The sequence below is a fragment of the Phascolarctos cinereus genome, unplaced genomic scaffold (genome assembly GCF_003287225.1).
Source record: "Phascolarctos cinereus isolate Bilbo 61053 unplaced genomic scaffold, phaCin_HiC Scaffold_2;HRSCAF=192, whole genome shotgun sequence".
In the NCBI taxonomy this organism is placed as follows: Eukaryota; Metazoa; Chordata; class Mammalia; order Diprotodontia; family Phascolarctidae; genus Phascolarctos; species Phascolarctos cinereus.
In genome coordinates this window covers 19,660,402-19,804,580 of record NW_027555625.1, presented here as the reverse complement: position 1 = coordinate 19,804,580, position 144,179 = coordinate 19,660,402, and the positions used below count along the sequence as shown (strand labels likewise).

The following is a 144,179-nucleotide window of genomic DNA, read 5'->3' as shown; positions in this document are numbered from 1 at the left end:
ATCTTTGTTCTCTATACCTCTACCTTTATAGAGCTACCTCTATGCCAGACTAATATTAGCTGGCATTTCTGTTGAGCCCTATGGTTTATTAAGCACTTTAGATGGGTCATTTTATCAGAGCCTCATAGTCTTGAGAGGCAGTTACTGTAGATAACATTATTTCCATTTCACAGATCCGAGTACATAGGCTCAGAGATGACCCAGGCTCACAGAACTGAACCTGGAAAAGACTTCAGAAGTCTTTTAGTCCAACCCACTCATTTTCCAGATGAAATTGGAGGCCAGAGAGGTAAAATGACTTTCCCAAGGTCACACAGGTAGTAGGTGAAAAAGGCAGAATTGGAACCCATTTTTTTAAATAATTAGTCTTTTTTTAGTTTTCAACACTCACTTCCATAAGTTTTTGAGTTTTAAATTTTCTCCTCCTCCCTCCCCTCCTTCTTTCCCAATATGGTGTGCAATCTGATATAGGCTCTGCATATATATTCCAATTAAATATATTTTCACATTAGTCATGTTGTAAAAAAGAATTAGAACCAATAGGAGGAACCACAAGAAAGAAGCAACAAAACAAAACAGAAGAAAAAAAGGAAATAGTATGCTTCAATCTGCATTCAGACTCCATAGTTATTTCATGGGATGTGGACAGCATTTTCCATCATGAGTCTTTTGGAGATGTTTTAGATCATTGCATTGATGAGAAGAGCTAGGTCTATCAAAGGGAGTCATCTCACAACATGGCTATTACTGTGTACAACGTTCTCCTGGTTCTGCTCATGTCACTCAGCATCAGACCATACAAGTCTTTCCAGGTTTTTCTAAAGTTCACCTGCTCATCATTTCTTATAAAACAATAGTATTACATTATTACATTCATATACCACAACTTGTTCAGCCATTCCCCAATTGATGGGCATCCCCTCAGTTTCTAGTTCTTTGCCACCACAGAAAGAGCTGCAATAAAGATTTTTGAACATATACAAATTTCGCACATTTTTTTTTCCAATTTTTATGATCTCTTTGGGATACAGACCTATCGTTGGGTCGAAGGGTATGTGCATTTTTAATGCCCTTTGGGCATAGTTCTAAATTGCTCTCCAAAGTGGTTGGATCAGTTCACAACTCCATTAACAATGCATTACTGTTTCAGTTTTCCCATATCTTCTCCAGAATTTATCATTCTCCTGTTTTGTCTTGTTAGGCAATTTGATGGGTGTGATGTCAGAGTCATTTCGATTAGCATTTCTCTAATCAATAGTGATATACCATTTTTTTTTATATGACTATGGATATCTCCAGTTTCTTCATCTGAAAACTGCCTGTTCATATCCTTTGACCATTTATCAATTGGGGAATGATATGTATTCTTTTAAATTTGACTTGGTTCTCTATGTATTTTAGAAATGAGGTCTTTATCAGAGACACAGTTTGTAAAAATTATTTCCCAGTTTTCTGTTTCCCTCCTAATCTTGGTTGCATTAGCCTTGTTTGTGCAAAAACGTTTCAATTTAATGTAACCACAATTATCCATTTTGCTTTTCATAATGTTTTCTATCTTTTGTTTGGTCATAAATTCTCCTGTTCTCTATAAATCTCACAGGTAAACTATTCCTTGTTCTTTCCGTTTTGTTATAGTATCAGCCTTTATATCTAAATTGTGTACCCATTTTGACTTCATTTTGGTATATGATGTAAGATGTTGGCTTCTTTTCCTGTTTTCCCAGAAGTAGAAGCTGGGGTCTTTGGGTTTGTCAAACAGTAGATTACTATAGTCATTGACTGCTGTGTCTTGTGTACTTAACCTATTCCACCAATCAACCACTCTATTTCTTAGCCAATACCAAGTAGCTTTGATGATTACTGCTTTACTACTACAATTTAAGATCTGGTATGGCTAGGCCACTTCCCTAGCATTTCTTTTCATTAATTCCCTTGATATTCTAGACCTTTTGTTCTTCCAGATGAATCTTGTTATTATTTTTCTAGCTCTATAAAATAATATTTTGGTAGTTTGATTGGTAGAGCACTGAATAAGTAAATGAATTTAGGTAGAATTGTCATTTTCATTATATTAGCTCGGCCTACCCATGAGCAGCTGATGTTTTTTCCAATTATTTAGACCTGAATTTATTTTTTTAAAAAGTGCATTGTAATTGTGTTCATATAATTCTTGGGTTTGTTTTGGCAGGTAGACTCCTAAACATTTTATAATGTCTACAGTAACTTTAAATGGAATCTCTCTTTCATTCTCTTGCTGTTTGTTAGTAACGTATAGAAATGCTGATGATTTATGTGGATTTATTTTATATCCTGCAGCTTTGCTAAAGTTGTTTATTATTTCAAGTAGGTTTTTTTTTTCCTGATTCTCTAGGATTCTCTAAGTATATCACCATATCATCTGCAAAGATTTGGAACCCAGTGTAAAGGCAGCATGATACAATGACAAGGATGTTGATTTTGGAGTCAAAGGACCTTGATTCAAGTCTGGGCTGTATTGTTTGTTTACTTTAGACAAGACATTTTTTTTTCTGATCCTCAGTTTCTTTCTCAGTGGGCTAGACAACCTCTAAAGTCCTGTTGAACTCTAAATCTATAATCCCAGGTGCAGCACTTTGACCACTCTGCAACTCTACACTCCCTAAGGAGTTTGGACTCCATCTTGTAGGTAATTCAGAGACACACAGGGTCAGCGAGAAATCCAGCCCTTTGGAAGCTTTTCAAATCCCTGTGCACTCAGTGTCCAATCCTGCTGACACTTGACACTTGAAGTGTTTTGTGTACTGCGTTTTAGTTGGGCTCTGGGGTCATTCATCCCCCACCTCTCTTACTCTGCTGTTCCTTTGTCTTTTTTGGATACAGAGGGATGGGCTAAGTTTGGCTTTTCCATTCCTTCACCCTGCCAAGTGTCTTTCCCTTCTGGGAGCTGCCTCACATATTACTCTCACAGCACACTTTGCAGAATGAACTGCTGTCTGTACCTCTGAGCTTGACTGAGACACAGAGGAAACCCACAGTGCACCTTCCTCATGGGACTGAGGTCACGATTTCAAAGTGGTCAGATGGGAGCATGACTGACCTTGGGGAACATGGTGGTTTGATTACTTCTAAAGTCCCTAATACTTCCTCCTAAGGGTGAAATGATCTGAGTAAGTCTATTGTTCTGCAATAAAGGGAAGTACTCAAAATGGAACCAGCCACTCTCTGGACCCTAATTTCCTCATTTGTGAAATTCTACCAGATAATTGTTAGTTCCTTTTCAGCTCTAACAATCCATGAAGTTATGGAAGGACCTCAGAAGTCCCTTTCAGCTTGAAAATTGAATGAAAATTAGGTCAGAAAAACAGGGAGCAATAGCTTACAGTTATAATAGATTACCTTAAAGGTAGAGAGGTATTTGATATACATTATCTTACTGGAGTCTCACAATAACCCTGGGAGAATGCACATGCTTGGAGAGCCAGTTGTTGATGCCAGAGATCATTGGGTTCCCTCTTTGATGTCATGTATCCCAAATCTGTACTAATATACTATTCATATCTCTGTTTTAAAAATCAGTGCTAATAGGTTTTTTCATTATCCTCATTTCCTAACATTCTCCCCCCGGAGCCATCCTTTGTAGTAAAGAATAAAAAAAGGAGAAAAGAAAAAAATAAAAGGCACTTCAACAAAATCAATTAATAAATGAACGGAATCTGACAGTATATGGAGTGTTTCACACCCCACTCCGGGAAGACAAACAGTCTATTTACTCACCTCTCATTCAGGGACAAACCTGATCATAATAATTACACAGCAATCAGCTTCTTTGTCTTTGTTCTTACTATTTCATAGTGCCTGGAACACAGCAAACACTTACAAAGGCTTTGTGATTTGACTTACCTTGTAGTCATGGTGTGTATTATTTTCCTGATTCTGCTTGCTTCACATTGCATCAGTTCATGGAAGTCTTCCCATACTTTTCTGTATTCTCTGTTAATTATTTTTTATGACAATAATGTTCCAATATATTGGTATACCACAATATGTTTAAGCATTTCCCAATCAATGGGTGCCTACTTTATTTCTGGTTATTCATTACCATAAAAAGAGTTGGATAGCTCCAACTGTTGTTAATCTTAACACAATTCTCAGGGTTATTGCAGTCCCTGGATAGCTTTGCTTCTAGTAGCTACTAGCTGTTTGACCATAGGCAAGCCACTTTTCCTTTCAGAGCCTCAGTTTCCTTATCTGTAAAATAGGGGCTGCCTGCCTGCCAGCTCATGATGGAATATAAATCATTAGAATGTTGTGTCCTTGCATGGAGGGATGGCTTCATTTGTTGTATTTGTGTCTCCAATGCTTGGCACCTAATAGGTACTTAAGAACTTGTTGATTGAATGGTTGATGGAAACTCTGAGGTAAAACCACCAGCTAAGACTACCAGGAAAGACTTTTGAAAATGTTACTCACCTTCCTTCCTTGACTGAGCTCCTCTGCCTGGACTCATTCTCCAAGGATTAGTAAACTCCAATTCCCTCTTATTCTCAAACATCTGCTACCCACTCCCTCATCCCCATCCACCTAATCCATCTCCCTCTCTCTTCAAAAAGATGCACTCCACATCTTCCTTCCTCTTCTGCTGTGCCATCTGGAAAGACTTTTCTATAATGAACAAACTTTCATTTTGTTGAGACCTCTTCCTCTTCTGTTCCTTTCATCTTGTGCTCACTGAGCTTTGGTCCTCATGATAATGTTTCATCTCCATTTCTAATTCCTTGGGAAACTTCTATCTTCACTAGAAAACATTTAATTCAGCAAATATTGATGAAGCCACCTACTCTGTGGCAGGAACAATGGTATACACAGGGGATACATAACAGTCCCTGCCCCTGAGGAGCTGCCCATTTTGCTGAGGAGAAATAGGTAGGAGGTATCTGAGGCTGGAGTGGGAACACTCCTAATAACAAAGGTAACTGAGATGTACATATTACCCCTCTGGAGGTGAATGCCTTTTACTGACTGGGTTAATAATTACAGCCAGGTCCTGTTTGTCATAGAGGGCCAGAAATAGGGGGCTACCCTGAAGCTGGAAGATAGAATGTTGTGTGGTTTTGTGTGTGGGGCAGTGGAAAGGTCTTTCAGAAAGGAGACATTTGGGCTCTGAGACAGCAAACTCATATAAACAGAAGATAAATGTTAGCCCCACACCCTCACTTGAGGCCAGAGTCATAGGGTCAAGATACTTGAGTTTGAATCATCAAGTAGCTTTATAAGTTTGTATTGAAGGCATAATTTAGCTGTGTAATAGAATGGTCTTTAATTTAAAAAAATAGCCTAAGAAATGGCATTAGTGCTTTTCATTTCAACTCTACAGCCCTACAAGATGTCCTTAAGTTTGTTTCCACTGTTATTATTTACAGTTACACAGGCCACAAGACACCATAATAAAACATAAATAGGAAGAAATACAATTTAAAGGGGACATTTTCCCCCAAGTTACAGAAGCTATCATCATAGAAATAAGACTTCCAAAAAATTTACAACAAATCAATTATAATTTTACTCCTTTTTTTTTTTTGCAGTTTTTTGCTCTTTGAAAGGGAAAGAAAGTAAGATTTACTTTAACATTTGGAGAGTTGTTGAGGGTAAAGCACTTTGTAAACTGAATTGCTTTGTGAACCCTTTTTTCTTGGTACTAGATGTGACTATATCACAGTCCTTCTTAAGAGACTTCAAGTGGTTCCCTCTTGCCTGTGCATTGGGGTTGTTCAGGATCTAATATTTTTCTTGTCTCTCTCCCTACTTGTGTTCCCTTAGCTTACCTCAAATTTATGTTATCTCAATCTTCTATATGCCTAGTTATTTGCTGCTATTGCAAGTAATCCATTAGATGTGAGCTCTTCAAGGAGAAGAGGGCTCATTTTCCTTGAATCCTCAGGCTTAGCACAATGCTTGACATATACAGCATCTCTTACACATCATGACTTTCCCCAATGCAGTTTTGATATACTGTGGGTCAGAATAAGAAATTATATGTTTGGGGGAATTTTGTGGAAGCCTTAGATGACATGTGAAGGCCAGCAGATGGTACAGAAAAAGTTTAGAAACTCAAAAATGCATAAAATATATGTATAGCATTGCATAACATCTACATATTTTATTGTTTAATACTATAATAATTCAGACTTTCTCGGGTACAAAAGAAGGGCCAATTTATTTTTGTAGATTTTCCAGACTGTGCTGCACCCCTAACCCCCAATATGTGGAAGGGATAACTGTTGTAGGTGCTTAGTAAATTCCTATTGATTGACCGCCATGTTTTCTTTCTCATTGGATTATGAGCTTCTTGAGGGCAGAGACTATGGACATTGTCTAGAACATAGTTGGCACTTAGTGTTTATTCACAACGATAATGATGATGGTGGTGGTGATGGCAAAAGTAGGAACACTGCATGGAAGGCAGAGAGGAAGATTTAGGTCAATGTAATCAAACTTCTCAAATAATGATAACAGACTACCTTAGGAGACAGGAGTTCCAGCCTCACTGGAGCTCTAGAAGGATTGAAGTTCTAGAAGTTGGGTGATTCCTTCTCTGGTAGATATTGGAGAAGGGATCTTCATCAGGAATCAGTGGGACTTGATAGCCTCAGTGAAGAGGTCTAGAGGTTTGGGGTGCTCCTGGGAACCCCCAAGATTGTGACACTGGGCCCTTCTTGTAAGAATTCAACTCAAATCTTCTTCCAGCCAGAGAAAAAAATCATTAGTGATAAAACATAGAGGCCAGGTGACACCCATAAGGACAAGTGGGCATGAAAAAGTCTCAGCCTTTTGGGCATGAGAGATTCTCAGCACCTGAATGGGGGCCAGGGTGGATCTTAAATACACTAAAGTAACTTTGGGTGGCCAGAGGAGGGGTGTGGGAAAAGGGTCTAGGTAAGAATTTCAGTTGGAAGGTCTGAGAGATTGAATAGACACTGGGGATAGATAATGAAGGGAACTGGAAGGTAGAAGCTTGAAAGACATCTGCACAAGATCAAAAGATGGGGCTAGGGTTTTCAAAGGGAGATAAGTGGAGTCCATAAGGAACCCTTTGAGACATGAGTAAGGGCTTTCTTGGTCACACAGACAAAAGGGAGCCAGATTCTTTTTAGGGCAAGGGGCAAAGGTGCATCTGAACAAGATTAAAAGGTAGGGCTAAGGCTTTCAAAGGGAGATGAGGATCTGGGGCCTATAGACAAATGGGAACCAGATTCCCTTTGGGTCAAGGGGTGAAGATCTCAGCTTGGGCTCACACCCCATCATCAGGGTACATTTACAGAGCTGGGATTCTGAGATTCTGTATCTTTGGGGCAAGAATTGTATATACAATGTGATCGATCATTCTAGGTGGACCTTCTCATGATAATCATTCATGATAGTTTTATAACAAGCAGGAAACCACAAAGTTGTGGCTGTACTTTCTTCTATCCCCCAGTGTCATCTAATAACAGTTTGTGTGATAGGAATTCAATACTTAAGATGAAATGTGCAAATACAGTGGGTTCTTTGCTTGTTTCCTGTCACAACTACGATGGGAGCTCTCTGGAAGAAAAACTTAGTTATTTTTTTCTTTTTTGTTTGGAGAGATGGTGACTTGGGATACATGGAATCTTTGAAGTTTCTTTTATACACATATACAGTTTCACCATCGTCCTAATTATAGGTATTTGTGGTAGAAATGTTTATTTTATTTTATTTTTTTTTATTTTTCTTTTAGCCAGAGACAAGGTTTATTAGAACATCCGTCATATTGGTTAGACTCTTAAGGAATCTGAACATTTGTGAGCTATTGGCTAGGTTCTTAAGGAATCTGAGCAGTGGCTAGATTTTGAGAATCTGAGCACCTTAATAGAGGCAAGATGGACCTTATATACCGAAAGACTGTGGGAAGGATCTAGGAGTAGCCAAGTAGTTTGTGGGGACTGTGAAGTAATAGAATGCCAAGGACCTAGACCCTGTAGACAAGGGAGAATGGAGACCAGCTAGGATTAAGGGTGGGAAGTGGCCAGGGGCCATAGGGAAGTAAAACAATGGAGAGCTAGGCTAGATTAAGGGTAATGGAGAATTGGGAGATTGGGTATAGACACATAGAAAAGCCAGTTGATGGGATTATAGCCTCAGGACAATGCCAGAGATTTGACCACAGGGGACAGCCTGGGGTTTTTCCTTTCTGGGGTCCAGAACCCAACCCCATTATTCCTCCCTCAAACAAATGGGACCCATCTTCTTTTTGGGTAAAGGGCAAAGGTCTTGGCTTCTAAAACTGCTTCCTGTTGGCAAGGGGCATAGAACTGTTCCTGCCTCAAGGGGGCCCCAAAGAGGAGGTTGAAGGAACTGAGCACAGGCTGCATCCAGGAAATGATAGGGGGACATTGGCTGGTGCCTGCTGTTTGCTACCAATGGTAGGTGAATGGCCTGTAGTCTGAAAGACATAAATCTGACAGAAAAGACTTCAGGGCCCAGATATAACAGGATAAAGCATCCTTAGCTCTGTTTGGATTCAGATAATTCAGTTTTCCAACCATGCTGTATCAAAAACACCTCATAGACAGGTAACATTCCTTTTCAAAGGAACATAATGGGGAAACTGAGCCAGGAGGATCCCATCTTAGACTGAGGCTATAAAATGTCCTCTCATCTTTTCCCAATGCTGATTTCCCACCCGTATCACATTCTCTGAGTAGCTTGTGGCATTTCTCTCAAATGGTGGATTATTGATTATCAATGGATTATTATGATCCATCAGACAACTCAGAATAAAATCACATGATCTTTTTTACCTCTAACAACAAGCTTCACTAGTCAGTTTAGGAAAACCTTTTCCAGGATTTACATCTCAAATTTAAATTTGTCCTGGTATAAAAAGCCAATTGTTATAGGTTATTTCTATACACCTGCAAGTTCTTGGCACGCTGTAACCCAAAGAAGCTTTTTGGCAAGTTTACACATTAAAACATTAACCAACAATAGCCAAAATATTTTAGCAGTAACCAAATTATGAAAAGTTGCTTGACATAACTGATACAAAAAGTTCACCAATTTGAAACTTGAAATAAACCCATTACTAATCAGGTGACTTTAGTTTTGGTAAATGCATTTCCAAATTACTTTTACACAGAGAATCAAAATATCAACATTAACAGTTAAAACTATAACTTTAAAAGCATGTGCTTAACCAAGTGCAGAGGCCAGCTTCTTTACCTGGAGAGTGTGCTGAACCTGGGTGATGCTTTCAGGTAAAGATTGCCCTAGGGCCCATGGACTTTCCCAGAGGCGCCCATGCTGAAGCTGCTGCCCCTCCCTCCTCCTTCCTTTCTCCAGATGGGGGAGGGGGAATCAAAGGTGAGGGAGAAAGGGTGAAACACTCTTCTCCTATGAGAGGGGTTAACAGATATGGGTTAACAGATACTCTCTTGATGCAAGGGAAGGGAGTGACCAGGTTGTACAGAGTTTTGAAACATTCCTTAATGATTGATCACAAAACCTCCAGAATCTGCTGAGATGTTTTTAGTTATTCTAACTTTTCCCTGCAACCACCACAAAGGAGGATACAGGGATTAAGAGGGAAGGAAGTAAGTAAGCCTCAGTGAACCAAAAAGCACCTGCAGTTTTTCCAGTTATCTAGCGCTGAGAGAATGGACAGAATTGGGCATATGCTTTGAGATAGGGCATCTGTCCTTGTCCTTTATGCTGCAGAAGGTGTCCAGGTCCGTGGCCTCAAACTGAACCAGTGGACCCAGAGCATGAGAGCATCAGGCCAAGTGCAAAACAGCCTTGTAACTGTTTGCCCAAAAAACATCTCCCAGCCTTCCTAGGTCCTTGGAAAGCAACCCCAACTGCAGAGCAAAAAAGAAGGGGGGTGGGAAGGCTTCCACACCTTCCAGTCTTGGCTAGAGAAGAACTTGGGGTTAGGCAGTTTCCCTGTATGGGCCACCAAAATGTTGAGGTTTGGAGGTTAGAGGTTCTGGGACCCTAAAATCACCACAAGTGGGTCCTGTCTGAAAGAATTCGAACCAAGTCTTCTTTCAGCCAGAGACAAGGTTTATTGGTACATCAATCATGTTGGCTAGACTCTTAAGGGTATTCTCAACATTAGTGAGCTATTGGCTAGGTTCTTAAGGAATCAGAGCAGTGGTTGGATCTTAAGAATCTGAGCCAGAAATGTTTATTTTAAAGGACTGAAAAATACCTTTAATTTAACGTATATGATCTGAATTTTGACATCAGAGATATCTTGGCTGTAATTTTCTTCATTCATTCATCATTGACTCAACAAATATTTATCTGCCTAAAAAGTGTTTTGTAAATTTTATAGCACTATATAAAATCTTCATTAAGATCACAACAGGCTAAAATCCGGAACAAAATCAAATAAATGAAAATTTAATAGTGATAAGTGAAGAAGCATTTTATTAAGCACCTGCAATGTGTCAGACACTGTGCTAAGCACTAGGAATAGAAAAAAAATCTCTACTTTCTTTTTTTAAAATTTAGATTTATTTATTTTTAGTTTCCAACGTTCACTTCCAAAAGATTTTGAGTTCCAAATTTTCTCCCCATCTCGTCCCTACCCCCACCCCAAGATGGCATGCATTCCAAATACCCCTTCCCCTAATCTGCCCTCCCTTCTATCCCTTCCCCCTTCTCTTATCCCCTTACATTTCAATCTTTCTCTAGGGTGGGATACATTCCTATACCCCATTTCCTACATATATTATTTCTCAGTTGCATGTGAAAACTATTTTTTTAACATTTGTTTTTAAAACTTTGGGTTCCAAATTTTCTCCCTTCCTCCCTCCCCACCCATCCTCATTGAGAAGGCAAGAAATTTGATACAGGTTGTACATATGTAGGCATGCAAAACACTTCCATAGAAGTCATGTTGTAAAAAATTAAGTATATTTCCCTTAATTTTATCCCACTCCTCCATTTATTCTATTCTCCCTTTTGACCCTGTCCCACCTTAGAAGTGTTTGCTTCTGATGACTCCCTCCCTCAATCTACCCTCCCCTCTGTCATCTCCCTGCTCTTTTGTCCCCTTCCCCCCCCCCAATTTTCCTGTAGGGTAAGATAGATTTCCATACCCAATTGAGTGTGTATGTTATTCCCTCCTTAAGCCAAATCTGATGAGAATAAGATTCACTCATTCCCTCTCACCTTCCCCAATTTCCCCTCCACTGTAAAAGACTTTTCTTGGCTGTTTTATGTGAGATAATTTACCCTATTCTACCTCTCCCTTCCTCCTTTTCCCAATCTAATCCTCTCTCAACCCTTAATTTTGTTCTCCAGATATATCACCCCTTCATCTTCAACTCACCCTGTGCTCTCTCTCTCTCTCTCTCTTCCTCTCTCTCTCTCTCCATACGTATAACTTTTTTCCCTCCAACTACCCTAATAGTGACAAAGGTCTCACGAGTTATAAACATCATCTTTCCATGCAAGAATGTAAAGAGTTAAACCTTCATAACTCTTATGATTTCTCTTTCCTGTTTACCTCTTCATGTTTCACTTGAGTCTTGTATTTGAAAGTCAAATTTTCTATTAGCTCTGGTCTTTTCATCAAGAATGCTTGAAAGTCCTCTATTTCACTGAATGTCCATTTTTCCCCTGAAGGATTATATTCAGTTTTGCTGGGTAGGTGATTCTTGGTTGTAATCCTATCTCCTTTGCCCTCTGGAATATTATGTTTCCAGCCCTCTGGTCCCTTAATGTAGAAGCTGCTAAATCTTGTGTTATCCTGATTGTGTTTCCACAATACTTGAATTGTTTCTTTCTGGCTGCTTGTAATATTTTCTCCTTGACCTGGGAACTCTGGAATTTGGCTACAATATTCCTAGGAGTTTTCCTTTGGGGATCTCTTTCAGGAGGATTGTGGATTCTTTCATTTCTATTTTCCTCTGGTTCTGAAATATCAGGGCAGTTTTCCTTGACAATTTCTTGAAAGATGATGTCCAGACTCTTTTTTTGATCATGGCTTTCAGATAGTCCAATAATTTTTAAATTCTCTCTCCTGGATCTATTTTCCAGGTCAGTTGTTTTTCCAATGAGATATTTCACATTGTTTTCTAATTTTTCATTCTTTTGGATTTGTTTTACAGTGTCTTGATTTCTCATAAAGTCACTAGCTTCCAATTGCTCTATTCTAATTTTTAAGGAAGTATTTTCTTCAGTAAGCTTTTGGACTTCCTTTTCCATTTGGCCAAGTTTGCTTTTTAAGGCACTCTTCTTCTCATTGGCTTTTTGGACCTCTTTTGCCATTTGCGTTAGGCTAGTTTTTAAGGTGTTATTTTCTTCAGTATATTTTTGGGTCTCCTTTAGCAAGCTGTTGACTTGTTTTTCATGATTTTCTTGCATCACTCTCATTTCTCTTCTCAGTTTTTCCTCTACTTCTCTTATTTGCTTCTCAAAATCCTTTTTGAGCTTTTCCATGGCCTGGGACCAATTCATATTTTCTTGGAGTCTTTGGATGTAGGAACTTTGACTGTGTTGTCTTCTTCTGGTTGTATGTTTCAATCTTCTTTGTCACCAAAGAAATATTCTGTTGTCTGACTTCTTTTGTGCCTTTGTTTGCTCATGATCCCAGCCAACTCCCTGAGTTATAAACTCTTTGTTAAGGTAGGGGTCTGCTTCCAGTGTGGAGAATGCACTGTCCCAACTTCAGGGGTTGTGTGCAACTGTTTTCAGAGATACTCTAAGGACCTATACATTTTCAGTTCTTCCAAGGTGGTATGATCAAGGGTGAGTTGTTTACACCTTTCCTAGCCTGTGCTCTAGTCTATGAGTGACCACAAGCACTCTTTTCTGCCTTGGAACTGTGAGGAGGATTTTCTCTGTACCACCACTACAAGCTTTACCACACCAGCACTCCTCTTTGCCCCAGGACTGCCTCTCAGAACTGTGACCTATCCAAGTACAGGCAAAGCAAGAGAATCCTGCACCAGCAAAGAGATCCCTGCAATCCCCCTCTGATCATCCACTAGATTCCCCCTCAGTCTGTGGGCTGGAAGCCTAAGAAGCAGCTGCCAGCCCAGGGCCATGTGCAGGAACTGAGGCTGGGACCAAGCTCTCTCTCTCTCACCACAGTTACAGACAGTTTTCCTATTGATCTTCTAAGTTGTCTTTGGCATTTGTGGGTTGAGAAGTCTGCTTCACCACAGCTGTCCATGATTTAGTCCTCTGAGGGCTGCTCCAGGTTTGCTGAGGCCTATTTTGCCTGTGCACCCACACTGAATTGCATTCGTCTCCCCGCCCCGTCTGATACACTTTTCTGATCAACCATTCAACTTGTCTTGGGCTAGAAATTTGTTTCATTCTGTCTTTTTCTGGGTTCTGCTGCTTTAGAATTTGTTTAAAGCCATTTTTTTTACGGGTATTTGGAGAGATTTGGGGGAGAACTCAAGCAAGTCACTGCTTTTACTCTGCCATCTTGCCTCTGCCTTCCAAAAATCCCTATTTTCAAGGAAGTTAGGGTGTAATAGGAGGGGGGGCAGTGGATGACATGAAACAACTATGTACAAGCAAGATACATACAGAATAAATTGGAGACAACCACAGATGGAGGGCGTTAGCATTAGGGGGGTGTATGGGCATAATGAGAAAATCTTCTTGTAGAAGATGAATTGTGAAGGAGAAAACAGATGAGGAGCCACGGAAATAGATTACAAGCCAGTAACAGAAGCTTGATATTGAGAGGCATTATGGTATAAAGTGTAGAACAGCATCCCTGGAGTCTGGAAGAGAAGTTCAAATCCTGCTTTAGATATTTACTGTCTATATGTCCCTGGGCCAATCCCAGTTTTTCTGGGACTAATATTTCTTTTTCTTTTTTCTTTTTTTGGCTAGGTAATGGGTTAAGTGACTTGCCCAGGGCCACACAGCTAGTAAGTGTTACATGTCTGAGGCGGGATTTGAACTCAGGTCCTCCTGAATTCATGGCCAGTGCTCTATCCACTGTGCCACCTAGATGCCCCTGGGACTAATTTTTCTCACAGGTTGGATTCAATGGCTTTGAAGGCCTTCTACCTATGATCATAACAATGGGGTACCTCTGTTACCCAGACACTTGTTGAAAGCTTTCTGCAAAGAACGGAAAAGAAAATAAGTTCTTAATTTATTCAAATGATGATTTTATCATTCAAAATGTGTAGGAAGCAATGGGAGTGAGTTGGGATTCCATTCTTATTTTAATTTTCACCAGTAGGAAGGAATTGGTTTTCAAATGATGAGAAACTCAAAGGGGAGATTGTAGGGGTGGTGGTAAGTGATCATTTCCTCTTAGAATTTCTGATACAAAGTTGGGTTGAAAGTGTGGAGCTTACCTTAGGTTAGAGAAATGTAGCTTCAAGAGATTCAAAGGAAAGAGATGTAATATCTACCTCTAAACTAGACTGTATTTTGATGGAATGGAACCCTTTCGCTGATATTTGATGCAATAGTGTTACACTGATATTTATTTAAATTCTAGTCTACAGTTTTCTTTCCTGCTTTATCTCTTCTCTGTTTAGGTATCACGAATATGTTTACCTTATTCCACTCCTTCTGTCACACTATTCCTCTGCAGATGACCAGAATCAGAGGATTTTAGAGCAGGGAGAGATCTTAGACTTTGAGGACAACATGTGCCTTTTAATACTGGGGAAATGGTGGCCCAAAGGCGAATGACCATAGTAAGCTAGATGGTCTTTCCTACTATGGAATACTGTAATGCACTGCTTTACTCCTCCCACTTTGAGTCCCTAACTTCCTTTAAAGCTCAGTTCAAGCAACTCTGTCAGACGATTACTGATACCCTCACATTCTAGTGACCTCCTAAATAACTCTGCAAATATTTTGAATATATTTCATTATTATATACATACATATATACATATGCACATATATACATATTTACATCAATACATATACATATATTCATACTATTTTTGCCAACAGAATACAGGAGAATGTGGGGCACTTGCAGGCAGGAACTATTTTTAGTATTTGTACCCCCACTGCCCAGCACAGTGCCTGCTACATTATAGGGCTTTACTAAGTTTTCATTGAATGAATGCAAGGAAAGTGGGATTATCAGTTGTCCCATGTGGGTGCTTTACTGAGCAATGTCCATGCCACAAGGATGAATTGACTATATGAATGTTCACTAAGTGTTCACCAAGACTGGCCTCAGTGGGTACCCAGCCAAACTTTCTTTATTCCTGTTGAGTTTTGGGGTATGTCATCTGAGTATGGGGCTGTGTACGTGCTCCTTTACTCTGTTTCAAGTCAAAAGCCACATGTTCCCACTTTGTCCTGATTGGAATGTGATATAACTCCAATCACACTGTGGCCAGATGGTCTCTTGAAAAGCTACTCAGATGACAGTCAGTCCTTCTTGTCAATTTCAGAGCAATCTTGGCTTTTGCTCAAATAACCTGGATCATGAACAACTCTTTGCCAAGGCAAGAGCTTCAGGGGGTAAAGATAATACCTCTTCTTAGGAGAAAGGTCCTCATGAATGATCAAACCCCAGATGGCCCCAAATCACTCTTGATTCAATAGGGGTTTTAAAGATAAAGCATCATGGTGCAATGGATAGGGTGCTAGAGTCGGAGTCAGGAGGACCTAGGTTCAAATTCCACCCATTATTCTTACCATCTCTGATCTTAGACCAGTTACTGATTTTTTCTGACCCACAACTGCTCTACATGTAAAACTGGACAAATATCTGCAGTCTTTAGGCCAGAGGGATGTTGTGTGGCTTAAATCAGGTAAGGTTTATAAAAGGCTTCACAAATCTCAAAGAGCTATGCATGTGTTGACTAAGATGGAAACTGTGCAAACAGTGAGAAAGTAACAACCTTATTTGTTTAGGGTGTTGGAACATTTTATACTTTTAAAAACAACTTCATATTCATTTTGTCCTTTAATCCTCACAAGGAACCCTTTGAGGACAAAGCCTCATTTTACAGGTGAGGAAATAGAAGCCCACATATGTGAAGTGATTGTCCAAGGTCACACAGCAAAGTAGTGGCAAAGCCAAAAGGAGAATACAAATCCAGACCTGGGACACTTTCAATCAGTCATTGATCTATTAAGTGCCAGACCAAGAATTCTACTAGTGGAGTCAGGAAGAACATATATAAGTGTATGTTTTGTTTTGTTTTGTTTTGTTTTTGGTTAGGCAATGGGGTTAAGTGACTTGCCCAGGGTCCCACAGATAGTAAGTGTTATGTGTCTGAGGCCAGGTTTGAACTCAGGTCCTCCTGAATCCAGGGATGGTGCTCTATCCACTGCGCCACCTAGCTGCCCCTTTAATTTTTTATGTTTTGTTTTGTTCTGGGTTTTTTTTGTTAATTTTTTATGTTTTGTTTTGTTTTGATTTTTTTTTTTGTTTATGGGTTAATCTTTTTTTTTTTTGGCTGGGAATGGGGTTAAGTGGCTTGCCCAAGGTCACACAGCTAGTAAGTATTAAATGTCTTAGGACAGATTTGAACTCAGGTCCTCTTGACTCCAGGGCTGATGCTTTATCCACTGTGCCATCTAGCTGCCCCTATATAAGTGTAAACAAGAGAAATCTAAAGAGAGTTGATGGAAGACAGCCTGGGAAAAAGTCACTATCACTGAGTGAGGTTTTCATATCAAAGGTAGTATCTGAGCTAATTGTATGTAGTGTCACTTTCATAGAAATGCAAGATTTCATGAAAAGGCAAGGTTCTATCTCATTTTCAGACATGAGCATGCCACAGGAAATGAGGGGAATGCGAGATTATGTTGGTATTAGACAGTTGGATAGGAATTGGCAAAGGTCAGGGACCCAAGCCTCTTTTCAATGAGTTTATTCCTGAAGCTATATTTGCTTTTAACCTTTTAAAATGATATTGAGAAGCAAAATGCAGGGAATCCAGGTAAAAACCACTGGCCATTAGTAGAAAGTGAGCAGTTATGTCTTGGAATGGGACTAGAAGATCTAAAAAGGTCTACTCATCACAGATTTTCTGAATTGGAAACTACCTCCAGAGACACCTAGTCTAACACATTTGTTTCTCTCTGGAATACCATTTCCAAAGAGTAAAAGCTCACTTGATGCATCCCCACCATGTCCTGATAGGGTTAGCTAAGAACTGGGGTAGAAGGTGGGATTTAATCATTTACATAGAACAGAAAAGCTGTTTAGATCGTTTGTGCTAAAAGTGGTAGGATTTTAGGTAGCCCTTTTTGACATGACGTGGAAGGCAGGGGAAATAAAGGATGAACAGAACCTTAGTGGGTACCAGCTATTGTATGAGATGGCCTGTAGGCTATGACTAGAAGAGAAGGAATTAGCAAAGGTTGTGACATAGACTTGATGCTCCCAACTTGAGCTCTCTGATCTCTCCTACTCATTGTTATTGAAGGCTGGGGTGCCATTTCTTCCATTAGTGTGTCACTTGACACTCCCACCCCTCTACACCGGGATGGGGCAAAAACTTCCAAGGCTGGAGGAGTTTACCAACATCCCACTGGGACAACCCAAATACTAGAGCAGTTCAGGGTAGCTTTAAACTCATGGGCCATGACAAAACAGGCCAATTTCATCAACCAGTTAATCAACAAGCATTTTATTAAGTGCCTACTATGTGCCAGGCACTGTGCTAAGCACTAGGGATATAAAAATATTGTCTCCTCCTGAGGAGTTCACCATCTAATGGGGAAGAAAACATGCAAACAACAATGTGCAAGCAAGATTATATACAGGATAAATTGGAGATAATCCACAAAAGGAAGGCACTAGTATTAATGGGGATTAGAGAAAGTTTCTTGCAGAAGGAGAGATTTTGGAGGGGACTAGAAGATAATCAAGGAGGCCAGGAGGTGGCGATAAGAAGGGAGAGCAGAGGGGCATTGACGTCTCACTTCAATCTATCTGACTCTCCAACTCTGCTTCTAAAGGCATAAATCACTCAATCAACCAGTATTTTTAAGCCCCTATAATGTTCCAGGCATTGTCCTGCATGGGTGTGTTAAACACAATGGGGGCAGCTAAGTAGTGCAATGGCTAAAACATCAGCCCTGGAGTCAGGAGGACCTGAGTTCAAATCTGACCTCAGACACATAACACTCACTAGCTTTGTGACTCTGGGTAAGTCACTTAACCCAGTTGCCTCACCAGAAAAAACAGAACAAAACATGATGAATGAAACAATCCTTACTCACAAAGAGCTTTTACTCCAATGGGGGGAGACAGGAAGTACATATATATTCTGTATATATTTGTATTTATTCACTTTATGTATACATATATATAAACATAAGGTGAACAAATACATACACACATTATGTATATATGTGTGTGTGTATATATATGTATATATGTATGTGTATATATATATATATATATATATATATATATAGAGAGAGAGAGAGAGAGAGAGAGAGAGAGAGAGAGAGAGAGAGAGAGAGAAATTAATGTAAGGTACTTTGAACAATGCAACATGAAAGGTTCCAGTCATTTAAGGTTCAGAAAAAGGAGATAACTTTAAGCAAGAGGAAGGTGATTTGTTTAGAGCAAGACAGTCATTACAGGAAAAGGTAGTCAGAGAAAACTGAAGTGTTCTAGATATCACTAAAGAGTTAACCATAATCTTCAATTGTGCTACTGGTTACATGACCTTGGAGAAGTCCGGTTCAATCTATGGGCTTAAGGGAAAGAAAGCAAGCAAGAAAGAAACAAACGGAGGAAGGAAGGAAGAAAGGAAGAAAAAAGTAAGAGAGGAAGAATGAGAGAAAGAAAAAGAAAGTAAGTAAAAAGAAAAATAGAAAAAAGAGAGGAAGAGAGAAAAATAAAGGAAGAAAGATAGAGGAAGAAAGAAAAGGAAAAAAAATAAGGGAGAAATAGAAAGAAAGAATAAAGAAAAAAGAGAAAAGAAAGGGAGGAAGGTAAAGAGAGAAAAAGGAAAAGAGAAGAGTGGGAGAAAGAAAGACAGAAAGAAAGAAAGAAAGAAAGAAAGAAAGAAAGAAAGAAAGAAAGAAGACAGGAAGGAAGAAGACAGGAAGGAAGGAAGGGGAAAAGGAAAGAGAAAAAGAAGAAAGGAGGGAAGGAAAAAAAGAAGAAAAGAAAGAAAAAGAAAGACAGAAATAAAAATGGATCCTTAAGGTAAATATGCACAGTCAAGTAAAATAATTTCTTCATTCAGCCTTACCTTTTCTAATGTCTTTCCTACCTGCTTTGCTTTACCGGGGTAAGAGGAATATGTTGAAGTAGATGTAATGTGCACTTTGATAGGTATAGAGGTAGATGTCAGCATATACGTCCCGATGAAGAAATATGGCATTAAGTGTTTGCAGTTGACAATTCTAGTATCAGCCCTACCCCAATGGGGCAGATTTAAGCAGTAGCTCCTAGGTAACTGCAGTCATGTCTGCCAAGCTAAATACATAGTGAATAGCTATAGTGCAAGAAGAATCGTAACAAACACTTGAAGATTTATAGGAGGCAAAAATCCAAGAAAAGAGTAACCAATAAAACCCACGGTCCCAAACGTCTATAGAAAAATGCATAAAATATGGATTACAAGTGAGGTCAGTTAGAGATCTTCATTCAGAATGAGCAAATGTCCCTAGGAAGGGAATGTCCCTAGGAAGTATCATTAAGAAATGGAATAATGGAACCCACCACTTGAATACGAATTGAGCATACTTTTCATTCAAAATGAAACATTGTTTCTTAAGAAATCATACTCTTATGAGAAAATGTAGGAATGGGATTTGGAGGTGAGAACATGAGGGTGTAGGTTTGGGTGAAGATCAGTAGAGAAAAAAAAACAGAAATGCTATTGTTGTATCCAAAAATTTCATTTAAGGAGGGGGCTCAGCATAGACATCTCCTCATTTCTAACTTGACTGCATTATTTTGGAACTTCTCTGACCTCCCCCAGGCCCCAGGAAGCTCATCATTGGGTAAATATCATATTGCAAGACCGCATTAGCCTGGGTTTTCATAATTTATTGCTACCCTTTGCCACACTGCAGGTAGAGCCATGAACTCCCAAACCTCCATTTAAGAAGGGGCCTCAGCCAAACTTCTGAGTGAAGCCCCAACCAGATTGAAATGTAATTGGTAAATGCTTAACAAAATGAAGAAAAATATAATACAACATAGACAATATTAATTTGGGGTTTTCTGAGTCATAGGGCTCTGTTTCTATTTGAGAGAATTTATTATTTGCAATTGCATTAATAGCGAATTATTAAATTAGGATTAAAGCTTTTTCTCTCTATTCCTTCATTCAGGGACCAGTCCCTGTAAGTCTGTCAGTCTCTCACGGACAAGGCTGGCAGATGAAATCAGCCAAATCCTCTGGATAGATGCTCTGTGATCTTGGGTCTAGCCAGGAGACCTAACTTTTATTTAGAGCAGGCCTGCACAACCCACAGACAGCGGCAGCTCACAGCCTTTGGGCCGATTGCAGCATGCCAAAGGATTACAGGCAGCCAATGAAAAATGTAGACGAAAACATCCTTTGTACTATCCTTCAGTGGGCCACAGGTTGTGCAGGCCTAGTTTAGGTGAATTCTAGCCCCGAAGCATTAAGCTCACATCCCTGCACTCATCCATTGGAGTTTAGGGTAACCCAGTCCACGAAGGAGAAAACCAAGCAGAGTGCTCTTGGCAGAAATGGATTCCTTTGTCCAGATTGCTAGAGGTGTCTGAGTCTCATGATAAAGCCAGTTTTCAGCAGGAGGAGCTGAAGGCTTTCAGCCCACCTCCTCGTTTGAAAGTCTACCTCCCCATTAATTGTTCCCCAATCAGGGTTTTGAACTGTCAGGGTCACCCGCTTTTCTAAAGGTATTTAAGCATTCAGCGACATCTATGGTTTTGTGTTTGCTTACCAAGAGAAACTACTGACCATCAATTTATTGATTATCAGCATAATTAATAAATTGATTATTAATTACCCAGAAACTCTGTCTCTTGGGCTTTTCATTCATCTCATATTCGAGTTTGACACCACTGCTATAGACCACCTGGGCAAAAAGAGAAAATGATATTTTTATCAGTGACTTGAAAATAGACATAGATAAGATACTAATCAAATGTGTAGGTAATAGAAAACTCAGTGGGACAGCTAGTACATTGGATAACAGATGCAAGATCTAGACAATTCTTCACTGAATAGACCATTGGTAGAAATGTAGTAAGGTGAAATTTAATAGAAATAAATGTATAGTCGTGTTTGAGTTAAAAAACAACAACAACAACAACTTAATTTCACATGCGCAAGATGGCTGAAGCGTAACTAGACAGAAGGTCACCTGAAAAAGATCTCGGGTTTTAGTAGACAGCAAGCTCAATATAAATCATCAGTATAGTAAGGCAGCCAAAACACAAAAGCTAATGTCCTCTTTTTGGCTGTTGTTTTTGTTTAGTTATTTCAGTTGTGTCCAACTCTCTGTGACCCCATCTGGGGTTTTCTTGGCAGAGATAATGGAGTGGTTTGCCATTTTCTTCTCCAGCCCATTTATAGAAGAGGAACTGAGGCAAACAGGGTGAAGTGACTTGTCACACAGCTAGCAAGTTTCTGAGGCCAAATTTGAACTCAGGCCTTCCTGACTCCGGGCCTGGTACACTATCCACTGCATGACCTCATTGTCCAAAATTTTATCTTAGGCTCTTATTAAAAAGGCATGACAGGTGATCACCACTTTATTCTTCCTTGGTCAAGTCTCATAGGGAGTATTGTGTTCAGTTCTCAATACCACCTTTTAGGAGGGTCATTCACAAACTGGAAAGCAAACGGAAGAGGGTAACTAAGGTGATAAACGATTTTGAAATTTTTTCCCCCATCTGAGGATTTGTTGAGGGAAATGGAGATGTTCAGTTTGGGAATGGGAGGGAGCTTGTTTTCCATCCACTTGAGAAAGGCTACTCTATGAAACAAACAAACTAAAAGTGTGTGTGTGGTGGTGGTGGTGGGGAGAAGGGGAAGTCATCTTGTACTGCTACTCCCCAGAGAAAACTAAGAGCAATAGGTAAATGTGCTAGAGAACCTTGTTGGGATTTCACATAAAGTATATATCCCTAACAATAATAGCAATCCAAGAGTGAAATAGGGTGCATCAGCAAGTACTGGGTCCCCTCTTACTGTGCAGTTTAGATAAGCACTTTTCAGGTACACTCAAGAGGAGATGTGTGGTCAAACTTGAATTGGGGCGTAATGATTTATAAAATTCTTTCCAACCCTAAGACGTTATGATTTTGTGCCTTCCGTGGGACTCAGTTTTCTCATTTGTGCAAAGTTTCTAGGTTACTAAACTAGGTTACTCTTAAGTTCCCTTTTAGCCTTAAAATTTCAGAATCCTGATGGAAAAAGAAAGAATCCCACTCAGGTGTGCCCTGATCTTTTGGAAGGACCTCCTGAGTCTACTTCATTTCCTAGAATCTCAGCAAATGGAGTCAGGGGAGTGCTTATAAAATGGAGGAAAAATATATGTCTGACCCATTTTGAAGATGAATCTGCATTATTATCATTTTCTTCATCAGTTACTTAAGTCTAAACAATCCACAGAACACTACGTCAAGCCCTGGTTTGTAGTCTTCGCTAAGCTCTCGAGTGTAAATTTTCACACTGAAATTTTCACAATTGACTGTCTCAAGCCACTTTGAGCTGGCTCCAACCCAACCCAGAAATGGTTTTCAAAAGAAAATCCATTCTAACTTCCTAACGAGATGAATGCTCAGAGAAGATTTATAATCAAAAGATTATAGATCTAGAGATAGAAGGTACTTTTCTTCTGACTTAACCTACTCATTTTTCAGATGAGAAAAGTGAGCCTAGGGAGATTAAGGGATTTGCTATAGTCATAAAAATAGTTAGGTTTGAGTCAGGTCTTCTACAGCTAAATCCACATCTAATTCTACCACACCCAGCTCACTTCAAGAACATCACCCATCTGGATGTAAGAGAGAAATCGATGCTGGATTTAATCCTCACAAGCTGAGAAGGCCATCTACTAATAGAGATGTGAGGTGAGACCATGGGTACATGGAGTGATTGAGGCATTACACCGTGCCACACCATAGAGCAGTAAGTGTGAGTAAGTTCAGGATGTATTTCAGTCAGTCAATTAATCAATCAACACATATTTATTAAGTAACTACTGTGTAACAGGGACTATTTTAGGTGCTAATGATACAAGTACAAAAGATAAAACAATCTTTATGATGAGTTTATATCATAATTGGGAAGGAATATATATATATATATATATATATATATATACACATATATATTGTATATTCACATAAACACTGTATTTATGTTATACATATGTAAAGTTATATAACAAATATAAAGTAAATAAATGTAATTATAAACAAAGTAGTTAGAGAGGAGAACATTAACAGCTGAGGATTTAGGAAATGTTTCATGGAGAAGATGGTGCTTAAGCTGCTTATTAAAGGAAGAGATGAAGGAAGGAAGGCAGGCAGGAAGGTGGGAAGCATTTCTTAAGCACTTTCTATGTGTAAGATAATTTGGTAAGCACTATACAAGTATTATCTCATTCAGTCCTCACAATGACCATGGGAGATTGGTGCTATTATTAACCTCTTCTTATATTTGGGAAAACTGAGGTAGCCATAAGTTTCATGATTTCTTCAGAGTCATGCAGCTAGTATCTTTTTGAGGGAGCGAGGGGATGTATTCTAGGGGTGTGGTATGGCCAGTGCAGAGGCAAAATGATGAGTGATTGAGTGTCTTGCCTGAAGAATGAGAGGTCAGTTTGGTTGAAGCTCTGAGTATGGGTGAGGGAGTAATAAATGAGGCTGGAAAGATAATTTGAGCCAAATTGTGAAAGGCATTAAAAACTCAACAGTGGAGTTACTGTTTTCTCTTAGAAGCAATAAAGAGTCACCACAGGAATTTGTTAAGTAGGAGAGTTACAAGGTCAGATCAGCCCTCAAGGAAAATCACTTTGGCAGCATGGGTAGGACGAACAGGATTAGAGAGGTACTTGAGGCAGGAAGACCAGACAGGAGGCTTTTGATAGTTTAGGTGAGAAGTGATGAGGGTCTAAACTAAGGTGAACTATGTGAATGGAAAGAAGGATGTGAGGGATGTAACATTAGAAAGAATGGTATTTGGTGACTGATTGAATAGGTTTAGTGAGGGAGAGGGAGGAGGCTTTGATAAAAGTAATGTTTATAAGCCTGGAAGACTGGAAAGACGGAGGTGCTTTGTCATCAAGCATATATTAAGTATGATGTGCCAGGCACTGGACTAGATGCTAAGGATTCCAATATAACAACCATGATAAAGATAACAAGCATAAATGTCTTTGTCCGTAAGAAGCGTCCTTTCTATGAGGATTTCCTGTGTATTTTTGCACACGTGTTGGACAGGTCTAGATCTCCTGTTTAGATATTTGCTGTCAGTTTATTCTCTTCCTCGACTCCCAGATTTCTACCTTTTTTACTGTTTTGTTTTGTTTGACACCCTGAGATGAAGCATAGCCTACCCTCCAGCTTCTTCGTGGCCTCTGACATTCTGATCTCATTCATGTGTATCCAGCTGCTTTGGTCTCATTAATGGTACACTGCCCCATATCACTGATGAATTGTTTTAGTTACATTCTTTTCAGGGAGCCTTACGGATGGGTAGAGCAGGACAGCAAAATAAACACCATGAGACTGAACCACTCATGCAGAGCCCTGTAAAATAAAACATGTTTCTGAGCACAGATGGGCCCTGGGAACATTTGAAATTGTTTCCACTTAGTTCCAGGAATCTTTGTATTTCAAAGAGTATACACCCCTTCCCCAGATTTCAGTATGAGGAAAGAGCTAATGGACTGTATCATGCTTGAAATTCTAACCACGGTTTCATCTGTCTCTGAGTCATGCTCTGTACTTGTATGCCAAAACTCAAATAGAAATGGGGCCCATGAATCTGTACATAAGTATCTTTGTGGGTACACGCTGACTTAGTATTAAAATATAACATTATCTGTGCACCCAGATTTTACAGCAACATTTTTTGTAATGGCCAAGAATTGGAAATAAAATTGATGCCTATCAGTTGGAGGATTGGCTAAATATATTGGTGTACATGAATGTAATGGAATATTATTGCATTGTAAAAAATTATGTGAGTGCTGAATACAGAGAAGCCTAGAAAATCTAGATGAACTGATGCAGACAGAAGTCAGCAGAGCCAAGAAAGCAACATACCAAGTAATAGCAACAATGTAAATGAAGAGAATGACACACCAAAAAAATCAAAAGGAAATGTAACAAAATTATAAAGGTCAAGTGAGACTCAAATGAAGAGACATAAGACGACCTTTGTGGAGGTGGGAGGTCCATGGGGGCTACACATTGCTTGTGTTTTCAGACTTTTTCAATGTTATCAATGAGTTGTACTGTTTTTTCCCCCTCTTTTTCATATGTGATGGTGCTATGGAAGGGGGAGAAGAGAGGGAAACGGGATAACAGGGATGATGTACAAGCAGAAGACACCAATAAAAACTTATTCTAAAATGTAATGTTATCTATATGCTATTGTATTTTTATTTTAAAATATTGCATATTTCTTATTAAATATGAAATCTTTCCTAATTACATTTTAATCTGACTCTGGCTTCACTCAAGAGTGTTGAAGGTTACCTATTTGACTCCTCTCCTTTACATGATTGCCAGAATGTTCTTCTCATTCACCACTTTACGCACACTTTACACTTTACACTTACACATTGCACTTTACATCCTTCCTGATCAAGAATCTTTAGTGGCTTCCCTTGCTAGATAGTTAAGGACTAGTTTCTCCTTTAAAATCCTGAGTTCCCCAGCCTCCTGCCTGTGAAATCTCCTCACTTCCTAATTCAGGCCATTATCACATGTCCCTTCTCACCTGGTCTATTATAATGGCTTATTGATCTCCCCTTGTCCAGTTTCTCCTTTCTCCAGTCCATCCTTTATACAACTGTCATATGGATATTCTTATTGCACAGGTCTGACAATATTACTTCCTTGCTCAAGAAGATTCAGGGTCTCCCACTGACTCCAGCATAAAATTTAATCTTCTCCATTTGGCATTTGAAACCTTTCACAATCCTACTCCAAAAACTCTGCTCGTTTTTATGTTTCTCTCTCTTGCCTATTGTGTGTTTCAGCCACAGTAGCATCTTTGCCACTTCCTGTGTATGACAGTCTGCCTTCTATATGTGTGCCTTTGCCCAGGACCATAAGTGGAATGCACTCCCTTGTCATGTCCTTTGCTTGGAATTTCTAGCTCTATTATTCTATCTAAGCTATCCCAAGTACATGAGGTCTTTCCAGACCCGTACCTCCAAATTGGGAGCATATTGTCCTTTGAATTTTTTTTGTGTGTGTTCACCTTGAGTATACATTGTATTTACATTTATATGTACCTTCTGTTCTTTCCAAATAATATGAACAACAGTTGTTTAATGTTTGTCTTCGTATCCCTTGTGCCTAGCATAGAGACTGTGGTGATTGATCGTGAACATATCATTTTCCCTCAGTAGAATATAAACAACTTGAGGGCGTGGAGTGTTTCATTTTGTGCTGTTGTATATCCAACCCCTGGAACAGAGAAAGCACTTAATAGATGCCTAATCAACTGACTTCCTTTAAATGCCTCACTAACCCACCATTCCCTAATTCTTCTGTTCCTCCTGCTCCTTGGCAGTTGAACACTATGGAGAAAAACCCAAAAGTTTAATCAGTTTCACCTCCAACAATTTCATAGGACACAACAGAGCTAGGTGGTCATTTTTGTCTCTTGCCAAACCTAAACTATATTTTTCAACTCCTTATCTCATTTTCAGTTATACCTCTTCTAAATCTTTTTTTTGGTCATTTTACCTACAAATCTGCATCCTCCTCCCCCCCAAAACCCCCCCAAATTTATAGCAGTTGACCTGGGATCAGACTTTACTGATAAGATTGCATTGATCTAAAGCCAGATTCTTCAACTTGAGCCTTCTCAACATGATCACCTACTCTTTCTTCCCTCTGTCCTTCAGAAAAGTTATCAATATCTCTTGCTAAGACTAATGCCAATGTTGTTGTTAAGTCATGTTTCGGTCATGTCCTACTCTCAACTATCCCATTTGGGGTTTTCTTGGTAGCAATACTGGGGTGGTTTGCCATTTCCTTCTCCAGCTCATTTTATAGATGAAGAAACTGAGGCACACAGGGTTAAGTGTCTAGCCAAGGGTCACATAGCTAGTAAGTGTCTGAGGCCAGATTTGAACTTGTGAAGTTATGTCTTCCTGACTTCAGGCTCAGCACTCTATCCACTTGTGCCTCCAGCCTTATTCCAATTTGTACCTGTGAAGGAAGAACAGAGGGAACACACACTTATTAAATGCCTCCAATGTGCCAGGAACTGTGCTGAGCTCTTTATAAACATCATCTCATTTGGTCATCACAACCCTGGCATCCAGGTGTTATTTTTGTCCCTCTTTTACAGTTGAGGAAATTGAGGCAGACAGAGGTTAGGTGACTCACCCAGGCTCACACAGGTAGTATCTGAGTCCATATTTGAATTCATCTTCCTCAGCACTCTGTCCACTGCCTCACCTAACTGCCTCTAATGACAATACATACTTCTTTCTTCCCAGTAATGAAGGGCAGACTGTGAGTGTGAGATGCTGAATATGCTTTCAGAAAAGGTCATTGCATCAGATTTTGTTTGTTTGTTTGTTTGTTTAAGTGTTGGTTTTCTTTCCCTTTTTGCAAGTGACCATTATATGGTAGGGAATTATTGGAAAGTGATCATGATGGCAAAAAAAAATCAGTAAATTTCTTTTTAAAAGTTCTCTAAGCCCTCCCTATATTTCCTCACAACTCTTTCTCACCGTAGCCTCTTTTTTTTTAATTTGTTTTGGTTAGGCAATGGAGTCAAGTGCCTTTCCCAGGGTCACACAGCTAGTGTTATGTGTCTGAGGCCGGATTTGAACTCAGGTCCTCCTGAATCCAGAGCAGGTGCTCTATCCACTGTGCCACCTAGCTGCCCCAAACTGTAGCCTCTTTCAATTGGACTTCCACTTCTAACACACAATCAGAATTGCTTTCCCTAATTACCCCCCACCCAATTTGTAGGAGGCAAAGACTAAAGTCAGATGAGCTGGTAGTATAAATCCTGCCTCTAACACTTATTACCTGGGTGCCCTTGGATAAGTCACTTCTCCTCATGAGCCTCATTTTCATCATCCACCAAATGAGACGTTGGATTGGTTGATTTCTGATGCACCTTCCAACTTGAGATCTCCCATCCTAGATGTTGTTGTTGTCGTTGTTTTATCTGAGAGTAACATAAGTGGTCACCTGGCCTAACTTCGTTTTTCAGAGGAAGCTATCTCAGTTCAATCATAGGCCAGATAACAAAAACATGACCAAACAAACCTCTCTCTAATCTTTGTTTAATCTGTACCTTTCCATTGCTATAGCTACCTTCTATGCCAGGAGTGTGGAACCTGTGGCCTCGAGGCCACATGTGTTCCTCTAGGTCCTCAAGTGTGGCCCTTTGACTGGATTCCAACTACAAAGGGCTTCAATTGAAGACTTAGAAGGCCTCATATGACCTCGAAGCAGCAGGTTCCCTTATCCTAATCTATACCTATCTACCTCTTTCTCTTTTTCATCTGTCTTCAACCATAATATTGCTGGGCCAGAGAATATGCACAGATTGAGGACTTCAGGGACACAGCTCCAAATTGCTTTCCAGAATGGCTGAACCCATTCCCAGCACCACTAACAGTGAAATTATTATGCCGGTCATCCCACAGTCCTTTCAACAACAGCCATTTTCTTTTCATAGCTTTTGCTCATCTGCCATGGCTACAACAGGACTTCAAGGTTGTTTTAATTTGCATTTCTCTTCTTGCTATTTTTGTTATGGATTTTTCTATTCAAATGGTCATTAATAGTTTGAATATTTTTTCCTTTGAAAACTACCTACTTATATTTTTTCACCATTTCACCTATTAGGGAATTTCTTGTTCTTATTTCACGCTGTTCTTCCCACTCCTCCATGCTGGCTTTCAGCCAGATAATCTATAGACCATGTGAGATTTCATAAACTTGCTAATGACACTTCAGGTTACTGAGAAAAGGCAAGATGAAAACCCACATCGAGGAACTAGAATTCCATGTGAAAAAAGGTATTGGAATATGATATGCTATTTTATAAATTTGCATTACCCTGACTTGAAAGCCAATAGCTTTGTGTCACACTATCTTCTGACCACAAATGGAATGTAAGGTGATGAAGTAAGAAAGCCTGGGGATGCAGACTGATTATGGCTACCTATATGGATGACTATTACTACTCACATGAACTGTTTCATTAACCCAGTTTGTCTCCATCCATCTAGCCATCCTCTCCATGCTACTATCTTCCAAGAAGCTACCAAACTGATCATCATAAATTATGCATCTGGTTGTATTATTCTCTGAGGAAGCTTCAGCACCTCCCAATTGCCTCTAAGTTAAAATACACATACTTGTGTTAAGTATTTAGCATTCTTCACAGCTGAATGAAGAGGAATTAAAAGTCCAATGGAGATTCTCTGAATAGGATCCTCATTGTGAAACTACTATATCTTAGATTCCTGAGCTGTATAGGACAGTGTGGAGGCTAGTGGGATTGAACAACTTTTATTTTTTTTTTAAAGAGCTTAAAGTCTAGCATTACATAGGAAGACACTACGACTAAAGGGAGTTGTGAATGGACAGGAATCTGGGTAATGACACAATGAAGTACCAAGTACAATGAAAACTAATTGTCTTTGGAGAGAGATTGTATTAGTTTGTCCTTCATTCTTGAAGAGTTCAATGACACCAGGAAAGCGATGTCTTGACTTGCAAGTGAATTGCATTTAAGTGAGGGAGGGCTGTGCAAAGTCACCAGCCTTACTTTCTCCTCTAAAGCCATCTGGACCATGGTAAGACATAGTTCAATATGATTGGAGATGGCCCTGGATGCAGTGGGAGACCTTGGCCTTTTTAAACCAAGGTCTTTAACAGGTCTCAGTTTGACTCAGGCAATACCCAGTCAGCTAGGTAAGAAATGAAGCAGAGAATAGCCTCTTTGCCCTAGTCAAAAAAATCAGTCTGGGAGGGGAAGATACTCAGGGTTTCTGGCCAAAACAGATTGGCTTTGGAGAGAGAAGACATAGGGTCAACCACTGACTTTATCACATACTAGTTAATATTGAACAAGTCACTTAACCTCTCTGAATCTTAGTCCCTTCATATTTTTTTTGGAAAAAAAAAGTAGATAGTAATACATTAACACCTTCATTTTGTAAAGCAGAAAGTATTGTATAAATAGAGATCTCATTACGGCCTCATGGAATGTTTATCAAATTTGCAGATAAAACAAATCTGGAACTATAACTAGTGTATTAATAGGGAAGAACTTTGGGAAAGTTGGTGTCAATTTTAAATCTACTTTTTAAAAATTTTAATAATTGATTTATTTTTATTTTTCAACATCCACTTTTATAAGATTTTGATTTCTAAAATTTCCCCCCTTCCCAAGATGGCATGCAATCTGATATAGGTTATATATGTATGATCATATTAAACATATTTCCACATTACTGTGTTGTAAAGATGAATTAGAAGCAAATGGAAAAATCATGAGAAAGAAAGCACACACACACACACACACACACACACAATAAAATAAAATAAGAGAAAACAGAATGCTTCAATCTGCATTCAGATTCCATAGTTCTTACTCTGGATGTGGATAGCATTTTCCGTTATGAATCTTTGGAATTGCCTTAGATCATTAATCACTTGGAATAGTAAAGTCTAACAAAGCTAGTCATTGCACAATGTTGCTGTAACTGTGTATGGTGTTCTCCTGGATCTGCTCACTTCACTCAGCATCAGTACATCAAAATCTTTTTGAAGTCTTCCTGCTCACAATTTCTTATGGAACGATATTATTCCATTAAGTTCATATATCACAACTTATTCAGCCATTCCCTTAATAGATGGGCATCTTCTCCACTTCCAATTCTTTGGCACCGCAAAAATTGCTGCTATAAATATTTTTCTACATGTGGGTCCTTTTCCCTTTTTCATGATCTCTTTGGGATACAGACCTGGTAGTGGAAGTGCTGAATCAAAGGGTATGCACCTCTTCATTGGCGGTGAATTCACCGTTTTCATTTTTGTTACTGGCAATTTGGTTTTCTTCTTTCTTCATTTTTAATCAAATTAACCAAAGGTATATCTATTTTTTTTTAATTAAGCCAGCTCTTAGTTTTACTTATTAGTTCAGTAGTTTTCTTAATTTCAGTTTTATTAAACTCTCACTTGATTTTCAGAATTTCTAATTTGGTATTTAATTGGGAACTTTTAATTTGTTCTTTTTCTAGGTTTTTTAGTTGCATGCCCAAGTTACTGATCTCCTGATTCTCTATTTTATTCATGTAAGCATTTAGAGATACAAAATTTCCACTAAGAACCACTTCGGCTGCATTCTATTATATTTGATATGTTGTCTCGTTATTGTCATTTTTTTGGATGAAGTTATTGATTGTATGATTTGTTGTTTGACCACTCATTTCTTTAGGATTAGGTTACTTAGTTTCAATTAATTTTTAGTTTATCTTTCCATGGCCCTTTATTACATGTAATTTTTCTGCATCATGATCTTGAAAGAATGCTTTTAATGTTTCTGCTTTCTGCATTGGATTGTAAGGTTTTTATGCCCTGGTACATGGTCACTTTTGGTGTAGGGGCCATGAACCACTGAGAAAAACATATATTCCTTTGTATCCCCATTCACTTTTCTCCAGAGGTCTACCATATCTAATTTTCCTAAAATTCTATTCACTTCCTTAACTTCTTTCTTGTTTATTTTGTGGTTAGATTTATTTAGTTCTGGGGGGAGGGGGTTGAGGTCTCCAAATAGTATAGTTTTGTTTTCTATTCCTGTAACTCACTTAACTTCTGTAAGAATTTGGATGCTATACCACTTGGTGCACATGTGTTTAGTATTGATATTATTTCATTGTCTGTGATACCTTTTAGCAAGATGTAGTTTCCTTCTTTATCTCTTTGAGTTAGATCTATTTTTGCTTTAACTTTGAGATCAGGATTGCTACCTCTGTTTTTTTTTCCTTCAGCTGAAGCATAATACATTCTACAACTGCCTTTTACTTTTACTCTGTGTGTATCTCTGCTTCAAACAACATATTGTAGGGTTCTGGTTTTTAATCCACTCTGCTATCCACTTCTGTTTTATGGGAGAGTTCATCCCATTCATACTCACATTTATGACTACTGTGTCTTTCTCTCCATCCTATTTTTCCCCATTTATGCATTTCTGTCTCCTTTCACCCTTTCCTTCCTCACTAGTGTTTTACTTCTGACTACTGCCTCCCTTAATCTTCCCTCTCTTCTATCAGCCCCTTTCCCTTTTCTTTCCCCTTTCCCCTACTGCTTCTTCCCTCCCCTTTTCTTTTCTTTCTCCTTTCTCCTCCTACTTCCTTATAGAGTGTGATAGGTTTCTATAACCAACTGAATGTCTATGTTTTCCCTCTTTGAGCCAAATCTGATGAGAATAAGGTTCAAACAATGCTTGTCCTGCTCCCTTCTTTCCCTTTACTGTAATATGTATTTGGACCTCTTCCTGTGATGTAATTTACCCTATTCTGCCTCCCCTTTCTGCTTTCCCAGTACAATCCTTTTTTCCCTTAATTAATTATTATTGTCATCATATCAAATTCAACTATTCCTAAACCCTCTGTCTATGTATGCCCCTTTTAAATGTCATAATAAAGATACAATTCTCAAGAGTTACAAGTATCATCTTTCTGTGTAGGGATATAAACAGCTCAACATTATTGAATAACATGTTTTTCCCCCTGTTTACCCTTTTATGCTTTTTTTGAGTCTTGTATTTAAGTCTTGTTCAGTTCTGCTTTTTGTGTTTAAATCAGGATTGATTGAAAGTCCCCTGTATTATTGAATGTCTATCATTTCCCCTAAGGATTATACTCAATTTTACTGGATAGTTGATTCTAGGTTCTAATTCAAGCTTCTTTGCCTTCTGAAATATCATATTCCAGGCCCTGTGATTCTTCAGTGTAGAAGCTGCTATGTCCTGTGTATTCCTGACTGTGGTTCCATGATATTTAAATTGTTTATTTCTGGGTGCTTGCAGTATTTTCTCCTTGACCTTATAATTCTGGAATTTGGCTACACCATTCCTTGGGGTTTTCATTTTGGGGTCTCTTTCAGGAGGTGATAGGTGGATTCATTCAATGACTATTTTACCTCCTAGTTCTAGGACCTCAGGGCAGGTTTCCTTGATAATTTCTTGAAAGATGATGTCCAGGTTCTTTTTTATTTTATTATGGCTCTCAGGTAGACCAATAATTCTTAAATTATCTTTCTTGGATCTATTTTCCAGGTCAATTGTTTTCTCTAATGAGGTATTTTATATTTTCTTCTATATTTTTCATTCTTTTGATTTTGTTTAACTGATTCTTGATGCCTCCTAGAGTCACTAGTTTCTACTTGCCTGATTCCATTTTTTAAGGATATTTTCTTCAGGTAGTTTTTGTACCTCCTTTTCCATTTGGCCATTTCTACTTTTTAAGGAATCTTCTCTTCGGTGACTTTTTGTACTTTCTTTTCCATTTGGCCAATTCTACTTTTTAAGGAGTTGTTTTCTTCAGTGGATTTTTTCCCCCATTTGGTCAATTGTGCTTTTTAAGGAATTGTTTTCTGCATTCAATTTTTGTCCTTCCTTTTTTAAGCTGTTGACTCCCTCTTGCATATTTATTATTTTTTCCCTTGTATATCTCTTATTTTTTCCTTGATTTTTCTTCTATCTCTCTTATTTAACTTTTAAATCCTTTTTGAGCTCTTCCAAGAAGATGTTTTGGGCTTGAAACCAGTTTGTATTCCCCTCTGATGTTTCAGGTGTAGTTATGTTGACAATGTTCTCCTCTGCTGAGTTTGTGGTTTGATTTTCCCTGTCCACATAAAAAAAGAGTCTATGGTTAGTGTATGTTTTTGCTTTTTGCTTGTCTTGTTTGCCTATTTCCTGGCTTTTCAAATGGAGCTCTGCTTCTGGGTACAAGAGTCACTGTCCCAAGCTTCTTGTGCTGTGGTTTAAGGGCTTGGTCACTGGCTTTGTGTGCTGGGGCCTCAGGTGACAGATGCTGGAGATTGTAGGGGTCTGTAAGCTTACCTGGTGCTCAACTGGGGTCCTAGTGATGGTATCTGGTGTGTGCTGAGGCCAGATGTGGTTTTTCTTCATTTCTCTGGGGCGGCACTGAATCATGGGGAGGTCTGGCTGCTGGAAGGCACCTGCCTGTATGGGGCTGTGCCGAATCATGGAGAAGTCTGACTGCTAGAGTATGCCTGCCCACCTGGATCAGTGCTGAAGCATGGGGAGGTCTGCTGCTCAGGGACACCTAACCACCCAGGGCTGTGCCCATGCACATGATGGTTCTGCAAGCTGGAATCCATCAGTTCCCCTGGCTGTATTAAGGCATGTTGTAAGTGGTGGAGGCTCCTGGTGTTGGCATTTGCCTGCTCCCCTGCTCTGGAGCTCAGGATCTCCCACTGGTTTGTTGAGGTGGAGCCTGCCGCTGCCTTGCTGGGACACTTCCTGTCCTGCTCTGTGCCCCTCTTTTACCTGAGTGTTACAGACCTTCTTTGCCTATCTTCTAATCTCCTGGATCAAAAGACTATTCTACCCTACCTTTCCTCTGGCTCCACTGCTTCAGCATCTGTTCTGGGGTGCTGTTTTGTGGATATTTATGGATGAAAATGGGAGAAGAACCCAAGCAGTCTACTGCTTACTCTGCTGTCTTGGATTCTAGAAGTCTGAGGCCTTTAATCTACTTTTTAAATTTTTTCAAGTTCAAAAAGTTGCTCAAAATTTTTAGGTTGGCATTCTTTTTTAGATGTGTCCCATCTTGTAATTTTTCTAATAAGTTGGCAATATGAGCATACACAGACAACTGATTCAGGAAGGCTCAGAAGCCTCCTTGTCGTGTATGATTGTATATGTATGTGCATGTATGTGTGAGAGATAGACAGAAAGACAGAAAGACTCAGAGAGATAAAGAGAGCAAGGAGGACGGGGGGGGGGAGGAAGGACAAGAGAAAGAGAAAGGGGAGAGAGGGAGACAGAGTTAGCTCAACTTCTGAATTCATCCCTTCAGCACACAGGGGTCATGATACATACCCATAAACTTCCATGTAGTCTTCAAGTACTTGTCCTCTTTTTATTTTTATACTTCAGCCTCATTTTTCAACAGACGTTTCACCATCTTCCCTTATGTCTAACTTTGCATTAAAGAAAGCAAATTTAAAAGAAATAAATAATACACATAATTAATATAATTTATATTTATAAAACATTTTTTTTTTAATATGGAAGGTATTCTTGAATTCTTTAGGACATTTAGATGGCACAGTGGATAGAGTGACAGCCTGCAGTCAGGAAGATCTGATTTCAAATCCAGCCTCAGATATTGACTAATTACATGACCCTGGGCAAGTCACTTAACCCTATTTACCTCAGTTTCTTCATCTATAGAAATGTTCTGGAGAAGGAAACCGCAAACCACTCTAATATCTGTGTCAAGAAAACCCCCAAAAGTAGTCATGGAGAGTTTGATATGACTGATAAATGACTAAAATACAAATTCATCATTTTTAGAACTCTTTTTTATCTTTTTACTCCCTGAAATAGATATTAACACCTAAGTTGCAATTGCTTTCTTGGTCATTTTTTTTCCAAATGCCTATCAAAAGCACTCCAGTGTGGGGTGACCAGATACTCCATGAAATTGGTTCTTGTTGCTTTTGGATGCATGATAAACCCTACTTGGCCAACCCCTTTATTTACCTCTCCATGAAGGACTTGCTTAGCTCTATTTTTCCTTTATCTTCTGGTTTCAGTTAGAGTAAGAATGTCAATATTGATATAAATTATTTCCTCTCTGAGTAAGTCCATGTATTGGTCACTGGACAAAGATCTTGCATCTGGACTACTACCATTTAAGCAAATGTTGATCAAGGAGCTAAAATACTACACTTCCTATCTTAAGACCTCTGCTTGTTTTTCTTCTACCTCGCCATGGTTACTGAAAAAACACAGGATGGAGAGACATTTTATATTGCTATTTATTTCATGGGTTTGAATGGCCAAGGAAATAGTCACTAATTAGCCATTTCAGTAGTGTTGAGATGGTGTGTGCAATATTTATTCAGGCTGATCCTTGGGAAGCAACCATAGGTTCCTTCACCAGGGTACATCAATCAATCAGTCAATATTCATTTATTAAACTTCTTCAAAGCACTGCAATAATGCTGAGGTTGCAGAGATAAAAGTGTATTTCCTGTCCTTAAGAAACTTGCATGCTGCTGGAAGAGACAAAATTGACATACACACATGTCCATACACATGCACACACACTATAATATACATGTTGCAAACATACACACATGCATAATACACGAACATGGAGGGAGATCTGGTGCGTGAGTTTTTGTTTGCAGGTGACTACGCACTAAGCACAGCCAAAGAGGCGACAAAGTATGGGTCAATTCTCTGCTACTTGTGCTAATTTGGGCTTGATGGTTAATACCAAGAAAGCATCCAAGCATTCAGACTTTCCTGCAGACAGTGCAACTCCAATGGATTGGCCATATTGTTCAAATATCAAGTGTAAGTTTACCTAAAAGATTATTTTATGGAGAACTCACACAAGGCAAGCACTCACATGGAGGCCAGAAGAAGTGATACAAGGACACTCTCAAGGTCTATCTGAAGAACTTTGTAATCAATTATTGAGGCCTGGGACACACTGACACAGGACAGCATGGCATGCCAGCATCAAAGAAGATACTATGCTTTGTGAGCAAAGCAGAATTGCAGTAGCTCAAAAGAAATGTGAGATGCACAAATTTAGTCATCTCTACTCCAAATATTCATATGGACTATTTGTGCTCAAGCTGTGGTAGAGCCTTCTGAGCTCCTATTGGTCTGATCAGCCACAGTTGGACACACCATACCTTGACTGCAACATAGTGATGCCATTTTGGTTCTCTTTGAGAATGAAGGACAACAACCACCATCAACCATCACTATATTCACACACATGTACATACACATATAATATAAATGCAGCAAAATACACATTTGCAAATATACAATGCCGATATATGTACACACATGTATACAGGCGTACACATATAATACATAGTACATTTTCATATACAGGTACATACACATATAACACACGTGCATATATACCACACATATTAAAATATACACACATACATGTTTATATGTACATTCTAGCATAGTAGAAACTGTTTGAGCCTCTGCTGTTTTGCAATGGCCTTTGAGAACCCAGGGTCACCTTCATGCCACAGTGAGATAGGATAGAACTTTGTGGAGAGGCAACTTTATCCCCTCACCAAAAATCAAAGTAAACATTGTTGAGCAGATCATTACAAATTCACTACAGAGGGGGAAAAACCTTTTAATCTGCTTTGTAATATTTAGATAACTGTATTTCTGTGTAATTATTTTTCTTTTTAATCTTACAAATGTTACTTTGGTTATTTGAAACATGATTTAAGGGTGGGGGAGTCCATAGGCTTCACCAGACTATTTAAGGTGTGCATGACACAATAATATAGGGTAACATGAGTGAAAAGGAGGTTGGAAAGAAATAAATCAATAAACTGAAGCAAATGAATATCTACTATGAATGTTTTCTAGTATTGCCAATATGTTCACAGAGACCAGTGTGGTATTCCTGGGGTTCAAATGAGAATTGAATAGCCAAACTTAAAAGTTTAAGAGATTAAAAACACCTACTAAGACAGGACAATTAGTTGTGCAATATTCTAGTTAGGTGAAAAATAGTATCAAGGGGTGGAATATATGAGGATTGTTTTAGCAAGGAACAATAGCATACCTGAATACCTTATTAGTTGGAGTTGGAAATTTCTAATAGAGGGAAGCAGAGTACATGCCCAAAGATGTCCAACACACAACATCAAAATAGTGTCCTGGCCCATCGTAAGCAAAGTTCCAGGAATCAGGAGCACTGTCAGTAAATTGTGAAGACCCAGCCAAAGGGGATGAAATACAGCAGGAACTTTACAGTGATTAGAAGGATTGGTGACAGACCCCAGGTTTGGATCTACTTGTGTATGGGATAGGGTACCAGAAAGATATGTGGGTACAGGGAGCAAAACAAGGATAATTACTAGGCTGAGATGAAAGTTAGATCCTTGGCCACAATGACCAGTCTAAGCAGAGGGCTAGATGTGTGGTCCAAGATTAGGAAAAGGCTTTGGGGGATGAATAGCAGGCCAATGTGTTGATGCATTTTGTTCAACTAGACATTTCCTACAAAGGATGGGTTCATGGGGGCAGTGCTGAGTTACCAGGAAATGACAGAGACGCAAACAGAAAATAACATTAATAGAACATCAAAATTCACAGGAGAAAACAACAACAACAAAGCAACCAGAAAAGCACACAGAAACAAATTTGGGCAATTTTCTTATTAACATTAAATTTAATATAATCTTCTTTTAAAAACAAATGACATAAAAGTATACAGTTTCACATGCAGTCTTCTTATTGTTGTCCTTTTTGTATTTAGATGGCCACATTTGTCAATGATGGTAAAGTTTATAATAAAAAAAGAGAATGTTTAAACACAAATAGCCAAAAGAAAGAAGAAAAAGAAAATGAATGAAGAAGTTGACAAGATCCTTCAAACCAAGTCAACATATTCTGTGATAAAATGTAACTTTGATGCCAAAGTAGGAACAGTGGAGGATGGCAAAGAGGATTTTGTAAAATATGGTCCAGTTTTAGGAAGTGAAAGGAGCCAATAGCATTTAGACTAATGGGAAACTTGAAGTCTGTAGATGCTGAATGCCTTAAGAGGAGAGGCGACAGGCATTGTGAGCACCCGATGGCATCACAACAAAAGGAATCAATTGACCCTGTTGCCAGACAGGAAGTGACTACTTGCAGATGTGGTAGTCATAACAGAATCATGAAGCATGCACTAGTTAAAGCCAAGGGCAAGATCAGGGTTAGTTTAAAAGAAAGAATACTAATAAAAAATATACTCTGGAAAATTATTGTAACCTTCATGTTGAAAATGGAACCTGCTGACTTTCTCCTTCTCAAATTATCATTTATATGCTTATCAGCTTACATGGTTTACTTCCAAAATACAACATAAAGCTCCTTGAGATCAGGCAGTGTTTGTTATTGTTTTTTTTTGTTGTTGTTGTTTTGTTTTGTTTTTATCCCTACTGTCTAGCTCGGTGGAATGCACATAGTAGCAGATCGATAAATTCTTGATAGATGTAGAGTCATGAAGGCCTGTGTTCATATGCTGTTCCTGATACATGAGTTCATTGATCATCTGTTACTTAACCTTTCCATTGGGGCGGCTTGATGACTTAGTGGATAGAGCACTGGTTTTGGAATCAGGAAGAAAAAAAAGGAAGAAAAGGAAATAAAAGGGAAATATTACATCGGTTGGGATTGAAACTTACTTAAGTTGTTGGTGGTAGGAAGTGTAAAATGGGAAAAGAGGTGGAAATATTTATCTTTATTACATCAATTTCCTATATAATAGTCCCCAATATAGACTAATCACCATAATGGGAAGCCCAAAGAACTTTAGCCAATGAATGTTATCAGTGTCTCTTAAATGACATCCAGGGTTATTCAAAACAGTCTCCCTTGACAATAAATGGGGGGAAGAGGAAGAGAAATCCACTACTAAACAAATGGGAATATTTATGTGCAGATGATTACATTGTGGGGAATGTCTAATACACTGATCCAGTCAATCATCAAATAAAGCTGGGCTATGCATGAAAATCAACAATAATTTAAATATAAAGGAGTAAATAGAAATATCTGTATGAAGTTATTAACATAAGATAAATCGAGGGAGATGGTACTAGCTTTGGGGGAGATTTAAATATGTTTCATGGAGTGCGTGGTTCTTGAAGATTCATGCATCTCAAAGGAAGGAAAGTACTCTTTGAAATGAAGGTGAGGAAAGATCACATTCCATGTAAGTGGGATGGCCAGTACAGTGGTACAAAAATTGATATAGAATATTTTGAATGTGTGAAAAAAATAAAAGGTCTGTTTGTCAGACTGAAGAGTATAGGAGGATGAGTCATGTCCAATAACGTTGGAAAGATAGATGAGGACAGGTTGTGAAAAGATTTGAGGATGGAGAGGAGGCAACAAGTATTTGTTAATTACCTGCTGTGTTTCAGGCACTACTAAGCACTTTACAAATATCTCATTTGATTGATTTATCTTTAAAATCCAAACAGATGAGTTTATACCTACAGGCAGTAGGATACCACTAGAGTTGATTAAATAGGGGAGTCACATGCTCTATTCTTAACTTAAAGAAGATTAGATTGGCAACAGAATAGGCTATGGGAAGAGACTTGAAGCCAGGAGGTCAATGAGGAGGCTGTTACAATAATCTAGGCAGGATACAATGAGGGCTTAAACTAATGTGGTCAGTGGGTGAGTGAAAAAGGATAAGTCCAGTGCAACAGTTTTGTGGAGATAAAAATAGCAAGGCTTGACAACTGATTGGAGCGTGGGGTGAGGGAGAGTGAGGAGTCCAGGGCTGTGACATGTTTTTGAATGTAGAACATTGTAGAGATGTCCATTCAGCAGCCAAAGCTCAGTGGAGAAATTGGGGCTCCATATTTACATAGCTGTGGGTCAGGCACATAGAAACAATAGTTAAAGCCATGGGAGCTGATCAATTTGCCAAGGAAGAGAAGATAGCCTAGATGTTCTCAGGGAATGTCCACAGTTAGGGGGAGATGACACAGATGATAAACCAACAAAGGAGACTGAAAAGCAGTGGTCAGATGGGGTGAAGGAGAAGCAGGGACAGCAACATCATAGAAAGCCAGAGAGGAGGAGTATCCAGGAAGAGAGTGTGGTCAAGTCAACAACAAGCATTTCCTATGAGCACATTAAATGCCAGGCATTATGCGGTGCACTGGTCAAAAGAGTTTGAAATATAGCAGAAAGCAAGGACGAGAGAATGTCAGATTTAACAGTTAAAGGCTCTAATTTTGAAACTTTGGAGAGCAAAATTTGGGTGGGTGATAAGAATGGAAGCCAGATTGCAAAGGATTGAAGGGTGAGTGAAAGAAGTGGAGGCAGTGAATGTTGACAGTCTTTTTCAAGGTCTTTGGTTCAGAAAGGGAGGAGAAATATAGGACAATCTCTATGAGGGTTCAGAGACTCTAAGAAATGGCTTTTTTAATGATGGGGAAGACTTGGGCATATCTGAAGGTAGTAGAGAAGGAACTAGTAGGTAGGAAAAGATCGAAGATTTGAGAAAGTGGGCATGACTATGTATACAATCTACTGTCAACGATGGGATTGGATGGGGACAAATGCAAAGAGAAGTGTCACTTTTTTCAGACAGAGGAAAAGGGGAAGACAGTGGGAGATGATGTGAAGGAGTTTGGAGATGATGAGAATGGGAGAAGAGAGATCTGATGTAGAAGAGCCTCAATTCCCTCACTAATTTAAGAGGTAAGATCATCATCTGGTACAGGAAGGTGAAGAAGGAATGGTAGGCCTGATAAGAGAAGAGAAGTGTGGAATAGCTTTGATAGAGAAAGAGCTAGGGAATCAGTCAGGGAAGAATAAAACCTCTGCATTGCTGCATTAATGTTGATAAGGTCTGACCAGAGTCTGATACAAAAGCTTTATCTCCTTCTTTTGGGGCAATGATAATTTGGAAGAGGTGGCTAATATTTCACATGGAGACAGCTAGGTGGCTCAGTAGATAAAACACTGGACCTGGAGTCAGGAAGATGTGAGTTCAAATCCAGCCTCAGACACTTACTAGCTTTATGACCCAGGACAAGTCACATAATCTGTGTTTGCCTTAATTCACTGGAAAAGGAAATAGCAAGTCACTGCAGTATCCTTGTCAAGAATACCCCATGGCAGTATTGTACACAGGGTCACAAAGAGTTGGACATGACTGAACAACAACAACAATGTGTAATATGGTCAAGGTGACATTAGTTTTGTCATTATTGTTTGCTTCCAAGTTTCATCATTTACTTATCTTGTGTTTGCAGTCCATTAAAGTCCTTCGGATCATTTCCAGATAACTTTCTATCTAGAAATGCCTGCCTGCATCTTTTACTTGTGAAGTTGATTTTGTGAATATGAAATAGTGAAATATGACTTCATATTCATTCCTATTACATTTCACCTTACTAGATTTGATGTAGTTCTTGGTCTAGCCTACAGAGATATTTATGACCCTTACATTGTGTCATTTGATAATTTGATGACTATGGTATTTGTGACTTTCTGAGTCATTGATAAGAACAATGAAGTCTCACAGGTGCAAGGGAAGGTCCCTGGCACACTCCACTCATAATTATTCACTTTGAACTATTAGTAACTAATAATTTAGTCTGACTTTTCAACCAATTCTCTATTGATCTAATTGTCATTTCTTCAGCTTCACATTTTTCCATGGTCACCTCAAGGACACCATGAGATCCTTTGTCATACGCTTTGCTAAAATCTAGATACATTTTACCTATAATGTTCCTCTAAATAGTTTGTCTGGTAACCCTATTAAAATTAACAAATCAGTGAATCCATCAACAAGAACTTATTTTTTGTGATTTTTAATTTATTTTTAGTTTTCAACATTCACTTTTATAACATTTTGAGTTCCAAATTTCCCTTCTTCCTCTCTCCCTTCCCCCTTCCCCAAGATGGCATGTAATCTAATATAGCTTATGCATGTACAATCATATTAAGTGTATTTCCACATTAGTCATGTTGTAAGGAAGAATCAGAACCAAAGGAAATAACAACAAGAAAGAAAAAAAATTAACAAAAAGGAGAATACAGTATGCTTCTATTTGCATTCAGAATCCATAGTTCTTTCTCTGGATGTGGATAGCATTTTCATGGTCACTTTTTGTGTAGGTGCTATGTACTGCTGAGAAAAAGGTATATTCCTTTCTATTCCCATTTACTTTTCTACAGAGGTCTATCATATCTAATTTTTCTAAAATTCTATTCACCTCCTTAACTTCTTTCTTATTTATTTTGTAGTTAGATTTATCTAGTTGTGAGAAGGGGAAGTTGAAGTCCCCAGCTAGCATAGAGTTGCTGTCTATTTCTTCTTGTAACTCATTTAACTTCTACTCTAAGAATTTAGATGGTATACCACTTGGTGCATATATGTTTAGTAATGATATTGTTTCATTGTCTATGGTACCTTTTGGCAGAATGTAGTGTCCTTCCTTATCTCTTTCAATTAGATTTATTTTTTATTTTTGCTTTGTCTGAGATCAAGATTGCTACCCCTGTTTTTTTTTTAACCTTAGCTGAAGCATAATATATTCTACAACAGACTTTTACTTTTACTCTGTGTGTATATGTCTGCTTCAAATGTGTTTCTTGTAAACAATATATTGTAGGATTCTGGTTTTTAAAGCACTCTGCTGTCTGCTTCTGTTTTATGGGAGAGTTCATCCCATTCACATTCACAGTTGTGATAACTAACTGTGTCTTTCTCTCTATTTTTTACACTTTTTTACACTTTTCTCTCTCCTTTCTCCCTTTCCCTCTCCATTAGTGTTTTGCTTCTGATAACCACCTCCCTCAATCTACCCTCCCTTCTATACACCTCCTCCCTTTTTTTTCCCATTTCATTTCCCCTCTTACTTTCTGTAAGGCAAGTTAGATTCCTATACCTGAGTGTGTATGTTATTTCCTCTTTGAGCTCAATTTGATGAGAATAAGGTTCAAACAATCTCTCCCCCCTGCTTTCTTTCTCTCTACTGTAACAGGTTATTGCATCTCTTCATGTGATATAATTTATCCTTTTCTGCCTCCTACTCTCCTCTTCTCCTGGTACAATCCTTTTTTTGTGTATTTTTTTTTATCATCACATTAAAGTCAACTTATATTCACACCATGTATGTATACCCCTTCTAAATGTCATAATAAAGATACAGTTCTCAGGAGTTAAAAGTATCATCTTCACATGTAAGGATGTAAACAGTTTAACCTTATTAAATATCATGGTTTTTTTTCTTTTCTGTTTACCTTTTTATGCTTCCATTGAATTTTGTTTTTGAAGATCAAATTTTCTGTTCAGTTCTGGTTTTTTCATCAAGAAAGTTTGGCAGGTCCCTATTTCATTGGATGTCCATCTCCTCCCCTTAAAGGTTATGCTCAATTTTTCTGAGTGGTTGATTCTTGCTTGTAATCCAAGGTCCTTTGCTTTCTGGAATATCATATTCCAAGCCCTTTGATCCTTTACATAAGAGCTGCAAGGTCCTGCATAATCCTGACTGTGGTTCCATGATATTTAAATTGTTTCTTTCTGGCTGCTTGCAGTATTTTCTCCTTCACCTGATAATCCTGGAATTTGGCTACAATATTCCTTGGAGTTTTCATTTTGGGGTCTGTTTCAGGTGGATTCCTTCAATGACTTTTACCCTCTGCTTCTAGGACCTCAGGGAGTTTTCTTTGATAATTTCTTGAAAGACGCTGTCCAGGCTCTTTTTTTGATCATTGCTTTTGGGTAGACCAATAATTCCTAAATTATCCCTCCTGGATCTATTTTTCAGATCAACTGTTTTCCCAATGAGGTATTTTACATTTTCTTCTATTTTTTTCATTCTTTTGATTTTGTTTGAGTGATTCTTGCTGTTTCCTAGAGTCATTAGCTTCCACTTGCTCAATTCCAATTTTTAAGGAATTGTTGCTTTTTTTCAGTTAGCTTTAGTACCTCCTTTTAATTTGGCCAGTCCTGCTTTTTAAGGAGTTCTTTTCTTCAGTGGATTTTTTTCTCCATTTGCCCAATTGTATTTTTTAAACAATTTTTTTTTACATTAAGTTTTTATCCTCCTTTTTCCAAGCTATTAACTCTCTTGCATACCTCTCATTTCTTTCCCCAATTTTTCTTCTATCTCTTTTGCATGACTTTTAAAATCCTTCTTGAGCTTTCCCAAAAAGGGTTTTTCGGCTTGAGACCAGCTCATATTCCTCCTTGATACAATGTTGTCCTCTGCTGAGTTTGTGTTTTGATCTTCCCTGCCCCACAGAAACAGTCTGTGGTCAGTGTTCTTTTTGCTTCTTGTTCATCTTGTTTGCCTGTTTCCTGGCTTTTGCAGATAAGCTTTGCTTCTGGGGCATAGGGTGTACTGTCCCAAGCTTCTTGTGCTGGGGCCCAGGGATCTGGTCACTGGCTTTGTGTGCTGGGGTTTCAGGTGTTACATGCTGGAGGCTGTAGGAGTCTGGAAGCTCACCTGGTGCTGAGCTGTGGTTCTAGTGGTGGTATCTTGTGTGTGCTGAGGTCAGGTGATGTTTTTCTGCGTTTCCCCAGTGCTACACTGAAGCACATAGCTGTGTGGTCATTGGAAGATGCCCACCCACTCTGGTGTGTGCTGAAGCACTGGGAAGGCCACTGCTGGGGGTTCCTGCCTGCCCAGGGCTGCGCTGGCACATATGATAGTTCTCTGAGCTGGATACTGCAGGTTCCCCTGGCTATTCTAGGGCACACAGGGGGTCCTGATGTTGGTGTTTTCCTGCTCCACTCTTTTGGGGCTCAGGATCTCTCACTAGTTTGCTGTGGTGGGGCTTTTTGCTAGCTTTCTAGGATTCTTCCTGTCCTGGAGTGTGTTCCCCCTTTCCTTGAGTGAGATCAACTTTTTTTAGTGATCCTCCAAGTTTCCTGGGTAAAAAGATTGCTTCACTCCATCTTTCCACTTGCTCCTCTTTTCCTGGGTTTTTCCTGATGTGCTATTTTCTGTCTCCCCCACCCCAGGTCAATAAGGGAGAGTGACAGTGACTTTCTGCTTCTCTGCCATCCTGTCTCACAGAAGTCCTTTCAACAAGAATTTATTAATTGGTTTTCTAGGTTCCAGGTACTGTGCTAAGCTCTAAGAATACAAAGGAATGCAGAAATAGTCCTTGCCCTCAAGGACATTTGGAAGGGCTAAAACAGCATTAAATAAATAGGACTTAAATGATAACTCTTCAGGAAATGGAAAATGAGTAGCAGGGAAGGCTATAATGGATGTGGGATTGGGAAGAAAACAAAATCTGTTCTTCACCATGTTGTCCACTCTGGTTTCTGGATTTTCTTGTAGGAAAATATCTGCTTGATAGACAATGCCCCTCCACATATACTCATATATGTACATGTCATCTTCCGCATTAGAGCATAAGCCACCTGAAGGCAGGGTATCTTCTGCCAACATTTGGCATATAAGGTGCTTAATAAATGTTTGTGGATTGATTTATTCATTGATCTTGTGTACATTTCCCTATAGAAATTTGAAGCCATGACTTTATTACTACTGGAAAGCAAATTGGTGCAGTGTGGTCTTGAATTTGGAGTCAGGGAAGACTTGGATTTGAATCTCACATCTGACACTTGCTACTGATATTGGCTGAGCTACTTCACTGAAGCATCTAGACAGCACGATGGAAAGAGTGTTAAAATTGGAGGCAGGAAGCCTTGATTTCAAATCCAGCTTCAAACAGGTATTAGCTGTGTGACCCTGGGACAGTCATTTGACTGTTGTCCGCCTCAGTTTCCTCATCTGTAAAATGGGAATAACAGTAGCACCAGGATTGTTGTAAGGATAAATTGAAATGACTTTTATAAAGTGCTTTGCAAACCTTAGAGCACTAGATAAATATTCTTCTTCTTCACCTTTGTAATGAACAATTTATTTTTCTGTAAAATTAAGATAATAACCTTTAAAGCTATTTTAAAACTATTTCAAAGCTATTATATAGTGATGATGATTTTAAAAATATTCTCATTAACTTTCTTCTTGAATATGTTTTCTTTTCTCTTTTTTTTTTGATTTTTTGTTTTTTAGTGAGGCAATTGGGGTTAACTGACTTGCCCAGAATCACACAGCTACGAAGTATTATGTGTCTGAGGCCAGATTTGAACTCAGGTCCTCCTGACTCCAGGGACAGTGCTGTATCCACTATGCCAGCTAGCTGCCCCCTTGAATATTTTTTCAGCGAAATCACTGACCCAGGCACAGCCCTGGTATTAGCCTCCTTATCTCAGGCCTAGCTTACTGCAATAGCCTGCTGATTGGCCTCCCCACCTCAAGCCTCTGGCTGCTCCAGTCCATCTCTACTCAGCTGTCAAAGGGATCATTTTAAAATGTAGGTTAGGCTATGTCTCCCAGAACCTCATTCCTGCCCAATCGATAAACTCCAGTGTCTCCCAGAACTTCCAGGAACAAAGCAAACCCTCTGTTTGTCTTTGAAAGTCCTTTATAACCTTGCTCCTTCCTACCTTACCATACTCCTTCTCCTCATTCCCCTACACATAATATGGAGCCCAGAGACGCTGGCCCCATTACTGTTCCTAGAATAGGACACTCCCTCTCCACACACTGGACATTTTCACTAGATGTCTCCCATTCCTGGAAATCTCTCTCTGTACACAGCTTCCTTGGTTTCCTTCAAGTCACACCTACAATCTCACCTTGGATAGGGAGACTTCTCTGTTCCCTCTTATTGATAATGCCCCCTCTTATTTCCACTTTATTCCATAGGTAGCTTACTTACACATACATTTGTTGAGAGTAAGAGCTATCTTTTCCCTTTTGTTGGATCACAGTGCCAAGCACATAGTAGGAGCTTAATACATGCTTCTTGACTGACTGATTAATGGAGAGGATCACTGAAACTCCCTCCCTCCCCAGCCCTGCCCCACCATATTTCAGAGAGATGTTGTTAGAATAACATGCTCTGTATATATAAAGAATTCCGAACACCTCAGAGTGGTGGCATTAGCTGAATCCAAGAGATCCTTTTAATTAAGTTATACATGTCATGAACAGGTACAATAAGATTTCTTTTCTTCGGGGTAGGGAGGTGGATATGGTCTCTGGGCCAATTGGATTAGCTGACCAAAGTCCCAAATTCTTTCCATACTCCAATTGTATAATGAATCTTGTAACTCAATGAATGGACAAACTGCTCCCATTCCTTGATCCTTAATGACACCGGGTCTGGCCAGCTTCTCCTTCGATTACTCCCTCATGGGAAAGCACTCTCTGGGCCTGGGAAGGTTGGAGAATTTAAAAAAAAAGTTAATGAAAAATTCTGGAGCATATAGTCAATGCTGGGATCTATCCTTAGCATAAGAATTTGGAATTTACTCTATTTTTTCCTCCCCAACACATCATCTTCAGCAATGACAAATTAATATCCTCCAAAAAGGGGCAGTTAGGTGGCAGACTGGATAGAGTGCAAGGCCTGGAGTCAGGAAGACCTAAGTTCAAATCTTGGCCTCAGACACTTATTAGCTGTGTGACCCTAAGCAAATCAGTTAAACTATTTGTCTCAGTTTCCTCATTTGCAAAATGAGCTGGAGAAGGAAATGGTAAACCACTCCAGTATCTTTGCCAAGAAAACCCCATATGGGGTCACAAAGAGTTAGACATGTTTGAAAAAACTGAACAACAATAACAACAAAAACATGTTTTACCATGTTATCTCTCATACCCATTCATAAATGTATACATATGTGGTCCTATGGCTCCATGACCTTGATAGCTCTTTTAGCTTTAGCCCTGTAATTCCTCAAAACCCCATGGGGCACATGACTTGTGTTGTATTTAGTCTCAGCTGGGTGCTGGCTTCAAACAGTGCTGATAAATATTTAACAACAAAATCTCAAAAAAAATACATGTCACACTTTTAAGTTTATTGATATTCATTCCATCACTTTCTTAAGTAGCAGTCAGTCAAAAAACATTTATTAAATGCCTACTATGTTCCAGACGCTGTGCTAAACAGTGGGGATGCAACAAAGGCATAAAATGGTCCCTGCCCTTGAGGAGATCACAATCTAATGAGGAAGACAACAGTCAAAGAACTATGTATAAACAAGCTATTGACAGGATAAAAAGGAAATAGTCCCCAAAGGGAAGATATCAGCCTTAAGGGTATCAGGAAAGACATTCTTTAGCAGATGGCATTTTACCTGAGACTTGAAGGAAGCCAGGGAAACCACTAGGTGGAGATAAGGAGAGAAAGCATTCTAGGCATGGGGGACAGCCAGAGGATAAATCAATAAATTAATCCATAAATTTTAGTGCTTGCCAATTTCTGAGGTATAAATGCTCTCTCTGAAAATTCATGCCTTCACTTCCCTTCCTTTTCCCTCCTTTCCCTCTTTCTTTTTCCTCTTCCCTTTCCTTTCCCTTCACTTCTCTCTTTCCTTCCCCTCTCCTTTTTTTCCCCCTTCCCTTCCCTTCTCTACTTGTCCCTTCCCAAATGCTGGCAGCCTCCCCTACATTGTCTGACACTCTCCCATTTCAAAAGGAAGACAAAAAGTAGGGACCAGTAATTGGAGAAGCAGTGAGCCATGAGGCCGTCTGCATGCAGAACCACTCTGGTTTCTCTGTGCCAGGGCCCAGCTGGAAGGTTGTGCAACACCTTGAATAAACACTTCCTCACGTAGGGGCAGGAGCAGGCAGAGGCAGAGCTTCTCTTCTCTCTCAGGCGGGAGCCCCATGGGAGCAGCCCTACCCGTGCCCTGGGGAGCTGAGCTGAGCTGAGCTGAGCCAAGCCAAACCAAACAGAGCCAAGGAAAGCAGTTTGAACTGGGCATCTCGGCAGTATGCGCCCCGGACTACTGCTGGCTACAGTCGGGATCCTTGTTCAAGTACCAGGTAAGCGCATTATTAGGGTTTGTGACCCTTGGGAGTGTCTGGGGAGCATTTTTCTCCTCCCACAATCTTTTTCTCCTTTTCCTAGGATCTACATCAAGAGCTTGAAGGGGGCTTTAGAGATTAAGTCTAACCCTTTATTTTACAAATGTGGAAATTGAGGCACAGAGGTGAAGAAACTTCCCCAAGGTCACACAGGTAGTGAGTGTCTGAGGCGGAATTTGAATCTGGTGCCCTATTCACTATATCACACTACCTTGGTGTTTATAGCACCTGCTTTTTAAAGTCAAAAGACATTGATTCAGGCAGTCATGAATCATAGTATTATCAGAGTTGGGAAAAGGTCAAGTTAGGAGCTGAAAGAGTTCCCTCTAAAAGCTACCCAACAAATGTTCATCAAGCAACATATCAAGCTGGCCGTCAAGGAGGAAGGCACCATGCCACTGAGGGCTAAACCAGAGTGGCTAGGTCCTAGGACTTTGGTGGGAGACTCAGGCCATCTAGTCTAAGCCGTACCTGACTGAGAATCCGTCTGTAACACTCTCAAGAAGTGATCCCACTGCCAGGTCTGAAGTCCTCCAGGGAGTAAGGAGCTGGGACTTTCTAAGATCAAGTCAAAGGTTCAATCACAGCATCTCAGCTTAACTGAGGACCCTCCAAACATCTCCACTATAGTATCCCGGGCAAGTGGTCATCCATTCAGCCTCTGCCTGAAGACCTCCAGTGAGGGTGTCTCCAATCTACTTAATGTCTTATGCAGTATGTCTGTGTTCAGGACAAGTCTACCTCGTTATGCTTGGGTTGGTCAGCCCTTGGGCCAGGAAGATTGTTGTGCTGCTGACAGATGTCATGTTGCTTTAGAGGGCAGACATCTGTGGTTTCAGGGGCTAGAACAGTAAACTTTAAGTTAGTTGAGATCTGGGTTCAACCCTTGGTACTGACACTTAATAGTTCTTTGCTGATGAGCAACTCATTTAGCCTCTGTTTCCTCAGAGATATTAATTCCTTATTACCCATCCCTTCCAAAAGGAGCCCTCTTTTATCATTACTGATATACAACTGGACAAATTAGAAATCACAGGGGAAAGTGGGGGGATGAGACTTTTTAGAGAGATAGAAGGCAATGTGTATGGTAGAAAATTAAATCTTCCCTAGATTTGGAATCATAGGCCTAGAGTTGGAAGGGAACTCATAGTAATCAAGTCGAACACCCCCCCAAGTTCAAAGTTCAAATCCAATTTTGATACTTACTGTGTGACCTTGAAGAAGTCATATCACTTCATACCCATTTCTTCTTCTGAAAAGTGATGAAAAATTGGATCACTTTTAATGTCCCTCTAGATCTTGGGACTGATCTGATTAAAGTATTTCATGTTTATAAAATGTTGAGGCATCATTTAGTGTAATTTCAATATTAATACAAACCTGATAATTGACCTCCTGTCACAAATTTGAAAAATTCAAGGTGGGATGCAAAAGTGTTCTGGTCACCTATGTGTGTTTCAGCATCCTCTAGATATCTTTCGAAGGGTAGGAACTGGAGCTGAGATTTCACTGGGGTAGGAACTTCCCCAATGAGGAAACTCCTTCCACCACTGCAGGTGGTGGCTTCTTTTGCACTCATAGTCATACAGAGTTGCCTGGAGGCGCTGAGACTAGATCTTCTTGACTCCAAGAAGGCTCTCTTTCCACTGTCCCATTCTGACTCTTGGAATGGCTATCTCAGTGAAAGATGTGTGTGTGTGTGTGTGTGTTCATGAGTAAGGAGGTCTAAAATGCTAAAATGTGAATATATCCAAGAGAAATGAAGGAGACACTCATTGTAGATAGTGGAAAGAGTGGTAATGGAAGTCCTGGGTTTGAATCCTGGCTCTGCCCCTAATTAGCTCTGTGATCCCCACCAAGTCATGCCTCCGAGGAAGAGTTTCCTGCCAAATAAAAGGTTTTTTTTTCTATGACCTCCAAGTTTCTTTCTATGACACTAAGAGTCACCACATCTACATGAACTCCCAACATCTCCCAATACCATGCCTACATGGTATTCCTCACGCATGACCTGTTATCTGCTAACTCCATATGTGTGCACAGGCTGTCTCCTCAACTCAACCACTTAGAATCCTTGATTTCCTTCAAGACTCACATTGCATTGGGTCTTCTGTAGGAGCCCTTTCCTTGGCCCCACCTCAGCTGTTAGGGTCTTCCTGAGTTTATCTCCCATTTACTCTGTATATATCATGTGTGTATCAGTTGCGGATTTATTTATATTCATGTGGTCTCCCTCTTTGGAACACAAGTTCTTTGAAGGTGGTGACATTTTTATTCTTTCTCTTTGTATGTTGTTGTTCAGTCATGTCTGAATTTTTGTGATCCCATTTGGGGTTTTCTTGGCAAATATACTGGAGTGGTTTACTATTTCCTTCTCCAGATCATTTTACAGATGAGGAAACTGAGGCAAACAGGGTTAAGTGAATTCTTCAGGATCATACAGCTAGTAAATGTCAGGTTAGATTTGAACTCAGATCTTTCTAACTCCAGATCCACTGCTCTATCCACTGCACCACCTAGCTGGCCACACCAGCGCAGTGCCTGGTGCTTTATAAAAGCTTGTGGATTGACTGACCTCAGACCAGAGACCATCTAATCAGAAACACCTCGATCCTTGGTCTCCCTTGGCACATGCTGGCTGTGTGATTGAGGTCAAAGCACTTCACTCAGTGCTCCAGCAACTCTTGATGACTAGAAATTAGCCACTACGTGCACCAGAAAAGAGACTGGCCATGCCAGAAATTTCCTTCACCTGAAGAGGCATTGTTTGTATAATATACCTGACAAGTGGAGACCCATCACTCCTTAAAGAATTCCAGACCCCCATACTTCTTAAAGCCACTCATTCCACTTTCCTACAGCTCTAGAACTCCCCCCCCCCATCTCAAGCCCAGAACTCATCTTTACGATTTATACTCATTGCTCCTATTGTGCTCCTTGAGGCCAAGCAGAGCAAAGCCAGTCCCCATATAGCTCAGAACCACAACAACAACAAAGAAAATTTCAAGAGCATTTTCCAATGCCTTCCTCAGAACAACTCAGTGAGGTAGATAGTGATAGACCTGTGTGCCCAGTGTGAAAATGTGGAAATTGATGTTCTGAGACTTTATATGACTCTCTCATAAGGTTCCTAACTCACAAACAGCAGCGCCAGGATTTGAATCTGGGGCTTCTGATTGAACACTCAGTTGTTGTTTTTTTTTTTTTTTCCTGCTTTATCGTATTTCCCTTAATGGAGTCTTTGGATTGTAGTGGGATTCCACTGGCTTCCCAAGATATTCCCACATGTGTCCCAATTTGAAGCCTTTCTTCTCACATGACAGAGAGGGGAAGATAATTCTCCTTGATGCAACTCAAAAAAATTCAAAATGACAAAGCTTATGAATGCCCAATTGAGAGGCTATGGGGGATGCGGGGGATGCTGGGATGGGAGGCAAGGAGATCTAGGCTCAAGTGCAGTCTCTGCATCACTTACCTGAATGACTATTTGGTCTAAGTGATCGTCAGTGGGTCACCTAAGCCTTCAGTGTTTTTGGTATTCATTTGTTCAGTCATGTCCAACTCTTTCATGAATTTCTTAGCAATGATACTAGAGTGGTTTGCTATTTCCTTCTCAAGTATGTCCCCATTTTACAGATGAGGCAAATAAAGGTAAAGTGACTTGCTCAAGGTCACACAGCTATTAAATGTCAGGGGCCAGATTTGAACTTAGATTTTCCTGAATCAAGGCCTGGAGCCCTATCCATTGCCCCAACTGGCTGCCCCTCAGCATTCTTAGTGTCTCTCTAAGTCTATAAGTGTTACATACATTGCCAATCTGCAATTAGTGAAAAGAATCTCCATACTGGGAGTTCCCTATTCCAATTAAATGATGGATCTGTCACCCACCTACCAACAAAAAATGAAAGGACTTGTGGAAGCTTTGTGCCCATTGGACAAATTTACTCTGACCCCATTGCCTGCTCCCTCATCCTTTGAGGAGGAAAAATGAGTCCAGATGTTTGGAAAGTACTTTGCATTCCTCAGAGACATAAAAGTGCCATTGGGATTTCATTATAGGAAAAGATACAAACAAACATTCATGGTGCTGAGAGAGAGAGAGGGAGAGACAGAGACAGAGACAGAGGCAGAGAGACAGAGAAACAGAGAAATGCAATGAGGAATAAAGGGAGAGACAATGAGGAAGAGAAAGAGACAAAGTGACAGACGGAAAAACCAAAATGCAAAGAGAGAGAAAAGCAGAGAGATAGATATAGAGAGACAGAGATGAGAGAAAAGTACACGAAGAGAGAATGAGAAAGAGATTGAGAGAGAATAGCTTAGATGGAGGGACAAGTGAAGATTGAGAGGGAGAGACTGAAGAGAAGAGATAGAAAAGGGATGGACAGAAGGAGAGAGTGAAACGAGAGGTGAAAGAGGGATGAAAGAAAAGGGAGTCAGAGAGAGAAGTGAGAGAAAAAAAGATGGGAGAAAAGAGAGCGAGACACAGAGATAGAGAGAAAGGGAGAAATGTGTTCACTATATGATGAATCCAAAAAATGGCCCATCAATATTCATTTGATACCCATTAGAATGGAGAATATTTCATTATTTGTCTTTATATCCAAGTGCTTAGCACAGAACCTGGCATGTAGTTTACTTTTTGCCTGTGATTTTATCAGGGCACCGGACCCCAACCTACCGATAGCTTCTCTATTGCTCTCAGTTATAAAACCATTCTCACCGTGAGCAAGGTAAAACACTGATGTTGCCCCAGATTAAACCCTCACAACATCTCCTTCTTGATGCTATATGATGACTAACTGTCTCACAGAGTTGCCTGAGGCTCAGAAAGATGAAGCCATTTTTCCATGGTTGCACAGCTAATCAGCATCAGAAGCAGAATCTGATCTCAGGTCTTCTTATCACCAAGTCCAGCTCTTTGTCCATGCTGCTTATTGTGTACCAGTTAGGAATCTTCCAAGAGAATTAGGTTCCATAGCAGAGACCATTGGTCTCAGGAAGACCTGAGTTCAAATCCTGCCTCGGGTACTTCCTACTTGTATGACCCTGGGCAAGTGACTTAGCTTCTCAGTCTTAATTTCCTCATCTGTAAAATGGGGGTTACATTAACACTTAGCACATAGGGTTGTTATGAGAATCGAATGAGATAATGCATTTCTCTATCTCTGTCTTTTGATTTATCGATCTCTGACTGTCTCTCTATTTTTGTAAAATCCTATATAATACAGTGATATATGTATATAAATAATTAAAGTGCTATGTAATAATAGTTGTTTATCATTATCATTATCATGCATTGTACTATTTCTTCCAGTCATAAAAACAAACAAAATAATAATAGCTCAAAATGACAGAGCAATTTCAGGCTTATAAAGCATAAGACAACCCTGTGAGTGGGGGAAGGCAATGTATTTCCCCCCCATTTTCCCAAGGAAGAATCAGAGCCCCAAGAGATGGAACACCTTGTTCCAGATCACAGTTCCAGAAAGTCACTACCATGGGAGGAGAACCCAGGTCTCCATCTATCCTGGACCCCACAGGGAATATGGACTACAGAAGAAAAAATGTATTTACAGAAAAAACAAATGACTTGGGTTTCATGGATTTTCCCAGCACAAAAATAGAAATCCCCATATTACTTCAAAAAGTGTCAAGTTACAAGAACAATTCAATGGTGCAGAAGACATATATCAGTGAATCAATACATGTTTATTAAATACCTGCCCTGTGCCAGCATGGTGCTAAGGACTGGGGAAACAAAGAAAGGGAAAAGGCAGTCCCTGCCTTCGAGGAGCTTACAGTCTAATGGGAAGACAGCAAGCAAACAAGGATATACAAACAAGTTGGTTACAGGATAAACGGGAAATGAGCAACAGAGGGAAGGCCCTAGAATTAAGAATGATTGGAGAAGGCTTCCTGGACGAGGTGGATTTTAGCTGGGTCATGAAGGAAGCCAGGGCAGCCTAGAAGTGGAGATGAGGAGTGAAAACATTCCAGGCAGTGAAGATGCCTGGAGTCAGTAAATGGAGTGGAATAGCAAAGAAGCCAATGTCACTTAATTAAAGAGGAAACATTAGAAATATAATGGGAGGGAGCTGGGTTATGAAGGACGTTGAGCACCTAATAGGGGATTTTGTATTTAATTCTACAGTGATAAGGAGCCACTGGGATTCATTGACTGAGGGGGTACCAAGATTGTACCTACCCTTTAGGAAAATCACATTGGTAGCTGACTAGAAGAAAGACTGGAGGCAGGAGAGACTGGAAGTAGACACACTAACTTTTGATAGCTCAAGTATGAGGAGATGAGGACCTGTGCCAGGGGAGTGGCTGGATCCAAGGAGAGAAGGGAACACCAAGACAAATCAGAGGGGTCACTGACCTTGACACACTCACATTCTACTGAGAGAAGGGTTCTCTTCATATCCCCCAGCTCCTCTGCTCTGTGATTTGGACACATCTGAGCTTTCCCCTAAAATAGGGCACATTCATTCTGAACTGAGATGGAGGGTCATAGGGTCAGAGATTATTGTTTCAGAACACGAAGAGACTTCAGCGCCATCTGATCCAAACTGATCACTTCCCAGATGAGAATACTGAGGTGCAGCTAGTCAGAGTGATAATCCCAGGTCACACGATGAGCCAGGAGGAGTTCTGGATTTGAACTCAGGTCCTCGGACTCCAAATGGCAGGTTCTTTTTGATGGAATAACCCTGCTTCTCATGTACAAACATGAATATTTTTCATTCACAAAACCTAATCGTTCCTGGGCATTTAAATCTAGTAAGTGACTTAACTAGAAATGAATTGTAAATACTTTCTAAAACAGTGAAATGAAAGAAAGGTAAGCATCATCACTAGAAAGCTGGCCTTAGAGACAGAAAGACCTGAGTTCAAGTCCTTCCACTGACATTGACAAGTGTGTTACCATGGACAAGTCCTTTGACCTCCCAGGAAACTATTTAGACTAGAAACCATGAAAAGTTGCTCATCTGGATAAGTAAAGGGAATTCCCACACTAGAGATTCCCCATAGCGATGAAATCATGAGTCAGTAGTATTGCATCTAAAATCACCGACAAAATATTTCCTTCAACTGGCCTCTGCCTCACTTTCTCCAATGCAAACCCAGCTACTGTGAGTTCTGTGGGAAATTCTGGAGGGTGAGAAAGCAAGAATGAAAATGAATAAGGGGACAAGTATTATGTTACACACTGGATTTCTGTAATCCCAGGATGGCAGTTACTTGTGTTCGTTCTGCCTGCTTCAAAATGATTAACCTGGACTTATTCAGCTGGGAAGAAGCTAAGCTGTCATCTAGCAGAAGGAGGCAACAGCAAAACAGTATTTAAGGGTGTGGGGAGTGGCTGGAAATCAACACGAATTGTCCCAAGTCCAAGGTCCTTTCTTCTCAGTGTCTTCCTGAGATTCAAAAAGTTGAATGTCTTTGAAGGGAAATTCATTATGGCTTGTTTGCAACACATGCTGTTTAATAATGAAGTCAGATTGTGTTCCAATCCAAGAAAGGTGGTTTTTCAAAGGTTAAAAGAACACATTTGTCTGCTTTAATTGTAATTGGCCTAGACCTAGAGTTAGGAAGCTGTGGGTATGACTCTTGCCTCTTAAAATTGAAAGTTATATGATCCTGAGCATTATTAAGTTTCTCTGAAACTCAGTTTCCCCATTTGTAAAAGGGGGATGATTTTAGCATCTACCTCTTCAGGGCTTTGTGAGGACTGGATGAGATAACACATTGGAAACATTTTGCAAATCTTCAAGCTATTTGTAAGATTCTTTTATCAGTGACTTTTTTATTTGACCTTGACAAATTCAATGAGTATGTGCTCTAGAGGAAAGAACACTAGCTTTAGGGAGGGGAGGAAATGGGTTCATATCCTACCTATGATAACTGCAAGTTGTACGATTGTGAACAAGTCATTTAATCCTCAGTCTCCCCCTTCATAAAATGGGGACAATAATAACCCCTGTAACCCCTCCATCACATTTCAAATGAGATAATAAATGTAAAGTGTTTTGCAAACCTATGTAGATATTGACCAAAGGCTAATCAATCTAGGACTTGAAGGAACCTCAGTCCTGAGAGGCTAACTGGTTTCACAGCCTCATTTTATAGATGAAGAAACTGAAGCTCGGGGAGGTTAATGACTTGCCCAAGGTCACAAAGCTAATAAATGGTAGACCTGAGAATTGAACTTGAGTCACCTAGCTTGAGAAGCAAGACAGTTGAGTGGCTAGAGCCCAGGATTTGGTGTAAAAATATGTGGGTTTGAATCTTGCTTCAGACTCTTCCCAGCTGTTTGATCCTGAGCAAATATGGTTGGACTTAGTCATCTCACTCTTCTAAACTGTTGTTCCTATGATTTCAAACGGAGCACATTTCCCATTATACCATGTTACCCTCTAATCACTAATATCATTTGTATAACCTTAAGTACTCATATGAAAGTTTCATGCTTTAGAACTGAAAAAAGGAAGTTGCTAGAAAAGTTACCATGGAGGAAAATTTGCTGACTTTCCCACAATCAGAAAATCTTATTAACTGGACTTGCCTCATTCCAGCCACAATGATGGTTCACAGTGTCCTAGAGGATATTCTGCCCTTTCATTGCCAGGCCTCAGGTCTTATTCAAATATACAGATCTGAGTGGGAGAGTCTGTTCCTAGGCTGTTGGACTCCACTGTCATCAAAATCTCTTCCAGTGTACTAGGCCAAATGATGGGTTTTGTTCACTGTCTGGAAGACAGTGTAATGAAGAGGAAGGACCACTGGTTCAACTCTCACCTCTGACCATTTCTGCCTTGGTAACTTTGGTCATTCCAATTAAACTCCTTAAGCCACAATGACCTCATCTGCAAGATGAGGAAGTTAGTTGAGATGGTCTCTGTAATTCCTTTCAGGTCTAGATGTATAGTAATATGTGTTTCTCTGGTTCAGTGAAAATGGGGGCATGCCTTCACTTTAGGGCTAGCTTTGCTTGCCTGAAACATTAGGAAGGTTTCCTTTTCCTATATAGTAGGGTTTTGGATTGACTATTCCTACATGTAGCAGGGATAGGGGCATCATTTCCTCTCTCTACCTGCTGCTAGCTTATAATTTTTTTTGTCATTTGTTTGCGAACATCCTGCCCCTCTACCACCCAGATCCCATGGGGCAGCCCAAGGGCCCAGTAAAAGCAGGCATGTGGAATTTTTCTTCCCCACTCTAGCCTCTAGATCATCTAGATTACAGTGGGTCCCCAAAAACAGGTTGTGAGGAGCAGACCTGAGAAAAATCCTTCCCTTCCTGCTCCAGCTGCCACTGCCTAGTTCTCAGCAGTTGCTGGGTGGTTCTCCTGGCTGTGTTGATTCCTGTCTGAACCCTGCAGGAGATTACACAAAGCCTCTGCTGCCTGCTGACTGTCAGACCAACTACCCTCTCCTCTACAACCATGGGTAAAGGACATGGCCACTCATACTGCCCTAGATAACCAAAAAATAAAAATCACCAGCCTCCAGGGAACAGGGTACAGCACTGGACCTTAACATATGCCCTGATTACATAGTCTTCAAACCACCTGGACATTGCCACCTGATCTACTGATGCATACTCGGGGTGCCTGAACCTTGCCTTTGACCTTGGTGTTCACCCTAAGAGGCTTCAACACTTTCCACATGCTCTGAAGCTGAACCCTGCTATGTCTATTGTCTCCACTAAATCATGTCTTCTCCCTGAGTACAGAGATTGGTTAAGTTTTCTTTTTTATCTGCAATACTTATCAAAGTGCTCGGCATACATTGTTGTTATGTTGATTTAGTTGTGGCTGACTCTCCGGGATCCCATTTGGGATTTTCTTGTCAAAGATACTGGAGCAGTTTGCAACTTCCTTCTCCAACCCATATACAGATAAGGAAACTGAGGCAAGCAGGGTAAAGTCACTTGCCCATGGTCACACAGCTTGTAAGTGTCTGAAGCCATATTTGAATTCAGGGAAATGAGTCTTTCGGACTCAAAGCCTGGTGCTCTATCCACTGAGCCATGTAGCTTCCCTTGACATATAGTAAATGCTTAAAAAAAAGTATTTACATTCATTTATGCTATATTCGAACACAATCAAGTAATCTGTTCTGGCTTTTTAAAAAAATGTTAAAATTACAATATCTCTTTTATTAATCAATTTGTTCTAAATTCCTGTCCTGATTCATTATATATCATTTATTAAATAAATTGGAGATGCCTCTTTTCCAATAAACTCTCACTCATTTCTCTCAAAAGTTAATCCCCTAATCTCCTAGGATCAAATAAATTTACAGGTTACTGAATATGCAATTTATGAATAGTGTAACAAATAATAACATAAAATACAAATTCTTGATTACAAAGTATTAGATATGGGACTGGTCATAGCCCTAGTCAGTGCTACATTACTGTTATAGTTACTCCTTAAGTCTGGAAATACTATATCATAATTCAGTTCTTTCAAGATGGTAGCCAAGTTTGTTTACAAGATAAGAGTTGAAACTCAGTTCTCTTAGGAATCTTTTTTTTTTTGGTCTTTTGTCTCTGACGGTTCAATAACTGAGTCTATCAAGAAAGAGGTTCTCTTCATCTTTTCTCTGCATTCTCATGCAATCTTTCTCTAGCCATAACAGTTAAAACATACTCCATAATGACAGATAATTTGACTGTCTTTCTCTACATTCAATTCTCTCCTTAAAAATATAGTAACAGGAGCAACTGGGTGGCTAAATGGTTAGAGCACCGGCCCTGAAGTCAGGAGCACCTGAGTTCAAATCCAGCCTTAGACCAAACACTTGACACTTACTAGGTGTGTGACTCTGGGCAAGTCACTTAACCCCAATTGCCAAAAACAAAATGTAGTAACAGTATCTATAGTGTCAGGGCCATTGAAGCTGGTGTTACATTTCTCCTCATAGACAAAAAGCATTTCAGTCCCTTGGATAATTGAAATCCATATTAATATGATATAAAATAAATATGTTATAATGCAAAGCATTAAATTACAAGCTAAGACTCTAAAAACATAGAACATAATGCATGTACACCTTAGAACAATATATAAGAGGTAAAAAAAATAGCCCACTAGCAATAATAATAATAGTCCTTTTGCTTTAATCCTTGATAATGAAATTGGGCCACATTCTACTATACATTTATTCATCTGGTTCCTTGGCATTTGCTTCCACTGACCAAGTGATGATTCTCTCCTCAGATACATTCATTACATCATCTAGTCTACATTTAGAAAAGGCACTCTGCATTTAGGTTCAGACTTTGTTGTAGTGAATTGTTGTGGTCCAACTAATGATGAGGCTGTATCTATTCTTTTCAGGGCCTAAGGTGGCCTCCATCCATGTTCTCCCATTCTAAGGCTAATTACTTGCTATTTAGTGGCTTGCCCACAGACTCTATGTTCTTCTTTAAGGGAAATTAACTTCTTATGTGTCAGTCTGGGCCACAGCTATAAACAATAGATATTTCTTTATCTCTACTCGCTCTCTGTTGGTGGTAATCTTGCATGAGACTGCCCTCACTTTTATTCTGTTGGTCTTTGGCTTTCTAAAATAATATTATTCTGTGACTCTTTCACTGACTTCTCTATAAGCTTTTGTCTTCGGATATACATTTCTGGTGTTACTTTCTTCCTGTTCTTCTGTCCATGCGTAGGATGGTGGCATCACAGATTTAGAGCTGGAAGAGCTTTTAGAGACCATTAGGTCCAACAATAACATACCTTATTAAATGGGGTTGGAAATTTCTAATAGAGGGAAGCAGAGTATATCCTCAAAGATGTCCGACACACAACATCAAAATAGTGTCCTGGCCCATGATAAGCTAAGTTCCAGGAATCAAGAATACTGTCCAACCATTTAGAAAGATTACTTAAGCTCATATATGGAAGATAAAGTTATAATCTATTGTGAAAATTGGAGAAGACCTCAGAGATCTATTTGTCCAGCACTCTTATTTCATAGAAGGAAACTGAGGCCTAGAAAGGTGAGAGGATTGAGAAGTAGAAGGGACTTTTAAGATCATTTAGGCTGGAAAAGAAATTTAAGAATCCAGTAAAAAGCTGACCCTTTCTTACCTTTCCCATTTTTTTTCATTTTATCCGTTTCTAAATTCCATGATTCAACTATACTGGCTTACATGCTGAGCCTCATGCATGATACAACATGATTGTTATGCTTTTGTACTGACTCTCCTTATGCCTAGAATTCCCTGTCCCCTTACCTCTCTGCCTCTTAATTTCTTTCTCTTCTTTCAAGACTCAGATCAAATATTATCTCCCATAGAAGCCCTTCCCTGGTTCTAACTCTCCCTTTCCATGGCCTCCCCAGTTGCTAGTATTTTCCCCTCTGAGATGCATCTATCTTTTATGTACCTAGTTATTTGCAATCTTATTTCTCCTACTAGTTTGTAAGTTCCTTGAGGACAGGGATTGCTTTTGTCTTTCTTTTTATCACCTGTGCTTAGTACAATGTTTGATGCATAGTAGGTTCTTAATAAATGCTTGTTCATGGACTGACTTAATTAAGGTCACATGCCTAGTAAGTGGATGAAATATAATTTGGGCCCATGTCTTATGACTACCATTCCTGAGCTTTTGCCATAATATTATGACAAAATGTCTTAATCAAGGTGTCCCATAGTTCCTAAATGACAGCCAGGACATAAGTCCCTGACCCCAAAATTTTGCACTCCCCCCCCTTCATCCAGTGGTTTCCAGTGTTCAAGGGTTGATCAATGTGTAAGTAACTCCATCACAGGGAGACATTTTGAATTAACTTGACTGAAATATTGACCTGGTTATGTTACTCTCCTCTGTGGTTCCCTTTCCTTCTTGAATAAAACATAAACTCTTTTGTCTGCCATTGAAAAGCCCTCATCAAGTTTTTCTGTTTTGTCTTTTTTCACTGATTTCACCCCCCCCACACACATCAATTCTACCTTCTGGTCACATTGGCCAACTTTCTGCTTCCCCAAGGGTAGCATTCCCTTGGCCATCTGATCACCTTTGCTAAGGTTATCTCCCATGCCTATGATGCTCTATGTGCTCACCTCTACTTTTGGGAAAAAAAATTTAAAAAACCCACAAAAATCTCTTAGCCTTTTAAAGCTTAACTTAGATGCTACCTCCAACACAAGGCCTTTCCTATTCATACAGAAGTTATTAATCTTCTCTCTCAATTATTTTGAATATAAACAGTTTTATTTTGAATATATCGTTATTTTGAATTATTTTGAATATAAACATTTAATTTACTTGTCTTTGGATACATTATATCTCCCAAAATAATATAAGCTCCTTGGGACAGGTAGGGGCACTCAGTATAAAATCTTTTGAATTTCTTCATGCAGACCTGGAATTTCATCTTTGTAGTGACAGCTTCTCAGGGTAGAAATTTACTTTACTAATGAAGATTGATAACAGTCATGCTATTTAGTCTTACAGAGTTGCTTAGGACACCAAGAGGTTAAGAGACTTGCCTACAGTCAAACAACCAGTATATGTCAGAGGTCAAACTTTCATATAGTTATCCTCTCTCAGGCCATCCCATTTCTACCCTAAGAGCCAGGCTGTCTCCCACATAGGAAGCACTTTTAAAAATCTGGCTGAACTGAGATGAAGATAATGCTTTAAATTGAGGGATTTAGTTTATCTATCCATTTATTTATTCATTTTATTATTTACTTAATTAATTTGTGTGTTTGTTCATTGATTGGTGATTTGATTGATTGTTAACAGGCTAATCCCCATCCCTCTTCCTCATGTCTGCCTTCCCCATTCTAACACAGAATGTATAGGGAAAATTTGGGCATCATAGGAAGAATGGCATATGCATCTTTATCTTGACTTCTATGATTTCTGATATAATAATAATAATATTCACATAATGTTTTAAAGGTTTGCAATGGAATTTACACATAGCACTTTATTTGATCCTCACTACAACTCTGTGAGGTAGTTCCTGTGATTATCCCCAGTTTACAGATGAGAAAATTGAGACACAGAGAATTAGTGACTTGCCCAAAGTCACATGGCTAAAATATGAATCAGCATTTGAACTCAGGTTCTCCTGACTCCAAGTTAAACAGTCTATCCACTATGGCATCCACCTGCTTTCCCTTTGTATTTGACATCTCCTTACGTGGACTTTGACGTATTCATTCTTTCATTAATTCATTTAAGTACCTACTATGAATAAATTCTAGGATCTTCTATACTTTCTCGGTAGCAGCTTTGACTTATTTCAGCTCTGGGCAAGTAATTGTCACCTGAGAAAGTGTGGTGTCTGTACTTGTTTCATATTTACTTCTGCATGGTGCTTCCCTACAATAAAAGATGATTTCATTGGGAATAGGAATTGTTTCATTTTTCTCTCTTTATCTCCCAGGAAATGGTACAATGTTTTTACTTAAATCAAAGTTTGAATTGAGTTGATCTGAATTGAAAACACCTTTGGCATGGAATTAGGTGAGAACTAGCTTAGAATCTTCTATCTGACACTCCATAGCAATGTGAGTAAAATCTCTTACTTTATCTGGACCACAGTTTCCTCATTTGTAAAATCGGTATAATTCCAATGACAGAACCTTCCCCACAGGGTCATTGGAAGGCTTGAATGTAGCAAGCACATCAAGCGTTTGACAAACATTGAAGGGCTATGGCTAGTGACTAGTTCAAGGAAATATTTCATTTATGAACTGGCATATTCCAATGTTGCTTCAATAATCTTCCTTCTTATTTTTCCTAGTAAGAGCTGTCAATGAATCCCCTGGGAAAAAGATATTTGATGTAATTTATCCACGGAAACGTCATGTCCTACATAAGAGAGATGTAAAGGAAGACCAGGGGATCAAAAAGCAGGTATGGCATTTGATATCATCATAGAAAATTTCACTGGGCTATATTTTCAAATGTATTTCATGTTAATTTTTAACTTAAAAAACTGAAATCAGTTAGAGACTCATTGAGAGCAGAGGATGTTTTTGGCCTTTCTTTGTATCTCTAGTACTTAACACAGTGCCTGAAGCGAAGTAGGCATTCAATGAATGCTTGACTTTTATTTTAATTAAACATTTTATTTTTCCAATCACATGCAAAATAATTTTTACCATTCATTTAAAAAAATCGAGTTCCAAGTTCTCTTCCTCTCTCTTTTCCCTCCTTCCTCGTTGAGAAAACCAACAATTTGATATAGGTTTTACATGCAGTAATGCAAAACATATCTCCATATTGGTCACAGACAAAAAAAATGAGAAAAACAAAGCGGGTTTTTTTTAAAAAAAGAACTCCTCAATCTGCATTCAGACATCGTCAGCTCTTTCTCTGTAAGCAGATAGTATTTTAATTATAGGTTCTTCAGAATTATGTTGTATCATTGTATTGCTGAGAATAGCTAAGTCATTCACTATCATCATAAAATATTGCTGTTGCTGTACTCACATGGTGGTCAGAAGAAGCAATACAAGAAGGCCCTCAAGAGGTTTCTCTGAAGAACTTTGAAATTGATTGCATGACGTGGGAAACACTGGCAAAGGAACCCCCAGTATGGCATGCTTACATCAAACAAGGTGCTGTGCTCTATGAGCAAAGCAGAATTGAAGTAGCTGAAAAGAAACGTGCAATGTGCAAATTTTGAGACTGTACCCCAAATGTTCAGATAGGCTATTTGTGCCTGACATGTGGTAGAGCATTCTGAGCTCACATTGGTCAGAACAGCTGCGGTTGGACCCACTGTACCTTGACCCCAACATAATGATGTTGTTTTGGTCCTCTTTGAGAACAAAGGACAGCAACCAATGAAGCAACCAACTACTGTGTACGGTGTTCTGGTTCTGCTCACTTCACTTTGCACCAGACTTTCTAGGATTTCCTGAAAGAATACTGCTAGTCATTTCTTAGAGCACAATAGTATTCCATCACACCCATATACCACAACTTATTGAGCCATTTCTCAATTGACAGATCCCCTCAATTTCTAAGTCTTTGCCACCACAAAAAGAGCTGCTATAAATATTTTGTTACATATAGATCCTTTTTTCTCTTTTTCCTGATATCTTTGGGATATAGACCTAGTAGTGCTATTGCTGGATCAAAGGGCATGCACAGTTTTATAACCTTTTAAGCATAATTCCAAATTGCTCTCCAGAATGGTTGGATCAGTTCACAACTCCACCAACAATGCATTAGTGTCCCACTTTTCCCACATCCCCTCCAACATTTGTCATTTTCCTTTTCTGTCATTTTAGTCAATCTGATAGGTGTGATGTGATACCTCAGTGTTGTTTTAATTTGCACTTCCCTAATCAATAGTGATTTAGAACATTTTTTCATATGACTATAGACAGCTTTGATTTATTCAACTAAAAACTGCCTGCCCATACCTTTTGACACTTTGTCAATTGAAGAACTACTTGTATTCTTACAAATTTGACTCAATTTTGCATATATTTGTGAAACAAGGTTTTTGTCAGAGAACTTGGTGTAAAAAATGTTCCCCCAGTTTTCTACTTTCCTTCTAATCTTGTCTGCATTGGTTTTGCTTATACAAAAATCCTTTTTAATGTAGTGGAATCAAAATTATCTATTTTATATCCTGTAATGCTCTTTATATCTTGTTTGGTCATAAATTCTTTCCATATCCATAGATGTGACAAGTAAACCCTTCCACACTCCCCTACTTTGCTTATGGTATCATCCTTTCTGTATAAATCATACACCCATTTTGACCTTATCTTGGTGTGTGGTCTAAGATGTTGGTCTATATACCCAGTTTCTTTCAAACTGCTTTCCAGTTTTCCTAGCAGTTTTTGTTAAATAGTGAGTTCTTGTCTCGAAAGCTTGGATCTTTGTGTTCATTGAACACTTTGACTATGGTTATTTACTACTGTGTATTGTGTACCTAATCTATTCCATTGATCCCACTAATATTATATTTTTTTTGATGATTACCACTTTGTAATACAATTTGAGATCTGCTATGGCTAGGCCACCTCCCCTCCTCCTTTTTTCCACTGATTTCTTTGAAATTCTTGACATTTTGTTCTTCCGGCTGAATTTTTTTAATTTTTTTTTCCTATCTCTATAAAATTATTATTTAGTAGTTTGGTTGGTCTGGCACTGAATAAGTAAATTAATTTCAGTAGAATGGTCATTTTGATTATATTGGCTTGGTCTACTCATGAGTAATTATTTTTCCAATTGTTTAGATTTGCCTTTATTTGTGGGAAAAAGTGTTTTGTAAAGACTTACTCAAGGTTGTATAGCCACTGGGTTTTAGGGACAAGAGTTGAAACCAAGTCTTCCTGGCTCTAAGTCCAGTACACACACATTCTCTCTCTCTCTCTCTCTCTCTCTCTCTCTCTCTCTCTCTCTCTCTCTCTCTCTCTCTCTCTCTCTCTCTTTCTCTCTCTCTCTCTCTCATATTATAGCTAGCTTAATTTAACTATGGGGTGTATTAGTAATATGCAAAGCACTGGTGGATCACTTATGTGCCAAAGGATGCAAAGATACATATGCTTCCACTTCAAATCCTTCGACACCATCCTTTTCCCTCTCCTCCCTTGTTCTAGTCTCTAATTAAAAGAGGTGGCTCTTCTTCTTGCTAAGGACAACCCCTCCTGTAAGTACCTTGGATAGATCCCATCCTCTCCTAGCTTCTCAGGTAGATCACCCCTACCCACAATTAGCCCATCCCTCTTAATCCTCAGTCTTTCCCTATCTACTGTTTCCTTTCCTGTTGCCTAGAAGCCCACATCCAAATCTCTCCTATCCTGACAAAATCTTCACTCCATCCTACCATCTCCAAGAATTAATATCCTATATTTTTTCTCCCTTTCACAGGGAAACTCTTGCAATAGAATGGGGAGTTGTCTGTATTGATTGCCTCACTTTCTTCACTTTTCCCTTGCTTCTCAGTTCCTGAACCTCTGGCCTGGACATTCCTCTATTTCTACATGCTTTCTTTCTTGTTCTGAGGCCAAGAACCCCTTCAGCACTCCTAAGTTCCACATTGCTCATTTCACATTATTTCCCTTTTGAACATTTTGCACTCCATCCCAAATGACCTCGTTATACCTCACACATAACATTCCATCTCCTGACTCTGCCTTGGTACTGGCTAATCCCACCCTGGAATGAGCTCTGCCTGCTAGAATGCCTTGTTTTCATCTGGGTGTCACAGCACATAGAATGCTAGACTAGAATCTGGAAGAACTGAGCTCAAGTTCTGCCTCAGACATTACTAGCTGTGTGACCCTGGTGAAGTCACTTCACATCCATTTGCCTTAGTTTCCTCATCTATAAAAAGCAAATAAGAAAAGAACCTACTTCCAAGGGTCATTGTGAAGATACAATGAAATAATATTTTTAAAAATGATTTCCCAACTTTGAAGTGCTATATCAGTTCTGGCTGTTGTTACTATTACTGTTATTATCTCCATTCAATGCCACCTTCTACATTACTGATCCCCTTGGTGCTAGGTCCCCTTCCATAATTGCCCTTGTACTGATTTTGAATATGTTTTATGTATACTTGCAATGCCACTGCCGGCTGTATTCCACAGCAGAATGTCAGCTCTTTGAGGGCAGAGATGATTTTTATTTTTGCTTTGTTAACCCCAGAGCTCAGTATTGTGCCTAGTCCAGAGTAAGCCTTTAATGAATATTTGTTGATTGGCTGCTTGACTAAGTGACTGCTACTCTGGATCTCATTCTCATCGGTCTTTATAAATGACATGTAATAATATGCCTGTCCCAGACCTAAAAGCTAACTGAATAATGTGAAGTGGTTAGGTGCTATTTAATACTTTGGAGAACAAAGGTATCTTCAAGCTCTTAAAGTCTAGAATAAATAGATCCCAGATTCCTTTGAAGGCATTAACCATTAACAGACCAGGAAAGGGTAAACCCTAGGCTTGATAGAATCCCTTTGATGTTAAGGCCAATATCTAGTGGCCAATCACTGGAGGGTTCCAGATCCTTCCGGTACTTCCCACTTTCCCTCTTGGGGGAAGTCTGAGTAACTTTAATCAGTCTCTTTCCTCTTTATTTCTATTAGGTTTGGAATAGGTCCTGATTCTGTGCTCAATAAATATTTGTTTTCTGATGGATTCCCATCATTTCCTCTTTTTCTATTCATACAACCAGTTGAGTAAGATGGATTCTTGAGTAAACAAGAGAGAAAGGAGACAAAGGATGGAGTGAAATCCTAATAAGTGTAACCTTTTGGGGAAAATAACTATTTGAATTAGTGTAATCCATGCCCACAATGGTGGAATGTGTTCTGTGCAGTGGGCTCTGTAAACCTGGAGATGTGTTCAGCTCAGGAGCCACAAAAAAGGAAGGAGATTGACAAGCCTGAGATTGTCCACATTTGGGCTAACGTAGGAGCGAAGGACACTGACTGCTTTCTATGTGATGGTCAGTTGAAGGAACTAGGGATATTTATCCTGGAGAAGATCTCAGGGTACGACCACGATGTTTATATTCTGGAAAAGAGATTCAATTTCTTCTGCAGATACCCAAACAAACACACACACACAAAAGGTTATTATTATGATGACAACAACAACAATATAAACCTAGCTTTTATGTTGTGCCTTAAGGTGATTTACAAATATTGTCTAATGTGATTCTCACCACAACCCTAGGAGGTAGGTGCTATGGCTCTCCCTATCTTCACAAATGAGGAAATTGAAGCAGAGAGAGGGTAAGTAACTTGCCAGTGGTCGCATAGCTAGTAAGAGTTGGAGAAAGGTTTCAAACTCAGGCCTCCCTGACTCTAGGTCCAATACTCTAGCTGCCTCAGATGCTCTAGCTGCCATAGACCACCACCACCAACAATAATAATAACTGCCTCAGAACTGGGCAAACTGATTTAGATGCAATATAATGAAAACCTTTCTAATAAATACGTTGGTTTTTTTCCTGTAGTTTTTTTCTGGTGTGCTTACTCTAACCAAAAAGATGTTATTCCACATATATCTTCTATTCCTGTGAATTTCTTATCTTTGTCTTTACATAAACTCTCCAGGAGAGATTTGCTCAGGTGCTGGGGATCTCATTTAATTCTTTTTAATATCATAAAGTGCCAATGTAGTTCCTACCTGGTTTCACTTTGTCCCTCTCTCTTAAATAAACAACCCATTTTAATTTCTGATTTCAAATACTCTTGAAATGATCTTTTTTTTTTTTGCATCTGTGGTCACGTATTTATGCCCACCATTCATAGTTTTATGCTACTTGCAATTTTCCCTTTTCCAACCTCATCATGTTCCATCATTTGGAGCCACAGAGCCCAGGGCTGGGGAATGTTCTTATGCTGTCTGATATGATCAACGTGTATCTTGGTTTGGCTGAATGCTTTTATATATGGAAATATAAACATGTATACATACATATGTATATATGTTGGTATTCTAAAAATCAATCTAATTTTAAGTTCTTAAAGGTTAAAACATATATATGTGTGTGTATGTACAAACATATAATGATATCTACATCCATATGAGTAGATTGGATATGTGTGTATGTATGTATATATATATATATATATATATACACATACATATATATACACATACATATATCCATCAATATGCAAACACATATGCATGCGTATGTAAATATGTTGCACATATGTATAAGCATATATGCAAGGCAACTGGTAGTTCAGTGACTAGAGTGCTAAAAGGGCCTGGAGTCAGGAATATGTGAGCTCAAATCCAGCCTCAGATACTTACAAGCTGTGTGACTTTGGGCAAGTCACTTCACCTTGGTTTCCTCAACTGTGAAATGGGAATATAAGAAATAGCACCTATCTCTCAGGATTGTTGTGAGCATAAAGTGAGTTAGTGTTTGGAAAGCACTCAGCACAATGCCTAGCATGCAGTAGGTGTTATAGAAATGCTATCATTATTTAATATGTGTATATAAGTATGCATATATATCTATATATACACATACATATGTCTGTGTCTTCTTTGGTGAGGATGGGAAGTTGAGAGGGATATATACCAAAATGCATATGACATAACAACAAATCCACAAGAATCCGAAAGAAAAGAAACAAAAACATTCTTGTTCATGCCATAATGAGACATCAGAGAGGAGCTTCAACCTAGGCATTAGTAAACATGGAGCTTCAACAATAACAGGAGCCAATCTTAATCTTCTCATTTTCTAGATAAGGAAAAGGAAGCTTATGATGCTTCAGTCAGTCAGTCAGTCAACAAACATTGATTAAGAGCTTACCATGAGCCATGTGGTAAGTGATATGAATACAAATAGAAACAGAAATTCCATTAATTCTAATTACATTAACATTTATTTCCAATCTACTATGCTCCCAGCATTGTGCTAAGTTCGGGGATGCAAAAAGAGAACAATTTAATTCAATTCAATAAACTTTTATTAAGTACCTATTATATGCTAGGCACTGTACTAAGGGCCGGGGATACAAAAAAGAGGCAAAAGAGAGTCCCTGTCCTCAAGGAGCTAACAATATAATGGGAGAAGATAGCCCACAAAAGAGAGCTGAAAGGTGGTAGAGAGGGACCCTTTGGCAGAGAGGGACATGGCAGAGAAAGTCCCTTGGAGATTGGTCAGGAGTGCAGTCTGGAAAGGAATGAAGATGTCTTTAGTCTGGGCGTTCTCCTGAAATTGGAACTTCTGGAGGGAACCAGTAAGTCATAAGGGGAGGCCTCAGGGGTGAAGAGCACTTCCAGTGTGAGCAGTCCAGTGAGCTTCCAGACTGAAGAGGTCTCTGTGGCAGGGCCAAAGTGAGTCAGCATCATGTGCAGCCTGGAGGGGGATGAAGGGGAAGTGCCTCCGGGAAGGCTATGGGCTCACAAGTGGCAGAGCCAGGAAGTGTCCTGGGTCCTGATCTCCTGTGCTTCTCCATTGCCCTGCTACATCTGGGACTGTTCAGTTTGGATTTCTGCTGAGAAGTACTGACTTCAAACAGAAAAACAAACCACATGAATGACAACAATAGCAACATATTCATGAGTGGGGAAGGAAAGGAAGGTCTGTGCTCAGTTCCCTGTTAGCAGCAATACTGCACTTGTCTTGCCCTAAATGGGACTTACATTTTGTTGAGGAAAGGAGAGACAGCAGCTATATAGATAAGTAAACAAACATTATATATACATATATGTACATATAGATATAGATATTAAATAACATACATTTTATATTCATTGGAGGGATGGAAAAGAAATGGATTTATATGAATGATTTTTAAATAAAAATGATTTTAAACAAGTGGAAGACATGGAATGTTGCGTGTGTTTTCACGTGAGGTCACTGTATTATTATTATTTTTTTTTTACTGTCTTATGAAAGGCCTCTCGTAGAGTGAAGGTTATATGTAAATATTTGTAATGTAAAACAAAATATATCAATAATTTCTTTAAATAAAGTAATTTCAGTAAGGATGAGACTAAACAGCTGTGAGAATAAAAGTCTCTTTTTGAAGAGGGCATATGGGAGTAGCTAGGTGGCTCAGTGGATAGAGTACCAGCCCTGAAGTCAGGAGGATCTGAGTTCAAATCTGGCTTCAGACCACACACTTCACATTTACTAGCTGTGTGACCCTGGGCAAGTAACTTAACCCCAATTGCCTAAAAAAAAAAGAAAGAAAGAAGACAAGAAAAAAAGAAAAAAGAGAAGGGGGGCATATAAATGTATACTTTGAGGGACTCTATTAATCCCAAGATTATGAAATAAGGAGGGAAAGTATTCTAGATCTACTGTGCAAAGGCAAAGCAGTGGGAAATTTCATGAAGAAGGATGCATAATGAGCAGCGGCATTGTCAACAGACCATTTCCAGGGCAAGATCGCATTAGAATTCCAAGGGCACTATTTTTTTCATGTTATTCCCCTGCGTAAGAATCTGTTCTGCCTCCCTATTGCTCCTCTTCAGAGTTAAGCTCCTTTCTGCCTGGTTTTGTGGGTCTTGGTTCAAACTGGCACCACCCCAGCTTCATCTGTGCTCATCCTCTCTTCTCCCCACACTTTCTGGCTCCTATTTCTATGCTAATTGCTCCTATTAGAAGGTAAGCTCCAGAGGGTAGGGGCTGTTTTGCTTATTTTGATTTGTGTTTCCAGGGCTTAGGCCAGGGCCCAGAACAGCAGAAGCATTTACTGAATGTTCAGTGGTTCATTAGTACTTTCTAGCATTCAAAAGGATGGGGTGCTGTTGTTAGAATGCCAAATTTCCTAAAAGACTGTTTTATGGAGAACTCACACAAGGCAGGCACTCAGGGTGGTCTTTAGAAGCAATACAAGGACACTCTCAAGGTTTCGCTGAAGAATTTTGGAATTGACTGCATGATTGCCAGCATGGGAGATGCTGGCAAAGGACTGCCTAGAATGGCATAGCTGTATCAAAGAACGCACTGTGTTCTATGATTGAAGTAGAAAATTGCAGTAGCTCAAAAGGAATGAGAGATGTGCAGATTTAAAGCCATCTGCACTGCAAGTGGTCGTATGGACTATTTGTGCCGAACTTGTGATAGAGACTTCCAAGCTCATGCTGGTCTGATCAGCCGTAGTCAGACACACTGGACCTTGATGTCATTTTGGTCCTCTTTGAGAAGGAAGGAAAATGATCAAACAATCATTCACCTGTAGCTTCCTGACTCCAGGTTCCGTACTCTACCCATGATGCTATGCTGCTTCTCACCCATGCTTTGTATTGTCTTCCTCTATCTAGTCTTAGCTCACATTACTTCCCTTCATCCACTTTCTATCACAGACAAACTCATCTATTTCCTCTTCCTTGAACTTGGCCTAGACTGTCCTTTCCCTGCTCCTCCCCCACCCCATGCCTGGAATGCTCTCTCTCTTCATCTCTACCTCTTAGAATCCCTATCTTCTTTTAAGTTTCAGCTCCTGTGCCACCTCATTGGAAAGGTTTTCTGACAACCACCCCACCCCCACCCCAATTGTTAGTGTTCCCATTCTTTTAAAAATGCTGTATTTATCTTTATCTCCATGTGGTGTATCACCCAGAAGAATGTAAGCCCCTTGGAGGCAGGCACTAGTTTTCATTTTACTCTTTGTATCTTCAGGGCCTATCTATCATGCACCTTCCACAGTAGGTGCTTGCTTAATAAATGCTCATGGAATTAAAATTGGGTACCTGAATAAAGTCATCATCAGAGCAACAAAAATTTACATTTATATGATATTTTAACATTTGCAAAGAGAATCAAAAAAATCATTTTCTTTGACTTTGAAAATAACCTGGTCTACATCTTTATCTCGATGCCACAGCAGAGTGTGAGCTCTTTGAGGGCAGGTGCCTTTGACCTCTTTTTGTGTCTCCAGCACTTGATATAGGGCCTGGCATATCAAGGGTACTTAATAAATCCTTGACTGTGTCTATATCCATGTTTATGACTATGTTTATACCTACATCTATATTTACTAGATTTCTACCTGCAACTGCAGGTGCAGTCTACATTTTAATCTCCATTTCCAGCTTCATCTCCATCCCCCCCCCCCGTAGAATGTTATAAGTATGGCATGAGCAACGAAGTATGCTGGTAAATGTTTAACAATTGGCTTACCAAAAAATGCATGCCTGATACACTTTTAAGTTTAATTTGCATTACTTATATTTTTTCCACTTTCTTAAGCATAGACGATCAATAAAATAATAAATGAAGTTCCTATTTGTAATGTGTGCTAATTTCCAAGGTGCAAATGCCTGTATTCCAACTGTAATGATTTGCCTTTCCTGAGCTTCAGTGCTCTTCTGAATGAGAAACTGGTTTGTCCACTTTCTCAGTGTTTATCTGCCCATGATCATCTCTAGTCTTCTGTATACTTCTCAGCCATGTTTCAGGTCTGTTCATTCTTCTCTTACCTTTATCCCTTTCCTTTGAATAGTACAGACATCATTTGCCACTCAGGGAGCTCTTTGCCCATTCATTAACTTTGTTTTGCATGGGCTGTGTGGTTGGTAATAGCTAATGAGTATTGGCACAGGAAGGCTGTGGAGAAATGCTTGCTCCTTGACATTCTAATGCTGGTGAATATTTGCAGGAGAAGTATGAAGATCAGGTGCAGTATGAAATTGATTTAAAAGGAAAGACTGTGGTCCTTCACTTGGAAAAAAACAAGTAAGTAAATGCTTCTAATGTCTATGATCAGATGTCTGCCACAGCCAGGATGGCTCATGTGGGAAGTTCTAACCCAGCTTCTCAGTGTTGGGGCACTAATGGGGTGGTTTCCATGCATGCATGCCTGGCCAAGTCATGCTCATTTGTGGTTTCTAATAAAATAAATCAGATTAATTTTTATGATCACTCCATCAACAAACATGCATTAAGCCTGAGCTATACTGCACACTAGGGATGCAAAGCTTCCAGAAACTAATTTTATATGTACCATCAGCTTTTATCAGGGCAGCTCAGTGATGCAGGGATAAAGCACTGGGCTTGGAATCAGGAAAACTCATCTTCATAAGTTCAAATATGGCCTCTGACACTTACCGGATGAGTGACCCTGATTAGAAGAACATAAATTTCGGTTGATCAGGGACCCTAGAAGTCACCTAGTTTCACCATTTCATTATGCCAAGTACTTTATATGGACTCTAATATCCATGATAATGCAAGTTCCCTGAGGGTATGGAATATTTTTGATTTTGTTTCAATCATCCAGTGCTCATCACTGGGCCTGGTGGGCTGTATGTGCTTCATCAGTTAGTGTTGATCGACTGGCAGATGGATGGATTGACCCCTCCATGGTGCTAGCTCTATCCTCCGTGGCCAAGCAAAACACTCCAATCCTTCTTCAGACATGACACAACAACAGCTACAACTGTTCTCTATGTGTCTATTCCCTAGGAGGAGAGGAAGGAATACTCATCCTGAAATCAAGTAAAGTGGGTTCACATTTCAGTTCTAACACCTAGAACCTCTGTGGCCCTGATTTAACTGGCCCCAGTCTACTCTTTAGGACTATAGATCAGAGAAGATGTGTTCATATGCATTTGTGGAGGGAATTTTCTCACTGGGAGTTCCCTAAATCAATGAAGTTGCAAGCCTAGGCAATACAATAAGCTACAAACTACTTGTCTCACAAGTTTGTTTGATTTTTCCCCGATGCTTAACAAATATAAATAGTTTATTGTGTTCATTCTTCTTAATTTTGTTACCATCTTCTCTTTTAATCAGCCTTAGTAACCTTTGCCTTGTCCTTTCTTTAGGGATCTTCTGTCCCCAGATTATGTGGAAGTTCAATATTTATCCACAGGCGAATCAGTCACTTCGAGCCCTCAGATCATGGTAGCGTGTCACAGCATCTTACTGGATGGGGATTCACTCAAATCAAACTGTTTCAGAGCTGGGTACAGGGATTGTCACTGGACAAGCTGATAGATCTATGATGGTGGTGGTGATGTTTTGCTCATTTATTTTTGTTTATTTTTTTTTTAGGAGGCAATTGGGATTAAGTGTGTCTGAGGCTGGATTTGAACTCAGGTCCTCCCGACTGCAGGGCTTTATCCATTGTGCAACCTAGCTGCCCTGATTCATTCATTTATTCAAAAAGTATTTATTGAGGATCTGCTAGTGGCAAGAGAGAGATAGTATGGTATAGAGAACAGAGAGCTGTCCTAGGAATCTGGAAGACCTAGGTTCAAGTCTTGCCTTTGACACATATTAAATTTGTGATCCTAGGCAAATTGTTTAATCTCTAAGTGTCCCAGGCAAATCTGTACAGGTCTTGCCTTTGCCCCTAAGTACCAGGCACTTTGTTGGGGTTCTGGGTATACAATTAATCAGCATTTTTTAGCCCTTATTCTGTGTCAGTCCCAATCCTGAGCACTGAGGATACAAAGACAAAATGGCTGCTTCTGCTCTCAAGGAGTCTATCTTCTACTGGGGATTATGACATGGTCACAGATAAGTGATCCTGGGAGATTTCGAGAATCATGTGGTCCTATAAGAAGTATATAAAATATCCCAAGTGACCCACTCTGTCTAAATTGGCTTTGAGCCATGATTTCCTCACACTGCTCCTCAGCCAGCCACCTTGCTGGGGTGGGTGCACATATCTTCTACCTGACTCCACATTCTTCCATTTCTGAAACCCCAATTGAACCAATACTGCCATTGCTACTGTTTGGTAGTTTGGTCCAAAGGTGGGGAGCCTGTGGCCTCGAGGTTACATGTGGCCTTCTAAGTCCTTAAGTGCAAGCTCTTTCACTGAGTCTGAGTTTTACAGAAGAAATCCTTTTATCAAGGGAATTTGTTCTGTGAAATTTAGATTCAACCAAAGGACCATACTTGAGGACATAAAGGACCACATGTGGCCTGGAGGCTGCAGGTTCCCCACCCCTGGGTCAGTCTACTCCCCTAGAGTTCTAGTCACCACCCTTATAATTTGTCACTTTCCAAACTAAGACATCCCTTCCAGGACCCTACTCCCTTCTATGTGTCATCTTCTCCATTAAAACAGGAAGCTCCTTGAGAGCAAGCAAGATTTCAGCCTTTGCCATTGCCCCTCAGTGCTTAACATGTAGTAAATGCTTTATGTTTTTTCTTTTTCCTTCCTCTGTCCTTCCTTCCTATCTTCTTTCCTTCCTTCCTATCTCCCTTTTTCTCTTCCTTCTTTCCTACCTCCCTTTCTCCCTTCTTCCTTACTTCCTTCCACCCATAATCTATAACTTACCATCCCAGAGAGTTGCCTGGGGGCATTGACAGCTTCAGTGATTCACTCAAGAACACACTCAGGTATTCCTGATTCCCAAGTCAGTCCCTATCCAGGACAACAAAACATACACCAAGTGAATTAATTCAAACCATTTTTGGTGAGGACAGGTGAGAACACTGCAAACTTGAGGAGGGGGACACCAAAGACTCCTTGTGCAGGTGGTACCTTCTGAGCCTGGAAAAAAAGGCCAGAATTCTGAGGAGGGAGAGTCATCTCTCTGTCATGGGACATGTCCTGGGCAAAGGCGCTGAGACAAATACTGGAATTTTACATGCAGCAGACAAGTAGGCTATTTGTTTGTCTGTGTGTTTGTACGCTTATGTGTTTATTTGCTTAGACGATTTTATTGATTGATTGATTTTGAAGCACACCTATTACTAGCATAAACATCTCCCAGTCAGGAAAATCCCTCTACCAATGCAGATGAGTACCTGCTTTGTAACCTGTATACTTGGAGGAATGCCTGGGGCACTTAGAAGATCCACAGTTTGCTAAGAGTGACACAGCCAGTGTAAATCAGAAATAAGACTTGCACCCAGTCTATCTGACTCCCAGGACAACTCTCTATCCACTAAGCTGTGCTGAGGACATAATCTGCCTGATCATTGCCTTGTAAATCTACTTTTCTGTGTCTTTGGAGACACTAGTCTAAGACTCACCATTTATAAGCCTCTCTGTCTTTGCCCAGTGTGGGCAGTTTAATAATAATAATAGCTAACATTGATATGGTGCTTCCTGTATGCTAGGCACTATGTTAAGTGCTTTCCAACTACTGTCTCATTTGATCCTTGTAATGACCCTCTTGTACTATTATTATCCCGTTTTACAGTTGAGGAAATTGAGGGAAAGAGAAGTGAAATGACTTACCCAGGGTCTCATAGCTAGACAATGTCTGAAAATGGATTTGAACTAAGCTATTCCTAATTCCAGGCATAGAACTCTATCTGCTGTGTCATCCAGCTGCCTACAATTTATGGCACACAACAACGTAAGGTGTCTCAGCCTATTTCCACTGAGTTTTACTCCCTCAAGGAAACCATTCAGAGAACTTGGCTTCCAGGAATGACATTGAACTTGCAGCTCCTCTAGGCTGCAGCTCTTACTGTTTCATACCCGCCAGAGATATTGGTAGGGCCCTTTTAATGGAGAGAGGCAATGTGTTCTTGGGTGTAGAAGGCTAACCCTGGAATCAGGGAGACCTAAATTCAAAGCCCCCCTCAAACACTCACAAGTTGTACAATGCCTCGCAAATCACTTAACCTGCCTTGCCTCATTCAACTCATTTCTAAAATGAGAGGGTTGAACAAAATGGTAGCTAAGGTCTTTTGGAGTCTATGATGCTATGAGTTGAGCAGCAATAGGTCCACCAAAGAGAGAAAGAAGAGGATTAACGTGTGAATAATCATTTGGCTGAAGTTAAGAAATATAGAGGAATGAAGGTTTTCAATGAAAATTTGTGTGTGTGTGTGTGTGTGTGTGTGTGTGTCAGGGTGGGCAGTGTTTGTTTGGTGGGGAACTATGATTTTATCTATGTAATGAACTTCCTATGTAGGAATTCCTCTCCTAATAGACATCAGCATTTCCTCTGTAACTTGTAGTCATGAAAATTGCATGGGGCTGAGAGAAGTTACTTGACCAAGGGCATCCAGCTAGTATGTCTAATAAACAGCACTGGACACCAGGTCTTCTTGAATTTAAGGCTAGACTTCTATTAAGCAATCAGTCAGTCAACCAGCCAGTACTGCTTAAGCACTGATTACGCGTCAAGCAGTGTGCTAGGGCTGGAGATGCAGAGAATGACACAATCTCTATTCCCACTATGCTTTGTTCTCTGGAGATGAGCTAATTGAGTAATTCCTACAAGATAAAGGTGCCTTTATTTCAATGGAAGGGGAAGTTACCCACACTTAGGTGTTCAATGCTTGTAGCTATTACCCAGCCCCGAGACTAGGACTTAGGCAAGTTAGGATGGTTCCCAGGACACATGTGTGTTGGAGGTGGCAGTGAGGGAGTCATAGCCTGGGTTGTTTACAAATGTGTTTTTGGCCATGCAAATATTTTTCCTCATTTTATTCTTGTTTCTAAATCTACCTTTAGTAGTTTCATATGGAAGAACATGTGGGCACCACTAGAATCACTTGTCTCTCCTTTCTTCCCCAGGAAAACTGCTATTACCAAGGACACATCCTGAATGAGGAGATGTCTACAGCCAGCATTAGCACCTGTCGGGGTCTAAAGTGAGCTCTTTGTAGTGGCTAAGGGATAAATCTGAATAGGACGAATGACATTTCTTATGTTCCATTAACAAATCTATTTGGAAGCAGTGTGCTATCATGAGAGAGGATCAGTATTAGAAATAGAAGAACCTAGGTTCAAGTTCTATATTTGACATATCTCTCCTGGGCAAGTCACATAAACTCCAGTGCTCTAAGCCACTGATAAAGATGATATAATATAGGAACTACTAATCCACACTTGACCTTCCCCATATTGATGAAAGATTAGGAGGTCTTAGTGGACTGCAAGCTAAACATGATTCAACAATGAGATGTTAGTCCTTCCTCCTCCCCAAAAATGCTAATGGCATTTGGGGCTGCATTAAGATATAGCTTCTATAAAAAGGGAGATTTGTCCCCACCTGGCTACATCAGGAGTTATTTGTTCATTTCTGGGTACCTCAGTTTAGGAATGATAGACAAACTAGATAGTGTCCAGAGGACAGCCAGGACAGTTAAAGGCCTTGAGTGCAGGATACATGAGGATCATTTGAAAGAACTGGAAATGTTTCATTAAAGACATGGTTGGGTATGGTTGAATAATGGGTGGGTAACTCATTATCTCCTTGGGTAGGTAACTTTATTTTTGAACAGCACAGGTAGAAAACTTGTCCTTGTATCAAATAGAAATACTCCCTCCCTCCCCTTCCACCAAGTATCATCTAAACCCTTTTCCACAAGACAAAAGTTCAGAAATTTGAACTGTCTAAAAAGGGTAGTAGGAAAGGTAAAGACTGAGCTGTAAGAAAACGAATAAAATAAAGTTTGGAGTGTGATCTGTAAAACTTCAAGCTGTGGAAGGCTGGCTGGTATTTGTGAATGGTGAGGAAGAGAAGTTTACCCCACTTCCTACTGCATGTTAAATTAGATGAAGCTCATTTCCTTTTTTTTCTTTTTGTTTTTTTTAAATAACAGCTTCATTACCAAGGTGTTTGAGAATTATTTCATGCTCTGCCTCTGGACAAATGGAAAGAGGTAGATGAGATTCAGGACTAGTTAGAACTGAATGGGGTGGCATTTAAAGTTCATAGGATCTTGAATTAGCTGGAGTGTTAGAAGACATCAGGTCCATCTCACTTACTTTACAGATGAAGGAACAGAGCTCCAGGGAGCAAATGGCAAAGCTGGAGCTGAAACCTGAGCCCTTTGACTCTTAATTCAGTGATTTTTCCACTATGCCAGCATGATCCTCAGGTTATATAATAAATCAGCTGTCTAAATCAGATTATGGGAGACTGGCTTGTGGGAAGTTGTGTAAAAAAAAACAGGGCTGGGGAGGAGGAGTATTTAGAGGCCTGCAGGCTCTCTGTGAGTCATCAATGTGGTGGGAATTTTGGGAGGATAGTGCTTGCTGGGGCTGTGATGTGAGAATTATTGGGTTGCCCCAATATTAATGTGGAATTTAGGTTGTCGTATGTTTGAAAAAGATGGCTGGTCACATGGCAACCATAAGAAGGCAATAAAGATCTCAAATACTAGGTGGACCCACTTTGGTGAATTATGGGAAGATGTGGACAGAAGTCACACAGGGTGGGCAGGATTGAGTGGCTTGTGACCTGAATCACCAAAGAGTATCATCATTCATGAGATTCAAGATTGGGCCATGCCACTCTCCTATTCAATAAAGTCCAACAGTGTCTGGGATCATATATAAACTTCTTTATTTAGTTTTAAAAGCCCTTCACAACTTGGCCCCAATCTACTTTTCCAGCCTCATTGACATTACTCATCATTCTGTGCTCTGTGAGTCAGCCAAACTGACCTTGCTGATTTTTTCACCTCTAAAACTCTATTTCCCAACTTGGTGCCTTTGCACTGACCGTCCCCTTGCCTGGAATGCTCTTCCTCTTCACTTGCACCTCAAGGTCTCCCTCTGGCTCTTCCAGTCACAGTTCTAACACCATCTTCTCCATGAAGCCTTTCCTAATACCTTCAATTACTCACGCCTTCTGTGTCCAATTGCTTTGTATTTAACTACTTTGTCTTTATTGTATTTATCCTCTTAATATTTATTACACATGCATTTGTGTGTATGTGTGTGTGTATAGACTTGTGAACCCTAATGAAAGTAACTACTAGTCCTAGAGTAAGGAGGACCTGAGTTCAAAGCTAGCTTTAGACACTAGCTATACGAGCAAGTCACTCAACCCTTTTTGCCTCAGTTTCCACATCTGTAAAATGATGTGGAGAAGGAAATGGCAAACCAGTCCAATATCTTTGCCAAGAAAACCCCAAGTAGGGTCACAAAGAGTTGGATATAACTGAACCAATTCAACGACAATGACCCACAAGTAGGGACTGCTTTATCAAGGATGTACTCTCTTTTTCAGGTGAATTTATGGTTAAATCCACCTCCCCCATCTTCAACCTATATACTTGAATTTCTGAAACCAAGGGTAATACTTTATAGCTGCCCCTGTTTACCTTTGTCTTGTTAGATTCAACCTAACATTCTAGGCTGTACAGATATTTGGGGATCATGATTCTGTTATTCTCTCTTGCATAGCTTTGTGTCTTTTGATAATTGGACCAATAGTATGCACCCAGTTCATAAATATAGGTGGCAAACACCATCATGCCAAACTTAGATCCATAGGGCACTCTAAAGAGACTTCCTTCCAAATTGACATTGAATCATGAATGACTCTTCTTTGGAGCTAGCCATTCAACCAGTTCTAGATCCACCTAACTGGGCTATTGTTTAGCCCACATCTGGCTCTCCATATTTTCAAAAAGTAATAGCATATGAGACTGTCAAATACTTTGCTAACATCTAGATCCAGTATATCTATAGCGCCCCTTAGAATTACCAATCTGGCAATGTTGCTAAATAAGAAAATTCAATTACTCTGGAGTGAATTGCTTTTGGGGAAAGCCATCTTGGTTGGGATTACCACTTCCTCTTCTAAATATTTACTAACGTTTCCTCTAATAATATATTTATAAGGGACCAAGCAGTTTTTTAGGTTGGATGGAGAGGGAGCAGGGCTGTACTCATTTTTTTTACTTTTGTTTTTCTTTGCAAAGGACGTTGAGTTTTACACTTGAAAAGACATTACAAAAATGCTAATAATTTTTCAGGGATCAAAGTCTGGTTCATAATTGGTGCAACATCAGTTTTCATAGTTTGAAAATTTGGGGATTGACCCTTCTCTGATCCTGCATCATTTATGCTACTCTATTCCAGTTTTCAAAGATTCCCAACAGTGGCTCAGGAATCATATCTTCCAGGTCCTCTTGGACCCATCAGCTGAAGGAAAATGCTCCTTTGCTTTCTCCCTATTTGTTTCACAAATAAAACTTTTTGTTAGCATTTTTCTTTCATTCTTTCCAGTCCCAAAACCCTGTCTTTTGGCAGAGAAAACAGAGATTCAAAAGAATATCCTTGCCTTCTCTGCATCCATTTTGAGAAGTCATCTTATGCATTCTTCAGGTGTCTTTTTTTCTCCCCAGTATAGTTGGGAATATACACACACACACACACACACACACACACACACACACACACACACACACACACACATATATACATATATATATATATATACACACACATAATATATATACACATACATATATATGTATATTACTTCTTCTTATTCTTAGTTTTATTTACTAGCTTCACTCAGTCTTAGCTTTAGTGCTCAGAATTCTACTTTTAAGGAGGCATGTCACACTTCAGTTTACATCCTGCATCACTTGCCTTTGCCTCATTGGCAAAGTGAGTTTCTTATGATCCTCATTGATCCCTTAGGCAAATCCTTACTTTCCTGCTCATCAATCTGTTTCTTATCATGTTTTTAGAAATTCATGTTTGAGCACTTGTTTTGCATCAGCAGAGAGAGTACCTATACAAACCAAATTTTAGACATTAGTGTGTTTGAATAAATGTTCTCTTGGCAATAGCATACAAGACATGAATAAGGTATGAAAACCACCATTTTAGAATAATTAACATCATGGGTGACTCCAAGAGCATTGAAGATATATGTGGCCAAAGTAGGTAGGCAACAGTATGTTTCCATTGATGACTGGAATATGAAAAGTGGTTTAAATTACATTTGGAAGGGGCAGGTAGGTGGCATAATGGGTAAAGCACCAAACCTGAAGTCAGGAGGATCACAGTGTGTTCAAATCTGGCCTCAGACACTTAGCATTTACTAGCTGTGTTACCCTGGGCAAGTCACTTAACCCTGATTGCCTCAAAAAAAATTACACTTGGAGAAGGAAGTGCAGCCAGTCACATGGTGCAAGTAAAGGAAAATAAGTGAGCACCCAAAGTGCTTCACTGATTACCTTCATGTATGAATAGGACTAGAAGAGATTTCATTGGGTGAATTCATTATCATGGATTTACAAAATGATATAGAAAGGAATTAGGCAAATAGAAAAGACAGCCAGAGCTGGCTACAGAATTACTAGCAAGAAAGACCAGGATGACCTTCTATATATGGAGTACAGGGGGAGATTTGTAATAATCCACATAGAAGAAGTAATTCTTATCTATGCTCAAGGCTTCTCCCTTTCCTTGAAGAGAAAGTAAAGGGACCATTGAGAAATGCCCATGAACATAATCATGGGTAATGGTATTTTCTTAGAAAAAGAGAAGGGAAAAAAGAGCTTCAATGTGAAAGTGAAAAGTGGCAGAGGGGGAATCACGACCCTTATCAGGAGTTTATAGGATATAAGAATGTAACCTGAAGGAGAAAAGGTAGAAGGATCACTGCAAACCTGGAGCCAGGAAATGATTGGGAGGCTCTGCTAAATATTAGGGTGTGAGATCACCTACGTCAGGGTTTCTTAATTTGTTATGTGTCAGCCTGGTGAAGCCCACAGACCCTGTTTAGGGGTGGAACCAAGATGGTGGAGCAAAAGCAGTGACTTGCTTGAACTCTCCCCAAAGACCCTGCAAATACCCATAGACCCTGTCTCAAAGTTATAATAACAGTTAACATTTACCTAGCAATTATCATGTACCAGGCACTGGGCTAAATGCTTTACAGATCTTATCTCATTGATCCTCACAACAACCCTAGGAGGTGGGTGTCATTATTTTCAATTTAAAGATGAGGAAACTGGGGCAAACAGTAGTTACATGACTTACCCAGCATCACACAGCTAGGAAATGTCTGAGACCAGATTTGAACTCAGATTGCTCTAACCCCCAGCCCCATTCTCTATCCATTATGCCACCTTCATTGCTGTTCAGTCATTTCAGTCATGTCTGACTCTTTGCGACTCCATTTAAGGTCTTCTTGGCAAAGATACTGGAGTGTTTGTTATTACCTTCTCCAGATCATTTTACAGATGAGGAAATTGAAGCAAACAGAGTTAAGTGACTTGCTCAGGGTCCCACAGCCAGTAAGTGTCTGAGGCTGAATTTGAACTCAGGTCTTCCTAACTCTGGTCCCAGCACTCTATCCACAAATTGTCTAGTGTGCCACCTAGAATCAAATAAATATTGAATAATGGTTGCAATACATAGAATACATAGGATCACAAAGGAAATCAATTCTATTGAATTAGGTTAATGTACACACACACACACACACACACACATACATATGCACACCCCTTTACATATCTCAGGTTACCAGAGACTGTCAGGAGAGTATTAACCCAAGAAGGGTCTGATGAGGAAGAGCCAAGCATTAGTGACTGAGCACCCTCCTACTCAGGGATCCTGAAGCATGCAATTGTCTAACAAAGGGATCTCCAGCTCTTTTCCCTGGGTGACAGGATATATTCAGGATATGGCAGAAAATTTGCCAAGGCTTGTCAAAATCAGAAAACAAAAATCTATTTCTGCTGAGTTATGGTGAATCTGACAGTGCCTGTGGATCTGTCTGGATGGCCTACTATCTTAAAGTGAAGATTTGTCACCACCCAGATAAGCCCACAGGGCCACAGGGATGCACCTAAGTACCTGGATGAAGTCAGAGAGTGGGCTCAAGTGCTTTCTTCAGGTCTCTGTGGTTTCCAGAGCTGTTAGGAGGACATTGACAAATTGGTGTCCATCCAGGATATCTGGAGTCCATGGCATATGAGGTTTGTTTAAAGGAACTGGGAACATTTATCCTGAAGAAGGGATGTAGTGGGGTGGGGGACATGACTTAACAGTTAATTTTAAGTATTTGAAGGGTCCTACTATAGAGAAAGGTTTATTTTATTCTGTTTAGGCCCTGAGGGCAGAATCAAGATTGATGGGGGAGGCGGGAGTTGAAGAGAGAAATTTAGCCTTGATGCAAGGGAAAACTTCCTGATAATGAACTTTGTTCAAAAGATGACTTGACTTCTTTGGGAGGTCCTGAGTTTTCAAGAAGGTTTTCAAGAAGGGGCTGGCTGCCCACTTGCCGGCTATATTACAGAGGAATTCCTTTCTGTGTGTGAGTTGGATGTGCTGAAGTCTCTTCGTGCTCTGAGATTCTATTGGCCAAGAATCTCTCTTTAAAACCCTAACATCAATCACTGTTTGAGGAAAGCTTGGTCCTGATGTCTTTCAGGGGATTCTTTGAACATAAAGAACAAAGGTACGTGATTGAACCATTGGGACTGGCAAAGGATGAAGAGCAGGAGCATGCTCTGTACATATATGAAAGCCAGGAACAGCACCTTCCTGAGACATCCTGTGGAGTGGACATGATAGAAGAGGGAGAGACACTCCTGGAGAAGACTCTGAGGTCAGGCAACAACGCTGTGGTGAGTATGATGCTTCCCCTTTTCTTATGCTTATCTCAGAAAGGGAGCCAGTCAAAACAATCCTTAAGGGCATCAGGGCCACCCTGAGTCACCCAAATGTCTGGGACGCCCCTAGCTGCACAATTGATAACTACAATGCCCGCCGATGACTATCATCATTGAGGTTAAAAGGTGGAAGAGTCAGTAGTAACAACTGTCCTGAGATTATTGAGAAAAATGATATTGAGAAAATTACACAGATTGTGCATAAGAAGAAAGAATGATAAGTTGGGAGTTGGGGGATCTTACTCTAAATCCCAGCTTACTATTTACGATCTGTATGATCTTGGGCCAGTTGTTTAATCTTTCCGGGCTTCAGTTTCCTCATCTGAAAAACGAGGGGACTAGACTAAAGGATCTTTGATATTCCTTTTCAACTCCACTTCTATGATATGCTTGCATTTTATTTTTCTCTTAGGAGTCAGGAAAATTGAAGGAGAACAAGTAGAATGATGAGGCCCTACATGGTTAGTTTAGTAGGACATGAGGATAGATACACAATATAGAAAGTTCTATCTAAATACCCTTTAGATTATACATATGTCTATGACTTAAATGGTGGAATATGTCTTGTGTGTAGTATATATTAATAGTATACTCTACGCATATATTAATATGGAATATATATATGATTGATTCCTTGGTGAAAAAGCAACACAGGAAGAAGCTTTGAAAGGGAGGCAGGTTGAGAGAGGTTTACAGACCATCTGGGCAGGATGGGCCCGGGGATTATGGGCCTAGGGAGGATGAGTGTTGGGCAGTCATTGAGATGGAACAAGGGCATTGTGCACCATTTGAGAGGGTCATCAAGTTAGAAGAGAAAAATGGGGACACATTTCCAGTACTTCAAAGTTGCCCTAAAGTTAACCTTGGTTTGAGCCTTAACTATATGCAATGCACAGTGCAAAGCCTCAAGAGAGATTGGGAAATAAATAAACAACATCTACTTTTGTGAGCTTACAATTAAATGCTCCATATTTATTTGATACTCAACTTTCCACAGATACACATTTCATTTCCCTAGTAGAATGTAAGTTCATTGAAGTCAGAGCCTATTTACATTTGGTCTTTATATTCTCAGCACTTGACACATAGCAGATGCTTATTAAATTCATTCAGTTGCACATTTCCCTTTTTGTTTATCTTTCTATTAGGCTTATCCAAAACTGAGAGAGGGATATTGAAGTTTCCTGTCACTATTGTGTTACTGTTTGTATTTCCTTTATGAATTTAGATGCTAAGGCATTTGGGACACAGAAGTTTATTGCTAATAGTGGTTTGTTGTCTATATACTTGTTGTTTTAAAAATATTTTTTAAATGTTTGGTTTTGCTTTGTTAGATAGCATCATTACAACTCCTGTCCTTTTTGATACATTTAATACATAGGTTTTCCATCCTTTCAGTTTTATTTTGTGCATGTTTTTATCTTTTTAATGCATTTCTTGTAAGCAACAAATTGTAGGGTTTTGTTTTCTTATCCAAATCTTTCTTTCTTACTTATTTGATTGAATTATTTAATCCATTCACATTTAAAGTTGTGTTATGTTTATATTTTCCTCCATCTGTCTCTAATTTCTTTTGGTTATGATTTTTCCCCTTCTCTCCTCTGTTTTATTTTATTTTTATTTTCACATTAGTTATGTTGTAAGGAAGAATTAAAACCAATAGAAGGAACCACAAGAAAGAGGAAATGAAACAAAACAGAAGGAAAAAAAAGAGCAAATAGTATGCTTCCATGTGCATTCAAACTCTGTAGTTCTTTCTTTGGATGTGGATAGCATTTTCCATCATGAGACTTTTGGAGATGTCTTAGATCCTTTCATTGCTGAGAAGGGCTAAGTTTGTCAAAGTTAGTCATCGCACAGTGTGGCTGTTACTGTGTACAACATTCTCTTGGTTCTGTCTGGGTTTTTCAGAAGTTCCTTTGCTCATCATTTCTTATAACACAGTAGTATTCCATTGCATTCATATACCACAACTTGTTCAGCCATTCCTCAATTGATAGGCATCCCCCCAATTTCCAATTCTTTGCCACCACAAAAAGAGCTACTATAAATATTTTTGCACATGTGGGTCCTTTTCTCATTTTTGTGATGTCTTTGGGATACAGCCCTAGAAATGCTATTGCTGGGTCAAAGGTTATGCACATTTTTATAGTCCTTTGGGTATAGTTCCAAATTGCTCTACACAATGGTTGGATCATTCACAGCTCTGCCAACAATGCAGTAGGGTTCCAATTTTCCCACATTGTCTTCAGCATTTATAATTTTCCTGTTTTATCCTGTTGGCCAATCTGATAGATGTGATGTGGTACCTCAGAGTTGTTTTAATTTGAATTTCTCTAATCAATAGTGATTTAGAGCTCTTTTCTCCTCTAAATACAGTACTATTTTCCTTCAGTTATTTTACTTTAATCTTTTTTTTTAATATGACCCTTTTTCCATTGGCTCTGTTCCCCAATATCTGATCTCTCCTCATTTGTTACTCCTTTTTCTTTGGGGTTTTGATTATTAGTTCATTTTTTTTTGCTTTCTTTTATCTGGTTATATATTTCTTTCCCACATCTTCCTCTCAGTCAAGTATATTTTGCCTTCCTCTTGTCCCCTTCAATTAATGTTGTTCATTAGTTTTTAAATTTCATTTTTTGTACCCCTTTCCAAAAATGATTTCACTCTCTTCATAGTTCATCTCTCTTTCTCCTACAATTATCTGTTCTCTTTCTTTTCTCTGTATTACTTATACGATAAAAGATTCCAAGGCATCCATTCTAGGCTCTCCCATGTAGGTGGTTTCTGTCACTGCCAAGTAGGGGTTACTCCATGGATACACCTTTCCTTTTTATCTTACTCCTAAAACAATGCCAATTACTGCAGGTGTCAGAGAGGACACTGCTTCAGAGTGGTAGGACACCACCACATTCCCCAACCACAACCCTCATTATAAGTCTTCCCTCTAACTTACAGTCAGTATAATATAACCTTTGCTGGTTGTGTTTTCCTTATTTGTCTCACAATCTCCTCCCTGGGCTGGTGCTCTCCCATTCCCTGAGATGCCAGTTACACTTGATGAATCCAACTATTGCCCTCCCAATGTAGGATGAGTAGAATTTTCAGACACCAAATCCCACAGGCCACAGCCAGAATAAGGTTCCCATTTTCCTTCACAAACCGTCTCTCTTCAGCCATAGGAACAGTTATCAGTGGAAGCCCTTCCCAGCACCAAAATAAAACTTCCTTCCTTTATTTTTCTTTTTAACTTTTCCCTTTCACTTTCTCCTCACACAGTACCCTGTAGGCTCTTCTTTTTCTAAGACCACAGGGGTCACCTTATCCTCATTGCTAGCCCTTGATTTGACCCTGGTATATCACAAACTCCTCTATATCCTCCTATTCCCCTCCTCCTTTTTCATATACACTCTCATATTGTAATATAGTTAAAAAAAAAAAAGCATTGACTCACCTGTAGTCAGGGCATTGCCAGGTTATGTCCACAATGCCTCCTGCCTCCATCTCGACTGTTTCCTCCACTAGCTTTTTGCTTTCACCTCAGTCTCTTTGTGTACATTTAGAGAGAGGTCTTTCCTGTTTTGCTATTGCTGTTGCCATCCTTGACTGCTGCATGTATTCATTCCTCCTGAATTTCTGTTTTTTAAGAAACAGATAATTAAATAATCTCTTGTTTTCTTTCTAAAAATGTTTCAAACACATCTTTGTTACTGAACATTCATCATTTTCTCCCATATATGTTAAACTCAGATTTGCAGGATAGGTCAGCCTGGGCTACATTCTGGGTTCTGGTGCTCTTCAGAACACATTATTCTAATTTCTCCTCCTTTTATTCTGGTGGGTGCTGACTAGTCTTACATTATATGATTTTTTTCCCCTTTGTAATTGAAGGTCTTTCTCCTGATGGCTTGCATAACTTGTTGTTTCTGAATTGAATTATTAAACTTGACCGTTGTGTGTCTTGGAATTTGCAGGGTTAGGTTTTTTTTTCTTCTGGATGCAATCTGTTAATTCCTTTAATTGATATTTCATTTTCTATGTCCAAAAGTTCACTTCTGTTATTTCTTGCATTATAATATTAATTTTTTATTCATTTCTTTGTTTTGTTTATTGTTTTTATTTTGTTTTGACATGTTCTTCTGGGACATCTTGATCCATAGGCTGCCCATACACATCCTGTCTTTCAGATCAGTATGTTTTGCTTATATCAACATGTTTTCTTTTAATTTTATTCTTTTTTTTGTTTCTCTTCTTCTAAATTGCCCTTTACTTTTGTGTATTTCCATTCCCAATCTATTCTTCTTTCTTTGTTAGGCTTGACATTACAGATTCGAGTTTTTCTATTCTGACCTTTATTTTTGCTATATAGGCCATAAATTCTGCTCTCATAATTCTCATTTCTCTTTTGAACCACTAAGGAACAGCATGTTGTGGCTCCATGTTCTCCTAAAATTCTGTAGGGTCTTCTGCCTCATAAAGAAGTGGATAATTTTCCTTTTTTTTTAGTTTTTATTTGTTAATTTACTACATTTGGAGGCCAAGTACATTCTGTTGTTACTGATTTAACTTTTGATTTATCTTCTTATATTCTTTTAAAAAATATCTTTTTTTTAATTTATGGCACAAAACAAGCATTTCTATTACATAGTATGATAAAAAAGCGGTTGCACATGAAACTGCAAATCTGTTATGTATAACTAGTTATTCCTTTTAAATATATAAGAAAGTTATATCAATTTCTTTTTTTTTCCCTTTTTGTTCCCTTGCCTCCTTCTTAGAGATGTTCAGGATTTTTAAGTTTTCTTCTTCCTAAAATCTTTGGTAATTTCAGTTTCTCTCTCCCACTTCCTCCATTACTTTCCCTTCGGTCTTACTTCTGACTATCTCCCCTCTGATTCTGGTTTGCTTGGAGCCTGGATCTCGGTGTCTCAGCTATTTCCCATACTGGGTAATTCACAATTTACCAGCATAGGTCTCTGCCCCAAGAAACTTTTTGGGAGTCAAAATTGTCCCTAGCTGGATGTTGTACCCTTTCCTCAGGCACGTGGAATGCTGCAGAGCCCCCTCCATCCATAGTGTCCTGTAGTGGAGGCCTGCCCCATTCCTTCTGGTCCTTAGTTCTTTAACTTGACACTAGCATTTCGGAGCTTTGTAGCACTAATGCTTCTAGGTTGACACCCTTGGTAAGCTTTTTTTCTTGAAGGGCTATGGCTGGATGTCTATCATGACCAGGACAAATTTCCAAAGCCTAGAGGTGAGGCTTTCATGGTACTGGAAAGATGGAGGGAGGGCTATGGTGTGGGTGCTGGTTTTTTGTAAGCTTGGGTCTCCTAAGTGGCCTTGCTGCCAGTAGCAAAATATGGGGTATGGGGGTTGTGTTCTGAAGGAGCCTATCATTACTGAGCATCAATTCATGGTTATTTTTTTAACCTTTTTATTTACTTATATATCTTGAATTCTAGTTGTCCTAGACCATGGAGACAACTGAAGTTGTTTTATCTTTGGCACATAATTTCTGTTTTGAAGAGGTTTGAGAGGTTAGAGGATAAGGAAAATGTCTAGTCGTCCACTTTGTTGCTCACATGACCTGGAAATTTTCAGATGCTTATTATAACACTAACACACACACACACACACACACACAGAAAGATGCTTGTTGAATTGTATTGTTGACTTATAAACAGGTGCAGGTGTTTCTATCAGAACACTGGGATAAATGATGGCATATTAATAACTTCCTCCTTATATCTCTTGTTAGAAACAAGAAGACGTGAATCAAAAGAAATATATCGAGTATTATTTGGTCCTGGATAATGAAGTGGTGAGTATTCAAATAAGGCAATGTTCTAGTTAATTCCCCTTTAGAGAAAGTGATTTACACAGCTCCTGAGAGAACAAGGGAAAAAGTGTTGTTTGCCTTAATTGAAAGGAATAATGGCTCTGTGCCACCCAGGCACCAATTGTTCTAAGGAGATAAAGGTGGACTTGAACAGGAAGCTGATAGCTTGGAATCAGTGTATTTCCCCTTACATCATCTATGGGATTAGGGGAAAAGAAGTGGTGGCTGATTTTTTTTTCCAAACTCTTATTTTCTTTTCCCATTGATTTTACATTTCCCATTGTAATTATGACAGATACACACTCTTATTTTCTCTTGTTTTATTTTTCAGTTGACAATGGCTTCCACTGGTCTAGATTAAGATTCTCTCTTACATATTGAATTGCCTATCCAAGATATGTGTATCTGTATATACACATATATGATTAATATACTATATATAGAATATAATATATGCATATGTAATATATACATTATATGTATCTATATATACATACATAATGTATGTGTATATACATGTGCTTATGCACATACATTGTATATATATGCATGTACATCTATAGATGTATAGATACAGTTACATACAATGTGATGAGGGGGGATGGGAAGCTCTGTGATTTTGGCTATGCAGGTGTGCAGCCCCCAATGCAAATGAGTCATTTTTCTCTAATACACAATCTTCAATAATTCTCTGAGAAGTGAGATGATAAATGATTTGCTAAAAGTCACAGAGGCAAGATAGGTCAGAGGCAGGACTTCATCTAAGGTCTTCCTGTGTGCTAGACCAGCCCGTTATCCACTAGGCCATACTACCTCTCCAATCAATTAGTCAATGACCTGGAAGAAATTTACTAACCATATTAAGGAACTAAAAATTTAAATAAACATTAATATGAGCATAGCATTTTCCGTGTTAGCCTTTTTATCTCTCAGATTATTTCAGAGTAGGACCTACCTATTTAAACCATAGACTGGGAAGGGTATATCATAGCAAAGTTTACAAAGCTGACTATATCATGTATCCTATGATAGGAGTTGGAGATATAAAGATAAAAATGATATAGTCCTTGACCTCAAGCTATTGACAATCTAATAGGAGATGAGTCACAGATAAGTAGATTTTGTGGTTGAATCATTTCAGTCATGTCTTACTCTTCATGACTCCATTTGGGGTTTTCTTAGCAAAGATACTGGAGTAATCTGCCATTTCCTTCTCTAGCTCATTTTACAGATGAGGAAACTGAAGCAAACAGGGTTAAGTGACTTACCCAGGGTCACACAGCTAGTGTCTCAGACCAGATTTGAACTTATGAAAATGAGTCTCTATCCATTGTACCACCTAGCTGTCCCTGGAGATAGATAGATAGATAGATAGATAGATAGATAGATAGATAGATAGATAGATACAAATACATGTAGCACAAAGTATTGTGTGATGAGCCCAAAGGAAAGATTCAGATAAAATGCTAGGAAAATTTGAGGAAGGAGAAAAATCATAGAAGACATCTTAGAGGAAGAAGCATGCAAGTGGAAGTAAGGTTGAAGGAAAAAAAAGAGATGTTAACATTCACAGATGAGAAGGAGGTATCTTTCAAGCATGGGGGATAGCCCAAAGGATAGCAGAGAAGAGGGAGAACATGGGTCTTGACTGCTGAATTTCATACTGTATTAATTTCTGAACCTAAAGTAAGCAATGAAATGGAGAGGCTCCTTACTCCTTCCCTTTCCACCCCACCTCCCCCAGCCATGTATTCTAAAATTCAGTGACACTGGCTTTCTAACTAGATGCTTCATCCTTAGACTCAGCACTTTTGTTGACTCTCTCTTATGCATAGAACTTTCTGTCTTTCTCTTTCTTCAAGTCCTAACTAAAATCTCACCTTCTACAGCTAGCCTTTACTGATCTTCCTTAGTTCTAGTGGTTTCCTTCTGTTAATTATTTACTATTTATGTCTCTTGTTTAACATGTTTTTTCATGTTGTCTCCCTCATTAGACTGTGAGCTCCTACCTTTCTTTGTATTTCCATTGCTTACCACAGTGTCTGACATGTAGTAGTGAATTATTAAATGTTTGTTGACAATTTTTGTGCCACTGATAGAGAACTGTCCTGGGAGTGAGGATAACCTGTGTTCAAGATCTCCCTTTGACATAAACTGGCTACATATCCTGCAGAAATCACTTAAACTTTGAGGACACAAGACAGCTAAGACTATAAAATACAAAAGAATTCTTATCTGTGTTGATAGAGTTTCCACATGGGGAATTCCCTAAATGTTGAAATCAGTTCTATACCAATAATAAGGATATGATGACAGAAAAAAAACTGAAGTCAGCAATCTTCTCCAGTCTCACAGTATAGTTGTCTTCTTTACTTCAGTATAGTTCAGTTGAATTCTGTTTGAACTAGAGGAATCCCCTTTCCCCTATAATGTCGCCATTTTCTTTCTGTTGAGATTGATATACTTGTTTATTTCATTTTTTTCAGTTTCAAAAGTACAATCAAAATCCAGAGCAAATAAGACAGAGGGTTTTTGATATGGTCAACTTCATCAACATGGTATGATTTGTGTTATTAAGTCAAAATGAAAGCAGTTTCAGGGCATTTCCTGGGACTTCTTAGGAAGGTTAGGGGTACCCAATATTTCTAACATCTGTGACACTGTTCAGCTGGGGAAAGCAGAATGAATATGTTCACCACCACATGAACACGGATAGGTAGGTAATGTCTGGTATGCTTCACACATATTGCCTTTGGGGGACACTTCCAGTTAATATCACTGTGGCTTAGGAGTTAATATAGACTACAAATTCAGTAGTATCTTTTTCAAAGTGCAATCAGCAAGATTCACCCCCCCCCAAAAAAAGTCCCAAGCCATTTGTGATCTGTTCTTAAACCTGACTCTACTATTGAATTACGTTAAAAATCTGCTATTGGAATATCACTAGGTACTCAGTACTTAAGTGTCCAAGGCAGAGTAGCACAAGAATGAGAAAACTGCAGTTTGAAGTCAGACATCTGGGTTTGAATCCAAGCTTGACCTTTTCTACCTCAAGTAACTAACTACTTCCCCAGGTCTCATTTTCTCCTTCTGAAGGAGGTAGGCAGAGTGTGATTTTTTAAAGTTCTGAATCTCTGATCGTAAGTCTTAAGCAGACATTGTGGTATTGCACTGAATTGAGGGCCAAAGAAATACAAAAGAAAAAACACTGGCTCAGGAGACAGATGAGTTTGGTCCAAATCCTGCCTCTGATACCTGTGTGACCCTAGGCAAGTCACATAATTTCCACAGGGCTTAGTTCCTCCTTTGTAAAGTAAGGATTGGATATTCTCTAAGGCCCATCTCAGCTTTAACTCTAAAATATCATGACTTGGGCTCGAAATCTACCTTGGACTCTCATTACCAGCATGGTCCAGCACAAATTACTTGAGCTTTTTAGTCTTCAATTTCCTCAAATAAGATGGTTGAACTAGATAACATCTGAAGTCTCTGTTAACTCTAGGTCCATGACCTACATCCTAAGATTTGACCAGCACCCTCTGTTCCTTTTTTGAGCCTTGGTTTCCTCATTCTGCAAAATGGGACAGTTAGACTTGATGAACTCTGAAGATCCTTTGAAAATTAAATTCTATTTCTCTACCAGTTCAGTCCATGCCAATCCTGGTATGAGACTGGAAATTTGTGTGTGAATTTATTATATTTTTTTCATTTTTTAAAGATTCATTAATTTATTTATTTTTAGTTTTCAACACTCACTTGGACAAGATTTTGAGTTCCCAATTTTCTCTCCATCTCATCCTTCCCCAACCCCAAGTCAGCGTGCTTTCCCCTAATATGCCCTCCCTTATATCACCTTCCTTGGGAAGTTATCATCTTGCAGATAGAGGAACAGAGATTCACGAGTTGTGAAAACATAATTAGCAGCTTTGCTTTTTAGCTTGCATTTATTCTATTAAGTATAAAGATCACTGAACTGCCCTCCTTTGCTTGATCCTTCTGGAAAAAAATACAGTTGTTCTTGAAAAAGACCCTGATATCAGCATATATCTGAGGTGTAGACCCACAAAACTCATTACTGATTTAGGGTCCTGCCTGTCCGACACATAGGCTGTTTGCTAAGACTCCAATGCTGCTATGGGATTCTTTCATTAGTATGGCTCTCTAAGAATCAGAAGGGTCTTCAACATTTATGTCCAATTCTAAACCAAAGTAGGATCATCCTCCCACTCATAAGCCACGCATCCTCAGCGAGTGGTCATCCAGCCTCATGACTGAGGTTTATGAAAGTAGAATGCCTGGACTTCACACATTCACTCAACTAAGAGATTTAGATCTAGTGATTCAGAGAACCAGAGACTTAGAGCTGGAAGAGATGTCACAGGACAGCTGGTCCAATAACCTGATTTTACAAATGAAGAAATAGAGGATCAGAAAGGTTAAGCGACTTGTTAAGTGTGATAAACAGATACTACATAGCCCACCAATAAACTCCAAATCTTTCCTCCTCTTCCTCCTCCTCCTCCTCCTCCTCCTCCTCCTCCTCCTCCTCCTCCTTCTTCTCCTTCTTCTCCTTCTCCTCCTCCTCCTCCTCCTCCTCCTCCTCCTCCTTCCTTTCTTCTTCTTCTTCTTCTTCTTCTTCTTCTTCTTCTTCTTCTTCTTCTTCTCCTTCTTCTTCTCCTCCTCCTCCTCCTCCTCTTCCTCCTCCTCCTCCTCCTCCTCCTCCTTCCTTCCTTCCTTCCATTTCTTTCTTTTTTTCCCCCTAATTATAGGTATTCTTTCTAGAGGTGGCAACCATTAACTAATTATGCCTGCCCATTCTTTGTGACTCTTGTCCATACCTTTCCAAATATTCAATATGTAAATTCTTCCTAAAATTCTAGTAGTTTTCCTTGAGGTCCTTTCTTCTTGCCCCAACAAAGTGGTCAGAAGACCAGAGTCTGAAGACTATTGCCCTACACTGTTATTTCACCATTTCTTAGATGCTTTATCTGCAAAATAATTGCCCAGACTATCTCACAAGGATTTATGAAAAGATATACAGTTTCATAATAGCTTTTATGTAATCTTGCAAATCTGAATAGCTACTCTGTTATTGGAAGTTTCAATTGCTTAGTCCTAAAGTTTGCTTTCTCTTAACAGTTGTACAAAAAGCTCAATATCCAAGTGGCCTTAGTGGGAGTGGAGATATGGACAAATGGAAATAAGATAAAAGTAAGCCCCAATGCAAATGTGACTTTGGAGAATTTCTCAAACTGGCGAGGGGGTATTCTCCCCAAAATGAAACGCCATGATGTTGCCCAATTAATCACGTGAGTTTCAATCATCCTACGCATAAATCTGGCTGCCCACAGCATCTAGAATAAATGCTTCAGAAAAAAAAATTGTCCAAGGAGGTTGTGTTTAAATAGATACAGACCACATTTAACGTCTTCATCAGCTAAGTTTGAAAGGGAAGTAACAATGACTCAATCAATTACTTTTTTGTTACCTGAATATTTTGGGAATATCTGGATAATTTAGCAGAGTTTTCACTCTTCAGAGTAATCATATAGTACACATTGACGATTTCATATAACTAAAGTTTAAAAAAACATTATATATGCATGTAATTATGTCTCAAAATAACCCTTTAATAGAGGTTGTATTATTGTTGTCATTATGATTATTTCTACTTCACAAATTAGGAAATGGAGTCTCAGAAAGGTTAAATAACTTCCCCTAGCTCAGACACTTTGGTGATATAAGAAATATGAACCCAAATGCATCACTCTATCATCAAAATTAGACCATTTCTGTTGCATAGAACCTTTATAAACATAGTCAGTTATGGCCCTCAAATTTATAAGCGGGTGTTATAATAGTAGATAGCATTACTGCAGGGCTTTGAGATTTGCAAAACACTTTTCAGATATCTCATTTTCTCCTTACAATAACTCTTGTAGATAGGTGTTATTGTCATTCTTGTTAATGAGGAAACTGAGTCAAATAGCCATCAAGCAGCTTGCTCAGAGTGAGTGAGACTGGATTGAAATCCAGGCCTTCTTGGTCCAGGTGCAGTGCTCTATCTTCTGAGCCATCTAGCTGCCTCATGGTGGAGTGGGTGGGAACTTAATACCTATGTGACTCTGGGCAAATTGTCTAGTCTGTCTGGGCCTCAGTTGCTAATACCTGCAAAAGTAAAGGTTTTGATTTCTGATGTCCTTTCTAGTTCTAAACATTTGATTCTATGTAGGAATGGTTATAAAAGAAGGATCTAGGCAGTAAGAAAATAAACATTTATTAAGTACCTACTATATGTCAGGCATTGTGCTTCATTGAATTGAATTGAACTGAGTTGTTGAAAAGAAAACTGAAATCACTGAGGTATAAAAACAGAGAACACTTTCCAGGAAAATGACCCTTCCCAACAAGGAATCCTAGAAGGAAGCAACAAGGAAACTTCTCTTGGCTGTTATTTATGCTGCCCACTTCCAGATGGTTCATCGTTTCATGAGTACTTACTGAACATGAGACATTTCCACCTAAAATGTGCCCTTTATTTTAGGGGGATAGATCTCACTGGACACACTGTGGGCTTGGCATTCATGTCAACAATGTGCTCTCCTTACCACTCCGTTGGCATTGTACAGGTAGGTTGGGAGATAAATGGGGGTTCTGCCATTTATTATGTTATCTTCCTTGAGACCAGGAAAGTGCATGTAGAGACCATGAAGTTGTGTATATTTGTATCTCCAATACATATGGACTAAAGCTATTCCAAATAAACCAAAATGTAAGTACCTGAATTGCGTTGTTAACATTTTTCCTGATTTTGTTTTTTTGCTTTCCTCAGTGGGAGTCTTACCCTACCTGCCCTGCCCTATCCTATCTTAACCTGTATTTTATTTTTGTATCTTGCCTCAGGTTGTCTTGTCCTGTTTTACCTGTCTTAGCTCAACCAGTCCCATCTCATCCCATCCCATCCCAGTGAAGCCTATCCCATCTTCTCTTCTCTCCCTTTCCCTTATCCATCATATCTTATTATCTCTTCATGTATTTCTAAATGATCTTACTACCTACTGGCCCCATGAAAGAATGATGTGATAATAGAAAGTGTGCTAAATTTAGAGTTCAAAAGCCTTGATCAAATCCTAGCTCTCCAACTCACGTCTTGTGTGGCCTTGGGTAATTCATTTAAATATTCTCAGGCTTAGTTTCATTGTCTGTAAAATAAAATAGTTGGACTAGATGGCCTTTTTAGTCTCTTCTAGCTTCAAACTTATGATCTTAGAATCTTATATCATGCTATTCCTCATGACTTTCCTTTCATCTAATGCTTGACTTCAAGCTTGTATACCTCATTACCACCTCAGCTTGACTTGGTAAAGAATAGACCTCCATAAATTTCTGGCCATGACTTCCTTATTGCCTGTGGAAGGAAAAGCTTACTATGTGTTTTAGGCACAAACCTGCCATAGACAATTTGTAACTAATTAAATTATTCTAATTCTGAGCATCTATGATGAGAAAGACAGAACAAGACAGATAGAGGAGAGAGATAGTGAAAGAAAGGAAAGAAAAATGAGAGGGGAAAAAGGAGGGATGGCAGGAGAAAGAGATAGAGAGAAACAGAGACAGGGAGAAGGGAGAGAGAAAAGGAGAAAGAGAGGAGGGGGAGAGAGAGACAGACAGAGACAGTGAGAGAAAGAGACAGAGATGGAAGAGAGAGAGAAAGGAGGGAGAGGGAGAGAAGGAAGAGGGAAAAGGGGAGGAGAGAGAGACAGAAAGAAACAGAGACAGGGAGAAGGGAGGGAGGAGGAATAAAGAAAGAAGGGGAGAGCTAGACAGATGCAGAGAGAGACAGAGAGACAAGAGACACACACACACAGAGAGAGAGAGAGAGAGAGAGAGAAAGAGAGAGAGAGAGAGAGAGAGAGAGAGAGAGAGACAGTATTACCCCATGCATCTGAGAATATCTGATATGTCATTTCTGTTTGTGATTTATAGTATTTCAAAGCAAAATACAAAATTCTCCAATATGCTAGAACATACTAATCAAATTCTGGTAACAGTTCTACTTATTAGACAGCTTAATAGTCACTTTCCTCCCCTCTCCCAACCCCCAGTCATTTCCCCAAGACCATCCACTCCCTTTCTTCATTCCTGCCAAAGCCTCTCCCTTCTACCTCTTCAAAAATGAGTCACAAGAGGGCCTAAAAAGGGGGAAAATGAAACTTACATAACTTAGTTGTATATTCGAAGGGAATAGTAAGTTGTACGTGATATAGATGTGCAGTTTCATGTGCTGTCATCTCTTTTATTGTATTGTGTTATGGAAACACTTGTTTTATTCCATGAATTGAAAGTAAAATAAATTAAAAACAAAACCAAAACCAGCCTACTTCCCGTTCCAGCTTTTGTTCTAGTTACTTAAGCCCCACGATGGACTACTCTACCTCTGCAGGATCACAGACTCTGAGTTGGACGGAAGCTTGGAGCTCACCTCCTTAAGTGCTAAGAAATTATCAAAAACATGGAGAGCTGAAGTGACTTGCTCAAAAGCTGGGCTGGGAGGAGAATCCAGCTCCTCTAAATTGACCTTCTCTGATCTTTCCACTGTGTCAAAAGAGATGCTACCTGCATGACATGAGAAATCCTTGGTAGAGAGGGGCAGAGTAAACCATCATCTAACCTATAGAATGAGTGAGCACCATACTGTAGTGCAATGGAGGAGTGCCAGGCTTTCCTGTGTGTCCTGCCTCTACCTCCAGCAGGCCCCTGACACTGCTTTGTGAACTACACAGTGGAGATAATATCTGCAGTGGGATGTATCTACGTCTTTGGCTCTTGCCATCTGACCAGTGCTGAACCCCTAGCTTTTCCACCTAGCCTGAAGCTAAGCTTTTGTTTATATGTTGTCCTCTCCAGTCTAGTGTAAGCACCTTGAGAACAGGAAATGACTCACTTTTTCTTGTAGCAGCAGCTATTAGCACGAAAGAAGCAGCTGGGTAGCACAGCTGGAGAAACTTTTGGTACAATGGTGGCACAGAGGATAGAAAACTGGTCCTGGAGTCAGGAAGACATAAGTTCATAATCCAGCTTCAGATGCTTACTAGCTGTGTGACTCTGAGCAAGCCAGACTTAGCCTCTTTTTGACTCAGTTTCCTCATCCAGAAAATGAGAATAATAGTCATAACATTTAGCTCACAGGGTTGTTGTGAAGATCAATGGAGGTAACATTTGTAAAAAGCACTCATCACAGTAGTTGGCATATAGTAGTGTTACACATACACACACACACACACAAAAGCACAAGATATTTTTATTCTTCGTTCATCATGGAATCATAGCAACACAGATTTAGAGCTGGATGAGACATTCAATGCCACTGGGTTCAACCCTCTCATTTTACAGATGAGGAAACTGAGACACAGACAAGGTAAGCAGCCTGTCACGGCCACACAGCTAGCATCTGGGGTGGATTCAAGTGAATCTGGTTTTTTTTTTCCCACTGGCACCTGAGGATGCAGAGTTTGAGAACTCAGCTTGTGAAGTTTGGCCTTTAGAGAGACTGTCAACTGGGCAATTAATTTGTTATGCAGTCAAAGTGGAATGTGAAGAAAGTTATGTACAGAATGTAGAATCGATATCATTTCTTGCCTTCATAATGGGAGAGGCAGAGAAAGGAGGAAGAAAATTTGGAACTCAACATTTAAAAAAATGTTAAAAATAAATATTTTTTAAAAAGAAAGTTACTTAGAGTATACCCTAGGAAGATAGAAGTGGATTATCATAATTAATAATCCTGCCCACTCAGAGCAATAGTAGCAGACATGGCCAGGGCAAGGATAACAAATGGTGCCCTCATTTCCAGTTTATCATTCAGTATGTGAAAATAATAATAATAATAATAATAATAATAATAATAATAATAAATGAAAACAAATTCAATTGAGGAGGAGAGCAGGCAGAGTTAGTCAATACAGTGTCTTAAATGAAGGCAGTTGGCCTTCTGAAGTATGCCTCATGCTCTGCCCCCCAAAACAAAAAGAAAACAAAACAAAAGAAAAATGCTTATATTAGGTGCTCTGAGGAATAGGGAAGGGAACAATTATACCATTTTCCCTGTCCTTAATTAGCTTCAACAAGGTTATAAGGTCATCGATGTCATTTTAGAGACCAATTTGTCCAATTTCTTCCCTTTATAGAAGAGGTTACCATGTCTCACATAGGTAGGAAGGGGCGGATGCACAATTTAAACCCAGGTCTTCCTACTCCATAAACTCTTTGAACTGTCGTAGCACTTCCTAATGCACTCTCACGAGCCAAATCATGAGGAATCCATAGTATAATACAATAACAATAACTAGCACTTTGTGGGCTTTTGTGCTTTGTGAGTCACAGGGTAGGTGCTGTGCTAAGCACCAGGGGCATATTATTGCTCTGGGAGTTTGCGGGTTGTTCCCCAAGGGCCTTGACCAACATTCCAGAAATACCCTGAGAAGTCAGTCACTTGCTTCTTAATCCTAGTTGCTGAGATAGCCCAGTTAAGGAAACCAGAGCATTCACTGTCCTCCTGATACTTCTTTTCTTAAATTTGTGCCTCTAGGACCACAGTTACGAGCTCCTCAGGGTTGCAGGAACAATGGCCCATGAAATGGGCCATAATTTTGGAATGTACCATGACACCTATGTGTGCAAGTGCCCTTCTTCAATATGTGTGATGGATTGGGCGCTCAGGTGAGGCCTCCTTGTAGCACAAATTCCATCAAACACTTTACATTTCTTGCTCATTAGGGAATGAACATGGCGTATACCAATGGCCAGTCCCATTTTTCATGGTCTGATGAGAGTTTTGGATTCTCAAACTGCGTTCTGTGGAACACAAGTGCTTTCTGTGACAATGAGGGGAAGGAAGGGGAAGGTGTTTCTCATGTTTTGTGTGTGTATGTGTGTGTGTGTGTGTGTGTGTGTGTGTGTGTGTGTTTGTGGGTTTTTTTTGTGGAAGATATTGAATAGTGCTGAAGTTTGAAGAAGGAACAACTGAATTCCAATTCTAGCTCAGTTGTTTACTAGCTGTGTTAATCTAGGGAAATCATTTCCTCTTTTGGACCTTAGTTTCCTAACCCAGGAGGGGACATTGGACTGAATGGCTGGTAATGTCCCTTTCAGCTTTGAAGCTGTCATCCTCCAAGCTTGTGTTAGATTCTTATGGACTGTGTGACTCTGGGCAAGTCACTTTGATTCTCTTGGCCTCACCTTCCTCATTTATAACATGATAGGGTTGGATGAACACCCATGCGCTATATAATCCTTACTCTTATTTCTTATCCCAACAGCTTTTATATACCCAAGGACTTCAGTTCCTGTAGTCGCAGCAGCTTAGAGAAATTCCTGAGAATAGCATCACCAAGCTGCCTGAAGAATGTCCCTTTACCTAGTGATATAATATCTACCCCAATCTGTGGGAACCTGCTAGTAGAATCAGGAGAAGAATGTGATTGTGGGTCCCCAGAGGTACTAAAAACTTCTTATTCCATGACCCAGACACCATTTCTGATTAGAAACAGCTATGTAGTGCAATGAGTAGAACACTGGGGTCTGGAGTCAGGAAGACCTGAGTTCGAATGCAGCCTCAGATGTTTACTTAGCTGGGTGACTCTGGGGCAAGTCTCTGAACCTCTCTTGGCCTCATCTGTAAGATGGAAGATATTAGATGTTAATGGAAGATGTTAATAATACCATCTACTTCTTACTGCTATGATAATATCTTTAAAATACTTTGTGAATCTGAAAGTGCTATGTATTGTTGCTAGCTATGAGTGTTCTCTGTTTATACCATGGGAAGGTACCTGAAAATGATGTTGGACTCATTATCTGCATTTGGTTATGATTCTCTTATGATGTTTTCCCATTTGGATCCTCCTTATGAGGCTTGTGCTCTATGAAATTATGAAGGAAAGTATTTTGCAGCCCCTCTCTTCCTTTCAGGGTTCCACTCTGCTGTAAGATACTGACCCCCCATAAGTGTCTTCAGAAAGTCTTTGGCCACACACAATTCTTGAGGCTCATAATAGCACCACTATTAACCTTCATTATCATTATAACTAGCACATCATCATTACCAACTATAATAATGTAGATATCAGGAGAGAAGAGTAAGTCTAAATCCATATTGTCTGCCTCCCATGAAGCACTTCTTGTCTTTGGCATATAAGCTACAGTGTATGATAATACAGCATAAAACAGATGCCTAGTGGTTCAGTGAATAGAGTTCTGGACTTGGGGTCAGGAAGACCTGACTTCAAACCACACCTCAAACATTTACTATCTGTGAAACCTTGGGTGAATCACTTAATTACTCACAGCCTCAGTTTCCTCATTTATAAAAATGGAGATATAAATAAGAACACCTATCTCTCAGGTTGTTGTTGGGATCAATGATATAATAAATGTAAAATTCACGGTAAGCCTTAATTCCTTATTTAAATGTTAACTATTATTGTTATAATAGAAGACTGACTGAACTTTTGCTTCTATTATTACTTTGATCTTCATTTTGCAGCTGAGTAAACTGAGGCCCAGAAAATGATTGACCTGATTTCACTACTAGTAGATAGAAGTAATTGGTAATAAATATCTCCTTAGTCAATAAGTCAAAGAACCAGTATGATTTTTTAGAGAGAGGGTGGGGTAGGTTTATATAAATACAATTTAAGTCCTAATAATAGAAATATCTAAGTAATTGAAGTAGACTGTTTAGGTAATGCAGTTGTTTTCAATTCAGCTCAATAAAAATATATTGAGGTAGTATGGAATAGAGGAGAGAGATGGCTTCTAAGGCAGGAACACCTGGATTCAAGTCTAAGCAAGTCTGGTGCATACTGGTTGTGTGACTGTGGGTGAGTCACTTAACTTCTAGGGCTATTAGCTGCAGAGAAGGTGCCAATACATATTGGTGGAGGGAGTTTCTCCATCTGAGAGTTCTCCGTACATATAGAATCAAAAGTCCATCTCCTATCCTATTATATGCCAGAGTCAATAATTAATGAGACAGAGAAAAGAGGGATACCAATAAAAATAAATAGATATAAAATACATGTAAATAATCACAAAATATATACATAAATATGATGTATTCATTTATTATTTTAATATATTGGTTATATAATTATTAATGTGTTATATTAGTTATATTAATATAACACACACACACATATATATGTATATATATAATAGATACAAATAAATAAAATAGATATATAGGTCCTGGTCTCAACAATCTCTGTGCCTACCTAAGAATGATTGCGTTAATAGAGTGTGTTGAGGGCCTAAAAGAAAACCTAGCCTTTTTAATGCTTTCTCTTGATGATTTTTTTGTAGGAATGTTCCAATGTTTGCTGCGATGCCACAATATGTAAAATCAAACCAAATTTTAAGTGTGCATTTGGAGAATGCTGTGAAAACTGCCAGGTAAGACAATGACCAGTATTCCATATAAGTAAAAAATAATGAGGACAACAATGCTAGTGAAGACAATAATTGTGATAATATAATAACAATTGCAAGAATATATTCCAATTCTAGGTTCCTTTAATTAGTCATTGAAAGTAGAAGCCAGAGGGTCAAGGTGGTAGAAAGAATCAAAACAGCACACACAACAAAATAAACAATTCGGCATCAATCACAAACTTCCCTACAGACACTTGTAAAACAAAGTCATTGGAAGAGGGGTAGACCCTGAAAAGGGAGGATCAGGAAAACTTTTGGTTATTTCCATCTCACAAGATTTCCCAAAGAACACACAAGCTGGATCATATGAGAAACAGACCCTGTGTGTGTCATTCTTATGTATGATTATCTGAGTCACATTAATATGTGAAGCCAATATTTCACATAATGAGATGTGAGGAGCTCGTGTCAAGAGAGCTGACTGATACTCTAAGTACTCCGAGAAAGTGGGCCCTGGGGGCTTGAGGAGGAGGCAGGGCTGATCAAGTCCATGATCATTGTTTTGATAGCTTCGTAGGTGGCTCACGATTTGACATCAAGGCATCTTCCCAGCTCCTTTCAGACATGAGCACTGCCTAGCTGAATACAAGGCACCACATTTTTACTAAAAGAGAATACAAGTGATCTCCAAAGATAAGTTAATTATATTTTCATGTGCTTTGTTCAAAGTATTCCCAGCTTGCATCACTACTATTTATATAATTATTAATGATTTCCAGTGATTCACTTATCCCACTTAAACTTAACCTTTGTTAAGTAAGAATACTTCTTGTGTCAATCAATTAACCAAAATGAAATATGAACAGGGCTTGTACCTGGAAGATGAGGGGTTTGGTCCCAAACCATGGAACTTGTATAAAAATGGTGAGACATCTCGGGACTGTGGAGATTTAGAGGGGCGGGTAGTGGAGGGGAAGAAGCTGAGCTTGAAGGATTAGGTAGCTCAAGGTCGAACAGTGAAAGAAGCCAGAGAGGGCTGGACTGTTGTTGTCTGTCCTTCATTTTCAAAGAGGACAAATAATGCCCCAGGGGTCAATCGAGAGGAATCTATCGTGGAGGTCACTGGGCCTACAGGCCTCTCAGAACCGAGGATTTGGGCTGGTGCCATAGCTGTGCACATCTATTCAGGAACTAAAGGAAATTACAAGAAAAGATCTGCTTTTGTCTCTAACTATGCCTCCTAGTGCTTTTATGATTTATCAAACTTTAAAGAGAGGTGGCACAAAGGACAGAATGCAGGACCTGGAGTCAGAAAGACCTGAGTTTCAATCCAGCTGCACATATTTATTAACTGTGTGACCCTGGGCAAGTCACTTAACCACTGTCTACCTCAGTTTCCTCATCAGTAAAATGGGGATAATAATTGCATTTACCTGGAAAGGTTGTCTTAAAGATCAGATGAGATGACATGTGCCTCATTTTCCTCATCTTTAAAATGGGAATAATAATGACATCTATGTCTTAGACTTGTTGTGAGGCTCAGATAAAATAATAATTTAAAAGTGTTTAACATAGTGCCTGGCACATAGTAGGCATTATCTAAAAGTTAGCTATTATTTTTTCTAATCATCATTATCATCATCATCATCATTATTAATATTATTAATATCATCTCCAATGGCTAATACACAATGCCTGGAACAATATAGATGCCTGATAGGCAGCTAGGTGGGCCAGTGGAGATAGTGTTAGACCTGAGTTCAAGCATGTATCAATTACTGCCTGTGTGACCCTGGGCAAGTCTCTTAATCTCTCTATGTCTCAGTTTCCTCAACTCAAAGATAGCAAAAATAGCACCGACCTCCTTGGGTTGTCCTGAGGATCAAATGAAATAATATTTGTAAAAACATTTAGCACTGTGCCTGGCACATAATAGTCCCTTAATAAACACTTATTCCCATCCTCCCTAATGAAACAATCCACAAACATCTGTAATAATAGTCATTAGCATTTCCCTCATACTTTAAAGTTTGCAAAATCCTTTACATACATGTTATCTCATGTGATCCTCACATCAATGCTGGAAAGTAGGTGTTTGTACACACATGTACTATATATGTATGTGCACATATATAGTACATATGTATGTACACGCCACTTAACCTCTATCCATCTATCAACATATCTACCTCTCTCTATTTTCCTACCTTCTTTCTCCCTCCTTCTTCTCCTCCTCCTCCACCTCTTCTTCTTCTTCTTCTTCTTCTTCTTCTTCTTCTTCTTCTTCTTCTTCTTCTTCTTCTTCTTCTTCTTCTTCTTCTTCTTCTTCTTCTTCTTCTTCTTCTTCTTCTTCTTCTTCTTCTTCTTCTTCCTCTCTCTCTCTTTTCCATCCCCCAACCAACTGTGTAATCCTTGCCAAATATTGAAACAATTATCTTCTTCTAAGGTCTTTAAAAATTCTTGAGACACATCCTTCCCTTCTAGTTTTTTTTTAAATTTCTAAGATTGTTTCTCCTCCACCCAGAGGTTTCCCCAGCATTTCATTCAGAGGTAAAGATTGGGGATAATGAAGGGAAGGAGGTTGGGAACCTGCCTTTTTCAGCCTCTGCCTGTGGCACATGAGATCTGGCAAATGTTTCCAGGCCTGAAAGGGCACTGATGGGAAGGCTTTTACTTCTTTTCTTGGACCACTAGGCCAGCTCAGTTGTCAGATGCTTAGTAACACTTTTGACCACAGGGTGAGGACTATTTCTGCCCCAGCCACTGTAGAAGACCAGCTAATAAATTATCATGGGAGTTAAAGCCTGTGTTGGTGCAGGGATCAATCCTGGCAGATCAAATCACAGATCCTTATAGTATTCACAAATTGAAAGAAGGTATTTATGGAAAGTCACCTCATCTCTCTGGGCCTCAATTTTCCTCATTTGTAAAATAAAAAGAAGATAATAAAAGAGGTGAGAGTCCTGGGCTTGGTATCTAGAAGGATGAGTACAAATCCTGCCATAGACCTTTACTAACTGTGGGTCCTTGGATATATTGTGTGACCTCTCTTCACTGCTGTTTCTTTATCTGTGAAGTGAAGGGATCAGAGTTGTGGAGCTGCAAGGGACTGTGGAGGTCACTGGGCCCAGCCTCCTCATTTGACATATATGGTAGCTGCTAGCTTTGAAGGTTAAATACCATGCCAAAGGTCTCTAACTTCACCCTGATTTCATGATCTATAAAATGAGACAGCTGAACTTCATGGCCTTGAAGATCTCTTCCAGTTTGAAAGTGTGAGATTCTAAATTCTGAGGCATTTGTATCTTAGAGAAATGAGACAGGAGACAAATGGAAAGTATAGACATGTAACCAGTGCCTTCGAATAAACAAATGGAACAAATTGAGTACTTTAATTGCCAACAAAGCAAAGAGACAAAATATTTTTCTTTTCTTTCTTTTATCATTTTCTTTCTTTCATTCTTTCTTTGGGTCTTCCTTTATACCCTTCCTTCCCTCTTTTCTTTGTTTCTCTTTCTTCCTAGACAAGGTTTATATGCTCACAGATTTAGATCTGGAAGGGACCCCAGAGGCATACAAATCCATTCCTCCTCACTTTGCAGACAGGAATGTGAGGCCCAGAAAATTTAAATGACTTTGTACAAAGTCATAAGAGCCCAGAGTGGCAGAACCAGGATTTGAACCCAGGTGTTCTGTCCCTAGCCCCAGTGCTCTTTCCACTTCACCATGCTGCCTGCTGCCTGGCACCAGGGTCAGAAACAAAGACACTTCCTCTTATTCTTTTTTTTCCTTTTCTTCTAGATCAAAAAAGCTGGGACCCTGTGTAGGCCAACAAAAGATGACTGTGACCTGCCAGAAATGTGTGACGGCAAGTCTGGGAGCTGTCCCGAGGACCGATTCCGAGTCAACGGATTTCCCTGCCAAAATGGGCAAGGTTACTGCCTGATGGGAAAGTGCCCAACCCTTCAAGACCAGTGTGTCAGTCTTTGGGGGAAAGGTAAGAGTTGAAGGGGCATTTAGGGTTTTAACCTTTGAAGGCAAGGATTATTTTCATTCTCTCTTTACATGCCCAGTGCTTATGGGGAAGACTGATAGGCAGCTAGGTGAGGCAGTGGAGAGAATATTACACCTGGAGTCAAGAAAATCTGAGTTCAAAGGTTGTCTCAGGCATGAACTAGCTAGCTTTTTGACTTTAGGCAAGTCAGCTAAAGTCTCTGTGCCTCTGTTTCCTCATCCAAAAGATGGCAGTAATTATAGTGCCTACTTCATGGCATTGTTGTGAAAATTACATGAGATAATACATATGTGTGTGTGTTTGTGTATGTGTGTGTGTAAAGCACTTTGCAAATCTTAAAAATATTAGCTATTATTGTAGATATTTGTTTATTGATTTATTGGGGAGGGAGGGAACACGTATTTGTTTTATCTCTTTTTTTTTCTTTTGTGAGGTAATTGGGGTTAAGCGACTTGCCCAGAATCACACAGCTAGTAAGTGTTATGTGTCTGAGGCCAGATTTGAACTCAAGTCTTCCTGATTTCAGGCCCAGTGCTCTGTGCATTATGGCAACATGTAGCTGCTCATTGCCTCTTGGTTTATAGTCATTGGCATGCTGAAGTTTTTGTCACACATCTCTTTTTACTGCCATTTTATCTGAAGCTATGCTTTCCTACAGAAAACTGGTTGATCTCATCCCATAATCCTTTGAAGAAAGGGATAATTGATCAGGAAGAACTTTGTACCAATCTGATACATTGGCTAGAACAGAGGATTTGGATTCAAATCCTCTTGCTGAGTCACTTAACCTCCCTCAGCCTGAGTTTCTTCACATGTGGAATGGGAATAATAGTAGCACCCATTACACAATTTTGTTGAGAGGCCCAAAGGAGGTAATCTATGTAAACCATTTTAGAAATCTTTAATTTCCTTATTCATTTCAACTATTATGAATTCACAAATAGGCCAGTTGTTGTTTTCATATAGGCTATGACAAGTTGACTCTAGTCTTCTTAAATGCTCTCCAGGCTACTGCTGACTGGTCTTAGGATCATAGATTTCAAGCCAGGAAAGACCTTATAAGTTAACTAGAGCAACCCCCTCCTTTTTATACTTAAGAAATTCAGACTGGGACAGATTAAATAACCAGGCTAAGGTCACAGGTCATGGGTTCTTCCCAGGTAAGCTGAACCCAGGTCCTCCAGCCAAACAGAGCAGTCTTTCCTCTCTAGCATACACTGCCTGCTCCCGATTTCTCTGAGATTATTCTGTGGGCTTCCAACGGTAATAGGTGAATTCCATCTTTCGGTGGCTATTTCTACACAGTTGGATAAACAGTGAAAACTTCAGGCAGAGCTTTCTAAATATTTAAATACTCAGCACTTCACTAAAAGAACATCTTGATGAATCATTTTAAATTCATATTTTGGCAAAACGCAGATACAGCCTATTTGTCGTGCCCCAGGGGTTGACTCAGCTGTCTCCTGGAGTATTTTCTAATGCCTGTGTCTATCCTGATTATATACATTATTATTCATATTCAGTACAGCACAAATCCTGGCTAGAGAGCTGGCCTCAAAGCCAGAAAAACCAGGCTTCATGTCTTACTACAACGAGCAAGTCATTGAATCTCTATTTCAATCTATAAGCCTGTAATAAACAAAGAAGGTGCTGACCTGAAATTATAGAGGGAGTTTCCATACCTGAAAGTTCCCTACACCAATGGAATAACAAATATGGTCCCCATGACCCTACGTAGTACAGCATCTTTTAATACTCATACACATACATACCTACATACATACATACAAACAAACATACATACACACAATGCACACACATGTATGCAAACACATATACACATGCATGCACACATATACATAGGTATATACATGCACACTTACATATAAATGCACACACATATATACATACATACATACATACACACATGCACACACACACACGTATATATTCCCTACAGAGAGGAGTTGGAATTTATAATACAATTGTTTATGAGCCCCCATCCAATTTGTTCCATAATAGTGATCAGACAGTTGATATCTTACAGCTTTTACAAAGAGACATTTACTGAGAAGGTATAATAAGGACAGATGTCCAAAAAATCATCCCTTAAACCGGTGCTTACTCCTTGTTCTGCACATACTTGTTCCCTGAGAAAAGAGGACTGAAACTTGGAGAACACATGCTAAAGTAGTGACTCACAGCTTCTGATTTCAGGAAGTCATTTCCTCTCTTAGCAAAATGCTAATGAAATAAAGTGAAAATGAAATTCCCCTCTAGTAGAATGCCCTGTTAGTTCTGAGTGGGAGTGCCTTCACAGACTTCTGAGGCTACTTGTTCTTACTGTGTATACTCTGGTGACATACTGGGTATACTAACATCAACAATATGAAATTCAAATCTTTTGGCTTTTCAAAAGGCAGTCAACAATGAATAAGCATATTTAATAAGTTCCTAGCATTATGCTAATAAAGTGGGGAAAAAAAATCTCATGGCCCTTACTCTCCAGGAAGCCACATATTAATGAGGGCCATGATATGTAAACAGTTCACATACTAGTGCTTTCCCCACCTGACCCCCAATCATAGTAAGGAGGGGGAGAAGGAATCGATTTCCTTCAGCCCTCAGTATCCTCTGGTTATAGACACAAGGGTCTCTTTCCTCAAAGTCCTCCTGAAATTTGTATAGCTCTTGCCTGAATACTCCTATACTTAGTAGTATAATGTGATTTAATTCAAAGATTCAAAGCATTCATTCCTCTCAGAATGAGTAAAGATTTGCTTATGTCTTTGGCTGATCAATTTCACGAAACAAGCAAAGATGTGGTTTTCATCTGCAATGTATCAGGGCTAGAATACCATGTTAGTAACATTACTTGGGGATATATGTGTAATATACATGCATGTGTGTAAACAAATTTTCTCCAAACTTGTCTCCTGATCCTGCATGATTCTAGGGGCTCAAGTTGCTGAAAAGTCATGTTTCGACATAAACACTGCTGGTTCAATTTATGGTTATTGCCGAAAGGTGGAAGACACGTACATCTCCTGTAAAGCGGGGTAAGGGCCTTGACTCTTTCCATCTGTGGGTTCCAAAGACAAAGGCATGGTTGCATAGCTAGCCACTAATAGGGTTTAGCCCCTATTTGGAGAGAGCAAACTTGGAAATCAGTCATACAAATTGTATTGGGAGGAGGCGAATGGAGAATAATGTTAGAGAGCATCACTTTATTCTGCCCCATCCTATGTCTTCCATCCTTTGAATTCTTAGAGTATCCCATTTCCCATATCTTCACTGACAGGAACTGGGTTCCAATCCTGCCTCTGGTGACATTTACCTGTGGGTCCTTAAGGAAGTTACTTAACCTCAGTTGGCCACTATTTCCTCAAGCTGAGTCTTGAAGGATGTTAGGGAGACAGAGGTGAAAATGGAAATGGTCCAGGCATGGGGGACAGCCACTGCAAAGGCAAAGAGGGGTATTATGTGTAAGGAAAAGCAATTAGGAAGTATTACTGAACCAAAGAATGTTTGGGTGTGGGGTAGATAGAAGAACACTGGAAAGGTAGGAAAGGGGCAGGTTAGGAAAAGCTTTAAACACCAAACAAAAGAGTTTATACTTCATCATGAAGGTAATGGGGAATTGAGTAGAAAGATGTAGGAAAAGCTTTAAATACCAAACAAAGGAGTTTGTATTTCATCCTGAAGGGATTGGGGAATTGAGTAGACAAATGACATGATCGGACCTGCTCTTTAAAAGAGGATCCCTTTGTCAGCTGAGTTGGAGATGGATTGGAGTGGGGAGATAGTTGAAGAAAAGAGAACAATTAGAAGGCTATTATAATAGTGGAAGTGAGAGATGATGAAGGTCTCAACTTAAGATGTATTTGTGTGACTGAAGAGGAGATGTTTCCCAGAGATTTTGTGGCAAAAGACATATCAGATGAAGCAACTTAACTGGATAGAAAGAATGACTGAGAGGGCAGAAATGGAGATGTCACCAAGATTATGAACATCAATAGATCAGTCAATCAATATGTATTATGACACGATTGATCCTGATTTCATCCACCACAGAGGTGGAGGGGATGGAATCAGATTGGAACTCAGAGAAAAAGACTGGCAAGAACTTTTGGCCATGTATGATTTTTTTTAGCAAGGAGACATAGCACCCATGACCCACTGGGAGGAGAGTCAGAGTATATACAGCCCTAAATCCATGGGAAGTGGTTGAATCTAATGCTTGCTTCTTTCATTCATTCATTCATTAATTAATTCATTCATTCATTCCATGAACTTATCAGGTACTTACTATATGCAAGACATTAAAGATAGGAAGACAAAACAAAGAATAGTTCCTTCTCTAAAGGAGTTAGCATTTTTCTGATTTCTCAGCTCAATCTCAGTACATTAGAACTAAACTAAATGATACATAGGGATCCCCGAGGGCTCAATATTGATTTAGAAAATCACAAATTAATATTACCTATGCTTATTGTATTTTATTTATTTTATTAAGCAGTTTTTAATTGCATTTTTATCTGGTTGACCACACTGGGATGCATTGAAGTAGCATAGCCAGTATGTTTAACACCTCACCTTTAGATTATAAAACTTTCTTTTTCCCCCTCCTAGGAGTTCTACATGTGGCAAGTTATACTGTTATGGAGGATCAGATGTTTTGCCCTGGAAGGGAAAGATCATGTCTTTTTTGAACTGCAAAACGTTCTCATCAGAACACAATAACCAAGAGGTTTCCATGGTGGCTAATGGAACCAAATGTGGAAACACGAGTGTATGTTGACCTTGGTGGAATCTTTGATTCCTACTTACTGGGTTTATATCCACAGGCAGGATGGCTTATTCAACAGGGATAATGTTTGCACATATATATGTGTATGGGGGGGGTGCAAAATATGTGACTCAAATGATGAACCCGCTGTTTGTACACTAAATAATGCAGTTATGTGTAGCAGTTTGGCACACTGGGTGGAGAGCCAGCCTTGGAACTGACCACCTGACTGTAAGACCTGTCAATCATGTACTATCTGGGTGACCTTAAGTAGATTACTTATCCTCTAACTGCTCCAGTCTAGATGACTCTATAAGGGTGTAACTGACAAAGAAGATGCCTACTTGTATTGGTAGAGGGTATTTCCTCTTTCTGGAGTTCTCTATACCACTTAACTCTCAGGTCTATTCTCTACTGCCTTCTGTTCCCGAGATTAGGTCAGGAAGGCTTCCAATGGCAAGCATCCCTAATCTTTCCAATATAATGAATCCCTACGGTAATAGGAGGCAAGGCCTGGATAGAGATGGAGTCAAGATATCTGTGTCTGAATGCTGGTGTCTCCATCTACTAGCTGTGAGACCTTGGCCAACTCATATCTCTTTTCTTGGCTTCAATTCTCTCATGTTTAATATTTGAAGGACGGGCTCGATTATTACTAAGGTCCCTTTTACCTTTGTCAATCTATGAATCTAAATCCTACTCCTTTTCTGAGAGAAAGCCAATTCCGGACATTTTAAAAAGCTGTATGTCCTTGGGAGTGTCACTTAAATGCTCTTATTGTTTCCTTACCTATACAATTAGGGATCTGGACTGGGTGACCTCTAAAACCCTTCTGGCTGTAATTTATTTTCTGTGTGAGATCCCAAACCTAGGCAATCAAATGAGTGGTCTTTAATGGGCCTCGGAGTCAGGAAGACCTGAGTTCGACTATGACTTCAGAGACTTAGAAGCTATGAAAAGTGACCCAGGGCAAGTCAGTTAACCTCTCTTCTGCCTTAGTTTCCTCATATGTAAAACAAGGATAACAATAGCACCTACTTTCTATGGTTGTTGTGAGAACCAACTCCCTATTTTGAATGGCTACTATGTGCAAGGCATTGTGGTAGAGGCTAAAAAAAAATATACAGATTAGTGTGCCCTTGGGAAATTTGCCTTCCATTTTTTTTGGGGGGGGATTGTTACAACACATCTTAAAAAGTGAGAAGATGAGCATGTGTACGTGATAGCATTAGGAAGAAGGTGGATCCAAGGGTAATATACGACATTCACCCTTGCAATGAAAGTTGTGATTCTTTTAGCAAACGATTTTTTTTCCAGGGATGTTGAACAGAGTTGAAGCCAGGGAAGAATAATGTCCTATCACTGTTTTTCCCCCCTGTCCCTCCAGGTATGCATCAATGGAGATTGTATAGACGTTGAGAATGCCTACAAGACATCAAATTGTTCTTCAAAGTGCAAAGGACATGCAGTAAGATCAAATCATTGATTCCTAAAGCTCCCTGAACCCCAAGCAGTTTTAAGTCAACTTTAAAATTTGGCAAATATTTCTTTAGTGCTTACTGCATGCAAAGCATTGTGTAAACACAGGGGGAAATATAGTCTAGAAAAGATATTCTCCTTGTCCTCAGCAAGCTTATGCTTTCCAAAGAGGTGATATAATGGTAGAATAAGTCAGAAATGCATATGACTGAAATAGACAAGATTCCATAATAAGAGGATTAGATGGGGGGGGAACTCTAGGCTCCTAGGAAGATGATTTGTCATGAAGGAATCAGGGAAAGTTTACCAAAGGAGGCACACTTAGTGTGTGATCTTAATGGATAGGTAGAACTTCAGGAGCTGAAAAGGAAGAGGAAGGGTATTTCAGCCAAAAGGCTCAGGGTTAAGGAAGCTCAGAACTAGGAGAATTTGGGAAGTATACAGAGAGAAGGAGTGATCTAATTTGGTTGGGTGATAGAGGGTAGTTTTTAAAACTATATTTGGAAAATGAAGGATCATGGGATAATGACAGCTGACTACAAAAAAAGATGAAGTTTCTCAATTGACATTTTGCTTCTTTGTCAAAGACAGTGAGTGGTTTTTGGATTTGAAAGGGTAGAATAAAAATCACTCTTGGGAAAGCAATGTGGAGAGAATACTGTTTCTGGAGAGGACCTGAGTTCAAATTCCATCTGTAGTGATTACTACTTCATGACCTTGGACAAATCATTCATTCTCTCTGGGTCTCAGTTTCTTCATCTGTAAAATGAGAGTTGGACTAGATGGATAATGAGGTTTCTTTGAGCCCTAAACCTGTGATACTGAGTTGACAGTGAAGATAAATAAGGGAATAGTAAGGCAGCACATAGATCACCCTTGATTCAGTTCCTGTCACCTGACTAAGATGAATTATGTCCTTAAGTTATCCAAACAATAATAGCAATAGTTATCATTTCTATAGAACTTTTAAGATTTGTGCGGCATTTTAAATGCTTTCTCATTCAATCTTACAACAACCCTGGGAGGTAAGTTCTATGACTAGATCCATTTCACATATGAGAAAACAACGTGAGAGAGGTTCAATGACGGTCCCAAGGTCATAGAGCTAGTAATAGTATAAGGAAGGACTTGAACCTGGGCCTCCCAGAGCTCTAACTATTTTGCCATATTCTCTCTCCAGAAAATGGAATTTTATAGGGGTACATGCAAATTCTCACGCCCATTTTAAAATAATGTATGTCTAAGTACAGGAAAGTGCTATGCAGTCCTCCTTTTGCATGAAATAGATCTAGGATTCTATGAATTGCCAGGTTACTATGAATCCATGGTCTGATATGGGAAGTAAGAAAGGAATGCAATTTGAGGCTGTATTTAGAGGGTTAGAGTGATGAGGAAGGAGACAAAATACCATTGCCCTTCACTCTGATAATGTTACATCTAGGATAATAGGCTCGATATTGGATAGCACATTTTAGGAAGGACATTGATAAGTTGGAAAGTATCTAAATGAGGATAACCAGGTTGGTGATGGACAATGAGTTAATGACATATGGATACTGGTGGAAGGTACCTGCTATGGCTAATCTGGAGAAGAGAAGACAGAGGAAGATCCTTGTCTAAGTATTTAAACTGCTGTCAAGTAAAAGATGGGTTAAACTTTTTTCTGCTTGGCCTCAAAGGGCAGAACTTAGGGCAGTTGGTGTAAGAAGAGTTCTAAAGAATCAAATGGAAGAAATTGGTCAGGAAAAGCTTCTGACAATGAAAGTTTTCAAAAAATGCAGTGAGGTGAGTCAGGGGAAACTGAACTCACCCTTGTTTCAGATCTTTAAGCAAAGGCTGAATGAATGCTGATCATGTAGGATAGAGAGGCCTAAGGAGGGCCTTGATTGCCTTACAAATGGCTTAAATGTTATCCAGTAAATAATTTGATCCAAATTAATTAAATCAACATTTATTAAACATCTTCTACATGCTATATCCTATGTTAGGCCCTGGGGATAGAGAGATATGAAAATCATCCTTGCCTTCATGAAGTTTACATTCTTCTGGTAGAGGTGGGGAGAGGGAGCTACTGAAGACTATTTAACCTGATAGAGAAATAATGTCATGATCAACCTGGTAGGATGTGAGGGTTGGATTGGAGGCAGTAGAGAAGGGAGGCAGGAAGACCATCTAGAAGGATATTGCAGTAATACTGGGTAACAGCAGTGGAAAACGTTATTGGGGTGGGGTATGAACACAAATACATGCTGTAGAGATGAAATCACCAGAATAGATCATTGATCAGATAAGGAGTAGGAAGAAGAGTCAAAGGCAACCGCAAGATTTTGAATATTGAAGATTGGGTGATTGGTGGTGCCATAGACAGAGGGAGAAAAATCAAAAAAGAGGAAAACAAACAAACACACTTGAGAAAAGCGATGAACTTGGTAAAGTTTGGCAACTTTTAGGTAACTGGGATTAACCTGGCTATTCACATTTCTGTTCTTTAGAGAGGTAGCATGGCAATGTGGAAAGAAAAAAAACCCCAACATCATTGGGTTTGGGAGTCAAAGGACGTGGGTTCAAATTCTGATTCCATTTCTTACTACTTGCATGACCTAAGGTGACTCATTTTCCCCATCTGTAAAATGAAGGAGTTGGACTGAATGACCTCTCCATGTTCTTCCCTATCTAAATCTATGATCCTGTGATCTAATGGTTGCTTGATAACAATCTCTCAGAAGCCAGCAGTCACGTGGCCATGCATTGACTGCCAGGCAGGATGATGAAGTATTGGACAGCAGCAACAATGATCCTTTTGTTAAAACCTGTAAGTGACAGAAGCCAGGGGGGTTGTTGATAAATAATATCTCTTCTCCCCTAGGTCTGTGACCATGAGCTTCAGTGTCAGTGTGAAGAAGGATGGTTACCTCCCGACTGTGACAATTCCACCCTCGTTTTCCGTGGGTATTCTGGACTCTATTACTATAGTTGTTAACCTATTCGTGTCCATTCTGTATCTTATTCTGGACAGTACATACTTGGGTGGGCGTGCAGTGTCTCTCTTCAAGGCATATACACCAATCAAGTAAGAAATTTATTGGTTGACTTTTGTAATAAATTAGCTCTGCACATTATGATGATATATCCCATATATATATAGTACTTTTAGGTTTGCAATGACTTTTATTCAGTGCTTCTCTGAACCTCTGGTCTATGAACATTTTGGGCAGAATGGAGTCAGCTCTACTCCAGGTGAAGGGCAGCAAACAAGGAATGTGTCCTACTTCTGACACCATTATTGATCTGGCAGAAAACAAAACTTAGAAATGAATTTTTAAAGTTTATGAAAGTGTCTGTAAGAAGAAAGAGTCAAAAAAGGGATGGCCCACTTCATCTGAGTGTCCATAAGTTATACATCACATAGAATTCAAAGACAAGGAAAGAGTCACTAATTAGCCAACATAGACACAGTTTCCAGAAAAGACACATAAATTTCTTGAGATGTGTAGTAGGAGGGAAAACTTACATGCCTTGCATTAATCTTCAGATCTGACTAGGTTTATGGTTAGCATGACCTAGATCCTGCGATAAATATTTAATAAATCTGGTCTCAAAGCAACACTTCTTGTTCTTAGCCATACAAGCCTAGGTTCAAATGATGCAATAAAGTTTTCTCTTAATTTCTGCATTTGGGAGCTTTAAGTCCAACTTTCTTATACCATCAGGAGTTCAATTATAGAGTAGATAGGAAGGTCAATATTAAAATAACCGAGTAAGTAGAGACATCTTTTTGCTGCTCATATCATCAGGAGCTCTATAGAATTCCTTCATGAAGAGATAGAGACCAGACTGGTGGCAACTCATAATCAGGGGGATCAAGCTGGGTAAGCATCAAGGGCTATAAGTCAGAGTCTCAGATTTGTGCCAGGAAATAGTATACTACAGAATACAGGGAGATTTTTCAGATATCAAAATAACACATATGGCCACAAGTATCACAAAAAGTTCAAAAATATATTCATAATTCCATGCTTCATACAATGTCATAAAAGATGTAAAAAATTAATTAATCAGAGTCATAATCTGATACATTTATTAAGGAAACAAACCTAGTTAAACAGTCTCTGTAGGTAAAGTAATTCTGGTTACCAATGAAGATATATTTTATCAACTTATTTCATCTGGTGTCTTAGCTGTGTTGTGTAGCTATCTGATACTTAGAAACATTTTATTTTCTCTTAATTTATTATTTAATTATTTAGTTTTAACATCCTTTACCCATTGAGAAGGCAGATACCCATTATATTTGTGAAATCATGCAAAACATGTTCCCATATTTTCCATGTTATATAAAAAAGCAAGAATTTTTTTTTTAATTGAAAAAAAGCATGCTTCAGCCTTCACTCAGAGTTCATCAGTTCTCTCTTCGGAGGTGAATGGCATTTTTCTTCAAAAGTTCTTTGGCATTGCCTTCATCAGAGTAGGTAAGTCTTTCACAGTTGACCATCATTATGATATTGCTCTTACTACGTACAGTGTTCTCCTTGCATTGCTCACTTCATATAAGTCGTCTCAGTTTCTTTTCCCTAAAATCATCCTGCTCATCGTTTCTTATAGGACAATAGCATTCCTTCATAATCATATGCCATAACTCTTTCAGCCATTCCTCAATTGATCGGTCAATTTCCAATTCTTTACCAACACAAAAGAGCTGCTAGAAATAGTTTTGTACATAGAGCAACTTTGCCTTTTTCTTTCATCTTTTTGGGATACAGACCTAGTAGTGGCATTGCTGGGTCAAAGTGTATGCAGTTTGATAGGTGTGGTTCTAAAATATTTTCCAGAATGGTTGGAGCAGTTCACAACTATATCAACAATACTTTAGTGTCCTGATTTTTTAACAACCCGTCCAGCATTTGTCATTTTCCTTTTCTCTCATGTTACCAAATCTGATATGTGTGAGTGACACCCTACCGTTATTTTAGTGCGCATTTCTTTAATCAATAGTGATTAAGAAAATATTTTCATATAACTATTGATAGCTTTGAATTCTGCTTCTGAAAACTTCCTGTTTATATCCTTTGAACACAAATTGGGGAGTGGTCTTTTTTTTTAAATAAATTTAGCTCAGTTCCCTATATATCTTAAAACTGAGGCCTTTGTCAGAAAAAAAAAAACTTGCTGTAAGTCTCTCCCCTCCCCCACCCAGTTTCCTGCTTTCTTTCAAATTTTGGCTGTATTGTTTTTGTCTGTTCAAAAATTATTTTTTAATATCATGTAATCAGTATTATTCATTTGACTTCCTATGATCTTCTCTATCTCTTGTTTGGTCATAAATACTTTCCTTTTCCATAGATCTGACAGGGATTTTTTTTTTTTTTTTGGTGAGGCAATTGGAGTTGAGTGACTTCCTCAGAGTCACCCAGCTAGTAAATGCTATGTGTCTGAGGTCAGATTTGAACTCAGGTCCTCCTGATTCCGGGGCTGGTGCTCTGTCCACTGCACCACCTAGCTGTCCCCAGGAAAATTTTTCAAGGCTCCCCTAATTTGCTTATAATATCACTTTTTATATCAAAATCACTTACCCATTTTGACCTTATCTTAGTAGATGGTGTGAGATGTTTCTCTGTGCTTTGATTCTGTCAGAATGTTTTCCAGTTTTCCCAGCAATTTTTGTTAAACAGTGAGATCTTGCCCCTAATGTTTAGATATTCGGGTTTATCAACACTAATTTAGTATGGTATATTGTGTACCTAACAATGGTATGGTATATTGTGTACTTATTCCATTGCTGAATCACTCTATCTCTTAGCCAATACTAGATTGTTTTGATGTTTTATGCTCTGTAATGTTGTTTGAACCTGGAATTGCTATGCCTCCTTCCTTCCCTTTTATTTCATTATTTTCCTTAATATTTTTGATCTTTTGTTCTTTCAGATGAATTTTGTTATTTTTTCCTAGCTCCATAAAATAATTCTTTGGTAGTTTAATTGGTATGACACTAAATAAGTAAATGAATTTAGATAGAATTGTCATTTTTACTGTATTGCTCAGCCTACCCACGAGCAGGTAACATTCCTCCAGTTGTTCAGATATGATTTTATTTTCCTGAAAAGTGTTTTGTAATTGTGTTCTTATGGTCCCTGGCTTTGTCTAGACAAGTAGGCTCCCGAGTATTTTATACTGTCTACAATTAAATAGAATTTCTCCTTCTATTTTTTCCTGCTGGATTTTGTTATTGATGTGTAGAAATACTGATGACTTCTGTGTTTTTTTAATATCTTGCAACTTTGTGAAAGTTAACTTATTCAACTAGTTTTTTAGCAACTTCTCTAGGTTTCTCGAAGTTTACTATCCTATTGTCTGAAAATAGTGATAGTTTTGTTTCCTTCTTGCGTATTCCTATTCCTTCAGTTTCTTCATCTTGTCTTATTGCTGTATCTAGCATTTCTAGTAGAATATTGGCTAAAGGAGAAGGGATAATGGACATCTTTGCTTCACCCTGATCTTGCTCCGAAGGCTTCTAGTTTGTCTGCATTATACTTGATGCTTTCTTTTAGTTCTAAATAGATACTACTTGTCATTTTAAGAAAGATTCCATTTATTCCTACATCAATGAGGTATAGGAATAAATTCTAATATTTAAAAATAATAGGAATTTTTTTTTAATTGGAGTGGGTATTATATTTTGTCAAAAGCTTTTTCTGCACCTATTGAGATAATCATAAGATTTTTGTTGTTTTTGTTATTGATATGGTCAATTATGTTTCTGGATTTTCTAATATTGAACCAGCCCTGCATTAATCATGCATAAATCTCACCTGGTCATAGTGCATTATGTTGCTGCAATCTTCCTGCCAATAGTTTATTTAAAAAAAAATCTTCAATATTCATTAGGTAAATTGGAAAAAGGAAAATGTTTGTCTCTGGGCAATTCAATCACCCTGTTTTTCTCAGTTTCTTCATCTGTAAAATGAGCTGGAGAAAAATGAGCTAGAGAAGGAAAAGGCAAACACTTCAGTAGCCTTGCCAAGAAAACTGCAAATGGGCTAATGAAGATTTAAACGTGACTGACGTCACTAAACAACAACAAGAAAAAACTGTAAGCAGTGGGCTCTCTAATTTGAGGTACTGTGCTAGCAGCTGACAGTTCTGCTTTCTCAGCCGTGAAGGACTGAGTTAACACAACAAAATAAATTTTCCCCATGCAAGTTTCCGTTGCTTTTTTGTGTTAGTGTTGAATTACACTTTTCACAAACAGAATAAGGACATACACCTTCAGTTATAAAGGAAAGCAATCTTCTTCAAAGGGGGAGGAGCCCATGTTGTCTCCTTGGGCTACAATTCTTACAAGTCTATGCAGCTGTACAATGCTAGCTGATTACAACTTTATGAACAACGCAGGGAGAGAAACAAGGAAAGTTTCCAGGAAAATCATGTTGACTAGACATCACCACTGTCTTTGGGTCATTTCAATGAGTAGATCCCCTGGTCCTCAGTCCTCCCAAAGCACAGGGTAGGCAGACTTCATCCTCTGGGATAGATTCCTCTTGTTCTTCTCATTCTAAAACCAAGGAGGTCAAAGGTCTTAGGAAGGAGATGTGTCCTCGATAGATACCATTCTGAAAGAGATGTTGCTGACATTTAACATTAAGAAATAGGTCCACAATTTGGGACACGAGTGGATTTCCATGGTACCTGATGAAAGCCAAGTCAACAAATATTTATTAAGCGCTTACTACATGCCGGGTACTGTGAAAGGTGCTAGAATACAAAGAAAGAGAAAAACGCTCCCTCTTCTCAAGAAACTTAAATTCTAATGAGAGAGATGACAGGCAAACAATTATGCACATTTAAGAAATATCTAGAATGGAGAGACGGTAATCTGTGAGGTGAATATGGAAGACTAGGAAAGGCCTTCTGCAGAAGGTGGGGTTTGAGTCGAAGCTTGAAGCACGATAGGAAGTCAGGAAGAAGAGGGGAGATCTTAGCTGATGTTTAGTGCCCTTCAGCTCCAAAGTCTTCACTATTTACACTGTGTAAGTTTGGAAGGGACTTGTGGTTTTGTTTGCAAGACATAAAGAAAACACATTCTTAGTGGCCTTTGCAAAGGACACCCTATCCTTCACCAGGAATCGATCATTCGTATTTTTTAAATGATATTTCAGAAACTCTAATAACATTCTTGGGCACCATCTCCTTAATAAGCTCTTCACTTTCTTTTGTTTTTCAGTCTTTTCAGTCATGTCCAATTCCTTGTGACCCCATTTGGGGTTTTCTTGGCAAAGATACTGAAGTGGTTTGTCATTTCCTTCTTCCCTCATTTTACAGATGAGGAGATTGGGGCAAACAGGATTAAGTGACTTGTCCAGAGTTACACAGCTAGTAAGCATCTTAGGTAGAATTTTAATTTGGGTATTCCTGATTCCAGGACTAGACTCCATCTACTGAATTTTCAACCTGCTGGTTGATTTCCTCAATGAGCGTTTTCTCTTTGACATCCCTTACTTTCTATAGGCTCAGTAAAAATTATAATACTTGTACCTGACAGGTCTTCTAGTTGATTTTCCAAAACTTCTTAATCTTTGGCAATGTTTCCTAGGTCCCTTCTGCAATTATCATTTGTATTTTGTCAGTAATAGTGATACTAGATGATAGTTATATTGTGCCTTAAGATAAAACACTTTATATGTTATTTTATTTGATCCATGTAAAAACCCTATAAAGTAGGTGATATTCCCACTTTACAGATCTGGACACAGAGGCTGAGGGAAGAAGGTAAGTTACTTAGGTTGATTTAGACACTTAATAGCTCTATGACCCTGGGCAAGTCACTTAACATCCCAGGCCACAGTTTTCTCAACTGTAAAATGGGGAGGTTGGACTTGATGTTCTCTAAGGTCTTTTTCATTCTAGATCTATTAACACTTGTATCTTACAATCCTTTCATTGCTCTTAACAGATATTTCTATACCCAATTCCCTTTCCTTTCTCTCATTAACCTCTTGCCTTCCTACTCTTCCTCCTTCCTTCCTTCCTTCCTTCCTTCCTTCCTTCCTTCCTTCCTTCCCCATTTCCTTTCATTTTTTTCCCTTTCTTCTTTTCTTTCTTTCATTGGCATAGGAACTCCTGGTGAGGTAACTCCCTTTTAAAGTGAAGGTTGACATTTGATGTCTTTGGAAGTGGGACTATCCTATCATTCTTGCCTTACCTTTGGTCATGGTTCTTTATTGGGGAAAGATTATTCCTTGCCTCATACTTGTATATTCTATAAATCAGATACCTGGTGGGTCTTCTAGACTTAACTACTTGTAACCCAATAATAATTGCAAGAAGGATTCTTAAAGAAAACAAATGAAATACATAAGCAAAATGATAACACTATTTTCTGGCATTTACAAAGCACTTTACATATGTATACATATATATATATATATATATATATATACATATATATATGTACATACACACACAAGCGCACACACACACACATATACACACACATATGTATGTATGTATGTATGTATATCTTCACCACAGAAGATAAACAGTGAACAAGGAAACTGGGACTTTGCCAAGTCAATGCTTCACTGATAGTAACATTGCCTCTTTATTAATCTATAGCCTCTAAGGTCATAGTTCTGGTCTGGAGGACTTCATGAAATATTCCCTTCATTGAAGTGGTTAGCTTTCCTTCTTAAACACCATTAAGCAGAAGCCTGTTCATCTTTCAAGGTCTCTTGCACTTGGCAGCTAGAAAAAGAAAGGAACAGTAAATTCTTAAACAAATTAACTCTTAAAATAAAAGTGGATAGTCTTTTGAATTGCAAATTCCTTCACATGTAGGATTAGGCTGATAAATGTTTAACAACTGGCTCTCAAAAATATATGCAAAAATAATATATGCCAAGCAAGATGCTAAGCAAAGTTATTAACATTTTTCCATTTTTTCTTAATTCTACACTATCAACAAAATAAAAAATCAAGGCCTGATTTATGTTGTTTACTCATTTTTGAGATGTAAATACTGACACTGAAAATTTAACAATTAAACTCACTACATAGCTGGAGCTGACAACATCAAGCTTTTGTATATGTCACAACAATATGGAAATACACATCCCATTTAACAGCTACCTATCAAATCTCCCATGATAATAGAGATACTAGGAATTTGAAGTTCCACAGTCAAATCATCCTAGTTCTTAGTCCACAAATGGGGTGATTCCAGCTACCTTTTATTCCCCCAAATCTATATCTGGATTCCAGCATCTGGAAACTTAAGCTTAAAAATCCATAACTGTCTCCCTGATTCTATAGGGAAGGGCCATCTCTTCAATGAATCAACAAACATTTATTAAGCTGGGCCTCAAGTCAGGAAGATTCATCTTCCTGAGTTCAAATCTATCCACAGACATTCACTAGCTCTGTGACCCTGGGAAAACTACTTTACTCTGTTTGTCTCAGTTTTCTCATGTATAAAATGAGCTGGAGAAGAAAATAGCAAATTGTTCCAGTAGCTTTGACAAGAAAATCTCAAGTGGGTTCATGAAGAGTTGGGCAAGACTAAAAACTGACTGAACAAATGTCCTGTGTCCTTCAAACACTGCCTGGCATATAGTAGGTGCTTATTAAGTGTTCATTGTTAGCTTACCTAATCTTCAGAGACGGTGTCCTTCGTGGACCAGTGAATTTTGGGTACCCTTTCCCATTACCAGTAGCAAAAAGCAAACAAACAGAAGCTGAAAAACAAATAATCAAACACACACACACACACACATACACACACACACACACACCCCACACACAAACATCTTGCATTTTGAATATGCCTGGGGTGGTCACTGGTATTGACAGTGGTACAAGTTCTGTTGTGACTCTTTTTACTGATATCCTGATTTCTCTCCTCCAATTTGCTCTAGATTCTCTCTTGTCTTTTGGATTCCTTTATTCTAGGCAGCTTCTTCTGAGCTGCCAGAGGGTGGGTGGTGGGAGCTCTACCATTCCTGAGCTGACCTGTTCTGTTATGATCAAAGCATCACACAGTTGATGAACAAGCATTTCCCTCAGTAAAACGTTCAGAGCTCTACCCTCCTGGCAGATACAATCTCTCTACCATCACTCCTAGTTTCCAAATCCAATGATATAGGTTGGCTTTCTTCAGCCTACCACTCAGAAGTTCTAAGTTGATGATCTTTCATACCATTTTCTGTTATTCACAATTGCCCTGTGGTTGGCAAGAGAATAAGAACCTTGTATTGCTCGGGCCTCCTGCCATTGGTGCTTCTGGATGGTGCAGACTCCTCCTGTGATAAATTCAGGAAGGTTGTTGTCTAGGTTGACAGTAGTTTACTCAGGCATGACGTCAAAGTATCATAGATTTAGAGACAAAAGGGACTGAACCCAAAGGTCTTCTAGTTCAACTGCCGCATTTTACAGATGAGGAGAGTGGGGCGCAGGGGGTTCAGAAAATCAGAAGAGCAGACATTTAAGGCTAGAGGGAACATCAGAGGCCATCTGATCTAAACCCCTAATTTTATAGAGAAGGAAACTGATCCCCAGAGAAGTGAAGTGATTTGGCAAATGTCACACAGATAATAATCACTTCCCTGTGCTGCTGATAATGTTGTAGCAAAGGGAAGGTAGTGGAAAAGGTAACCACTTATGTAGTCAGAGGATTGGAGTTCAAATCCTGCCCCTGACAATTATTGCCTGTGTAAACTGGCCTTAGCTCTCTGTTTCTACTTCTGTGAAATGAGGAAGTCGGTGCGGAACAAGGATTTGTAATCTTTCTGCGTGTGTGTGTCATGGACACCCCACCCCTCTGAAGTGTGATGAAGCCTGAGGAGCCTAGCATCCAGGCCTTAATGTAGCCACATCACCCCTCACTTTGAAAATGACACACACCCTTGTTTAGGGACACAAGCCAACATTCAGTAAGTTCTTACTCTGAACGAAGCACACTGCTGGCCACTAAGGGTAGAAAGACAAAAATCTTCTAGTAAAGGCTGGGAAGGAAGGGAGAAAATAATCATTTACTAAGCACTTACTATGGGCCAGGCACTGCACTGCTTCCTCTGAATTCCAGGGCATATGAATCTCACACATTAGGGTGTGTCTCTCATGTCAAGACCTAGGAGTGTATAGCCTTTTCTTTCTTTCCTTCTTTCCTTCTTTCCTTCTTCCTTCTTTCTTTCTTTCTTTCTTTCTTTCTTTCTTTCTTTCTTTCTTTCTTTCTTTCTTTCTTTTCTTTCGGGAGATGGAGAGAACATCTCAGTTAGATTGCTTTGTTGAGACTCATGTCCAAGGCTCTCTCTGGCTTCCACAACTTAGCTCATGTGGTCATTAGACAGTTCTGCTTGGTTTGTTTTTATCACTTCCTGTTCTGCATCTGCAGGACCAAGATAGCTTTGGGTTTTGTCATGGATGACAGCTTGAGGATGTTTTGTTTTTCCTTCCCTTCTTTTAACCCATTTCAGTTTGTAATTCACTGTAATTCAATAAACATTTTTTTCAGTCCCACCACAACTAAAGAAAGATAAGTCCCAGTGCTAGATATCAGAGGTATAAAAACATTAAAATACATATCTCCTGCCCTCAGGGAGCTATCATTCTAAACATATACTTTTATAGTACTTTAAAATTTGCAAAGTACTTTCCTTAGGACAGTCAGTCAGTAATCTTGTTATGAATTTGATATGAACTGTGCTAACCATTGAGGATATAAAGAAATACAAAAACAGGAGAGTAGAGACTTTTGCTTTTGTTTTGAATCCCTAGACATGTGCCTAGTATGAAATCAGTGATAATGAATGCTCTTTCATGATTAATGTGCATAATCAATTTCTATGTCTCTTTCTCCTCCTCCTCCTCCTCCTTCTTCTTGTTCTTCTTCTTGTTCTTCTTCTTCTTCTTCTTGTTCTTCTTGTTCTTCTTGTTCTTGTTCTTGTTCTTCTTCTTCTTGATCTTGTTCTTGTTCTTCTTCTTCTTCTTCTTCATCATCATCATCATCATCTTCTTCTTCTCCTTCTTCTTGTTCTTGTTCTTGTTCTTGTTCTTCTTCTTCTTCTTTCTTCTTCTTCTTCTTCTTCTTCTTCTTCTCTTCCCTCCTACAGTGAATTAAAATTCCTTGATTCTATGAATTGCTAGGGTGAAGACTTCCCCAGTGAAGAACTGATGATCCCTCTGTAACACAGTCATAGAGAGTCACTTTGGGGACACTGAGAGTTAGAAGATCATAAGATAGTATGTGTCAGATGAAGGACTTTAATTTAGTTATTTCTAGCTCCAGAATCAAAACTGTATCTTCTGTGCACCCTGTTAGTCAGTGCATAAATAATTCTCTTTATTTTACAGATTAAAAAAAAAAGAAACTCAAAGAAGGGGACTTAGCCAAGGTTTTTTATAGATAGAATGATTTAAAAAAATATTGAGACTCTGGATCAAGTGTTCATTCCAGGAAACTAGGCTTATTTTCTAGAGAAGAGCAACTGTAGAAAAGTCTACAAAAATATATTATTAATACAGGGTAGACTATGATAGAGGGGGAAACAAAGAGACTATAATGCTAGAAACAGAGAACAGCCACAAACTGCCTCACTTTCTTGTGTAACACGGGCAATATGAGACAGTAAAAACCAATTTCGATTTGGAGTCAGTTCTAGATATTTCTCCTTGGACAGGCCGCTTTACCACCATTATCATTAGTTTTCCCATTTTCAAAGTGAAAGTATTAGACTAAATGACCTTCACAGTCCCTTCTAGTTCTAAATCTGCATCTCCATGTCCCCCAGAGGACACTTGCTGGGATGACTAAATCCCTCACCACAAAGGAGATACTACGGTATGACCAGGAGTTGAGCTTTGGGAAAAAAAATTGGAAATTACTTGTTCCCTATCAGCTGTGCCCTGTCTTTGCTGCTGTGTTTGTTCTCAATAGGAATTTTTCCATCATATTCTTAATATCTTGTATTTATGCACTGCATTCTCAATGTTGTCAGTTTCCCCATTGTGTCCTCAAGAGTGTAGGTTTTACCATTATAATCTCAGAGTCATAGGTTTCCCCATTCTGTCTTTGAAACTAGATGTTTCCATTTTGTCATCAAGGTTGTAGATTTCTTTATTATTTGCGTACATTAGAGATTTCTCCCTCACATTCTCAATGTTGTAGATTTATGCTTTGTATTCTTAACATTATAGATTTATTGATTTTGTCCTCAACATTGCAGATTTCTTCATGATGTTGTCAGGATCTCAGGTCTCTCCTTTATATTCTTAACATTACAGATTTTTCCATTGTGATGGGTATGCTGGTTGCACTCTCCATAATAGTGATCATTGCTGTGATTATCATCCGACATCAGAGCACCGCTAAGAGGAAAAAAAATATGAGGTATGCCTGTTTCCCTTGTGCCAGAGATTCTCCCCCGAGTTTTGTGATGTTCCCAAAGGTGATCTAAATTGGGAGAGGTCACACAATTCTCACAGAAAAATTAATATTGCTCCCTTTTTAATGATAAAATAAATGTGTCTAAAAGTACTTTGAGTATTAGAGTAAATCAAACCATGGTAGCAAGTCAACTTCCAAAATACTGAATTATTATGTATAGAGTGAAGAGGAAAGTAATATTACTAAAGGAGCTGACAATGTAGATAAAGCATTTTATAATTTATCAGGCTTTCCACAAATATTACCTTACTTGATTCTCAAAGCAGTTCTTCAAGGGGCTAGTCCAGGTACTATAATCCCAATTTTATAAACAAGGAAATTGTGGCCCAGAGAAACTAAGTGATTTAAATTTTTAGATGACAAATAACTTTCTAAGGAGCAGAGAATTGTAACAGTGATAAAATATATTTTCATTGCATTTTTCCTTATCTTCCCCCACTGGCCCTGAAAGGTAGACAGGACCAGTGTTATTATAATCATTTTATAGATGAGATTAGTAAAGCAAAGAGATATTAAATGACTTTCCCAGGATCACACATCGAAAAATTGAGTTCGGGTCTTCTACGACAAAGAAAAGCCAAACACATTCAGACACTTCCTACTTTGACTCCTTGTCGATGTTTTTCCCATTTGCCTCATTTAGTCACTCACCAGAGTGGACATGAGAGTGACAGAACGCAGAAAGCATTTTTCAAATGTGTACTGTGTACTGGAAAGACATGGTGTGGGAGTGATGGGGTGAGAGTTGGCCTCAGAGGCAGAAAGATCTGGATCCAAGTTCTATCTCTCAAACTTAAACTCCTGGCTCTAATTCCTTGAAAATCATTTAATCTCTTAGTGTTCTAAGCAATTAGGACTTTGCATTATAGAGAAGGTGCCAACCTGCATTGGTAGAAGATCCCTCATCCTTAAGTTCCCTATATTAATAATAGTTTTGAAAAATACTTTATGAATTTTATTTCATTTCATCCTCACAACTCTGAGAGGTAGGTGCTATTATTAATCTTATTTTGTCAATAAGGAAACTGAGTCAGACTCTGGTTATGACTTTCTGAGACTTACACAGCTAATTGGTATCTGAGGGGGAGTTGAATTCAGGGCCTCCTAACTGCAGATGCATCACTCTCTGCACTGCATCATCTAATTGCCTATATCAATGAAATGTCTATCAATGAAATCACAAACCCAGTTCTTCCTTCCTATGTACTAGGCATTTTGCCAGGTGCTGGGGATATACAGATAGAAAGAAAAGCTGGCCCTGGCTTCCAGGACCTTATATTCTGCTATACACAATGGCTGATGGTTTAATAAGACAGCACTTTTAACCCTAGCCAGTCGTGCCCCACTTCAGGCTCCAAACCAAGGCAATGGAAACCAATGAAGAGACAACAGGAAGTGCAAAGTACTCATTCTCATGAGGTAAGCCATTGTTTGTACTATGATTCCTTTGTCCTTCCTGACTTTTCTCCACTTCATACTCCCTGAACTCTGTCCCTTCACTCCTTGGACATTTTTTATCCAAATCATGAATCAATATATATATATATATATATATATATATATATATATATATATATACACACACACATATATATATATATTATATATATAGGTATATATATATATACACACATATATATATATATATATATTAAATGCTTGCTATGTATTAAGCATGCATACGTATATGTATACCTATATACATACATTTGAATGTTTGTGTGTACATATATGTGTCTATAAAAAGACTGTGGTAAAAAAAGGAAAAGTGGAAGCTGAAGTACAGGACAGGCACAACATGATAAAGGGCTAAAAATAGAGAGAAGAGATCAAAGCTTCTGGGTTGGGTGATCGTAGATAGCTTTCTCATGGAGGTGACATTTGCCATTGTCTTTGAAGGATCGGGAAGATTTTTAATGGGTAAAGCTGGAAGAAAAAATATTTCAGGCGGAAAGAATAGCATGATCAAAGACACACAGACAGGAAAACATAGATGTGAGAGTAACACATACAAAAACAGAGTTGATTCCAGTTAAGGTGTAGGGCTCATAAAGAGGAGAAGTAGGAGGAGTGAATTAGAGCAAGACTACAGATGGCAGCGAATTATAAGGTTAGGGGTTTGGATTCTATTATGCAGGTGCTAGGGAGCCAGGGAAGTATGCCTTCAGGGAACTTAGATTCTAATTAAAAGATGCGATACATATAAGGCAATCATTGCCAGGAAAAAAAAAAGTTGCTTTGACCTAAGGAGTCATGGTGATGATGAGTGGAGCCACTGACTTGTCCATCATTATGCCTTTTCCAGAAGTAATAGTATCATTAACATGATTACAGTTCCAACGCTAGAGCAAGAAGGAGGTGGGGAAGCTTTCATGGCAACAAACTGGATGTCAAAATACTGACACTGGGCAGCCTCTAGTATCCTGGTGGGTGGCTGGATGGTATCTGAAACACAGTACATAGTCAGTTACATGTAATGGGACATACATGATTTAGCTAAAATAGGAGTTATGTCAATGTTGTGCTTAAGAATATTAGAGGATCCTGGAGACCATCATTAAATATTCCTCAGAGAAAGGAAGAAAGAAAGAAGGAAGGAAGGAAGGAAGGAAGGAAGGAAGGAAGGAAGGAAGAAAGAAAGAAAGAAAGAAAAGAAAGAAAGAAAGAAAGAAAGAAAGAAAGAAAGAAAAGAAAGAAAGAAAGAAAGAAAGAAAGAAAGAAAGAAAGGAAGGAAGGAAGAAAGAAAGAAAGAAAGGAAGGAAGAAAGAAAGGAAGAAAGGAAGGAAGAAAGAAAGAAAGGAAGAAAGAAAGGAAGAAAGAAAGGAAGAAAGAAAGAAAGAAAGAAAGAAAGAAAGAAAGAAAGAAAGAAAGAAAGAAAGAAAGAAAGAAAGAAAGAAAGAAAGGAAGAAAGAAAGAAAGAAAGAAAGAAAGAAAGAAAGAAAGAAAGAAAGAAAGAGAAAGAAAGAAAGAAAGAAAGAAAGAAAGGAAGGAAGGAAGGAAGGAAGGAAGGAAGGAAGGAAGGAAGGAAAGAAAGAAAGAAAGAAAGAAAGAAAGAAAGAAAGAAAGAAAGAAAGAAAGAAAGATAGGAAGGAAGGAAGGAAGGATGGAAGAAAAAAGGAAGAAACAAAGAAACAAACACACACACACAAATATGTATCTGGAGAGCAGAGATCGTTTCAATGTTTGTATTTGTATACTAAGCTCCTGGCACAGGGAAAGCACTTTCATCTTTACTGTTAGTGGGTGGCTGGCTTTATTAATTAGTGGGAATTACAGGTTGAACTCGGAGCATTTTTGGTCTAGGAGCTTTCAAGCTTTTCAGGTATTGCTTCTGAAGGAGCACCATATCCATCTGTGGGTGATACGCTGCTGTTGCTTTCTTTTTTTTTTCTGACATGCCATTTTTTAATTTAGATGGGTCCCATGAGTCCACCTGTGTCTACATATCCGATGGAAAGTAATAAACCACCACTTTGTTCTGTAAGTATAACAAAATCCATTCTTCCCTTTTCCTCTCTTCTTAACTTTCTTAGCTTCTAATTTCCCTAATATAATTGTTAGACCAATTTACGCACCTGTTGTCTCACTCATTAGTTTGGAAGCTCTTTGACCATTTCCAAAATCGCATGTCTCATCCTGCATCTTGAGTCCATCACTTCTGTGTCAGGAGATAAGCAGCCTTAAGGCATAAACTGTCAATTAAAGTCTGAATGTTCATGAAAGTGATGAAACTTTGAGGTTGAGAGCACATCAAAGGACAGACTCACATATGGAACCATCCCCCTTTGAGGATGAAACTGTCTGGAAAACTCATCTTCTTCATTCACTACGTCCAGGTGTGCAGTCACATCCTTAAAGTAACAAACTCTTCTTTTTCCCTAGCTGATTACAAAGTCAACCCGTCCACTGCCTCTTATTCCTACAACTAGGTCCTCATTTGTACACACAGTAAGTAACTAACCAAGTGATTCTGAATGATTCACGTTCTGTTCTCTTCTTTTTAAAAAAATTTTTATTTTTAGGCAATTGGGGTTAAGTGACTTGCCCAGGGTCACACAGCTAGTAAATGTCAAGTGTTTGGTCTGAGGCTGGATTTGAACTCAGGTCCTCCTGACTTCAGGGCTGGTGCCACCTATCTGCCCTAATTCATGTTCTTTTCTAAAGGCCACATGAGAAGTATATTCCAAACTTAGAACAATGGCACGTTTTCCCCCTCCACATACACTTTCCACATTCTGTTATTTGTTGTGCTTTGCTATGTACATGTGCTATGTATGCCCTACCTCTCCTTATAAGGACTAGGAGGAGAAAAACCATAGAATCACAAAATTTGAGAGCTGGAAGGAGCTTCAGTGACCCCCAGTCTAACACACAGATTAAAGGTATCCCAACTATAACACACACAATTATAGTGGTTGTCTAACCTCTGGTTGAAGACCTCCAAGAGGGAGACTCTACCATCTCTCACAGCATCCCACTTCACTTTTGGACACTTCTAGTCGTGGAGGCAGCGAGATACCTCAGTGCTGGGGCTGGAGTCAGGAATCAGGAAGACCTGAGTTCAAATCCAGCCTCAGGCACTTGCTAGCTGTGTGACCCTGGGTAAGTCACTTAATCTCTGTTTGCTTTACTCCACTGAAGAAAGAAATGATAAACCCCTCCAGTACCTTTGCCAAGAAAATCCCCCACGGACAGTGTTGGCATGATACAATTCATGGGGTCATGAAGAGTTAGATGGAATTGACACCAAGCCTAAATTTACCCCATTTATAACTCCCGCTCATTGCTCCTGGTTCTGCCCTCTGGCTCCAAGCAGAACAAGTTGAGTCCCTCTTCCACATGCTGTTATTATTGTTATTCAGTCATTTTCAGTCATGTGACCCATTTGGGGTTTTCTTGGCAAAGATATTGGATCTGTTTGCTGTTTCTTTCTCCTTGACCCCATTTTATAGATGATGCAACTGAGGCCTAATGATTAGGTAATGTGCCCATGGTAACACAAGTGGTAGGTATGGTTATGGGGGATAAGCCTTTGAGCCCAGGCCTCTGAGTTCAGAGCCAGTATTCTCTCCACTCATTTGAGACAGTATTTGTACTGAGAAGAGACCTAGATTTGAGCTGATCACCTGGATGGTCCTTCTCCTGTCTGGCTTTCACAACCTAGAAAGTTAAGAGATTGGACTAGATTCTGTTTAGGGGACTCTTATTTCCATCTCTAATTGGTGTGCTTTTTAAAAAATCCCCTTTCCTTCTCTGTTGGATTCAGCTCCCTCCATCCTTTGACAACTTTGAATGACCACGACTGTAATAAGGGTCACCCCATTTTTACATGAGGCCCCGAGTATACATCTATAATGTCACATTAGCAGTCTTAGAGGGCTACAGCAAAATTCATGTTTTAAAGGCAGCAATGAGCCTAGTATTTCACATAGTGGTATTTCCTTTTCCTGTTTTCAAACACAAATCCTGGCTGCATCTCAGGTAACAGAAGTCTGGGTGAACTCTCCCTAGGAGATAATACTTCTAAGCAGGGAGATAGAATGCTAGAGTTGGAGGAGGAAAGACCTGGTTCAAATCCCTCTGTGACATCAATGGTGTGACCCTTGACAAGTCAGAGGATGATACATCTGTAGCTTGAAGGACCTCAGTGGTCTTCTAGTTCATTTATCTCATTTTGCAGATGAGGAAACGGAGTCTCCGAGAGATTAAATGACTTGCCCAGAGACTACCAGACTTGGTAGTTAGTGTCTGAGGTGAGATTTGAACACAGATCTCTCATTATGAGGACCAAATGAGACAATGAATGTAAGGCATTTCATAAACATTAGAAAAGTCACATAAAGTTGATCTTTAATGAACAGCCACCGCCTCTATATTTGTATGACATGAACAGAACAGACACCGAGACAGGGCTCAAATAATGCCAACCAAGCCTAGGTTGTCTCCTGTGACTGCCCCCACGCCCGTCCATAGTCCCCGCACGCTGGGTCTTGGATAGCATTTAGCAGTAGGCCAAGGAAGAAGAAAGGCAAGAATAAGCCTTCTAGCCCACAAAATCCCTGGTTGATGGATTCGGGCCAATGTGGAACATCTCCTGTTGCACTTGCTCTATTCTCTTGCTCTCTTCAGAGTCCCAAACACCTTGAGAAAGGTGCTTTGTAATCATTAAAGTGGTAAGGTGAATGAGGTACAGGCCTAAGGAGTCAGGAAGGCCTGGGTTTGAATTCCAACCTAGTCACTAATTTTGCTGTGTGACTTGGGACAAGCCACCTAAATCCTCCAACCCTGTTTCCTTACCTGTAAAAGAGGGGCAGTAATAACAGCTACCTCACAAGGCTGTTGTGAGAATCAAAGCAGATTCTACATACACACAGCTAGATAATAGATATCGCTTTGAAAACCCTAAAGCACTTTGTGGATGTTAGCAATCACTCTAGTATAATTATTCCTTTAACACCTTATTCTCGAGTAATGCTCTCTAATAACTATGTTCGATACGAATATTGACCTTTAAAGGATGAGGAAACACAAGGTCAAAGAGACTGAATTTTTTATTGAGGTCACACAGTTAAGTACATGTCAGAAATGGGATTTCAACCACATTTTCTTGACCCCAAGTTCAGCATGCTATCCACTCTACCATGAAGTCCCCCTTCCCTGTGTTTTCAGGATTCCCCTAGCCTTAAATCTCTACCCCTCCTGTCATGGACTTTATTGATACCGTGAATCTTATCTCTTTTTCCATGAGTGAGTCTTTACAAAATGATGTACTTAAAGTGAGTCAGTAAAACTGACTACCATTATTCTTATGAGGATCTCGGGTTCATTAATTTCTAATTAAGATATTCACATAATAGTTACTTATTGGGAAATTCATTCATGCCAAAGCTTTATCTTTTTTTTTTTTTTAGGGCATACATCCCCAAGCCTGAAGCATCTGCACGAGGATGGGTGAACAATCCAGAAATCCAGAAGATGGGACAGGAATCTGGACAGAAGAAAAGACTTCCATTCATTTTTCTGGATCAAGGTTCTGGTGGATCTTAGTAGATTAAACATTCAATCTTCAAGAGAAATATGTACTCATAGAACAATGGTGGGACTTCTTCTCAAAAAGGTGTCATTATGGGGCAAAATAGAAGAGCCCAGAATAGAGTGGAGTGCTGATTTAAGGGACGGGCTAGCTCCCTGGTTCACCAGAGACAGGAAGAGGGGATAATGTTAAAAGCTTGAATGCAGAGTTAGGAATGGAGTGTGAACCTGTGATTTCGTTGGTATAGGGACTTCCTTGGTGAGTAAACTCCCCCCACTAATGCAGATTAGCATCTTATCTGTAACTCAAAATCTTGAAGAGTTTCCTAGAACACTGAGATTATGTGACTTACCCAGGGTCACACATCCAGGATGTGTCAGAAGTACAACTTGAATCCAGATCTTTCTAGCTTCAAGGACAGATCTCTCTCCACTATACCACCCTGAATTAAAAAAAAAAAACCATAAACTTTTCCATTGTCCTTGATAGAGACTTCCAGACATTACTCCCTAACTTGCCTTGGAGGCTTGTCCATTTGTTAGGCAGTGACATTTGCAAACCAAAAGCCAATGTTTCAGACCTGATGATGTCATAAACACTGTTAGATCCCATCTGTTCCCATAGCAAAGGATGGGGAAGCCCTTTGTGAGGGAGTCTGGCTCCCTCACTTTGGAGTGGAGGAAACTGAGACCCAGAGAGTTTAATGGACTTGTACCTCCAACCTCCACCTTAAAGAATCTCTGGCTTTGCTTCCTTCAAAGCTCAACTCAGGTTCTACGTCCTACATAAGGCTTTCCCCACATCTTAGTGGCCCTTTCTCTCTCTTGAAATTACTTTGTACTTTTTTGTATATACCTTGTGTTTACTTCTACATATGTGATTTCCCTGTCATAGAGTATAAGCCCCCTGAGGGTAGGAACAGTTTAATTTTTGACTTTGTATTCTCAGCACCTAGCACAATGCCTGTTTTGTAACAGGCACTTAATAAATGTTTATTGACTTGAGACAGGAGAAGAATGAAATTCAAACCTAGGTCTTCTGCTGTCATATCCAGCCTTCTTTGCATTAATACATATTGTCTCTCAATACTTATGTATACCCTGATAGTGTCAAATCAACATTTCATTAAATCAGTTTTCCCTTCGATTAATGCAAATTTAGTGAGATTTTACATTGTAATTCAAAGTTTCAGACAGACGCTGTAGATAATAAGCACATTTTATATGGAGTGATGGGTATGACAGGATACAAGAGAGTAAGATGTTAATGGCTAAAATACTCTACCCTATTTTGCCTTGTGCTGAACCTGTTTTCAAAGGTTTTGCTTCTGTAATCTTACTGAATGGCAGTTTTTAAAACTACCAATGAGTCTATTTTTTTCTATACCTGACTTTAGTATAGTTACCTTCAAACAGACATGGTGGGGGGAGGGGGCCCTGCAGAAAGGGGTAATATCTCCTGCTTTAGCTTTTTCCTGCCCACAGGAGTGACGGGGTATAGGTCCTGGAAACCCTCCCCACTAGCTTCCCCTGAACTCTCCCATATGACCCTAGTGTTCTCCAGAGCCTCTTCTCATAATCCTTTCAACTGTCCTTGCACTGTGGCTTTGACCCTGCCCCAATCTCCTATTCTCTTACCTCTAACCTAGCTCAGCGATCATTGTCTGCACTTGGCCCCACCCTAGACTAGACCCCTTCCACAAGGTCCAGATTCCTGCAGTTCACCTGGGGCACTTGGGCCTTTCAGGTCCTTCTGTTACTTCCCAGTCAACCCCAGACTACTTGGCCCCTCCTTGATCACATTCAGATCTTCCCACCATCTTTCTATATATAAAGTCCATCTTGCCCACCATTATATCGTTCAGATTCCTTAAGAGTCAGGCCCACTTCTCAATGCAAGTGTCACAAATGCTCAGATTCTTAAAATCTGGCCAATAGTGCAGACTCACTGGGCATCTCTCTCACCCCAATTGGTGTTTTAATTAACCTTGTCTCTGAAAGAAGGCTTGAGTCAAATTCATTCGAGACAGGACCTCTGTCTTCTGCCCTTGATGGGGTTCCCAGCACCCCTAGACTGCCACAGGAAGAGGCCTGCTGTTCAGGTGAGTGGAACTATCTGTGAAGGGAGAGGACTTGGGCCTTCCCTCCCTGTCTGGGACCAACACGTGGCCAGTGAATATGGGCCTAGGTACTTGTCTCTTTGTTTCTGTGTTTTCCTGCTTTAAGTGAAAGAGATTGAAGATGGTTACAATCTTATGAACTTTGAAAGGTCAGAATGAGCCCACCATACATCTGGAAGTTGAAGTCTGTGCTGAGAAGTCAGATGGTAAAGTGTCAAGTCCTAAGCAAATCTTTCTGGTCAAGAAGAGCAGTAAAATATATGAGGAGTCATCTATCCATCTATTAACATTCAGAAGTTAACTCCAGAGAATGCTATGTAGGAACTACTTTGAGCCTACTGTCCCCAGAGAGCTAGGTGGTATAGGTGAGAATGTGTTCCCCCAAACTCCAGGCCCTGGGGAGAAATGACTATATTTCTTTGTTGCTGTTCAGTTATATTTAATGCCTTATGACCCATTTGGGATTTTCTTGGCAAAGATATTGGAGTGGTTTGTCCTTTCCTTCTCCAACTCATTTTACAGATAAGGAAACTGAAGCAAACAATGCCAAGTGACTTGCCCAAGTTCACAGAGCTAATAAGTGTCTGAGGCCACATTTGGACTCAGGAAGATGAATCTTCCTGACTTCAGGCCTGGCACTCTATCCACTGTGTTGTCTTCACTTCTTGCTATATTCTTCAGTAAATATCCCTTTGTTAAAGCTAAGATATAGATTGAGACCAAGACATAGAGACATAGAGGAAGAGGAGTGACAGAGATTATAAAGTGCTTACACACTTTAAACACATAGTCATGTATATTACCATTTCTTGCAAATAAGTATTAAATATTAAATAAATAGTATAGAATTGTATTAGTTACAGAATTATATTAAATGAGATTGTTAAAATATTACATAATTAAATATGTTACTAAGAAATAGTAGTAGTAAGAATACTACTATTGCTGCTGCTATGAACTAGGCAAATCAACAAGGGTTTATAAAGTACTTACGAGGTGTCAGGTCCTGTGTTAAGCATCGGGGATGCAAAAAAAAAAGATGTACTTTTTCTCTTCAAAGAGCTCATAGTCTGATGAGGGAGAGAACATGGAAAACTAGGTACATACCAGATACTTACTGAGTGGATGGAAGGTCATTTTAGAAGAACCAAATTAGCCTCTGGGGATGGGATGGGGAAAGGTATCTTGAAGAAGGAGGGTTTAGAGCTGAGTTTTGAAGGAGGCCAGAAAGGGCAAGAGATGGTAATGAGTTGATAGAGAATTCTGGGGATAGGGACCAGAGAGTGAAAGGGCATGAAGAAGGAGGATGGAATGTCATGACTGTAGATACTCTTGAAAAAGGAGACTCGGGTTAGGAGGTATGAAGGGTCTTATCCCATGACTGAATGGCATTGGATAAAGCATAGTAGGGCACTGAAGCTCAGCTGAAGTAGGTGATCAGGGCAGGATATGATGAAGAGATGATAACTTATGTGGTCTTCAGAAATGAACCAAGAAGGAGGACTCCAACTTTATGAAGGTGGGACTTATGCCCTTAGATAATATTGATAATAATAATGGTAGCTATAATAACTAGAAGATACATTCCTTTATAATTTACAAAGCATTTTACAAATATTATTTCATTTGCTATCCATCTACCAAGAGTTAGTGTTATTAGTGTTTGCATTTTACAGGTGAGGAAACAGAGAGGTAGACAGAAGTTTTAGTAACTTGTCCAATGTCACACAGTTGGGAGACTTGATTTGAACTCAGGTCTTCCTGATTCCAACTCTAGCACTGAATGCAATATACACCTAGCTGCTTCCTTAGGGGTCCAGGAAGCTGCCAAGGAAATGGGACAATCAAGTCCTGGGATCCTTTTGTCTCCTTTTGGCAAAATCTAAAACCTATCACAAGAGGCAAGGAGGAGGGGGTGCCCTCACCCATGTCGTGGGGGTATGCATTAGTTCTGTTGTAAGCATTCTATGAGTTATGGCCCCAGATGCCTAAATGAGCTTTCCTGGTGTGGCAGAATGTTTGTAATTAGCTTATTATCTGTGATAAGGTCTCTGAAACACCAACTCCCTTACACAAGAGTTAGTTGGAGAAATGGGATGTTTAGCCTGAATGTAAGAATGTAAGGCAGAGAGGGACTGGGGCTGATAGCAGTCTAAGGGGCCTTTGAGGACCTATCATTGGAAGGATGTATCAGGTGATGGTCTACTTGGCCCTGTATGGTAGTACAAACAGCTGTGGATAAAAGTTGTCATGAGAGAAATTGAGTCTGGAAGCTAGGGGCAGCACAAGACAAAATAAAACAAGCAAAAAATTTTTGACAATTACAGATATGCCAAAGTAGAATGGATGTCCCAGGAGCTGGTGGAGGCTTCAAACTGAGACTAGAGCACCACTGGCCAGCTATGCTATCATTGAGATTCCCTTATGTTTGTTCTGGACCAATGACAGCAGAGGTACCTCCTGGTTCTTCCTCACAACCTCCACATCCAGTCAATAGTCAAGTTTTGCAGTATGTTTCCATAATATCCCTCACATTGTCCCTTCTCCTCACTTACATGGCTGTCACACTTCTCACCTGGACTGTTGAAATGGCTTCCTAAGTGGTCTCATGGAATTCAGTCTTTCCCCTCTTGAAAACATCTTCCATACAGCTAATCAAATGAATATTCCTAAAGCAGTTATGTCTTTTCACTCTCTTTCCTGAGAAGCTTCATTGGTTCCCAATTGCCTTAACGATAAAATAAAAACCCCTATGCTTGGCAACTAAAAGCCTAATGATCTGCCTATTATCCCACTGTAATTGGGGCTGTTGCTTGGGCCAGAAGAGAATCTAATTGCTCTTCTGTCATGTACACTATGCTTCTTGCCTGAATGGTTGTCTCTCTGTCCCCTAAACCGTATTGCTTCTCATCATCTTGCACAAATTTGAGAATCAGTATTTTTTAAAAAGGGGCAGCTATTGGTACAGTGGGTAGCGTGCTGGGACTGGTGTCAGGAAGACTCACCTTCCTGAATTCAAATTCAGCCTCAGACACTTATTCGCTGTGTGACCTTGGGCAAGTCACCTAACCTTGTTTGTCTCAGTTTCCTCATTTGTGAAATGACTGGAGAAGGAAATACCAAACTACTCCATCATTTCTGCCAAGAAAACCCCAAATAGGGTCACAAAGAGTCTGACACAACTAAACAACAATGGTTTTTTTTTTTTTGATCAGCTCCCTTTTTAAATGGGAGGGGGTTATATTAGTAATCTAAATATCAAGGGAACTGTGGCTTGAGTTTAAAAGAATAAATAAAACATTGAAGCGCTTAGTAGGCACTTGTGAAGTATTTATGCTTAGAAAACTTGGCTTTGATGATAGTGAAAGGCTGAGAATTTCAGAGGAACTAATCCTTGTTTATTCTTCTGGGTACATGTCAGAGATAATGGAATTTGTGGTTTAGGATAGCTCTCAGGGGGTCACAGCTCTTGGCAAGGCTCATCTGGCTGTTTGGAGATAGTTGCTCTGTTTTCTCCATGTCACTTGGAAAACCTACATATAATAACAATATATTTATGTAGCACCTACTATGTGCCAGGCATTGTGCTAGGCACTTTATAATTATTACCTCACTGGATCCTCACAACAGTCTGGGGAGGTAGGTGTATATCTTTTTTTAAATGAGGAAACTGAGGCAAATAGAAATTATGACTTGCCTGAGGTACAGTAAGTGTCTGAGGCTGGATCTGAACTCAGATCTTCCTGACTCTAGGCCCACCACTCTTTCCACCTTGCCATCTAGTTATATGACATCTTTAAGCAACAGAAGCACATGCACAAATACAGGACACATTTGGAAGTTTATTGGCACCAAGTGGTACCCAGGCAGATTCTTGCTTATCTGGGACTAAGAAGTTAATTCTTGACAAGTTAGGTGAGACCCATAGAGGTAAGGTGACTTGCTTAGGGCCCAATAGTTGGAGATTGTCAGGTGTAGGACTTGAACCCAGGTCTTCCTGTGGGCAGGGAGAAGAGCTGGATTTGGAGTAAGAGGTCTCAGGTTCCAGTTTTAGCTTGTGTGATCCTGGACAAGCCACACTGTCCAACACACACACATACACACACACACACACATGCACACATACATGCATGCACACATACACACACACACACAGATGCACAAGTTAAGAACTCTTAATCTAACCTAGCCCCTCTTTATATAAGACACAGGACCTATTCCTAGGGAAATAATGACTTGCTCAATGTCACACCAAAAGTAAGTGGCAGAGCCATGATTTACTGGGACATGGATGCTCGAATTAGAGTTGGGAGGAACGAACTTGAAATCATTGAGGAATAAATGAAGACCAGACAGGTTAGGCAACTTGCCTACTGTTGCATGAATGAATAGGAAATGGAGATGTGTGCATCTGGGGGTGCA

At 39.3% G+C, this 144,179-nt stretch overlaps 1 protein-coding gene and 1 long non-coding RNA gene across 3 annotated transcripts; one reads left to right on the top strand and one right to left on the bottom strand.

Moving 5' to 3' along the window:
• The first annotated feature begins 48,402 nt into the window (after positions 1–48,402).
• Positions 48,403–138,784, top strand: ADAM28 (ADAM metallopeptidase domain 28). Of its 2 annotated transcripts, XM_021001187.2 has the most exons (23): positions 48,415–49,795; positions 64,618–64,730; positions 74,923–74,999; positions 76,091–76,169; positions 79,759–79,835; positions 86,378–86,573; positions 92,377–92,439; positions 94,944–95,015; positions 97,597–97,766; positions 99,002–99,086; positions 103,046–103,176; positions 103,776–103,953; positions 105,820–105,909; positions 109,690–109,885; positions 112,860–112,962; positions 114,536–114,695; positions 116,080–116,160; positions 119,038–119,116; positions 130,443–130,548; positions 131,937–132,024; positions 134,020–134,085; positions 134,488–134,553; positions 137,517–138,784. In XM_021001187.2, exons 1-23 carry the CDS (start codon positions 49,744–49,746, stop codon positions 137,535–137,537), a joined length of 2,349 nt encoding a protein of 782 aa, XP_020856846.1. In that variant the 5' UTR covers positions 48,415–49,743; the 3' UTR covers positions 137,538–138,784. The 2 variants fall into 2 exon arrangements, with proteins under 2 accessions (XP_020856847.1, XP_020856846.1); XM_021001188.2 differs by lacking the exon at positions 134,488–134,553 and having other exon boundaries at positions 48,403–49,795.
• LOC144455720 (uncharacterized) lies at positions 123,523–128,511 on the bottom strand. Its single transcript, XR_013484416.1, has 2 exons — positions 128,207–128,511; positions 123,523–123,778 (listed from the first exon to the last, which is right to left on the bottom strand). It is a non-coding gene; the product is annotated as an uncharacterized LOC144455720 (long non-coding RNA).
• Positions 138,785–144,179: the final 5,395 nt, after the last annotated feature.

Bases quoted from the DNA above. Each gene is read 5' to 3' on its own strand.
- ADAM28 (XM_021001187.2), top strand. From the start codon at position 49,744: ATGCGCCCCGGACTACTGCTGGCTACAGTCGGGATCCTTGTTCAAGTA. The intron at 76,170-79,758 runs GTAGCGTGTCAC...TTTCTTCCCCAG, and splicing joins CTTCGAGCCCTCAGATCATG to GAAAACTGCTATTACCAAGG. The intron at 114,696-116,079 runs GTATGTTGACCT...CTGTCCCTCCAG, and splicing joins CCAAATGTGGAAACACGAGT to GTATGCATCAATGGAGATTG.